Source organism: Onychostoma macrolepis, chromosome 18 (genome assembly GCF_012432095.1).
Source record: "Onychostoma macrolepis isolate SWU-2019 chromosome 18, ASM1243209v1, whole genome shotgun sequence".
NCBI lineage: Eukaryota > Metazoa > Chordata > Actinopteri > Cypriniformes > Cyprinidae > Onychostoma > Onychostoma macrolepis.
Window position 1 is genome coordinate 17278030 of NC_081172.1, and position 144179 is coordinate 17422208.

The 144179-nt window shown below is 36.3% G+C and overlaps 6 protein-coding genes and 2 long non-coding RNA genes across 18 annotated transcripts in view; 3 read left to right on the plus strand and 5 right to left on the minus strand.

Annotated features, from left to right (window-relative positions):
- Positions 1–8614: 8614 nt before the first annotated feature.
- Positions 8615–10344, minus strand: LOC131524436 (uncharacterized). The gene is made up of 3 exons (XR_009266981.1): positions 10218–10344; positions 8978–9014; positions 8615–8844 (listed from the first exon to the last, which is right to left on the minus strand). It is a non-coding gene; the product is annotated as an uncharacterized LOC131524436 (long non-coding RNA).
- itpkcb (inositol-trisphosphate 3-kinase Cb) lies at positions 9161–25408 on the plus strand. The gene is made up of 8 exons (XM_058751564.1): positions 9161–9278; positions 10199–11208; positions 20773–20872; positions 20984–21197; positions 21360–21564; positions 22028–22129; positions 22980–23051; positions 23201–25408. The coding sequence occupies exons 2-8, from the start codon at positions 10294–10296 to the stop codon at positions 23420–23422; spliced, it is 1830 nt and encodes a 609-aa protein (XP_058607547.1). The 5' UTR covers positions 9161–9278; positions 10199–10293; the 3' UTR covers positions 23423–25408.
- Positions 25409–26988: 1580 nt separating this feature from the next.
- On the minus strand, positions 26989–30902 carry actmap (actin maturation protease). Of its 5 annotated transcripts, none has more exons than XM_058751534.1 (7): positions 30639–30902; positions 30261–30458; positions 30104–30172; positions 28947–29071; positions 28650–28779; positions 27716–27786; positions 26989–27615 (listed from the first exon to the last, which is right to left on the minus strand). In XM_058751534.1, the coding sequence occupies exons 2-7, from the start codon at positions 30434–30436 to the stop codon at positions 27284–27286; spliced, it is 903 nt and encodes a 300-aa protein (XP_058607517.1). In that variant the 5' UTR covers positions 30437–30458; positions 30639–30902; the 3' UTR covers positions 26989–27283. The 5 variants fall into 5 exon arrangements, with proteins under 5 accessions (XP_058607517.1, XP_058607516.1, XP_058607515.1 ...); XM_058751533.1 differs by having other exon boundaries at positions 30602–30902; XM_058751532.1 differs by having other exon boundaries at positions 30548–30902.
- A 160-nt stretch (positions 30903–31062) lies between these two features.
- Positions 31063–33994, plus strand: snrpa (small nuclear ribonucleoprotein polypeptide A). Its single transcript, XM_058751536.1, has 7 exons — positions 31063–31165; positions 31599–31675; positions 31752–31924; positions 32021–32188; positions 32285–32461; positions 33174–33262; positions 33395–33994. Exons 2-7 carry the CDS (start codon positions 31603–31605, stop codon positions 33552–33554), a joined length of 840 nt encoding a protein of 279 aa, XP_058607519.1. The 5' UTR covers positions 31063–31165; positions 31599–31602; the 3' UTR covers positions 33555–33994.
- An 8056-nt stretch (positions 33995–42050) lies between these two features.
- Positions 42051–115980, plus strand: LOC131524835 (protein jagged-1b). The gene is made up of 14 exons (XM_058752190.1): positions 42051–42527; positions 49450–49767; positions 90321–90378; positions 96524–96778; positions 101393–101453; positions 101595–101725; positions 106287–106406; positions 108024–108137; positions 109113–109226; positions 110916–111029; positions 111289–111335; positions 111445–111612; positions 113561–113711; positions 113793–115980. The coding sequence occupies exons 1-14, from the start codon at positions 42300–42302 to the stop codon at positions 114221–114223; spliced, it is 2310 nt and encodes a 769-aa protein (XP_058608173.1). The 5' UTR covers positions 42051–42299; the 3' UTR covers positions 114224–115980.
- On the minus strand, positions 72596–73738 carry LOC131524836 (uncharacterized). Its single transcript, XR_009267085.1, has 4 exons — positions 73413–73738; positions 73186–73327; positions 72994–73091; positions 72596–72893 (listed from the first exon to the last, which is right to left on the minus strand). It is a non-coding gene; the product is annotated as an uncharacterized LOC131524836 (long non-coding RNA).
- A 3289-nt stretch (positions 115981–119269) lies between the features above and the next one.
- tbrg1 (transforming growth factor beta regulator 1) lies at positions 119270–130938 on the minus strand. 2 transcript variants are annotated; one of them, XM_058750994.1, is made up of 15 exons: positions 130787–130938; positions 130547–130686; positions 129513–129570; positions 129347–129429; positions 129204–129240; positions 128862–128924; positions 128090–128302; positions 127906–127976; positions 126622–126854; positions 126405–126544; positions 126094–126240; positions 125632–125729; positions 123994–124104; positions 121727–121890; positions 119270–119879 (listed from the first exon to the last, which is right to left on the minus strand). In XM_058750994.1, exons 2-15 carry the CDS (start codon positions 130660–130662, stop codon positions 119794–119796), a joined length of 1620 nt encoding a protein of 539 aa, XP_058606977.1. In that variant the 5' UTR covers positions 130663–130686; positions 130787–130938; the 3' UTR covers positions 119270–119793. The 2 variants fall into 2 exon arrangements, with proteins under 2 accessions (XP_058606977.1, XP_058606978.1); XM_058750995.1 differs by lacking the exon at positions 128862–128924.
- Positions 130939–131270: 332 nt separating this feature from the next.
- cfap45 (cilia and flagella associated protein 45) overlaps positions 131271–144179 on the minus strand; it is a 32809-nt gene continuing 19900 nt past the window's right edge. The window contains exons 11-14 of one of the 6 annotated variants that reach the window (XR_009266934.1): positions 141502–141726; positions 140827–140867; positions 132748–132838; positions 131271–131477 (exon numbers count right to left, since the gene is read on the minus strand). Coding sequence is in view for 4 of the 6 variants with exons in the window: in XM_058750989.1 (XP_058606972.1) it covers positions 139049–139101; positions 140827–140867; positions 141502–141726 (319 nt within the window). In the remaining 2 variants the exon portion in view is untranslated. Of the gene's footprint in view, positions 131478–132348; positions 132839–133711; positions 139102–140742; positions 140868–141501; positions 141727–144179 lie in introns of those variants that run through there. The other 5 variants (XR_009266933.1, XM_058750992.1, XM_058750991.1 and 2 more) reach the window with 5 other exon arrangements.

A 144179-nucleotide genomic window follows, 5' to 3' on the forward strand; every position in this document is an offset into this window, starting at 1 on the left:
GCACTGCTGTCTCTGTCTTTTGTGCTCGATTTGTGTCTGTAGGTTCTTATAAGCCTTAAGGTCCTTGCACACCGAGTCCAAAATTTTCAAATGCGTTTTTTTTTTTCGTATTCGTCATCCTTTCCTATCAAAATGCTTGCTACGGATGCGCAGAAAATCAAACCTGATCCGAATTTTTCCAAATGAAAATTTCAGACTCTGTGTGCAATGACCTTTACTCTATAATAGCCTACATGTCTTCAGTAATTGTATCAACTACCGTGTAATTAACACGTATTCATTGTAAATATGAAATTCTACAGGCATTTTATGGTTTTGTATAGTAGTATCATTACACCAGTTGGTAGTCTTCATGAATGAGTAATTGAATCATTAAATTAATTAATTCAAACACACTGATATTTTCAGAAACAAATCCAGCGACTGTGTTTATAAGTGAGTCCTTGAATAATTCACTCAACCGATTTGTGCTAAATGCACTGGAACAAAATAAGTCGCTGAATTCAGAACAATATACTAGCATACTATTTTTATAATGTCTTTGTATGACAGGAATAGTAATAGTAGTATACTAGCATGCGGTTATGAATTCAGCAAGTGACTGTGTTTAGGAGTGAGTCATTGAATTTACTCAACCGCCACACTGATTCATTCAAGAAATAAATAAAGTTGCTGTGTTTATAAGAGAGTCATTGAATCATTTACTCAAGCGATTCATTCAAACATACTGATTCATTCAGGAACAAATCAATCAGTCATTGAATCATACTCAACCAGTTCGTTCAAAAACACCGATTCATTCAGGAATGAATCCCCGACACACCACTGTCGCTCGGAGTTACAGTAAATAATTCTTCTGTGGCTTTCTTTGAAAAACAAAGTTATTGGCGACAGTGTACCTAAAATGTTGCTTAATCAATATTAACATCATGTTTATTGAACTGCTGAATAAAAAGAAATATCTTGTCGATATATCACAGTCATGATGATATTTGAAACAACAGCATTCTCAGTCATGTGATATTTCTTAGGTATACTATTATACCACAATACACTAAATATAAATTGAAGTCTTTTAATATCATATAAATACAATTATTCAGTGGTGCTACACTGTTATACATTTCAAAGGGTTTTTACACTGTTGCCAGTAACTTACTGTAATTAAGATCTACAGTAGCAAACTGCATTTGATTTACAGTAAATTACTGTAAAAAATCCAATTCATCAGTATACTACTGTAATTTATTCATTTTAATATAGATTTCATTAGATTTGATTATTTTTATATAAAATTCATTTTATTATTACTCTACATACTACTGGCATTCAGTTAAAACGGACACAATAATTACAAAATATCAAATTATTTATTTAAAACATTGCATGTATAACACTTAAAAATACAGACTTCCAATGCTGGAACAGTGCATCTTGACCATTTCTCCTGTCTTAGGACGTTTTGCAGTGCATTATGTTGTGTCCTCTGGATTCATCCTCTCAAAGAATCTTTAGGCAACAGAAACATAATGGGGAAAAAAAAGACAAACAGCCAAAGAGAAGCATCTGCAAAACCCAGGTTTTGATCACCATCCACTTTGTTAGTGACAGAAATGTCTTCTCTGAAAAACAAGAAATAGAAATGGCACATTTTTAAAAGGCAAACTCCATATAGAAAGCACAAACCTCTCAAAACCACAGGGATTAAAGCAAAAAAAAAATCTTTTGACTGAAAATTTTTCCTCGGCCAAACCCCGGATCCACAGCCATACCTGTCACACACCCAGTTTAAGAGCCGTGTTTTTCTTCTTGTAATTAGGAGCGCTTGTCCTCCTAATTAAAAAAATTTAGGAGCACCTTCTAATCAATAATAAAAAATTCTAATCAAAAATTAGCCTTTTTAATACAAGGTGACATTTGACAAAGTGATTTACAGGGGAATTTTCATTTTACTTTTGTAAATGCATTTTTCTAATTCTAGGATTTTTTCCAGTTGTGGTGGCAAGACTATTTCCTATGGACCACGTCCCCTCCCCACCCAAGAATCACCTGCACTCAGAACTGAATTTATATTAACTAAAAAAAAAGTAGTATGTCTTTGAATAATTTAGTAAATAATAAAATAAGAACAAATAAATTAAATGACAATCAATAGCACAAACAAAAATAATAAGATACAAATTAAATTATTAGTACTTAAATTTTTCAGTTAGGTCTAACTATAATCTATTCAACTGTAAAATAACACTGGATAGTCTTCACTGTATAATGAAGGACAGCAGCAGGTTTATTTAGGCTGCTGTCTCTTTAAGACCTCATGCATGGATCTAATATGTTACACATGGCTCTATGCTTACTATTCTTTTTAGGAGCTTTGTCCTCCTAATTTAATTAGGAGCAGCTTCTGATGAATAATCAAAAATTCTGATAAAAAATTAGCCTTGCTAACTCGAGGTGACATTTGACTCAAAACATTATGTTTATAAGCTTTTTAAAATTTATATTTAAAAAAAAAAATTATTAATAAGAAGTAGAATAAGACAAATAAGTTACCAATTATATGAAATTAGTATAAATAAGAAATTAATTTGTACTACAGAGGTGGACATTTTCAGACGTTTAATGAGGCTCAGAGGTGGCATGAGTGCAATTAAATTCATAAATGTGGAGATTAATGTTTTAAATATACAATTTTGAATACAGAACTATTAAATGATTTAAATAACTGAAATTATACAGTAACCCCTGTGTTTGCTTTTAGGGATGTGCAGTGGCTCAGCTGTTACTTTATTTAGAACTATTTTCGTTGATGATATAGAGCAAAAATGCAGTACTTGTTTATTGATCTGTTGTATTAAATCAATATCACATTTGCAAACTCCCTTAATTATTATTAAAAGCTGTCACTCTCCTTATCGCGATCTGTGCACATAGCGCGCGAGTGATTGATCAAGACTTAAAAGCAGGTGCAAATGTGATACATTCCGTCGGAACCTGCGGGAATGAGTAGAATGATTATTACCGGTAATAGCTGCAATCCCGCACCGAAATTCAAGTTCTGCTCTGTTCTCTGATAATAACCCGACTGTGAATGATGCGAGCGTTACTATGTTGTCAGTGAGAAGCTGCAGCCGTAGCGGGGATGATTTTTGGTGTGCTGGCAGAACAACAACAACGCGCTACATGCATCTTTTCCCCACATTTATCCCTAATAACTAATGGAGTGAACGCGCAGCAGTTTTTCAGTGAGCGGGAACAGAAAACCCGGAGTGGATCCACAGCGGAGTGAATACAGACCGCTTCGAGCGGAGAGAGGAACGTGCTTCCGCTCCACTCCAGGCTTCGATCACATTCCCCTCAGCAGACTGAATACACCTCGTCTTTCCCTAATTTAAAACCTATTCAAACTAAAATTAATAAATGTATTACACTATTTGAGAAATGTAAGCCTATTCACGGCCTTAAAATTATGAAAAGTGCATTTAAGACATTAAAGACAGGCGGGAACCCTGCAAATGACGGAAATCCGTCATAGACTCGCTGCAATTAACGGAAATCCGTCGTAGAGACGGAGAACTTTAATCCCTGAAACCATAGTTGGCCAACTACTAACACCTGAACAAAATTTCAAAAAAGCGTTGCTCGTTAAAAATAATTTTAATTCGGTAATTTAATTCAGTAAGCTTGCAAAAGTCGTTTGAAAAGACAGCGCAGTTTACCATAGTAAGTTTGTTGACGGGTGAATGTTACTAACATTAGGTAAACTGGTGTGCAAAAATCTGACACAAACACAGACAAACGTACATATATTTTTACCTTGCTTACTGGTCTTATTATCTCGTAAGGTGCATCGACACACAGCGCAGATGTTCTCTGGAACCCCGCTGCTTCCGCGTCTTCCGACTCGATAAAAAAACAATATATATAACCCATTATATATAGTAATATTATGTACTATCTGGATGCGGACAGTAAAGTGATGCCCCGGTGTATTTCTGACGTACAGATGCACTCCAAGCGCTCGCGCTTCTTCTGACACGAAGTACAAGGGCCATTCCACTGAATGGGCATCATTTCTGTCTCCAGGACATTATGTACAAGCATGCATAAAAATTAACTACAAAATACATTGTATTATTAAGCAAAGTGTCCTGCACATTAATTTAACTGCAAATTTAAAATATATAATTTAAAAAATAATTTAAAACTACCTAAAACACTGAAAATATATCATTTGTACATGTCCCCAGTGTCTAATGCTACATTTTAACATTAAATATAATGTATAAATCCTTCAGAAATAATTTTTGTTTTGCATTTTTGTGTACCTCCATATCCCATCTGTGCTTTAAATACATTTATTTCAAAATAAATTCATAATATTTTGGATAAAATACACATTTTAGTCGTGTCCCCTAGTTTTCACTCAGTCCTGTTACCTTAACACATTCCCCCCTCTAAAAACTGGGAAAATTCCACAAGACACATTTTCAACATAATATTGCAACATCTGGATCTTCTGAAGGCAATGAAATGACCGAAAGCATGTGGTCTTATTTTCTTTTCTGTATATTTGATGATATTGTAACGGTGGCTGGGAGCGTCATTATAAATATACTGTCCTGTTATCTAAATTATTTCTTAGATATTACTTGTTTATTTTCACTATAATTTGCTGAGTATTCTCATAATTTGACCATGTACTCCATGTGGCTAGATTTTATGTATTTGCTCATTTTATCCTAAAATCTCAATCCTGTTACTTTCAGTCCTGTTACTCATATACTCATATATCCTATACTTATATATAGTAACTGAGTAAAAGTAACAGGAGTGAGTAGTGTCATCAGATTTATTAATGTAAATATTAGGCTATACATCCATATTAATCTAGATACATTTGAAAATGCGTCTTTTTCTTAACGTTTTGGCCTTCTATCCAAACTGAGACAATACTTTTGCCCAGAGAAAACCTATTGTTGTTCCTGCATTGTTGTCTTATATTACATTCCTGCAAGTATGACAGAAAATGTATGATTTCTGTCCTGTGACAATTATATATTAGACTCATATATAGAATGGTGTTTAAGTGTGAGCTACGCTATAAGAAAACAATATCCACAGAAAAACTGAAAAGATATTAATTAAGTTTATTATTCTGAATATTAATTTTAATTTAATATTTATTATTTTTTAGTTATTTATATCTTATCTTATGTCCTCTACCCCTAAACATAACCCTAACAAAAACCTCTGCAGACCAATAGATTTAAATAGAAACATGATTTTGCCTTTTTTAGCAGTGAGGTCAGCTCACTAGTTGATGTCCAACACTCTTCACTCTATCGGTGCAGGCATTAATACCTCACATGTGTAGTCAAACCTGTATACTAATATAATGGATATTCCTTCCTGTTACCAGTTTCATTCCTGTTACTAAATAGTTTTTTCTTTAAAAAATGAAGTTAAACCACTATTTTTTAAATTAAGTTTGGTCCATAATTTATCCTGTTTAATAAATTGCATCATAGAAAATTGATAAGACTGAGGTTTGAATTGCCTTTAAAATGAAAAAACGGGTTTGTGTAGTTTAGAAAAATACACCTTGTGTAGATAAATAGTGACTTTTTATTATAAAAATAATGTTTTTTGACCATGAAACCAACAATTTCTTTAAAAAAAAACACCTGCCTGAGGGGGAAATGAAGGAATTTGTTGACATATTTTTAAAACATGCTTTTTAAAAGACATTAGAGTTTTGGTAACAGGACTGAGAAAAATGCATCCATCTTCCACTTAATAATTGTGTAAAAAATTAAATAAAGTTACCTGAGATGGACCGATACAGATTTTGAATAGTTAAATATGTTTATTACTACATTCAGTCTTTAAAAAGATAGTAAATTAAAACATTTTTTGAAGAGTTTTGGAAGCAAATGGCACCCATTCGGTGGAATGACCCACAAACGGATTTTCCAATCAATATAAGCAATGTAACACATCCAGTGCAGTCAGTCCCAAGCTGTTGCGGCGTTATAGACACGGTGTAGGGCAAATCGTGTCAATCCAAATGTAAGAAATGAGGAAAATAAAACTACCTCAGTATAGTGGCACCAAAGAGACTGTTACAGTAGTATACAGCAATATTTAAAAATACAGTAAGTCTCTGTATGTGGGGTCTGACGTCACAGAAAATGTCCAATATGCAAAGGGTATTACAGTTATTTACTGTAAAGGGAATTTGCAGTATTATACTGGGTGATATACAGTAAATAACTGCAGAAATTACAGAAATGTCTAACAGTGTAGGTGATCCTAACCACATCCTCAGCATATAAACGATTCTACATTCATACACTTTGAGGTGTGTTGTCTCAGGGCATTATAACTGCATTATAGTATCAAAACAGTTATATAACTAACTGACATAACAATAAAAGAAATAAAAATAACAGTGATTTACGGTGATAACCTTCCCAAAGGGCTCCTGAAACAACAAATCCCTCAAACACCATGACTGTACATGTTGGTGCTTGTTTGCTGACTGGATCTCAAGAAAGGGCAAGGCATTGCTGATACTAGATGAGTTCTGAACCATTCATAGTCCAGTGATTCAGCAGGTGTTTTTTATTATTATTACTCATGTATTTAGTGATTCATTTGTGTACTCAGAATATCTTTTTTTTGGTTTTGTTCCCGGTTCTGCTATTCAGGTTTCATGTAATTCTGCGTGGTCAAGTGTTGATAGTGCCCTCCACCTCCACCTCAGTCTTCAGTTTGGTTTTCAGATCTGCTTTCAATGTGGAAGGTTTAAAGGGCCCTTTTCTCAGTTTGACATCCTGGAGATTGAGGAAGATGTTTAGCTCTTCTACATTCACTTCTGAACATGAAGGCTCTACTATAGGCACCAAAGACATAACATACTGTTCCTTAATTATCCTAAAATCATATTATACTGTAAATTAATACCAGTATATTCTCAGTTTGTAAATCGTTATTGTTATTAATATCTGAAATCATTTAGACAAACATAAGAGTGAATGAAGGCATTAAAGCACACAATATTAATTTAAATATATGGCATGCACACTTCAACATTTAGATTAAGGTGACACTTTTATTATTTATATTTATGAATTATATAATTCATATTCATTAATGACAATACATTATAATATAATATTAATATTAATGACATACCAAGAAGACACCTAAACTTAATGAAAATAAGTGTAAAAATAATGATATATTAATTGAATGATATATTAATACACATAATAATATTACAAAATACTAATAATGTTCTATAAATTTGAGATTGTCATAAAACAGTCACTGTGATTGATCACTTTCAACACCCATTTAGCAGGTTCATGTGACACTGAGTAAAACTCCTCCATCAGTGATTTGTATTGTGATGACTGTGTTTATTGAGTAACTTGGGATAATTCTAATTAAGTATATTTACCTGTTCAGTCCCTAAAATACTGCTGAATCATCTAGGTGTCATCCAGTCTCTTTTTAAATGTGAGAATTTCCGCATTAATTTTGTTTCTGTGGTCATTAAACAAACTTCAGTCCAATGTTTAGCACATAGTTTCTCATTTTGTCCATGAGCTCCTCCTGACACAATGAAGGGACAAGTGAGGACTGGCAACTTGTATTTTACTAAGCTCATAATTGTTCATAAACCTCATACTAATCAGCTGCCCAGAGCTGACTTCTTTCCTACTGGAGTCAAAGGTTGTCTCAGTTGAGAAGGGTGTGTTTCAGTTGAGCTTACTGACTCATGACTCATAATGAGTAAGAAAAAGTGGGTTAATAATGTTCACTTCAGCCATCATCCTGTGCAGTCAATCAGTTTAACAAGTAGGAAAACATCCTGAGGAGTGTGATGTTGGTTGGAATCGGTAAGCTCAAGTTCAGTGTTTATTAATGAATGATTTTTTTAAATGTAGATATCAAATTTAGTGTGATTTATTTTATTATTCAAACAGAAATACAGTAAAAACAGGAATAGTGTCAAATATTATTACAGTTTTCTATTTAAATATATATTAAAATCTCATTTATTCCTGCAATGGCAAAGCTGAATTTTCAGCTGTCATTACTTCAGTCGGTGTTCTTCAGAAATCATTCTAATGTGCTGATTTGGTGCTCAAGAAATATTTCTTATTATTTTTCATTTCTAATTATTATATCTACTTAATATTATTTGTGTGTTTTACAGGATTCTTTGATGAATAGAAAGTAAAAAAACAAACAAACAAAAAAACATTTATTTGAATTAGAATTCTTTTGAAACAGTGATCAATTAAATGCATCCTTGCTGAATAAGTATTCTTTCTTTCTTTCTTTATTTTTTTTAAAGATTTGACTCAAAACTTTTGAGTGGAGATTATGAGTGGACAAAAACTTTCTTTCACAATGCTAATCAGACCAGAAATACTTGACTGATGTAGCCTTATTTAGTTTTCTAAGCATCGGTGTTAATATAGGTCAGGCAAAAAGGAATGCAGAATGGCTTGCCATCATTGTGGTCTGTCATGCAGCCTCACAAGAGCTCTACTCACTTAAGTTCACACTTCCTGTACCTCAGGAAGAGTGTTGTACCACAATAATACAGCGAAGTCTACATACATATCAGTAGCCTACTTACAGAACTGTTCACATTGGTACAATTTTCATTCCATTTTTATTTGACTGTTTCATTTCGATAATATTAAATATCAGGTAAACAATGCATTTTTAATGCAACAATTATTCTTGCTCTTTTGTGGTTTGTACTGCGTATCTTGTAACTGTGGTGAATGTGGTCTTGTCTTGAGAGGTTTCCTGTGGCCACTGTGTCAGTAATACAGTTAGTTATAACTGTACAAAGCTGAGCAAACAAGAATCTATGCAGGGTGGCGTAAATGTTGTTTAGTTAATGGAATAGTTCATGCCAAAACTAAAAATTCTGCCATTATTTACTCACCTTCATATCGTTCCAAATCTGTGTTACTTTTACTCTTCTTTGGAACAACAATAACAAAATAATATGTTACATTATTTATAGAAGGTTTAGACGTTGTATTTTCCCTCTTTAAACATTAGAGGGAGACATATTCAAATGCGTTGGAAGAATAATACAGCTGCTATCCTTAATTCAGCCACAAAAAAATATGGAACTGTTTATACCGGACACATAGTCATTATCTCATTGAATTGAACGACTAAGCTAGTTAAACATTTCCCCTATGATTTATATGGCATTTTATTGAAGAAGAGCACTTCTGGTAAGTGTTGAAATCACTTATAAGTCACTTATTAAACTTTATTACCTTGTTTGTTTAATAACAACATATGTTTGTGGTGATCGAGTGAGTGACATTTATTGATGTGTGTATAGGGGTTGTGATTTATAACTGTACAATATTCATTTGGCTATGGTTAAGCTATATTTTTATCAATAGTAATTACTCCTAAAAACAACAAAAAAGCAGTAGATTTAATGGCATGTCTATGTGTATGTGTTTTTAAGGGAATGAAAATTAGCATAGCCTATCTATATTTGGAGAAATTAGATATTGTCTCCTTGTAATTATTGCCTTGTTCCTGTTATAATATGCTGTGGCACAGTTTTTCGTCTTTACGAATATTGCATATTGCTTCAACAGAAGCCCAGTTAACCCTGTAAATCCTACTGTATCATATTTAAAACATTTTCTGGACTGAAGCAATATAGGTTTAATTGTTTATTCATACGTCATAGTATTTGAGGAACATTTATTTGTACATCTCTCAGTGGTTGCATTTGGGTTTTGGTTCTTTTGCAAGGACCTTTAAAATAACTGCAATCTTTTGAAATCAAGTGATAAATGCGGTCAAGACCTGACTGGAACTACTTTTTGAGTTTCCTGGAAAATAATTTCGTTCGTCAGCCAATCAGATTCAAGCATTCAACAGCATTTTATATGCATTCTATGTAAGTTGTGTGTTGTTCTGTTCATCATCGCAATTAAAAGGTGTTGTTATTTTTTTTCCTGGAGTGTGCGGAATATGCATATGACAGCCTGATGTATTAGATATGATACTAAACATAAAACATATGCAATTTTTTAAAGGTGTTATTTAACATTTTGCATAAAGGTACAATAAACTGTAGATAAATAAATAAAATAAAATGTATTTTTCTGATTATTATTTCCTATGTCAGGTTTTGCAGGGTTAAAGACCTTGTCAAGAGCAGCGGCGTTGTGCAGTGGGCGTGGCATTTAAAGAGCTGCGCGAGTGATCTGTACGGTGCGCAGGATGGGCCAATCATCATCCAGCAGCGGCAGCAGCTCTTCACGCGGCTGTTACAGCGCAGCACTCGCGAGCTCCACACGAGCGCGAGTTTTTTCTTCTTCACATACCGGTGACCGGTTAGACGAGAATTCGATGAAAACCAAGGAGCTGCAATCTGTTCAGAAGTGCTGGCGAGACGATTTTAAAGAGGGGAAGACTTCTGTGGATGTGAGAGTACATGAACCGAAAAAACTTCTTTTAAACGCGAGTTCTTCCGGTAATCAACATGCGACCGAAGACTTGATTCTTCTGAGTCGGGACACCCACTTTGAAAGTTCTGATTCCCAAAGCGGACAGAAAGGAGTAGCGTTACGCGAGGAGAACCATGAGTGTTGCGTCTCGCCGTGGGACATGGAAAGAGTGTCAGAAGGAGGTGCCGTGACTCCAAGCAGAGTTTCGGAGGAAAATGTGACCCAGTGCCTGAACGTACCAGACTTTTTAGTAGACTTCAGTTGCTCGTCTCCGTTATCCAAACTTAAAATGACCAGAAGTACATCGCAACCCCCCGTGTCAGGTGGGCTGGGTGGAGAAGCGGAGCAACACGCCTCAAATCCATTCCCAAGGATTATTCCCAAACTAATAGTCACCCATGATGATTTAGGTCCTGGTCAGGACAGTCCGCACATTAGTGATTTGACTTTAAGCATGAGCGGCTTTTCGCTGGACCTGCATCCCGATGAGGACTCGCCCTGCTCGGACAGCGGCTGTGGAGGCTCCCCTGCGCCCTCTCTGTTCCACAGGAAACTGTCCAGCTCCTCCTCTGCTGGATTATCTTCTGCCTCGTCGTTTGAGGAGTCTGAGGATGATTTCACAGGCAGCGACATTGAGCCCACCAGTCTGTCCCCCAGTATGATCGGCAGTCCTGATGAACTCACAGGGGTAGGTGTCCGGTTTTCCCAAATGCTTATAGTCCTTTAGTACTTTCAAGGTCCCATTTTATATATATATATATATATACACTGACCTGTTATGTGTGTGATTTTTTTTTTTTTTTTTTTAAAGTACTGGGTAGTGTTACCCCTGTGAAAAAGAAACTACAGTTTACTTTAAAAAGTGTACAGCACTTGTAGACAATATAAATGAAAGAGAAAGCCACCTGAGTGTACTTGCAGTCCACTTTCACGAGTCTTAAGTACACTTCTAAAAAGTGCACTTTGTAATGAAGTCAAATTGATAGAAAGTTTTACTCTAAAAGTACATTTCTATTTTATTTTAATATTTTTACAAACCTTTTGTCCTGCTTTAAAGAAGTATGCTTATATCGATGTGTTGACTAAAACACTAAAGCACACGTAAAGTACTTTTTTTTTATTTTAATTGCAGAAATATATGCAATACAATAGTCTTGGCAAAAATCAAAAGATCCTCCGTATTTTCCTTATTCATACAAAGTTAAACAAAAAGGTTATCTTCCTTCTGCAGTTATTAAGTACAAATACATATGAAAACACACGAATACAGTGTTCTTAGTCTTACTATACAAGCACATACTGCATAAATATACATACAAACATGTAAACATGTGCCTAATACAAAACCAGTACACTTTTATGTTCAGCTAACGCATTTAAACTGAATTAGGCCTACATTTTCTTGTAAATTACATGGTGTTCAAAAACATTAGGCCTAAATTTAGATTGCACTTGAGAATTTTCTTTTAAAGTATACTGTATCTCTAAAAAAAGAGTACTTAAGTGTATGTCTCAATGGTTAGGGGCAGGGCTTTTGAAGTGTTTGTGCACCAACCCTTTATTATCAACTTTATTATCCTGTTGCAGACATGAGGTCTTGTGCTGCCTCTTATCTGTTGATATTCCTCCAATAAAATACATTGATGAGGACTTTCTGATTACCAGCAAGGAACTTCTCGATATTAAATTTACAACTGTGTTGTTCTTGAGTTGCTTTTGATCTGTTCAGCTCCAGTTGGCATACGATTATGAGAATGTTTGAGTCACAGTGAAACTATTTATTAGAAATTACAGCTATTTTTAGCTGCTTATCTGTACGCCACCAGCTTTTGTATTCTGAAAGAGGTGAATCTAAGATGCATTGACATGCATATATAAAATCAGTACCTGTTATTTTATATATAACTCATCAGGCTTAGGAATCATCCAAAAGGTTACTGAAATATTGTAGTTTCATTCTTTCTGAGAGTCTAGCAGTTTTTCAGTTTCAGATGTGTATTAGTGTTTGTTGGCTCTTGGAACAGTTGATGGGTGAGACTCATTAGAGAGATGATTTTTGTTTTCTGTGGAAAGTTAGTAACTACGCAAGTTATTTGGCTTTTAAATGCTAGAGACAAAAAGTGAGTAAGATTACCCTGATGTTGTTCATGGGGATGTTTTTAAAATATGAGCGAAACTCCAAAAAATAGAACTGTGACATTATTTCCAAAGGTCACTGATTGATTTAATAATACGTTCACTATCATTCATAGACTGACTAATAGAGAAGTCAGACTTCATGTAGTGATACCAGAGATTTCATCTGGAAAAATCCCGATTCTTTGTGTCCGCCGCCTGAATCTCGGTTAAACACGTGCTCAGCAAGTTTTTATGCCAGGATAGATAATCCATCTGAAACTGGGCGGCATTCTGTTACAGACTGAAACTTTGAGTTACTTCACATCTCTGATGAAACATTTGTTTACCTTGACTTGAATAGAAACTCTGATCTAGCGACCTGTGCACTGAGTAGGCTGCATACAAAATACAAAAATAAACTGTTAATGAACCTCAATTGGTAAAACCTGACGCTAGCAACACTACTATTTGAAAAATAAGTGCTATTTGTTTTATTTGAAAATGGTCTTACTGTGAATTACCATGATACGTGTTTACGAGGAGTTATGTGACTCATTTCATTTGAAAGCTATAGCTTTTTATGTCTCTGCTGAACAAGACCATGAACAAGGTCAGCAGAAACAGGCCTGACATCATACAATATGCATTTCATCAGCAGTTCTGTGCTAATCTCTAATTTCCCATTCAGTCTCTCATTATTCAAATGATTAATGTTAATTTTGTGTATGTCAGGCTGGTCTGTGAATCAGGATGAATCAGCCTGAAGAGAATGACTTTCAGGAAGTTCCCTGACTCCTCGTAATCTTTCCATCTTTCCTGCACTTTTTTTTTCCTGATCTTTTTTTGCCATTTTTGGAAGTACTTATTTCTTTATTAAATGGTTCTCTGGAATACTGGAATACTCTGAAGTCCGATTGGTCAAAGGCAGCAGTACCAGTTTTTTTTTTTTGAAAGATACCTTTTATGCTCACCGAGGCTGCATTTCGTATTTGGCGAAATACAGTAATATTATCAAATATTATTACAATTCAAATGAGCCGTTTTTTCCATTTGAATATGTTTTAAAATATAATTTATTCCTGTGGTGGCAAAGCTGACTTTTCAGCAGACACTGACTGTGTCACATGATCCATGAATCATTCTAATATGCTAATTTGGTGCTCAAGAAACGTTTTCATTGTTATCAGTGTTGAAAACAGTTGTGTCTCTTAATATTTTTGTGGAAACTGATGCTTTTTTTGCAGTGTTCTGAATAAAAATATATGACATTATTATTTTTAATAATAATAATTAAGTGCCACTATTATGGATTTTTGAAAATGACCTTTCATGCAGTTTGCAACACAGCTCTAAGTGAATGAAAACATCCTGCAAAGTTTTAAATCTGAAAGTGCACCATGTATAAAGATATCGTCTCTCAAAAGAAAGAGTCGACTCTAAATCGTTTAAACGAGTCATTTTTAAAACGAATCCCAAGCTGTTTCATGTTGACGTCAAACATGAAACATTAACATATTGCCCGCCCACTTGTTGCGTGCGCAGACCTGGGAAAACTTGATTTTCGCCTTGGTCTGAATGAAAATGCAAATTCATTCTTTGCCACTAGGTGCCGCTTTTGGAGCGGTAAAAATAGCGGTTTATCAGGCATTGCAGGCATGATGAAATGGAAATTCAAATCGACCAATCAGACCAATTACCGCAGATTAGCGTCACGCAAAGGAGGGGTTTGGAAAAATGAATCGTTGAGTAAATAAGGTAAAAATAAATGCATATTATAAGACAATGAAAGTGTTTTTTGGCCTTGCATGCATGTCAACCTGTTGTTGGGGACTTCCAAAACCAAAATATGAACCTTTCATAACCCATAATAGAGGCACTTTAACAAAAAAATCTTAATCTTTTAAATATGAGAGACTAGCACTGTAATGTACACTACTATCACTTCACAGTCTCTCTCAAATAATAAAATAATTATTTTTATTTGCTTATCATTCGCCATGTAATAAGCCATCAAAGACACCCAGTCAGGGTTTATTTTGTATGTTATCATTTATGAATCTTTTTCATTTGCATTTGCAGTACATTAAACTCATCCAAGCTGCGTTTTCAAATTTTTTAGTAATTTTTTTGGAATGATTTGACCCTGTTCTATCAGCTGCAGACATCCACAGGGCTTGCTCACAAAGACGCACGTTATGATGCCACCATTGAGCCATAATCACTCACACTGTCATGGAAAACTGAGTTGTGGGTGGTTCCTTTGTCGCTAAGTAACCATGAATCCATATATGGTGTTGCTTCTCATTTCTGTTTCTTCATCTGTTTCTTAATGTGTGTCATGTCTTACTTCAGTGCTCATGACACGGATTATTGTGATTTGTTTACAGTTGTGTTCGTGAATTACTATTGTTTGACTCTTTTCCTGCTGAGCGTGCTGAGGAAATCTCACATCGCTGCACTTTGCGATGATGAAACAATTCATTTCACACCATAAGCTTGCTCCACCACTTCTAAGACAAAGCTAAACACTCACTCCATACAAGATACTAGCTTGAAAACACTTTACAGGAAGAATGAAAGACATCTAGCTGTCTCTGTTTCAGTGTTCCTGGCGCTCTAAAGGGTGTGAAGCTGTTGGACAGGTTTATCTTTATTATGAAAATGCTTTAGGAACTTCTTAGAAAGGAGGAAGAGAGATCAAAAGAGCAAGAGGGAGGGGAGAAGTGGAAAATGGATAGCTGCAGTGAGGGAGGAGGTGGGTGATGAGGTGGGTGATGGGGTGGGTGGGGTTTTTACAGCGTGTTCAGACACAAACAGCCCAGAAAAGCACATTTATTACATTAGTGGTGTTTGCCAAGGCAGACGACGCTATAACTTGATTTAATATGTACTAATACTTATTCAAATGGTTTATTCAATGTATAGTAGTCAACATTTGAAGTGGATCAAAACCTTTCATCAAAGTTTTCCTAAAACCAAAATGCGTTCTTGTCTTAGGACAATTTTGATTAACTTTTTTTGATCCACTTCAAATGTTGACTACTATACTTAACATAATTTGAATTGTTGCATGTTGCAAAACCTTTGTTTTAAAAAGTATTTAAAAAAAAAAAAAAAAAAAAAACACTTCAGTGTTTCTGCTTCAAAATTTCTTTTTTAATTTAATTTGTTACTTGCTCACATTATTGATACAAGTGAGTAAATACTAGACCAATTTTATTCAACTCTTTTTTAATTTTTTTTATTTTCTTCAGTGTACTAGAAGATCTGATCACAGAACAACCTTTTTTGTACCTGGTTTCCTGAGTAGTGTTGTTATTGTTAACTAACTGAAACTAGAACTAAAACCAAAACCATTAAAAATCATTTGAAATCTGAAATAAAATCAAATGTACATACTAGGATGAAAATCTTTTAAAAACAAAAAAGTATAAATGTTGTCTTGGCAACTATCTGAAATAAGTTTAAGTGCTAAAATTAAAACAAACTAAAAAATTAAAGCTAATTAGAACTATTAAAAAAATGAGAAAAGCACATATAAAATTGAATAAAATATAACATCGCATGAGTAATAAAACATAACTAATAAATTACTAAAAACCAAACCTAATATAAAAATACAATGAGGTCTCTTTGGGCCAATAAGTAAAAGCAACGATGTAACAACACCCTCATATCATTATATGTTCTTTTACACATTTCTTTCTAAGCTTGTCAGTATGCAGGAGTGAGTAAGAGTGCATATGCTTCATAAGAGCAAGCAAAGAAAAGGTGGATTAGGGTCAGAGAGGGAGGGAGAGTAAGATAAGACTGTGCAGGGGGGACATCTGAGAAAGCAGGAGGAAAGGCAGTGACCGACGAGTGAGTGACTGATAAATTTACTGAGACGGTGAAAGAGACAGCTGAGCTGCAGACGTGCATGTGAGCGAGAGACCTGCTCAACAGAGAGAGAGAGTTATCAGACTTGTGAGGTAATCAGTGCTCCGTGCACATGATGTGAGTGTATGATGGCTCAGTCTGCTTCCCGGATGCATGTGTGGTTACAGGGCAGTGCGGGAGTCGTGGGTCTCTGCACGCTTGTTTGAAGTGTGTGCTTTAAGTGTGCGGTTGTGCATGCTTTTGTTTGCCCATACATTTGTGACTGACTGCTGTCTTGCTTGTCAGGTAAGAGACATTCACACACACTGCTGGGGAAATTTCAAAAGGATCAATGACAAAATGGAGAGTTAAAAAAAAAAACTAGTTTAAAACACGCGTGCCATTCTTGAATTCATGTTTATAAAGTTTCAGAAAGTTATATACTTTACAAAAAATCTGTTTAATTTGGTTTAACAATCAAGTACAAATATCAGTCATAAATATCCTGTTTTTGAGGAGGTGCAGCACATGAGATTTTACCTTCTGAATAAGTCACATTTTACGAGGGGTCTTCCTTATAATATCATTTACTGTTTTTGTTTTGCTTTGCATTTCTGTTTTCATGTTGCACTGCGAGTTTTATGAGTTGGCTGAAATAAGTTTTTCAAATATTATTAGAAGTCAGAAAGCTTTATTACCAAGTATGTTTACACACACAAGGAATTTGACTTGGCAACAAGAGCTTCTGCTTTATTGGGCAGTAAAGCAATTTTTTTTAAAGACACAAGTCTGTTTAAAAGTTTGGGGTCAGTAAGATTTTGTTTTTTTTAATAAATGCATACTCCGCAAGGATGCATTAAAGTTATCTAAAGTGACAAGGTAGACATTTATAATGTTAAAAAAGTTTAATTTTTTTACATAAATGCTGATCTTTTAAACTTTGTTTATCAAGAAAAAAAACTGTTTCATGAGCGCCACATTTGTGAAGGATCACGTGACACTGAAGAAGACTCGAGTAAGAACTGCTGAAAATTCAGCTTTGAATCACAGGAATAAAGTATATTTTAAAATATATTCAAGTAGAAAACAGTTCTTGTAAATTGTAATAATATTTCACAAAATTAGCCTACTGTTTTTACTGTCTTTTTGATCAAATAAATACAGCGTTAATGAGCATAAGAGACTTATTTCAAAAACAAACTTTTTAATGGTAGTGTAGTACTCAATGTATGCTGTATTAAAAGATAAATACTGTCAGAAAAGGTTCTGGATGTTCTGTGAGTTGTATATGCAGTAGATCGGTCTAATAGCAACAGTAACCTAACAAATAAGCCTCTGTGCGTGCACGTGTGTGTGTGTGTGTGTGTGTGTAAGTCCTTGAGATAAGTCAGACATTAAGATAGTGCAGCTCTGTTTGTCCAGGGTGGGTTTGACCTTTGACCCAGGGGTGGATCTCACTGTGACGCTCCACAAGGCCTGGCTGTTATCACCATAACAACAGCTCATATTCTGGAATTATCAGAATGGGAGTGTTTTGCAATCACAATTGAGATACAAGATATTGTAAGCATTAAACATAATGTTTTAGGTGTTAAACAATGGTAGGTATGATTTTGGTGCCTGTTTTGGAAGTGAAATGTAATTAATACTTCTCCTGAAGTTTCAAGAAGTGTGTATAACCAGGCAGAAGGACAGGAAGAAAGACAGAGGTATTTTATGAGGTGTCGTCTGTCCCCTGTTGGCTATAGTGTCGTCAAAGGGGGTCAGTCAGGAACCGAGAGGACAGACTGAATTACATCTAAGTGTGGAGAGCGAGCTGTCGACTTTAAAGAGCACACGGTGAAGGGGGGATGGTTTGGGAGGAGGGGATGAATGTATGAATTGTAAAGAGGAATAAAGAGACCTGAAAGGGGACAGATCAAGAGAGAGATGCTTCTCTCTTGCATTTTTCTAATTTAATCATTTAATATTTCATTATAAATTGTTGCTGTAATTACACTACCAGTCAAACATTTTTGAAAGAATTCTCTTCTGCTCACCAAGCCTGCATTTATTTGATCCAAAATACAGCAAAAGCAGTAATATTGTGAAATATTTTTACTATATAAAATAACAGCTTTCTATTTGAATATATTTTAAAATGTAATTTATTCCTGTGATCAAAGCTAAATTTTCAGCATCATTACTCCAGTCTTCAGTGTCACATGATCCTTCAGAAATCATTCTAATCAAGTTGATTTGCTGTTCAAGAAACATTTTATTATTATCAAAACGGTTGAGTGCATTTTTTTTTCAGTATTCTTTGATGAATAGAAAGATCCAAAGATCAGCATTTATCTGAAATAAAAGGCTTTTGTAACATTATACACTATACCATTCAAAAGCTTGGAGTCAGTATAATTTGATACAAAATACTATTTTTATTTAGCACGGATGCTTTAAATTGATTAAAAGTGACGATAAAGACATTAATAATGTTACAAAAGATTTCTATTTCAGATAAATGCTGTTCTTCTGAACTTTCTATTCATCAAAGAAACCTGCAAAAATTCTACTCAGCTGAACATTAGAATATTACAGTGATTTCTGAAGGATGATGTGACTGGAGTAATGATGCTAAAAATTCAGCTTTGAATTACATTTTTTAAATATATTCAAATAGAAATGTTACAGTAAAAATATTTCATAGCAAAATAGTTTTTGCTGTATTTTGGATCAAATAAATTCAGGCTTGGTGAGCAGAAGAGAATTCTTTCAAAAAACATGAAAAATCTTACTGTTCAAAACATTTGACTGGTAGTGTATAATAATAACATTTTATATAATTTATTTTTTATTTCACATTTTTCAATAAAAAAAAAAATCGCTAAAATCAAAAACATTTATTTTCAGGTTGGAAAAAAAGTTGTATTCTCAGACTTTCGTATATGAGTTGTTTACGGGCAGTTACCAAGCATATTCTGGAAACTGCTCATTCCAAGAAGAGTTATGTTGTTTCCGCATTCCTGTTAAAGCAAGTGAACAACAGATAAAAAGAAAAAAGATTTAAGGAATTATGGAAGGAATTTGTCAGTGATGTGAATGTGAAACGTCATGAGGAGGTTTTTCTGGTTCCCCTGCAAACAGCTGGGTTATGTCATTTCCCACACTCACACATTCCTCATTGATTAGAGCTTTATAATCAATAACCTTAAATCTGTGAGTCCATGTGCGTCACGCCTTCTGTGTTGACCTTGTGTCGCAGATAAAGTTCTCCCTCCGGAACTTCAACCTGAAAAACAAACAAAAAAAAACAGTGTCAGTGTTTTTACAGAAACTCAGTCTAGACAAGTGTTTGGGGTAACGAATTATAAGAAATGCGTAATTACAAGAGATACGTAATCAGATTACTTTTTTAAAAGTAACTAGTAAAGTAACTACTCTTTAATTTAGTTTACTTTTTCAAATAAGTAACGCCAGTTTCTTTGTTTCCCATGTCTTGACTGACAGCTCTTGTGTTGCCATGTTGAAAGAAATCGGGAGTAAGTGCAGAGGCGTTGCGTGCGCTGTGAACATGATGTTACTGTAGCTCTTGACTAAATATGAACATGTATTTACTCATCTTGCTTGTACAAAAACAGATTCAGTATTCCTCAAAATGAATAAAATCAGTCAAATGCAAACTCCAAATATTATACAAACCTGCAATTAAATATCATTTATGTATTTAATTCCATTTTATTAACCAATGTCTTTGCTTCCGACCTTCAAGGGTCCAATTCAGCCATACTATGCAAAAAGTATACATTTGTGTTTCATTTTTGTTATTGCTGAATGAATAGTGTTGAACTTTCTTCTCCTGTGTCATATTCTTAATGCGATTTGTTTGAGCTGCGCCCTCTACTGTACAGACATGAATTTACTTTTCCTTCAGCCTGAGGCCTATTCATTTCACTTTTGGTGTAAAAGCGCTTTTACATTTGTAAAAGAAGCAAGCCCTACCCAGATTTAAAAAGTAACTCAAAAGGCACGTAACGCATTACTTTCCATAAAAAGTAACTAAGTAACGTAATTAGTTACTTTTTTAGGCAGTAACGCAATATTGTAATGCATTACTTTTAAAAGTAACTTTCCCCAACACTGGTCTAGACACTAAATGTTTGTTTAAAGAAAACAGATGTGGCTTGTTTTACAATTCACTATCAGTTTTACGTATTTAGCCTGTTTCGATAATTTATGAATGAAAGAAAATGCAGCATGTTGGTCTGATCTGTGCATATGCGTTTTTTGATTTCAGGCTAAATCGTGGAGGAAGTTAAAGACTATGGTGCACTGCTCTCCATTTGTGGTTTCATTTAAGAAACGATATCCTTGGGTTCAGCTCGCAGGCCATGCAGGTAAAAACAAATTCTCATCCTGTATTGATGAAAAAGCTTGTTTCTGAACCGATCGCTGCCCATCATTTTGGACTGATGAAATGAACACTGTTTTTGCCTCTCTGTGTGCAGGTAATTTCCAGGCAGGCGAGTATGGGAAACTATTGAAGAAGTATTGTGAATGTGAGCAGCAGTGTCTTGAGAAGCTGATGAATGACAACCTCCGGCCGTTTGTTCCTGGTTACTATGGTATTGTGCAGCAGAACAACCAGGATTACAACCTAATGGATGATCTGCTGACCGACTTCGACTCCCCTTCAATCATGGATTGCAAGATGGGAAGCAGGTAAGAACATAGATATGTTCGGATTTATTTTTCAAACCCCAAAACCGCCCTAACCAAACAAACTAAATTTATAGTAAAGCGGCAGGATATGGTTAACGTCATAAACTGATGTGTGAGGGGCTGTGGTGTGATCAATTGGGTCAATTTTTTTTTTTACCACAGAACATACCTGGAAGAAGAGCTGGTAAAGGCCCGTGAGCGTCCTCGTCTTAGGAAGGATATGTATGAGAAAATGGTGGCTGTGGACCCAGGAGCGCCTAGTCCAGAGGAAAGAGCCCAGCAGGCAGTTCTCAAACCTCGATACATGCAGTGGAGGGAAACGCTGAGCTCAACCGCCACTCTTGGCTTCCGCATAGAGGGCATCAAGGTGAGAGATCACATGGGATTTATTCAGAAAGGACATTGATCAAAAAAGACTGAATTTTTTTTACTGTTTAAATAAATGTGTAATGGTTTCCATAAAAATATTAAGAAGCACAACTGTTTTCCATATTGATAATAATAAGAAAGGTTTCTTGTGCACCAAATCAGCATATTAGAATGATTTCTGAAGAATCACATTATGCATTACGGGAATAAATAATATTTAAAAAATATATTAAAATACAGATCAGTTTTAAAAATAGTATTAAAGATACAGAACAACAAAATCTTTTTATAGATGTGATTAGTAAAACCACTAAGTTGTTATCTGTGTACTGCAAAACATGCAAATATATGTCATAGCTACTTTCCCGATTCAGGTTTGTTATTTATAGAGCTGACATTTGCACTTTTTGTTATTATTAAAAACAAGTAGCATTAACATGAACCGTTCACGCTGTGTTTAGAAAGCAGATGGCACATGCAACACCAGCTTTAAAAAAACCAAACATAAGGAGCAGGTGATGAAGGCCTTGAGTGACTTTGTGGATGGAAACACACCATTACTGGTATGTGGCTTCAAAGGAAACGGACTGTTTTAACTCTGCACTCGAGCTTTTATTTCATTCACTTTAGCCAATTTCCTGTTTTATTTGATAATCATACTTATGATTATGTATGATCAAACTTATGATCATATCATTATGATAATCATACTTTGATAATGTTGATTTCTCTGAAGTGATGTTCTGACCTCCAATGACTTTGTAAAATTAAGAAATAAATGAAAGAGGACCTGTTACATTATTACTGTAGTTATTATAGCTAACAGGTGTTACTGTATTTAAAAAAAGCACAAAAAAAGAACACAAAAATTGTCATTTAAATTATATAATTATAAGTTATTATTCTGAATTCATTAAATTACCACCTTTTCACTGGACAAATATAGTAAATATTATTTTATTTTATAGCTTTTGGGGGAAGCATATTCATAATATGAGGCCCTGTTACATTATTACTGTAGTTAAGTGAGTTCATTAAATTGCCAACTTTTCACTGGACAGATATTTTTATTTAATTTTATTTATTCATTTGCCATCATTTCTAGTCCATTATTGTACCTTACATACTTTTTTTTTTTTTTTTGTAAACATAAAACAAATACATGAAACAAAAATGACTATATGATGTCTATTATAGATCAGTGCTCATAACAGTAATTAATTCTTCCGTTGTAGGTGTTTCAGGCTCTAATTTACAGTATACCCAGGATTTTATTGCAATAGTTTTTTATTTTGTATTTTAGCAGAACTGGAAAGCTGTATTAACCAATCAGAATCCAGAAACTGGCAATGGGTTATTACAGTGGTCTTGAACTGTTTTCAACAGTTTTTTTTTGTTGTTTTTTTTCTTCAGAGGAGTTATCTGCAGAGGCTGGAGGAGCTACGCAGCGCTCTAGAGACGTCAGAGTTCTTCAGGACACACGAGGTGAGGAATGTTCTTTCCATGTTGTGAAATCTTTTTCCTGCCTGGGCCAAAATATTTCCATCTCTGGAACACAAGAAGTCATGTTTCATAAGCTTAGAACATTGCTCTGTAAATTTACATATTTAAGAATCCGTTCCGTTTCTCATCAGGTGGTTGGGAGTTCTTTGCTGTTCGTTCACGATGCTTCAGGCCTGGCCCGAGTATGGATGATTGACTTTGGTAAAACCGTCCCACTGCCAGCACCCCAAACCCTGGACCACCGCACGCCCTGGGCTGAGGGAAACCGGGAGGACGGGTACCTGTGGGGTCTGGACAACCTCACTGAGATCTTTGGAGACATGCTGCAGGACGCCACCCCTCCCTCAACCTGATGGGATACACAGAACATGCCTGAGCCCGGAGGATCACATGTAGGGACACGTTGATGGAGGGAGGCACACACCAGCATATTAGTTCTGAGACGAGTGTGCTCCTGTGCTGTCGGAGAGATAAAGAGCCAAGTGGAAAAACTCCAGCTTATTTTGTCGACAAGCTCTTTTTTTTCTTTCTTTTTTTGCACATGTGGTCCTGCAGATCCACAGAAGCTCCAGTGTCAAGGGTCAAAACACTGATACTGAACCCAAACAGACTCGAGGAGCAACAATGAGAAGAAACTATCATTTTAAGGGCGCACAGCCATGATTATTCTTTTAAGAATATATGCTAAATTCACTTCTTTTTTTTTTTTTTTTTACCTACAAATAAGATAACACTATCAAACTGGAATGTGCTTTTTGTTTTGTTTTTCCTTGTATATTTTTCTTTGGGTTTCCATGGTTATGTAAATAGTGCTTTATTTAATTTTTTTTTTTATTTCTGTAGTCTAACCCATACCTCATTAATTTCTGAAAGGTGGACTAACTGCCATACTACAGGCAGACTGCTTTCTTTCAGTTTCCTGTGGTCTTCTAATCTTGATGATACTTGTGGTATATGATATTTCCATGACTCATATGTCCTTTTGAATTTAGCAGAATGGTATCACCTCTTTAAACAGTTCAGTCAGCAGAAGTTTTACTACCAAACAGTTAACATATTGGCTTTGTCAGAAATAAGGTAGTAGTTTGTGACAAAAAAAAAAAAAAATTTTTTTTTTGCACTTCACTAACTGCCCGAGACATTGAAGACAGTTAAAACCCACCAAGATTGCATTTTATTAATGAGAAATAGATGCAGTGTTTCTTAAAACTAGCCACGGTTACAAAGACACAACAAGCTAACAGGTATAATAAGTTATATACACATGTTGATGGAACAGTTTGTTCACACTTGGTAACCCATCAGTAACTGACCTGTTTGCATTGTTAGTCATATGGTTCGGTTTCTAGGTTAGCCAGTTGCATGCAAGTTTAGAATGGGTTTGAGAGGTTAACCATCTTTATCTGGATCAACGACTATTAACCTGATTATTTTTTTCTTCTTTTTTTTTTCTTTAAATAAATAGTTTTGTGAGCTTTTGTGTTGGTACACAGCAGAATGACCTCCGACCTCAGCTCTTTCCACACCATAGCATGCACTGTGGAGTTCAGCTTCATAGTGATCACATCAGCTTATTTGCATGAAGAACAAATCTGATGGTTGATCTCTCAAACTGTAGTGGAAATTTTTTTTGGTGTGTTAGCAGATTGTAAGTGTCAGGGACACTGATGTCATGTTGTTGAGACGCATTAGTTCTCAAATTAGGTGCTGTGGTCAGCTCAAAAAAGACAAAGCAAAACATATTCCCATCATAACTTCCATGTTTGCTTAATTTCAGATAGTCATAAAAAGATAACACCCTCTTGCACAATATCACAACTGTGATGTTAAAGTCATTACCTCACCTGGACACTTTTTGTTGACGTTAGTTTACGGAACATGATGTTCTACCACTCTGTGTGTGTGTGTGTGTGTGTGTGTTTCATCTTAGAGCTTCAGAGATTGTATTTTCCTGCACACTGTCTGTTGGTGTGTCTGTCAGCATTCCAACACAACATTCCCATCTGTCAGTATTTCCTTACTGTCTTTCAGTATTTCCTAAACTTAATGTCTCACACATTCTTTTGGAGATCCACTGCGTTGTTTACAGATTATACAAAGTATTGTGTGTCATTCAAATTGTTGAAATTGGTTTCTCGCTACCACACTGGATGTTTTAGATGACATGGAAAGAGAACTGGAACCTTTTTTTATTTTTAGTTGTCTCAGCCCATTTAATACAGTTTGAGACAACTGTTTAATTGCAATAGGGACAAAGCTGAGCATCTGTACTCACATCACCTTGAATCTTTGTCTTGAAAGCCAATAATACAATAAACTGGAACTGTTATTGTTTAATATACTGCGTTTCTTCTGTTCACTTTATGATTCACCATTACTAAAAGAAACGATTGTCGAAACACTACCATACTGATTGGGGTCATTTAGGTTTTTTTTTGTTTTTTTTTGGACTGGAGTATGGAATATTGCTGGAAATTCAGCTTTGACATCACAAAAATAAATTGCATTTTAAAAGATATAACAAGCAGTTGTTTTAAATTGTAATATTTCACAATATTACTAACTGTATTTTTATAAAATAAATGGAGCCTTGGTGAGCATAAGATACCTCTTTCAAAAACATTAAAAAAAAATCAGTCACTTTAATTTAAGGTCCAATTCTCGCTATTAACAAACCATTAACTCCTAATTTGCTGCTTATTAATAGTACGATAGTTGTTAAGTATTGGGTAGGGTTAGGGATGCAGAATATGGTCATGCAGAATATATGCATTTTAAAGTACTAGTAAACCGTCAATATGTGACCCTGGACCACAAAACCAGTCATAAGTAGCACAGGTATATTTGTAGCAATAGACAACAATTTGTGTTTCTTTTATGCCAAAAATCATCAGGATATTAAGTAAAGATCATGTTCCATGAAGATATTTTGTAAATTTCCTATACCGTACATATGATTTCTGATTAGAAATACAAGTGCACTTCCATAATGTACTTAAAGTGCTCTATTTTCGCACACTACTTTTGTACTTAATATACTAAAAATGATTCTTTAGTACTTCTTAAGATAAACTTAAGATCATCTAAGTGTACTCAACTGTGCTATTTTGAGTCACCATGAATATGAACTAAAATGCACTTTTAACATACTATCTCTGTATTAAAAAAATGTATTTAGTTACCACTTGTACCCATCTTTCATACACTAGTAGGACACTCAAGTGTACTACAAGTGGTAACTAAATACGTTTTTTTAATACAGAGATAGTATGTTAAAAGTGCATTTTAGTTCATATTCATGGCGTCTCAAAATAGCACAGAGTACACTTAGATGATCTTAAGAAGTACTAAAGAATCATTTTTAGTATATTAAGTACAAAAAAGTGCTCTATTTTCGTCCTCAATAGTATATTCCTATACTAAAGTGTTACCGACAAATCTTACTGACCCTAAAATAATAGCACTATATTGAATTGAACATTGTCGTGAGTGAGGAGGACATTCTGGACATGATTTGGATTACAAGGATACTGCTCACTTTATTACGGTAAATGTTCTATTCCTGCTAAGTGATGTTTTCCTCTGTCATAATTTCCTGTGTGGAGAGCAGCTCTTCCTCAAGTTGCACAACAGAAGGGTTCTGAAACCGCTGGATGACATCAGAACAGCCAAACACTTTGTTCTATAACCGAGGGTCATCAGTAAATGACATCTGACTTACATCCTCCGTTCAGTTTGTTTGTCCTGAACCGAACTGAATGTTCTGATTAGTCTAGAGGATTACCTCATACTGGTCAACAAAACAGTTAACCGTCTAAATGCTGTTAAATAGTCAAAACGGTCAAAAGCATTATTGTTTCACAAACTTGAGAGCTAGCAGACACCACCATGAGAAAAGAGAAGGATTCGAACCACAAAATGTCAAAAATCTACCAGTTTATTCTTTAAAACCACTTGCTTGTGAAATGTACTTCAAACCAAACTACAAATACGAATCTGTCTCTGTAACCATTCTTCATTCTAAAATCCTAATATCCTATTAATTAATATAATTACCCTATTCTGCATACAGAAAGTAATTTATGTTTTGCATTGCACCTTTAAAAACACTCAAACTATAAGGACACCTAGTGGACAAGAACTGAAAATACAGGTGTGCAACCAGCTCCTGAAAGAGCTCATACGGCCTGAATAGGAGTCTTTGGTGTTCTTGATCAGCTCTTCTGTGTGTTAGTGTGGAGCAGAAGCACTTGTCCCGCTAGACCGTCCTGTACGCCGCCAGGAGGAAGCACGTACCTCATCCCATCGCTGGCTCTCTGAGGGTCCATCTCCTTGAGTTGACTGTTGCTCTGTGTTATCAGCTCAAACTTCCACAGCTGGTAGCGTAGACTCTTCCCCTGCTTAGCCAGAACAAACACCTCTTTAATGTCATCGGTCGGCCATGAGACAGAAGCCTCGTTCTGAGAGAGATGCAGCCAGGGAAGTGTGAGGTCAGGGGGGAAGTGTCTGCTGTCCACACACCCCTGTCTTAAGCCTAATAACACACCTGGATAAAGACAGAAATTATTAGACTGAAGTACTGTTTCGTCATATACCTTTGTGACATACGTTTCAACTTACTGAGTTTGTTAATTGTTGAGTCTCACCTGAGACGACTGCCCAGTGGGCTTTGTGACCATTGCGTAAACAGGGCTCATGATTAAAATCCTCATCATATCTGTGCCAGCGCTGTCAGGAACTACAAACTGTCTGAACAGATGTCATTCGTTAATAGTGTAATATGCACATGACTATGAATATGTGTATTTGTATCATGTTGTATTTGATTATGTTAGCACATGCAAACAAAGTCGTCAATTTAGAAATGTGGCCTTGTGTCAAAAAACTAAACTAAACTAAATAAAATACACTCGGAAAACAAAAAAAGGAATAGAGGTAAAATAACAAAATTCAATAAAATGTACAAATAATTTGAGAAAACAGTGATTCAAATAATAAATAAATAAAATAAATAAAAATAACTCAGTGGTAAAATAAAAAAATAAATAAAACGTATATATTTTATAAACTTATTATTTATTTTTATTTTACCACTGAGTTTGTTATTTTTTTGGATCACTGTTTTCTCAAATTATTTGTATGCTTGTATACACACACACACACACACACACACACACACATATTTGAAAACTTTGATAAAAAAAAACGTGGTCCAGTGGTAATAAAATAAAATAAATTTAAATAATAAAAAATAAAATACAATAATTTCAGAACAGTGATCAAAACAAAAAGAGGCCTAGAGGTTAAATAAAATTTACAAAAAGAAATTCAGAAACACACACACACACATTAGAAAACTTTGATCAAAACAAAAACGTGGCCTAGCGCTAATAAAATAATAAAAAAATAAAATAAAATACAAACTTTCATTTCAAAAAACAGTAAGCAAAACAAAAAAAGTGACCATGTGGTAACATAAATAAATACATAAAATAAAATGATTTTAGAAAACAGTGAGCAAAACAATAAAAACAATCGTGGACCAACATGAATAATCCAATATGTGAGTAGTAAAGATACGGTATAAGAACAGGTTGCCCGGCAGCGAGGTGTTTAAGAATGACAGCAGTATTTTCTCCCATCATGCCTCCTGATAACCTCTGAACTCTGCACCCACACACTTCCTCTGCCAGCTTGGCCATGTCACTAGCTATTTCAAAACAGAAAAAACACAAACATTGTAGCATTTAGTAGTCTTCTGTTTATAGTGTGGAAAGCCACAAATACCCTTAAGACAATTACCCAACACTAGTTCCTTTTTCATCAACATGGTAATACTTAATTCCACTTAATATGACAGTTACATTTACTAAGTACCAGAAAACATTTCTCCTTGTTCAGTGTAGCCGTTGTCTTTTGCCATCTGGACCAGAGTCTCCAGCACCACTGTCTTAGGAGGCTGCAGAAGATGAGTCGCCATCCATAAGGCCACAAGACCACATCTGAAGTTACATACAAGAGCAGAGAAATATCAACTAGCAGTAAAAACAACAGCAATGGACCGATGTATTGTCAAGACAGATATCAGCTGATAAGCTTTTCTATTTGGCCGATAAGTGTCAGAATACAGGGAAACGTAACATTACGTTTATTAAATAATCTTTTAAGTTCTTCACTTTATCAGTGTTATTTTAGTATCATTGAGATACTATTATAGTTTTTTATTAATATTTTGAATTAGTTTTTATTTTTAGATTTTCTGTTTTTTTGTTCTGTTTCTGAAATTTTGTTGTGTTTTTGTCATTTGTATTAATTATAATATTTTTTATTCATTTTTAGAATTTATTTCAGTACATCAAGATAAACTAAATGAAAATGAAAACTGTTTCCTTGATAACAAGTTGAATTTTTTTTTCAGTTAAAGTTTTAAAGTTATTTTTTGTTTTTGTCTTGAACTATAATAACCCATGTCTTTTTGTTTACTTCTTTTTTCTTTTTTATGCATATTTTTAACATTCTTTATTTGTGCAAAATACTATAATAGGATTACATAACAAGTTTCAAATTATTATTCTCTTTATTTTACAGGTTAATTATTTTTATTAAATTTAAATGATTTTCCACATTCTGACTCATTTTAAAATTATTTATTTCTAATTTAGTAAACATTATGTAATATTATAATACAGAAAGAATAATACATTTTATTGCAGCACGTGTTTTGCTATCTTTAAATTAAATAGTGTGATATCATGTATACACACATGCATTATACAGTTGTGGTCAAACCTTTGCAATTAACAAAATGTTAATTATTTTACCACAAGAGGGATCAAAATTCATTTTATCCCTCTTATTTTGATTTTAAAAAACTATAAAAATTAATAAATGTTACGTCCCTCTTATTTCAGAAAAACAATTAAGATTTGCAGATTAAGGTGTAATTTTTTGACCACAACTGTATACAACAACAATCACATATCAAAGCTCTAAAATATCAACAACAAAAATTACATATTTTTATGGAAACTTACTGTGGACCATCTTGAATAAGTGAAGGCACATACTTATTGAACAGCAACCACTGCAGATCCTTCCTAAAACTTCATGGAGAAATGTTGAGAAAAGATAAAAAGTGATCAAGGCTGTACAAAAAAGTTTTTGGAGTACAAAAGTGCGGTTTGTACTCGCCTGTTTTCTCTCTGTCCTAGAATAATTCTGGCCTCTTCATAGTCCCCTTCTACAGGGGCCCTTCCCTCTGATAAAGCCTGGTAAAGTTTCTTTTTGCTGGACACTGAGCGAGCCAGTGATGGAGGTGGAGGTGGAGGTGGAGGTGGAGGAGGTGCTGCAACATCCTCCACAGACATGCTGCTCCAACACACTTTCACACTGTGGAGTGAATGAGAGAAGTAAATGAAAAACAATAGACAACATGTAAGAGTATACTGATTTACATGACATGGTGTCACAGACGTTACAATGTAGTGTCCAATAAAACGACACCAAAACAATGCTGCAATGAATGCACGTACTAATTATATAAGAATTCGCAAAATTACACGAACCTACATCAGGAAGTTAATTCACTATGTCTACTAGTAACTGGCTGTGAAGTGCAGCTGAAGTCTGGGTAGTGTTCTCTATTTAGGGAACACCAAATAAGGTCATATACTCCCATGGTCGTGAGAGGAAAAATACAAAAACACCAAAGATAATAATATTTTTTTAATGTGGCGATGGCGATATATTTGTATTAAACCAATTAAAAGGGCATGCTATCGTTTGTTCAATATTAGAACCTGCAATTTATATATTTCCTATTCAACGACGTGACAGCCGGACAGAAAACAGCGTAACACGACCAACGCACCAATCAGTTCATAGAACAGCCCGCTCTTCTCTAAAATAGCCAATGAGAAAGAGCTTTGGTAGGCGGGTGTGCTGGACAGACAACCAATCGGCAGATTCGCCGGGAGACCAGCTGTCCAATCGAATTCTTATATAGGCGGGTTTTCAGGCGGAAGTCGCACGTTTTTTATGTTGTGTGGTTTGCTTCTTATTCAAGTGTGTGGTTGGCAGAAGCTCGTTTAATAATTGTAAGTGTGTCGAATTGTCTTCTCTGTTTTTTTTTAATACTGTTTATCAGCTTATTATTTTTTTGCTTATTTTATCAAAATATGGGTTTTCTTTGAATTGTGAAATTGTAATAATTCGCAATTGAATTAATTGACAAGCTAACAAGCTAACTCGCTAGCTTTCGCTTAAAACAACGAGGTAACGTTATGTCAGTCATTCACAGTTTTTATAGCGCAATTTTGAATGTAAACATAAACGTACTTCTTGATGATTATTTTTTTTTTTTTTTTACCAAAATAGATTATTTCTAACATGTAATCAATAAGAGTTGGGGAAGTTTAGAAAATGATTAAGCTTTTTCTTTTCTTTTTTCTTCCTCATTCACGTTCCAGTGAGTTGGAGTTGGCCTTTCATTCCCTGCAGAGGGTTTAATATCTGTGTTTTTAATTCCAGAATCATGACGAACCAGGAGATGCGGTTAAATCACACTATTTACATCAACAACCTAAATGAAAAGATCAAAAAAGATGGTATGGTGTTTATTAATTTTAATAAAACGATTTTGTTCATTTTTCTTGTTATGACCTTTTCCTCTTCTTTTAATAGAACTGAAGAAGTCGTTGTATGCTATATTCTCCCAGTTTGGACAAATTCTGGACATCCTAGTCTCTCCTACACTGAAAATGAGAGGTCAGGCCTTTGTGATCTTCAAGGAGATCAACAGCGCTTCCAATGCACTCCGGTCTATGCAAGGCTTCCCATTTTATGATAAACCTATGGTATATATAATAAAAATATACGTGCACTTTTAAGTTGATGTTTTAAAGCCAAAATGTTGTGATCTGAGCTAACATGCTCTTAAAATCTGTTCACAGCGTATTCAGTATGCAAAGCAGGACTCTGATATCATTGCAAAAATGAAGGGCACATATGTGGAGCGAGACCGTAAGAAAGAGAAGAAAAAGCCTAAAGTCCCTGAAGCAGGTGCTGGGAAAAAGGCTTCTGCCACAGCTGCTATGGCCGGCGTACCTGCATCCATGCCTGTTCGTATATTTGGAAATTTGTGTGCCATTGTGATCTGTTTTCAGGCGGTTATCGATTTATTTTGATTCTTTTGTTTTTGTTTTGGTCACTTACAGGGAATGCCACCCATGAGCCAAGCCCCTCGCATGATGCCAATGCCCGGTCAGCCTCCCTACATGCCTCCGCCTGGTATGATGCCGCCTCCTGGCATGGCACCTGGGCAGATGCCTCCAGGTGCTATGCCTCCAGGTCAGATGATGCCAGGTCAAATGCCTGGCCAGATGCCACAGCAGGTTTGTAATAAAACTGGAATGTACCTTTTACTATTAATGATGTATAGAAATTCAAGTTTAATTGGTTATCAATTAATCAAATTTAATAATGATAGTTAAATTGCACACAAGGCAGTTTTTATATCAACTTGATGTGTGAATCGATTGAAACATTTAAACTTACAGTAATTTTGCTGTCATAACTTGTTTTCATGTTTGTCTCACTTTAACTAGTAGTAAATTGGAGAAACTGAATGATTCAATCGCGCTCCATGGTGCCACTTGAACTGATGCAGATACAGCTATAGATTTTATTTTATAATCTTATCTCTTTTTTTTATTTTTTTTAATTATATATATATATAAATATAAAAAACGGTAGTCAAAACGATATAGAGTGTCAAATCGCTTATTGCAATTATTGGATGGTAGGTGTGCTATAAGTATGTTTAGTGATGTTTTGTTCACAGTATTTTGTCATTTGTTTTAAAAATGACAATCCTGTCAATCCAGCCCTCGCATATACACAGCTGGCATGTTTATCTGTTGTAGTTTATCCACTTTTTGTGTTTGAAATGGATACTGACGCAATCAAAATGTCATTGGAGAAGCACCAATTAAACATCACCATTAAGTCAATGATTTCAGCCCTCCAAAACTGTTTTGACTGTATATTTTCACTTGCTGAAATTTCAGTGCATCACTCTTTGATTTAATAACACTTTGTCTGTAGGTGTCAGAAAACCCTCCCAACCATATCCTGTTTCTCACCAATCTCCCAGAGGAGACGAACGAGCTCATGCTGTCTATGCTGTTCAACCAGTGAGTGTTTGTTTGCTTTCTTCAGAAACTGTCGCTTTTAAACCTTGTTTAGTGGGGTGCTGGTAAAATTCCAGATCATTTTAAAATCTTTGATCATCTTTTGCTAATAACAAGGCCACTTTCTTCCCATAGGTTTCCTGGATTCAAAGAAGTCCGTCTTGTCCCGGGTCGTCACGACATCGCCTTTGTGGAGTTTGATAATGAGGTGCAGGCGGGTGCAGCCAGAGAAGCTTTGCAAGGCTTTAAGATCACACAGAGCAATGCAATGAAAATCTCATTTGCAAAGAAATAACATTCACCTATATGCAGCTTCTATGAAAAATGGCAGTTATACTCAGGCCTGCGTTTAGGAACCACTGACCCCTTGGGACAGTTCAGGCTGTTTAATGGCTGAGTAGATTACCCGCACACCATTCAAAAGAAAAAGTCCAGAGATGAAATGTGAATTTTTAGTTGATGGGACTTGCCTAGCTGTGCCCGTTAGATTTGTTCTGCACAATGCAAGGTAAGGAGTGAATGGAAATGTCCCCCACACTTCATCTTTTAACTTTTATTCCCTCTTCTGCGATGGTCGGCTTTGGTGAGTTTGTAAGTATGCAGGGGTTTTTTATTTTTATTTTATTTTTTATTTTTTAATTACAATTATGTATTCAAAAGCATTGCACCCAGAGTCTGGTCCCCAGACATTGTACCTGGAGCTTTGATGTTTTTATTAAATCACAATGTTTTGCATCTTGCTTTCTGCTTGTTTTTTTCTCTTGACATGGGGTTTGAGATTTTCAATTCAATTTATTTCTAGGGCACGTTTGTTGGCCAAAGTGCTGTACAAAGTAAAGTAAAATAAAGTAAGGATAAAAACAGATACACATTGCAAAGATTTAAAAGCACAAGAAAAAAAGATGCGTTTTTAACCTAGATTTGAATTCGGCTAACGTGGAGACCGTTCTGACAGATAATGGCAGGCTCTTCCATAGCTTAGGACCAGCTACTGCGAAGGCTCTGTCGCCCCTGCGTTGCAGGCGAGACCGTGGTATTCGCAGAAGATGGCCATCTTGGGATCTGTGACCTAGCCGGGTTGTAGATGGTGAGTAAGTCGGAGAGATACCTTGGAGCTAAGTTGTTAAGAGCTTTATAGACAAATAATAGAATTTTGTAGTCGATTCGATATTGGACTGGTAGCCAATGCAGTGTGCATAAAATTGGTGTGATATGGTCTCGTTTGCGACTTCCTGTGAGTAGACGGGCAGACGCATTTTGGACCATTTGAAGGCGAGAAATGGAAGAGAGGGGTAACCCAACATACAAAGAATTACAGTAGTCGAGACGTGTGGAAATAGACGCGTGGATAGCAGTTTCAAAACCTTTCCTATTTAGGAAAGGTTTGACTTTAGCTAACCGACTAATATGATAAAAACTGGTACTAACTATTGCATTAATTTGTTTGTCTAATTTGAGACTGTTATCAAGGCGGAAACCAAGATCCTTGACATCTGAGGTACGATATGGAGTAAGTCAATAGGTTTTCCACCTGAGTGCTCTTTTGGCCCAAATAGAATGATTTGAGTTTTTTTCCATCGTTGAGTAACAAAGTTATTTGTGAGCCACACTTTGATTTCTTGCAAACAGGCTTCCAGTCTTTTAAATGCTAAGGTATCATTACGTTTTATGGGTATATAGAGTTGTGTATCATCTGCATAGCAGTGGTACAATACCCCATATTTACTCATAATAGAACCCAGAGGTAGCATATACAGTGACAATAACAATGGTGCTAAAATCGATCCCTGGGGTACACCGCAAGTAAGTCGAGCCATCGAGGATGAAAGAGCACCTAAACTAACGGAGAAACTTCTATTTGACGGGAAAGATTGAAACCATTTCAAAACTGTACCTGAAATGCCGATTGAACGTTCGCAGATGTAATGTAAATGCAGATTTTGTTCTTATTATTCAGTTTGAGTAGTGGGCTGATCCTGTGCAGCTAGAGTAGAGCCACACAATTATTTTATTTTATGGAGCACATTAATTATATCATTATATACACTACCAGTCAAAAGATTTTGAACCGTAAGATTCTTTGATACTGGAGAAATGGCTGCTAAAAATTCAGCGTTGCCATCACGTGAATAGTTACAGTTTAAAATGTAATAAAATAGAAAAAGTTTTAAAGTAAAGCTTTAAAAATTTTATTTATTTTTTTCACTTTTTACGAATAAATGCAGCCTAGGTCCGCATCATTCAATAATAATAATAATAAAAAACCTCACCCCTAACTTTTTAACAGTAGTGTTTGTGTGTGTTTATGAAACCGAACTGAGCCACACCAGTTTTCATTTCCTGACAACAATTTACTGTTTAAGTCGGCTTTTTCATGACACGCGTCCTTGTTCGCAAGCATTTAGAAGTAGTTCAGTTCGCCCTACCATATCAGTAATGATCGCCTCTGAAACTTTACCATATAGTTGTGTCTTTCTTTAGTGTGTGTCCACGGCATCTAGCGCCAGTCCTTGTTACTTGTGGTTGTCCTTGTCTGTCACTCATCCTTTTGAAGTAGAAGCCAACAAACTCAGGGGATCTTCTCTTCTCATCTCAGTGACAGTCTGCATCCAAATTGGCTTTTGGGCAGGGAGAAGTGGGGACAATTATTCCTTTGACATCAAACATTCAAAAATCCTTAAAAGCATAAGCAGCCTTGATCATGCATAAGTGCATGTGACACTCTTTGATTCAGTGGTTTATTGATCTTCAGGCTTTAAGCCTTAAGTCTGATTTCTAAGGAATTTACTTTATTCCCCATTTGTGTGGTACTCAAATGTATAACCCCAAGATTATGAGTGAATGAAAATTTTTTGTTCTATGAAATCAATTGTGTCAAGATGGAATCAGATATGTTTTATGCCAATGCATTCACAAACTCATCATAAACTGATCGTCCTGCCGTCTGAGTTCATACATTCGCTCTCTTTAATCTCTAGCAGTGAGTGATTTCTATTGAAGTTAAATCACCCTCTCATGAGCTGGGAGTCTTTGTGAGTATTGTATAAGAGGTAATTTACTCTTCAATTAAGTTCGAGGGACTCTGGACTGTCAGCTGTATAATAGGGGCCGCCTTGAGTTACATTGTGTTGTGACCTAAATAACTAGGTCAACTTTTTTCTGTGTAAACCGTGCATTCTTCTGCAGTTTTCCCAAGCCTCTGCACACTCTGCTGTTCTGCCTTGAGAAAAACCTGACCTTAACTTTCAGCTGGTGCTGTGTATGTCTTTGCAATTGGCATCCTGCCTAGCAGTTTGTTGTCCACCAACACTGCCCCCTTTGACTCGCAGAACAGACACTTCTTATGCCAGCAATGTGTGGGACACAGCTGTCCCCACGCTGATCATATGACCAAACAACAGGTTGGTCGGTTTGAAAAAAACTACACATGTCCAATACACCCACAAACTGACCCCCACAATGGGCTCAAGCCTACAAATTGGTGACTATAAACTGAGTAGGTTTAGTTTATTCTCTGTTTACTACGTAGGCTATTCCTTTATTTCCATGCCAAATTGTGGACAAATATGAGGATGTTCTTGTGCATCCAGAGGGACTGGCTCTCCATTTCCTTATTAATCACCAACTTTGAGTTCACAATGAGTCCAGCAGATGGAGACATCTACTGTTGTAAGGTTTGTACCTGAAGAGATCGATCAATAGCTTCCCATTTATCACAGTGGAGAATTGATTTTCTGCTTTAGGAAATATGTAACACAGGCTGTCATCTTTGCTTTTTCTGGAAACGTTTGTTACGTGAATGCCACTCATCACGTACAACCCCTGCCAACAACTTAGATGATCACCCAATTTTTTTACTTCATAACAAATAAATGAATCGCATGTACGACACAAAACAAGTTTTGTTTAATAATTGAATATCTCTGGTTATGTGAAACATATCTCAAACAAATTAGATTAAATTCTTTTAATTAATGGAAAACTGTTTTCCATATTGAGTAGGGGAAAAATTATGGAATCATTCAATGTTGAGGAAAAAAACAACAATATTCTTGCTCCTCCTCTGGCTTTTATGACAGCCTGAATTCTTTAGGGCATGAACTTCACTAATGAAAAAAAAAAAACAATATTCTTCATCAAGTTGGTTCCAACTTTCTTGAATAGCAGTTGACAGATAAGCTTTGCAAGATGAAGCCTTGCCATGGACCAGGTTTTTTTTAAACGGATTGAAATCTGGACTGTTTGCTGGTCATGTCATTGAGTTGATATGCCTTTCCTGTTGAAAAGCTAAAACTCTTTGCTCTGCAAGATGTATTATCATCCTGAAAAATGGCATCATTATCAACAAACTTCTTTCAGTTGATGGAATGAGAAAATTTCAATGTGTTGACTGTTGAGGTATGATTGCCATTTCTCCTGGTCCTATACCTGCAACCCCATATCATAAGTGAATATGGAAATTTGATTGTTTTCTTCAGGCAGTCATCTTTATATATTTCATTAGAACGGCACCAGACAAAAGTTCCAGCATCATCTCCTTGTCCAGTGCAGATTTGTGATTCATCGCTGAATATCGCTTTCATCCAATCATCCACGCTCCATGACTTCTTCTCTTTAGCCCACTGTAACCTTGTTTTCTCCTGTTTAGGTGTTAATGCTGGTTTTCGTTTGCCTTATATGTAAATCTCATTTCATTCAGCCGGTTTCTTACAGTTCACATACATTGACTTTTGTTGTGCGTTTTCTATATTCAAGTTTTCTATCCTGACCTTTTGATGTCTTTCTTGGTCTGCCTGTGTGTTCTCATTTTATTACCTTTCCATTTTGTTTATACTTGCGCCTAATTTTAGAAACAGCTGACTGGGAACATCCAACTTCTTTTGCCACATTCCATGTTGGATTTCCTTCCTGAAGGAGTTTTATAATCTTTTCAGTCATTTCAGCTGACAGCTCTCTTGTTAGGGCCATGTTTCCTTTAAATTAGGCAAATCCCAACAGCTTAATGGACTGTAAGCAGTCTCTTTTAACTGCTGACTAATTAGCATCTTAGATATGTGCTGGCATTTGTTTCAGAAATACAAATTACAAGCTGATTCCATGATTTTTTCCCTCAACATCAAAGGATTCCATATTTTTTTCCTCTACTTGATATGCAAAATCATTTTCCATTAATTAAAAGTTGAATTTCATTTGTTTGAAGTTTCACGGAACCAGAGTGTTGAATTATTAAACAAAAATTGGTTTGTGTATTTCTTATAAAGTGAAATATTTGGGTGAACATCATCTAAGTGTGTGGTGATCACTGCTGGTAGTTTATCTGTGCAGTAATTTAATGATTTAATGACAATTTAATGATGTACTGTCAAAAAAATTATAAAAAATCATCAGAACACAGGCGTACAAGTAATAACTCCCGCCAACAGCTGAAAATTCTAACGGATCCATAAATTATACCTATCATTAACTCTGAACACCAGCTTTAGAGTCAGTAGGAAAGAGCGATTAAAATTCAGTTGAGTCGAGGTCAGCGGCACTCTATGCTAATCACAGCCGGACTTGAAGAGCCCTCTGTTCTGACCACGGGTCACCCTACTTTTGGGAAATAACCGGTTTCCAGGGATGTGCGCGTCAGCAACAAGTCCATCCCGTCGCAAATGGGGGGAGGAAACAGGATCAAGTCAATAAAATCGACTCATTATATTTTCAGCATAAAGCGGATGCTTTGTGTTGTAGTAACTGCCTCCATGCCTGCACAGTGGAAAATGAACTCATTCCTGATATGGAGATCTGGGAAGCAGCAATATGACGCCGATATACAGGCTATGTTTTTAATTTCCACAATATTAAGTCAAAGGTGGTTTAGGCTGAGCTGGTCTTCCAGCCAAGCTGGTTTTAAAAAGATCTCTCTGCCTGACCAGCTGAAAAATGGTCAAAACCCATCTAAAACCAGGAAACAACCCAGAATAGACACTAGGTGTTACTTTTTTTTTTTTCATTTTTCATTTATTTCTTCAGCAATGTAGAATTGCAGACAGTGGTATATATAGGCTAGGCAATGTGTGTGGTCCTCAATAACAAATCTTTACTGTAAACACACAAATATTCAGTCTTTGTCAAAACATCCGTAGTCATTTTGTGTGCAACAGGGCCCCACAAACACTATTTGGCATCCAAACCTTGTGGGTTTATTGCTTTGTCCTCACCCAACGACCTAATGATTAAGTCAGAGAAAGCATGCTGCTTCCACTTTTAGCCTATGATGTGCTAACAAGCCGGAGGTAATGTAAATGTGCATGAGTATTGAATGTAACAGCCTCTGTCTGTCTATTGTCTGCCCTCTGACGGGGTCTTTTAATTGGTGCCGCAGTACTTTGATCATGCTCAGAGATTAAGTGAAGCTTGAGACCTATTATTCCAGAACTGCCATGGGAATACACATGAAAAGAAACCCTACTGAGAATTTCCAGACCAGTGCATTATGGGATAGCATAGTTTCACAATTTATTTGTTACAACTGATATTGGGACTTGGAATCTGAGTGATCTTGTTTGTGGTATGGCCTTTTTCTGTCATTTATAAACTGTAGTTGTTACAAAATAGAAGGGATGTTAGGCTGTTGACTTTAACCTAATATTTAAATTTTTTTTTTTTTTGGTCCGGCATCATATATGCATAAAGACCATACAGTGTTGTATAATCAGCATTATACATGACCAGCACCGTCCTGAGGTGACAGTAGAAGGTGTAGGCATAAGTGAAAAATATAAAGTTGTGAAATATAAAGGTTTTATCACAAAGGACACACCAAATTTTTAAACTGTAAGTAAATTGTTTTATAATGATTCTCTGTTTCCCGGTAACCGACAGAACTGTTTAATTTGATGTATCCGCAAACAAAAATATGCTCTAAGAACATTTTTCTAGTGTTCCCATTAAAGTATTTGAAAACTGGAAACATCCCATTTAAAAAAAAAACAAGTATAAATAATATTTATATGCTAATGATTTGACAATAACTTTGAACGAACATTCCATTAAAGTTACTCGAAGAATGCTTGTTACACATTGAAGAGAACCTTGAACTTTGAATCGGAATCTTGCCAGAATGTTACCAAAGTTCTGTTTCCTGTTAGCTGAGATCTTAAAATTAGAAAGATGTCTGATCAAACTAAAGACTATAGAATAGAATAGGAACTTTGTCCAGACGAGGAATGCAACACTTTCACAATTTTGTAACAATGCGTTTCTGCTGGACTCACAAAGCACAGAATTTGACTGTAACACTTTTTTTGTTTTTTTTGTTTTTAGTTAGCATGTAACATCAAATAGTCTACAGAACAAATAGATAAACATGCTGCATGTTTATCTATTTGTTCTATCGCGTAGCTAAGGGTGGGCCCGGGCCCACCCACTTTCATCTGTGGCCCACCCAATGAGAAGTTTGTAATTTTCCAAATGGATGTAATTTATTAAACGCTTGTTTTCATTGTCAATTACAGGTCGTTTCTTAGTTTTCCCTCTTCTTATAGGTGCATATCATCATACGCTTGTCAAAATGATGATTCGTCAGTTTCTGTTAGTCCCACCCACAATGTTATGTTTACTACCTATGTTTACGACGTAAGGATATAATAGTAAAATGAGCGTGTTTGTGAAATTAAATTTGAAAATAGCCTAGTGAAGCAAACATAAATCAGATCAATTCTTTTAAAAAGTAAAAGTCTTAGCAATAAATCCGGACCGTCTACAAATGAAACCCGACAGACCACCTGAGGGTGCTGGATTTATCGATCGGAAACTTCTGAACCAAGCGTGTTTGAAACATCATATTAGCATAGGTACAGTTTGATCTGCTAAACAAATGTGTCCTTTGTGGAAAGAAACACATAAACATTGTGCTAGATCCTGGTCGCCACAACAAACTGCATAATTTGCAGCTGCGTACATTTCTGCGGTCCTCGATGTGCGTGAACTGACAGAAACATTTGATTTATGAAATCATCAGCGAAGCCCCTTTGTTTCAGACTGAGGTAATGCTTTTTAATAAACTTCCTTTAGTTAACCTTAGTTAATGCATTAACTAACATTAGCAATACATTTGTTACCGTGTTTATTCATCTTTGTTAACATTAGCTCAGGCAAATGTTAACAATGTTTACTTTTTAAATGTTAACTTTTAATTTTAATAATGTCCTATTAGTGAATTTTGAAATGAACATTAACATAACAAATTACTAATGTTAATGCATGCTTTAGAAGTACTGTGTAATGAACCTGGTGCTGTATTTTTTGTTGGCAATTTGACATGCAGTTTTCATATGCTACACACCTGGCCCACCCAGTTTTATGTAGGCCCACCCACTTAAACATTTCTGGCTACGCTAGTGCTATAGACTATTTGATTCCAGTTTTATTTCATTTATTTAACTCATTTTTAAATCAAATGGTTGAAATGAATGGTGAAGAGATGATTATATATAGTCAAATGTATCTCCACGATAAATTCAGGCACTGAATTTTAAATTTCCATATTTTGTATTACTGTTGCAGTAGTGGAAGTGGGGTTGTAACAGCAGCATTCTTGACATTATACATGAACATAATTTATATTTCTAGCCTACATCAGTTTGTAACAAATATGTCGATATTGTATTCAAGTTAGAGACAGGTGACGGATATTCCCATGCGGAGGACACACCCTCTAATGGCAACTTTACCGCTAGTGCTTCCCACGGTGATGCGCAGTCTCGCTCTCTGCTTTGGGAGGGCATCGGGAAAGCCTATCCGGTTGACGCGAGGGAAAAGAGCTGCTTTAAGTGAGTGGGAAAGTAAATGGGATGAAAGCTCAAGCCACTAGGTCAGCAGGTTGAACATTCAAAGCTTCTTAACTGTAGCAGGTGGAAGGAGGAAGAGCTAGAGGAGGAGGAGGAAGCACCCTGGACTGCGCGCGGAGTGTGGAAAGACCTCAGTGGTCTTATCATCATTTACCTGTGCCACATTTTCTTTGCTCGTTTTCACGCGGTGTCTTCACGATGGACACATGGACAGTGTAAAGAAAGCGTCACCAAACATGGGAAGGATGTTCCGTACGCACAGACCAAGTGCGCAAATGTCTGCTATGAGAATGGATAGAGACCGAAAGAGTTGGCACTCCTGGGAGAGCACGAGTGCGGACAGAAGGAGTGCTGCTAGGGCGATGATAAGGGATGTAGAGCGCGGACAGCACTGGACCGTAATTGTCCTGCTCTCGCTCGCGCTGCAGCCGCAGGTAAGCCGCCGATTACGCGCTATTTTCAGCCTGTCACTTTTTTCAGGGGTGTTTTCTCTCCAGGAGCTTTACACGGACAATCCTTGGTCCTTATTTAATACAGGGTTGTTCTTACTTTAGCGCTGTTTAGAAGTGATTTTCCCCAGCGTGCGAATTATTTAGCGACTTTCAGGCAGCTTGAACTTTTTAACGCAATCTGTCTGTCGTTTTCTGGGCGCAGTCGGTTGAGGTTCAATTTGCGCAAACAAAGCGTAAACTTAAATGCTTTTTAAACTAAACCTTAACGATTTTTTTTGTGATACATTTGTGTTGTGCACATTCACAATTACGTGATAAATACTTACAGTAATTATGTTTTTTGCCGACTCTGTCCGAAACCAACGGCGACCACTTAGCTGTTGCTATGGCTACCTCCTCAAGCAAAGACGACTAATTTGTAAACTTTTGTGATTTTTGAAATGATATAAAAACCAATGCATACTTTAAACACACCCATCCTGCTTCTTCACCGTAATTAACCCTGAATTAGGGGTGCGGAACCACCATAATTCTGTTTTACACCTTTGTGGACGAGAGACTTGTGTTGTGCTGTTACCGTCTGCAGCCACCTGTTGTTGCATCTTTCTTTGTTGCGCGCCGCACTTGTCGCTCTCTTTGGGCGTGTTGCCTTGATTTTCATGCAGATATGAAAGTCTCATGTCGGCTGTGGTTCATATACAACAATATATCTGACGCACACGACAATCTGTTATTGTAAAGCTTGTCTGTAAGACTATTTACTCTGTAACTGGAGAAACTAAAAACAAGGCTCAGCATATTTGTGTGTGAAATGTACCCTGGTGCACTGGCTTATTTGTACAACAAAAGCATCATTTTGCTCCAGCATAAATGGGGACATTGCAGTGTTTTTCTATTTAGAGCAAGGCTTATTTTTAATTTCATTATGTTTACATCAGGCAGTAAAGTAGCAGCCATGGAGATTTTATAAAGAAAAATGAGTCTCTTTGTGGGCATGTGATTTTGCTTTTGTTTGCATTCCCAGAAAACATTCATTCACTCTAATTATGCTGATCCATTTGTACCGCCCAAATGGCTTGGCTTCATTTAGAGAACACATATCATCATTTTATTTTCAAAATATGAATTAAACCAAGGCACATCATTTCTGAATCTACTCCCAATGCTATCCCACCCCAGCCACCTATTATTCCAGGTTTTGAGGTCTCCGCTGGGGTTGTTGGTCTGCGGTGGAGATGAATGCTTACCTGCTGTGGAGGGCAGATCCAGGGTATGAGAACCCTTTGAGTGCAGAAAGTGCGTGTGTGTTCTGGCGGGTTACTGCTGGATGCACATACCTGTCCTGACACTGAGGGCGTGTAAAAAAACGCTAATATTTTGGTTCTGTCGTTTTTGCAGTATGAACTTTGGTTGTTGAATGCTTTGATGGTTCTTGGAAGATCTAAAGCCTGTATGTTACAGAATTTTAATGGTTTTATGTTATTGTCAAAAGAGATGAGGAGGGAAGTGATCAACAGCTTTGTATTGTTAGTTAGGCTATAAATAACAGGGCTCAACAATAAGGATGGCCTAGTGGCCTGAGGCCAGTTGAGGGAAATGTCACTTGACCTATCCAGGCCAGTACTGCGCTTTTTATGAATCTTGTTCATCAATCATGAATATGTTTATTTCTTTCAAACATTTAGATTTTATTTGAATATTGTTGCTGATATCTTCAAAATAATACATTTAAATTTTTATTTATTTAATTATGTCACGTATATGTATGAGGTTAGTTACAGCTGGATGAGGTTGAAACTGAGAATAACTTATATATGAATGTATATATGAAATACACTATGCTACTAGTCGGTACAACTTAAATATTTTTGAGAGAAATCTCAGAAGTTATTTAATCAAAAATGCATACAGTAAAGCAGTAATATTTTGAAAGATTATTACAATATACAAATTTAATATATAAAATTGATTCACGTGATGGCAAAGCTGAATTTTCTGCAGCCATTACTCCAGTCTTTATTGTCACATGATCCTTCAAAATAGAAAGTAGGAATCTTTTGTAAAATTATAAATGTCTCTAATTTCACTTTTGAAAAATGTAATGTGTCCTTGCTGAATAAAATTAATAATTTCTTATTATTAATTAAATCTATATAAATTTATTGAATAAGTATGAAAATAGTAGATTATATAATAAATATTATAAGTAATCTCTCAAATGCCACAGTTTCCAGAATTTTTTTTTTTAACCCAACATGTGGGTTAGTCCATATTTGACCCAGCATTTGGTTAAAACAACCCAGCATTTTTTAGAGTGTTAATGAATGTCATGGAGTTAGCCTATATTATAGCTTTTTTTGATGATTCATGCAAAAATATCACTAACTTGCAAATGTGATTATATTTTTATTATGGCTATTATTATTATTGATTATATTTGTGGCAAAAATGCTGGGTTGTTTCAACCTAAAATTGGGTCAAATATGGGCAAACCTTACCGTTGGGTTAAAATTTCAATTTAAAAATTTAACCCAACAGTTGGGTTTGTCCATTTTTGACCCAATTTTAGGTTGAAACAACCCAGCATTTTTAGTGTTAAAGCCTAATATAAGGAACTACTGGCCCAAGTGGGCCAGTTAAAAATAATCTGTTGAGCCTGTATATTGCATGCGCACAAATCATGACCTAAAGAAGCAGGACAGTAATGTGTCAGATAGACCAGCTGTGTTTTCAGTGCTGTGTTGGATACTGTCTTGTACTCAGATTGTGGACTGCGTTGTCCATTAATAGTTGGAGGATAGCCATTTGAACAGTACAGCCTTTCATGAATTGTGGGGGGAGTATTAAAAAGTGAAATTAAGGATGATTACTGGTTAAACGCCTAAATCAGGAATGGAGAATAAAACGGATAAGGGTTACCTTTTGTGTTAGACAGCAATAATACTTTAACAGTTAGTCAATACATTTCTTGAAAATGTGTGGCTGCCCCCTCAGAAAGGTGTTATGCACATATCCTTTTTGTTTTAAATAGCAGCATGTCTTTGTTTCTGATGTTGGATGGCAGGAGTTCAGCACGAGTCTTTGAGGGGTTTTAATGTCTCGGTAATGAGCCCTGTGATGCAGCTCCACAAGAGAGACCGCTGAAATACAGGTATGTTGGGAATGACCCTGGCAGAGGATAGAGGGAGAGGAAGAAAGAGAGATGGAGAGTGATGGCCGGTGGTCTATCTGCCGAGTGTTTGATGTGTCCATGTTTTAGGAGCAGGAATGGGACAACATGCCATGATGGAACAATGAGAGGACAGTGCAGCCATTCAGCGGTCCTGCTTAAACGTGGGGTCACGGGGAGAGGACAGGCACCACCGAGTCTTACTGTCTGACCCGGCTTGGAATGTCGTATACACAGGAGAATCAGTGTGTGTGTGTGTGTGTGTGTGTGTTTATTTGTGTGGGAGAGAGTGTCTGATGCACATCAGGATTTTTCAAGTATGTGCATCTTCAGGATCTTAATTTAATAAATAAATAGTCTACAATAGTTTTGATAAAACATGTCTCCCCCAGGTTTTTCTTTGGGAAATCTTTTTAATTATTTTTTTTTTTTGTCCTACTGAGTGTACCTAAAATGCCCAGCCGCCCCTTTGCAGAGTGTGTGTGTGTGTGTGTGTGTGTCTTTTCCTCCTTTGTGACAAAAAGAGAGGTGAATAAAAGAATGGCAACAATGAAGACAGGAAAGTCTGAACATAATGATGAGAGAAGAAGAGATCTTTTCCCAAGTGAAAAAAAAGAGTATGACGCAGTCGGAGAAGGCAAGATAGGAGCTGTGTTGTAAAAGTGTTCCTCTCTGGGGAGAGAGGGAGAGAAAAGAATGGAGAGGTATTGATATAGAGAAAGAATGGAAGACAGAGTGCAAGGGGTTGAAGGGTAGGAAGTAACTAACACAAAGGAGTAAGGAGAGAAAGTGTGAGAGAGAGGTAAGACATGAGGAGGTAAATAACCTGGGGGGAGAAGATGGAGGTAATAAAGTTAAGTGAGCATGCAGATGAAGAGGGTGATTGATTACACAGCACAGAAGAGGACTGTAGCTGTCCATTTAGACAAAGGGATTTTGCTTTGAATCAATGTTATCGTCTGTTCTTTCTGTCTTTATCTGTCTTCAGATACAAAGACTACTAGAGTCATTATCTGTCTGGATGAATGGGGTCTCGTGAGGATTGTGTTTGTGTTGTTTGAAGGTTGTCGGATGTGAAGGAAACTCCCTCATATACTGTATGAATACAACTGTAAAAATCTTACAAACTTTAATGTTTGAATACACATATTTTGCTTAGTCTGAAACAGTAGAGCCTTAGAGCATTACTCAGAACAAGTTCATCTGTATTCATACACATGAAACGCCGCCACTGCCACAGTATCTTTTTTCTGTTTTTGTGGTAATGCAGTTGAGTGCTTTTCAATTTTGGGTCTATAAGAAATAGTTCACCCAAAAATAAATATTCTGTCTTCATTTACTTACCCTCATGTTGTTCTGTAAATCAACATAACTTTATTTTATTATAATGTTCTGGATGTCCTTTTATACAGTGCTGCTTGAAAGTTTGTGAACCCTTTAGAATTTTCTAAATTTCTGCATAAATATGACCCAAAACATCATTAGATTTTCCTGAAAGTACACAAAGAGAACCAAATCAAACAAGTGAGACAAAAATATTTTCTTTCTCATTTATTTATTGAGAAAAATGATCCAGTGTTACATATCTGTGCGTTGCAAAAGTATGTGAATCTCTTGGATTAGCAGGCAATTTAAAGATTAAATTACAGTCCATCTGTGCAGAGGTATTTTCAGTCAGTGCAATGACTATCAAATGTCAGTATGTGACCTGTTTTATTTAAAGAACAGGGATCTATCAAAGTCTGATCATGTTTGTGGAAGTGAATCATGTCACAAACAAAGGAGATTACACAGGACTTCGGAAAAAGAGGTAAAACCATCTCTAAAGAGCTTGGACTCCATAAATCCACAGTCAGACAGATTGCACAAATTAAGGAAATTCAAGACCACTATTATCTTCCCGAGAACTGGTCGACCAACAAAGATCCCTCCAAAGCAGAACGTGTAATAGTCTTTGAGGTTGCAAAAGTTCCCAGGGTAACTTCTAAGCAACTAAAGGCCTTTCTTACATTGGCTAATGGTAATGTTCATGAGCCCACCGTCAGGAGAACACTGAGCAACCATGGTGTGCATGGCAGAGTTGCAAGAAGAAAGCCACTGTTCTCCAAAAAGAAAATTGCTTGCTAAAGATCATGTGGACAAGCCAGAGGACTATTGGAGAAAGGTTTGATGGATGGATGAAACCAAAATGGAACTTATTGGTTTAAATGAAAAGCTATTATGTTTGGAGAAAACAACACACTGCATTCCAGCTTAAGAATCTTCTCCCATCTGTGAAACATGGTGGTGGTGGTGGTAGTATCATGGCTTGGGCCTGTTTTGCTGCATCTTGGCCAGGACAGCCTGCCATGTTTGATGGAACAATGAATTCTGAATTATACCAGCAAATTCTAAAAGAAAACATCACAACATCTGTTTAAGAATAGAGTCTCAAGAGAACGTGGGTCATGCAGCAACACAACAACCCCAAGCACACAAGTCATTTTACCAAAGAATGGTTAAAGAAGAACAACGTTAGTGTTTTGGAACGGCTGAGTCAAAGTCCAGACCTTAATCCAAATTAAAATGTAGTGGAAGGACCTAAGCAAGCAGTTCATAGGAGGAAACCCACCAACATCACAGAGTTTAGTTGGTTCTGCACTAAGGAATGGGCTAAAACTCCTACATGTTATTGCGCAGGACTGATCAGCATTTACAAGAAACTTTACCTTCAGTTACTGCAGCAAAAGGGGGTCACACCAGATACTGAAAGCAAAGATTCACATACTTTTGCAACGCACAGATATGTGCACTGGATCATTTTTCTCAATAAATAAATGACAAAGAAAATATTTTTCTCTCACTTGTTTGATTGGGTTCTCTACTTTCAGGACTTCTGAAATCTGATGATGTTTTGGGTCATATTTATGCAGAAATACAGAAAATTCTAAAGGGTTCACAAACTTTCAAGCAGCATTGTATAAGGGAACAGGCCTGAGTGCTGTCAAGCTCCAGAAATGACAATAAAAGCTCCATAAACATTTAATAAATTGAGCAAGACAAGTCGAGAAGTGTCTCTTCAGATTTTTGATATTTCTACATTTTATTGATTTTGTAGTTTGAGTATGGAATTTTAGTAAGAAGGTTATTGATGAATCATGATTTGTTTATCATTTATGCACCAATTTCATGCACATTTGTGTGTATGTACATTAATTAGCCTAAATTGGACTCATTATCTACAAATAGTCTGAATTTTGTGTTCCATGGAACAAATAAAACCATCAACCACAATTACATTAAACTGTTTTATATCATATTTTTGAGTTTTATTTTTATTACAACCAAAGTACCAGAGGTGCATATCAACTTAGACAAGAAGGCCTTCAAATTTTGTCTTGTCCTGAATTTTTTGCCAGAACCACTGCTTTAAGCATTTCTTTTTAATAATAACAATCGCTATACTTGTCATTTACATTACAAAAGAACATAATACAATTTTATAATCATATTTTGGCCTCGACAACAGCATCGATATTCTAACCTGCACCAGCCAACATCCAGATGTGATAAAACTGTTTTCAGAAAGCCGGTAACTGTGGAGAATATGAACAAGCATCATGAGAGAATTTAAATTCTAAACACCTTTGGAGGCTGAAAGTGCTGCTTCTCATCTTAATGACTTCCTGCACACTGTCACTTCAGTTTTCCTGTTTGTTTTCCATTTTTTAACCTCGCTGTTTTGAATTTCCATAGGTTGTCTGTGCGGTGGGCACATTTGAGGTCCAGATTCGACAGTGGCTAAACCCTCAGGGCTTTCTACAGAATGGTCAGTGCTGTGACCCCCAGGCCAGTGGGGGACAGCGCTGCTCATCAGGTGATCAGTGTGACACCTTCTTCAAGGCCTGTCTGAAGGAGTACCAGGCTCGGGTTGCACCAACCGGCACCTGTACATATGGCACTGGCAGCACATCTATCCTGGGTGGCAACTCCCACACCTTACATCACCATGGAAATGAGGGAAGCGATACCAGAAATGGACGAATTGTTATCCCATTTAAATACGCATGGCCAGTGAGTACATCTCTCATTTATTTATCTGCTTAGTGAACAGTGATGAGGTAAAACATCATTTGTTGTAGAAACATTTGACTAAAACTGCTTGGAAGACACTTGGATAAAGAGTAGGTTTTTCTGATCTGTTGTGCGTGGTTAAATATATAAGGATGATATTTTCTAAAGGGCAGCTGTCATGTCACCATTAAACTGTCTGGGTTGCCAAGACCTCACCTCTGCTGCCCTTATCATGTCAGTTCTTGAAGGTAAACTGTGTAATTTACAAATATAACAGGTGGAAAATGACAAAAAAGACCACACACAAGTGTCCTGAACACATTCCCTCATCTGCCATTGGTTGAAAAATACATTAAATACATGAAAAATACATCAAGGCTGAGTTAATGTTTATGACATTTCTGACAATGATTTGTTAACACTACAGAGCCACAGTTTCTACACTTTTCTTTGAAATAAACTGATCTTACTTAAAGTTGTCTCTTCATGTTAAAAATGAAAGTTTTGTCATCATTTACTCATCCTTATGTCATTTCAGAAGACTTTTGTTCATCTTCATATATTTTTCATGAAATCAGGAAGGTTTCTCTCCCTCCTCTGAAAGTCTATTACACCAAAACTTTGATGCTTCAAAAGTCATGGTTAAAGAAATCACTATGAATCAAGCAGCTTAACCAGTCAAAATATTCATGCAAAACATAGACCTCTATATAAACTGAAACAATAATAATTTGAAGGCCTAAAAGTGTTCAGCATTCTCCAGCAACTATTTGTCTGATTTTATAGACCGTTTCGAGTTGTAAAGTTGGCAGGATGTAATAAAATTCATTGTATGGCTTCAGCAGATGATACGAAGGCCCCGTTTACACTAGTGCGTTTTCGTTTTAAAAAGCATAACTTTTGCTACGGTTACACCTGTCGTTTACGACTTTTGAAAACGCTGCAGACCCCGTTTTAGTTTGAAAACTACGGGATTGCATTTCAGTGTAAATGGACCAAAACGGAGGGTTTTGAAAACGTTGGCGTGGCTGCCCACATTCGCTCTGCGTATATCCTTGACGACTGTGTAAACAATAGCAGCATGCTCATTGTTGTACCCATAGACATGTATGGGTAGATCCCCCATTCGACCGCTCCAAGCACGCAGACTCGTCCGCCATCTAAATAAAAGGGAATCTAGCTATACATATCTATGGTTGTACCTGCATGAATGGTCATGTGACATGTGTTTTAGTTTGTGCAGTGTAGACGGAGATCGTTTCTGAAACGCAGTGAAAACGCCAGTGTAGACGAGGATCATTTTCATTTTAAAACGAAAACGCACTAGTGTAAACAGGGCCTAAGTGGGGCAAACAGTTCCTGAGCCCCGCCCAGCTCTACAGCGCCCCACAATCTTCCAATGTAACATTGTGGTGAGAAAAGGAATTGCAGCGCACTGTAATTGAGAGCCATTGCAGCAGATTTGAGACAGCCCTGCTTATTTTCATGTTACCTTATATAAACCTCAATCTAGATCAAGAAAGATATCAGTCTGCTTCAGCTAATTCTACATCAGGTCAGTAACTAGTTAGCATGTTTGTTCTTCCTGTGTGGAGAAGCGTATCAAATTAATGAAAGTGTAAATCATTTTTAATGTTAAAATGTGCTCGTGTGAATAGTCTTTATATAGTTTTATGTTTGAGAATAGACATGACTTTGTTTTCCTCACAGGAATTCCTCCACAACTTGTAACAATATTCATAAGCAATAAATATTACGGGTTACTTCACCCAAAAATGAAAATTCTGTCATCCTTCTGTCACCCTTATGTCGTTCCAAACCTGTCAGACCTTTGTTCATGTTCAGAACACAAATTAAGATATTTTTGATGAAATCCGAGAGCTTTCTGACCCTCCATAGACAACAAGAGAACTACCTCGGTCAAGGCACAGACACGTAGTAAAGACATTGTTAAAATAGTCCATGTGACATCAGTGGTTCAACCTTAATTTTATGAATACTTTATCACGATACATGCGCTCTCCAAAATGGTACTAGGGTGACACAGAGGAGAAGAATTGTGGCATAAAGTCATTATATTCTTTGCACACAAAAGTATCATCGTAGCTTCATAAAAATGTGGTTGAACCACTGATATCACATGGACTATTTTGTCAATGTCCTTGGTACCTTTGGTAGTACCCTTGCTGTCTATAGAGGGTCAGAAAGCTCTCGGATTTCATCGAAAATATGTGTTCCGAAGATGAACGAAGGTCTTACGGGTTTGGAACGACATGAGGGTGAGTAATTAAAGGGGTCATCGGATGCACAATTCTCTTTACAAGTTGTTTGAACATAAATGTGTGTTGGAAGTGTGTGTACACATCCATTCTACAATGATAAAAATCCACCCAATGTTTTTTTTTTAAATCCCTATTTTAAAATCCCCTTTCTCAAATCAGGCTGTTCTGAGGTTCCTGTCAGAATGACGTAGTTATGTACAGGCCCCTCCCACAATAGTTGATTGACATGGCCATCTTACCTTAGACCCGCCCTGAGAGAGCTGTCATCAGTCCGCCATTGAGTCGACTCCGTTGCAGGGGAGGACAAGATGTCTCCGATTAAGCGATTGAGGCGTTTTGTTGTCTGATGTAATAATGAATATAGCAGTTGTCAGTTACTCCCGACATCTGAGCCGCTGAAGACACAGAGGATTAAGGTTACTTTCGTTTTGAAGGGAATGTGCTGATCTCCAATCTGCCTAAATGCATCTATGTTCGCATGAATCATTCGTGATCCAGCTTCATCTACAGAAGAAGTGAGTATAACTTTTTTTTTTATGAATCTTTGTATATCGCCTTTCTTAATAATGTGCTAGTTAGCCAGTTTCGCGGCTGAACTTTAAAGTCTGCTCGTCACTCCATGGAAGAGAGGGACGGGGTCAGTAGAGTCATTAGCATTTAAAGCAACATGGACTAAAAAACGGCTTGCTGAAAACTTTTTGAAGTGACAAAGTTTTGGTGTAGAGGGATAGAAATCTCTCAAGTTTCATTAAAAGTGTCTTCATTTGTGCTTTCAAAGATGAACAAATCACTTATGGGTTTGGAATGATGGTAAGTAAATGATGACAGAATTTTTGTTTTTGGCTTAATTAAAAACAACACTAGAAGAGTATTGAAGCATTTGTTTTCCACTATCCACAAATTTGGATCACACCCAAATCTCATGCAGTGGTTTCCTTAAAGCTATATAAGCTGGCCTGCTATTTTATTAACTTGCTGATAGGGAAGTTTTCACTTAACCTTGATCTGACCTCAGTGGCATTATGCCGAGCATATGGAGGTAGTAATGCTGGCTGACTGTTGGCCAGACCGTAGACGTTCTGTGCCAGTGATCTTTACTGAACCTCGCTGTGAGTGCTGCGGTCGGTGTTTGGTTATTTCCAGCATGGGTCTTTAAACTGATTACACACTTATTGATTAGAGTGGATAGACAGAGTGTGTGTGTGAGAGAAAGAAAGAAAAAGATGAGGGTTTAAGATTGTAGCACAACTTTTAATTTTATCTATTGGTGTTGTGGTGGCTGAAGATTAAGACCATCTTTTGTAACATAATGAGCATAGTTCTGGTCCTCTGATTTGATAAGCTGCATTCAGAGATACATGCTGATATTTTATATAATGTCACTGGGACATTTCATTGTCTCTCTGCTTGTCTGTTTTCGCCATACTAAAATTTGCACCAAACCATTTTCACTAATGGAGCAAAAATAAACAAATTATTTGGTCATATTTTGTTTGAATCATTTACTCAATATTTGTCTTGTTTATTGAAGTGTCTCAAAGTCAACATCACATTCACAGTCCTGCTGTTGTTCTGAATATCAGCACGACCATTGAAAATAGTTTGGTTACAATGTCACAAATACACAATTGGTTTTTGATCGTTAAATCAAACCTGAACATAATAATTTACAGCTTGTTTATCTTCTATTTGCATTTATCTCCTCTGTGGTAATTGCCTTGACTAGAAAATGTGTCTTTCTTTCTCTCCCACTGTGTTTCATTTTCTGGCTCTTTCTTTTGTGAAAAATGTTTATTCTCTCTTATTTTCCAGAAAAATTGACATCACTAGTTTTTATTGTCTGCAGTAATAGAGCAGACGCTATCACTACAAATAGACCATTAATCGTTGACTTAAAAGCAAATCTTTAATTAGACCACTGTGATTTAATACTGGTGTGGTTTTTTATTATACAATTTTTCAACTTCATACAAGCTCAGTAAAAACAGAAACATAAAAGAGAGGTGCCCAAGGCCCAAGAAGGAAACCAACTCCTTTGTTTGTCTTGTGGTTGAGATCATGAATGTCTTGTCGCTATGCTAAGTCATCGCACATAATATCAATCTTATCATCAGAATCTAAAGGGAGCGGTTGGGGATATCAAACTCTTCGATGAGTCACAGAAAGCCCCAATAAAAGAAAGATGAGTCTCATGACCCACATATCTCTCATGTAAAATATTACAGTATACTCTTGCTGTAATTACTGTCTACCATGGTGCTGCATTACAACCAGCTTCAGGCCTCAGAATTCCTTGTTGGCTGTAGGAGACTGATAGGCCAGTGCAAGTAGGGTTTTTTTTTGTTGAATGAATGATGAAGTTCTCTGAATCTGCATATTTGCTTTACTTTTACATTTATTGATTTGGCATTATTATCCAAAGTGGCTTATACCACAAGTATACACACAGGTATACAGCATGTTACCAAGCTAATGCACACATCAAAACTTTTAGAAATGCACAAATTCATGCAAATGACAAGCCAAAAAAAGTAGACTGGCAGCCAATGGCAGTGACGTCTGTTTCTTCGGTACAAATATGCATATATGAGCGTAAGCATGCAAATACACAGTACACCCAAATATTGAGTACAATTTTTTTAAATTGTTGAAGTATTTTTCATTAATTATTTGTTATTAAAAGAACTGTAAATGTATTCATAATCAATGTTTCTCATGCTTCATCCATCATCTTGTCATTGAGCAATTTAAATGGGATTTCTTTCTCTGCAAAGGATGTATGTGATGTTTCCTTAGAATTAGTTTTAGGAAAAGAAGTTTTAGGATCTAATTGGCTGCTCATACAGTATAGATGGAGGATATACAGTAGTAATGAGGGTGAGAAAGGTGATATTATTTTTGTAACTACATTAATTATAAGTGGTAATAATGTTTTCAATAAAGCCCAAAGCTAGCTGGAGCTTTTCTGGTGCAGGGGGAAATCATCTGATGCAGGCCAGCTGTCCTGGCTCGGAATAACAGGTCTGAGAGCCTCCGGCAAATGGACCTCTGTGTAGTGGATTGGCACTAGGGATGTGCATTTTTCAGATGAAAAATGTTTTGAAATTTAGAAAAGTCACAATTTTCCCAACATTTAACAAACATTTACATAAACCAAGATGATATTTCAGTATTTTAATGACACATTCACATGTTCATAGTTCTTTCATGTTAGTTAATGATCACATGACCTGTACACAGATGAAATATTGGTCACACTTTATATTAGGTGGCCTTAACTAATATGTACTTACACTTAAGAATAAGTACAATGTACTTTTTGTGTTCATACTGTATTGCAAAACACTTTTGCTGCTATTGAGGTGGGATATGGGTAAGGTTAGGGACAGGTTTGGTGGTGTGGGTAGGTTTAAGGGTGGGTTAAGGTGTGAGGGATGGTTCAACAGTGTAATTATAATTGTAAGTACAAAAATGTATTACAGATGTAATTACATATAGGTATTTTTAAAAATATAAGTACAATGTAAAAACATGTATGTACACAATAAGTGCATTGTACCAAATGATTAATTTAAATGTAAGTACATAGTAGTTAAGGCCACCTAATATAAAGTGGGACCTTATTATTATTATTAAGACAGAAATTGATTTCTGTTGTAAATTTAGTACTGTAAAAATGAAAAATAAAAAATCTTTGATAATTAAAATAATTGTATTTACACTACAATAAGTTGCAATACTAATATTTATGTCTTAGTTCTTTACTTTCAAACATTTATACCCTTGAGCTTTCAACACAAGACAGCAGAATACTGCTGAAATGCTGTAAACTTCTGTCTACAAAAATGTTGGAAATTATATTAATGTGTAAATAAAATAAACCTAGCACATGGTGCATTCCTAAATGCACATAAAAGCCCAAGCAGAGATCCTGCATTAACTGTGAACTGAGCCACTCTGATATTATGAATAAAACACATCTTACTGCGATTATCATACAGCCCCATTTATTTATTTATAATTTTTGAGCAGATGCAATGTAGAAATGCATGTATTAAAGTGTGTGAGTGTATATGAGTATGCCGGGCTGTTTAAACTGTGAGTGTGAGAAAATTCTGGAGGAAAACGGCTGTCTGGATCAGTTTCAGGGCAGGGCTGAAGGGTGAGGGAGAGGGAGTGAATGGATTTCTGTGGGCATCAAGGGAGTGAAAGAACCGTATTATCTGTCCATCTTTGTGTGGTGGTTCAGGTGGAAGGAGGGAGGGAGGGGGGTATCAGGATCCCAGCCTCAGGTGAGGAGACAAACAGGTGAGCGCAGGTATTATGAGGAAAGGTGAGCTGTTCTCTCTCTGGCTTTCTTCCCTTCTCTTCTCCTCCGCTGGCTTTCTGATCCTCCCAGCCTCTCGGTTCACGCTGTAAGTGTCGGTTCCTGAGTGATGACCCACACAGTGTGTTTCACTGTTTAACTGTGTTGTCATACTGTAACGCATTGTGGCTCCTCTATTGTTTAGTGTTTCCTGATTAATGGTGTCATGATTGAAGCTGTTGGCCTTCATGTGGTCGCACAGTAAATGAGATCATCACTCTCCCTTTCTTCCGTTGTGACAAGAAAAGAAGAGATGAGAGCGTCTATGATCAGGATGAATGGATATAGAGAGGAAGTGGATGTGTGGGAACTCTAGGTTGTGGGGTTTGGGAATCATCGTTTTTTTGTTGTTGATGGCTTTAGTGGCGAGTTTATTACCTCCATCTAACGCCACAAACACTGGTGCGTTTACAAGGCAGAGGGTCAGATGATCTGAAACTAGAAGTGAATTGGAGTTCTGTAGGTGACTGCAGCTCAGGGATTTGAATAATCACCATCTGAATACAAAGCAAGCCAATCGAATAACATGCAGGGTGGGAAATATGACCAAAATTGTAATTATAAGTAATATGACATATAACCACAAGACCACAAAACCAGTCTTAAGTGTCAATTTTTCTAAATTGAGATTTATACATCATCTGAAAGCTGAATAAATAAGCTTGATGTATGGTTTGTTAGGATCGGACAACATTTTAAACATCTGGAATCTGAGGGTGCAGAAAATCTAAATATTGAGAAAATCGCCTTTAAAGTTGTCCAAATTAAGTTCTTAGCAATGCATATTACTAATCAAAAATGAAGTTTTGATGCATTTATGGTAAGAAATTTACAAAATATCTTCATGGAACATGATCTTTACTTAATATCCTAATGATTTTTGGCATAAAAGAAAAATCGATAATTTTGACCCATACAATGTATTTTTGGCTATTGCTACAAATATACCCCACCGACTTAAGACTGGTTTTGTGGTTCAGGGTCACATATAAACACGTATTTGTACAATATCTTGTCCAAATCTGTTCTCAATTGACATCAGGAAGGGATATAATCATAGAGAACTGTTTTGTGTATCCTTAACTCAAACAGCATTGTATGTAATCTCTAAAATAAGCAAAGTTTGGGGTTTTCAGTTCTGGTTTTGATTTTGAGCTCACACTAGGAAAAGTCTAATAATACAGCCCAATATACTGTGTTAATATGAAGGAATTTTCCATATTCGTTTTTTAATAACTGTATTTTGAATTATATATTGTATTGTAATGTGTTTTAGGCTTGAAGGAAATGTCCGTAAACTGAACAGAACAGAAAAGGACATTATCCATTTTTCTACTATTTTTTTCCCTTACAGGGCAGTTGTTGTGTGTTTAATTTCCTGCATGCTGCTGAATTTAAGCGAGTGTGATAACCAAGTCCTGAAGGTTATCTGATGAAGATTGGATTCATACCCTCTGAGATATTTCAAGCAATTTATCACTGTCCCAGCAATACTCTGGGTGTCTGTGTTCACTCGCAGCAGTTTTTGGAGCTCCTGCTTTTTAAACACTGGGTTGTAGTTAATCTACATCATTACTTGATTGAACGTTTTTTATTATTATTATTATTATAACAGTTTCCCAGTAGCAGCCTGAGGTCAAACACATTGCTCCTTACTGACCCTGCACCTCATTAATCACCCACACCTGAGATCAAACCTCAGAGCAGATTTGATTAGAGGCCCACAGCCTTTATTAACTAGGATACTAATTATAGTAATGTGGCATTTAGCTGACACAAACTTTTCTTTTGCTTATTACAGGGAAAGTTCCTCTGGGTCACCTAGGGTTAAGTGAACGGCTGAATGAATGAGTCTCACAGAAACATGTGTGGGTCATAATTTCACCCTAAAATCAAAATGAAAGAATAATAAATTATATTATGCATGAAGACAATAAAGCCTCCTTTCATGAGAATTCTCACTATCACGATACGATGATAGTAGTCAATGGATTTTTATCCTGTTTGGACATAATGATTTTATCATTGTATCTGTATAAATTAATGTCAAAATAACAAATACCGATGTTTAAATATGTATGTATTTATATATATGATATACACTACCGTTTTTAAAGACATTAATACTTTAATTCAGCAATTAAATCTATCAAAAGTGACATTTATAATGTTACAAAAGATTTCTATTTCAAATTGATGCTGTTGTTCCAAATGTTATATTAAAGAAACCTGAAAAAAACTTATCATGGTTTCCACAAAAATATTAAGCAGTGCAACTGTTTTCAACACTAATAAAATGTTTTTATTTATTTATTTTTAATATACCAAATTAGCATATTAGAATCCTTGTTGAAGATTCATGTCTCACTTAAGACTAGAGTAATGGCTGCTGAAAATATATGATAAAATATGTTAAAATTGTTAAATTTAATTAATTAAATTGTTAATAATATTTCACAAAATTACCATTTTTACAGTATTTTTGATCACATAAATGCAGCCTTGGTGAACATAAGACACTTCTTTCAGTAATGAATCTTGCTGTAGTGTATAATCAATTGAAATAATATATGAGATATTATGCTAATGCTGAGTGATTAGGCTTCAGTTAAGCTTCTTTGTGCAAAATACACTTCTTTATTTCAACCACCCAAAAATATTTTTACAGTCTTTGTAAGATTCACACAGTGGTGTTAGCTCATGCAGTCCTTGCAGGGTTTTAACCTTTAATCTTTCACTTTCCAGTCCAGATCTTCAACCACAAAGCTACACCGCCACAAAATCACCACCACCATTTTAAATTCTTCCCTCAATTCCTCTTCCATTAAACCTGTAATCCTGAGCTTTAACATGGGCAATCGAATGTACCTGAAGGGGATATGGCTGGCTAAATGGAGTGGGCATGTCCAGACATGATCCCTGCCTGGGCTTATGAGTCCCATCCATCAATTAAAATGTAAAAAGCAATTTATCCATGACTCTATGTCAATTCCAAAGAGCAAATTCAGAAGATTGAATCTGAATGAAAGAAAATCCATCCATAGGTTTCTGTGGAAATGTTTCAGTCACAGTTCATCAGAAGAAAATATATTAAAATGTGTCCTGAAATAATGGCTCTGTGAGCTGTGAGAGCGTTTTAGAGGCTGTGTTGATGTGGTTTCATAGTCAAAACAGTTATTAATATAGCTGTTGTGTGTTTACTTAAGGTAACGTTGACAAATGTTGACTTCATACTAGTTAAATTGATGCCAGCATTCTCTTTGAGTCGGTCATGGTTTACAGACATGCAGTCGTTAGCTGGAAAAACACACTCATGAGCCGACACAATTGCACATGGGAAAAAAATATCGACTGGCTCTTGTAAATTTCCATCTGAACAGTGCTTATATATCTGTATCATGTGTAATATGATGTGTGCTCTGTTTTGTGTTTATTTATGTGTATGTGTGTGTGAGAGAGTATGAGCGAGTGTGTCTCCAGGGCAAGCTGTAAACTGATCCCCTTCTATTATGTCATGTTGTATTTTGGAGAGTTTCAGCACTCAGTTACCTGGACATTCCTGCTGCCTGGGAACCAGAGAAACTCATTTACTACAGGGACACAGAGAGAGAGACTTCTGTCTTTCTTTCTCTCTGTTTACTCCTACGACCGCATTCCTGTGCAATCACGCAGATAGACTAATGTATAGCGTGCAATTGTTTCAAGACCATTTTGTTTCTCTGTGATGCGCTGGCTTTTTTATTTTATCGTACATCTGTATGCAGACTCACATCGTCTGAAAACACTTGTAAAGACAGCAGTCACGTACAAACACAAGCTTTGACTCATCGACACGCCATGTTAATTCCATTAACATTCATTCGCATACGTGCAGAAGATAAGATCCTAGCCTTGGGACAGTATAGTTGGGGGACACTGGGACATAGTGCTCTCATTTGTGTGCAAATTGGATTGAAGTGGGAGTTTGCATAAAGGAAAAGGTGCTTGTCTCGTTCTCTTCTCACCTTCATTCAAAATGGAACACAATTTAACTGTATATGTGTAAAGTTCTGGGAGTGATGACTCTTTTAAATTAACCATTTTTTCAATCCTCTAAATTTTGTGTGAGTACACAAGTCATAACCGCATCAACATTTCTCCACCTTGTAGCTGTAAACTATAAACATAAGCCTTATTACTAGTGGGACTAGTTTTTTAAGGGGTTGTTAGAGAAATTTGTGTTTCGCAGACGTATTTGACGATTTTAATCCTATCCAAATCTGCCACGTCTGTTCTTCTCACACAACCTCTGTAATAATTCCAGAGCAAATTACTGGTTTTCGGCAAACTCTCAGAAAACTAATCTCGTATGAATGTGAATGTTCCTTGTGTGTTTTGGCCAACGTGAACAACCGTAGACGCTCTTACTACCGCGCATTTTTGATACGTTTGCCTCCAAGCAAAGAAATAAAAAACAACAACAACAACAAAAAAAACAAAAAAAACCCCCAATAAAATCAAGAGTCAGATCACGTAAACTGTTAAGACTGGCTACTGTAATATCAGCATCAGGTAAGATTACTCGCCTTCATTTCTGCAGTCAATTACATAATGTTTTAATTACATATGTACCTTTACGAAAATGAAACATGGTTTTACTACAAATAAATAATAATAATAATACAAAAAATAGTTAAACTAAAGTAACCACAAATTAACCATGGTTTTGGTGTACTAGCCATAGCTTTACAATGGTAATTGTAGTAAAACTGTGGTTATACTAATGGTAATTATAATTAATTCAAATGACTATACGCAATGCACGCATACAGAGCGCGTGATCTCTGCAATGCCCAGATGTACAAAACAGACCCTCCCACCTCTGTAATAAACATGATAGTCAGGTGTCAGATGTCAGGTGATAAGAATCAAAACTCAAACGTAGTTTAGAAAATTAGTCACGTCCGAATAGGGCTAACGATGAAAATTATGAAAACGAATGAAAGGAAGTGCTCGTAAAAGGACTGACATCAAAATTTCGCTGTTTGAGAAACCCTCCAAAGATGTTATTTTTCTACTATCCAGTAACAAATTTTGATGCAAATTTTAAAATTAAGTAATTAATAAACCAAATGCAAACTAATATTATGATGTTTTCAATAGCTCATATTTAAAAAAGATTACTGGTAGCAAATGAGTGATGCTCACAAAGGTAGATGAATAACAAAAATGAATAAAAACTGTTGATAACCACGAATAAAAATATAATACTGAGCCAAAGTAATATTGCTTAAAAAAAAAAAATATATATATATATATATATATATATATATATATATAAGATCTTTTTTAAGAAAAAAAAGTGTCTCACATTTTGCATTTACAAACAAATATGGGGTTGATCAAAAAAGAGTGAAAGACTGAAGATCTTAAAAATGCAGGATAGAAGAACAGGGAACAGGTTACAGGGGCACTGGTGAGATTAAGGAAACATGCAGATAAAACATTTAGACTGTCACTTCACTGGCTCACTGATTTGATAAATGCTATGATAATTTAATGCTCTGCTCTATTGTTCTTGTTATTCTTCTGTATCTTTTATTCACCCTTTCGCTCTATTCCCAGGCCTCATGATTTTGTCCTTTTCCAAAAGTCACTCATCCATAACGTTCCTCCCACGTTCATTCTCTCTCTCTCTCTTTTCATCTACTCACTCTTGGGTGCTGCCTTGTTAGCTGGACTGTGTTCTCTTGTCTTATCTACTCCAGACCCACAATTCCTTGTCCTTTATCAGACTGTCTTCTGTCTAACGCTGAGACAATTACATATTAAATAGCTGGGAGTCAGACACAGGTTTGAGGTGGAATTACTCTCAGTTTATTCTGACTGGCAGGTTACTTTAATTGGCTACTCATTTAAACAAGCCTTGTCATTTCTTCCTGTCATTTCATCGCTCGTCTCTGTTGATCCTTTTCGAACCCCTCCCTCTATCGTTAATTGGAACTCAGTTTCTTTTTTCAATTCAAATGTTTTCCATTTCTCTCTCAGCTCCTGAAATACAGGTTTTGGTGTCCTGCATAATGAACTCATGCACTGAGGGCTGTTATTTCCACACTTAATGGAGCAGGTCATTGTGATGTCCTGTGGTTCTGATTGGTAGGAGCGTGACTGTTCTTTTTCTTCAGTGGCTGTTTCATTTGTTCACTGGTTCTTAAGGCTGCTTCAGAGAAATGAAAGAGACGCTGAGTGCAGATGACAAGCATGAGCACAATCAGTCTCACAGGACACAGCATGGCAGGCATGGGTACTCTGCTTTTGTGTTCTGATGATTGAGATATTTTTATGTAAACATATTTTGTAAACACATCTCCTCTCATTTAAGTTATGGGGATGAATTTACACTCATACACTAGCTCTGTTCCAAAACCTTCTGAAAGCCAGTTTACACTGCATCAACACACACCGACTGGCTGGTAAGGTTTTGTCGGATCAGTGTGTTACCCTAGCCTGGTAATACCAAACTCTGCTACTTCGCTTTGCTTCGTAGACAGAGTCTGGAAGGGCATAATTGACAAGCGTTTACTTTCTCGTGGGCGGGTGCTTGTCTGAAGTTTAAAATCATTGGTGTATCCGTAAGCCAATCACATAATGGTTGGTTATGATGTATGTTATTCGCTGGCCCAGCCGCCTCGAACTTCCGCTGTAAACACAGGTATGCGGTGAAAACAAAACCATCCAGCGAAATACCGGAGTGAAGATGGCTGTGAACGACTTTCGCAGATTATGTGAAGTAAATCTATACATCCACAATTATCGCCTTGCCGAACTTTGGCCTCCCCAGTTTCTCGCTGACGATTGGTAACAGTTGATAAATAAAACTTTTCCCAAAACCTGTCGGGAGTAGGGCCACAACATCACCTCCATTCAAAATGTGAACCAAACACTCTTCTTGTTCGGGCTTCAGTTGGCAAATGCCGGGAATATTCTCCACAACAGAGCGAATAGCATCCCATGTCTCCATGTCCGCTGTCGTTTTAGATTTCCCAAACCTAAACTACAATCTTAAATTCGGCGCTTAGCGTCTACGTCACGGCTCTCAGCCCGCCCTCTGTTCGTTGATTGGCCCGGCTGCAGCGGAGCCGGAGATAAACTGGGAGATGGTTTGCTATATCAGACTGAGTACAGAAGCGAACTGAAATTGAGCGGAAGTACGAAGTCTGACGCAGTCAGGCTAGTGTTACCCCATCGGCATCTGACATTTTTATGTTCGATTGCCATTTGTTGGGTCGTGGAATGTCTAATAAGCAATACTATAGATACTATCTGGTGATTGTCACATTGGTCTGAATTAGAATTAATCTCTACAATCATAAAAACTCATAAGTGAATAATTTTGAATGCTCTACGCTACAGCAACTCAGTGTATACACAAATATTTAGCACTCTGCACAGGACTTACAATTAATTCCGGTAGAGTTTAACATTAGCCTGTTGCTAAGCTAACAGCTCAATAGTATAAAAATAAAAGATGCAGGCAAATATCGGGTAAAATAATCCATTTTATATTACATTACAACTATTTTTTAATAGTGCCTTAAAATGTTGTCTTCATATGTAGTTCAGTAGATTTTTGAACAGAGCAGCACATGCTAACCATGTTTTTTATGTGAACATGCCAGACAAGGTAATTTCCTGTGAAAGACAAAAGGGACCGCCCGCCCTGCGTTGTGCCCTGACGGGGAATGACTGGAGGAGGCCTGTTGTTTTAGTGCTCAGAAATCACATACCTTTGTCAAGCCAATTAACCCGAAAAGTATTTGACTTTCAGAGACAGGGGAAATTATGTGAGGGTGGGACAAAAGGGATGGAGAAAGTGGGAGGGGGAGGCTGCTGATAATCATGCCTGGGATGAAAGAAAAACATGGGCGATATGAGGGGCAGGAGGGTAGGGGTCAGGGCTTCAGTATAGACGTCATCATGTGTTTTGCATTCTAATGTGTAATATGTGTTTCCATGCTTTTATAAACCCATGTACCCCTTCAGTGTCTGGCTGAGTGGCTGAGAAATCGACCAAAACATTTAACGTGAGAAACTATAGTGCTCAATATGCTGTTATAGGTCCTGCCTTTCAGTCAAAAGAGCCAATTATTTGACAATGTTTGTTTACTTCAGAACATACAAGTATATTAAGTGGACTTGATTCATTTTTAGTGTGAAATATGTTGTTGAAATGTTTCCAGTGCTATTAAACTATTAAAAATAATTTGTCTGAAATAAAAAAAATTTAATATTAGATGAAAAAGTTAAATAATTAGTTAAATAAACCTTTGATTAACTTGTTTTGGAGACTTTGATGTTTCTCCATTTGTTTTTTCTAATTATCTTACCTATTTATTTTCTAAAATGATCATACTCATTATGATTTTTTAAATATCATGTTAATTAAGAGACCTTTAATTTTATTTGTACTTTTAAAAATGAATTAGCAAGACTACAGTAATAAATAAGTGTACTGAAAAAATAAATAAATAAATAAAAGACAATTTTTTTGGTGGATATAACTATATGTATTAGGAATAGTGTAAATTTTATATGTATTTTGGAGCATGTACGTATTATGTATAGATTATTTCTTTTATATTTTTAGGGTGACAATTTTATAATCGGTAGATGCAAAATTCTAATTCTGGCACATTGTAAATTTATGTATTATTTATTTGCATCGTCCCTGTCAAATAAACCTGAAAATAAATAAATCAATTAAAATGTTGATTGGTAATAAAAATGCTGTTTTATAAAACACAAACAATTTTTTTATTTTGAATACAAAATAAAGTTGCATATGCATATCATTTGTAAGCTTCCCATGTGTAGTTGTACATGTAAGTAATTTTTGTTTCTTTGTCACTGCTGCTCTATGTGTATGAATATTCAAGTAAATGCCTGTGGGCCGCACTGCGGCCAAATGCCAAACTGCCTAAAGGCTTTCAGAAACCATACATCCTTCACAAAGAGAAAAACAAAAAGACAGAAGAAGTTGGATGAGGGACAGCAGAGAATGCTAAACAATTTTAAAACAAGTAAATAGTTTTGAGGTGAAGCAATAAAAAAAAAATACCCAGCACTAGATTTGGAGATAGGCATCCATGTTTTGTAGACAGAATTCATACAGGAGATTACATAGAGCACACAAACAACAGAGTGGACCCTTGTCTCTCTCTCTCTCTCTGAGGTCACTGGGGGTAAAGTAAAGAGATAATTAATGTAGCTGTTCTAATTTAGTCTCTTCCTCTCTAAAAACCCTCTGCGGCTCTGCTGGTAACACCTTAGGTGGATGCTACAGCTTCCATGGCAACACCTGCTCTCTGCAGGTGTGTGAGAGCGGGAGAGGATTGGATGAGTGTAGTTATTATGGGCTTGGATAAATGTGTGTGTGTCTGTGTGTGAACGTGCATAATTACTATATTGATGTTTTAAGAGACTGTTTTTCGTCATTGGACAAAGTGTAGGCCTGCATCCATGATTCATTTGTCCTTGTTACAACAGGGACGTGATGTGATTTTGTATCTCACAGTAGTAGCAAATAATGAATACAGTATATAATTTTAAATATAATTTAATGTTTAATGTTTAAAGTGTCTTTTGCCCACCCAAGCTGCATTTATTTCCTCAAAAATATAGTAAAAACAGTAATGTTGTGAAGTTTTACAGTTTTCTATTTCAATATGTTTTAAAATGTAGGTTATTCCTGTGATGGCAAAGCTAGTGTCACATAATCCTTCAGAAAGTATTCTGTATGCTGATTTGGTGCTGAAGAAATTTTTTATGATGTTTCTAATAAAAAAAAAAAATAATAAAATAAAAAATCATGTTGAAATCCATTGTGCTACGTACTATTTGTAATATAAGTGTGCTTGTTCTGTTTTTCATTAAAATGCCACTTGGTTGATATTTGTTATATAAGACAATATGGGTTCTGAGTCCAGATACTTTTTGTGGCCATTGTAAGTCTCTAATGTCACTGAACTCAGTTATGCATGTATAATCAAACATTTTACAGTTTGTACAAGGGACAAAGTTTAGCAACTATAGTATGTTTCCTGGGGTTTTATTGGGGGAAAATGGGTGCTAGAGAAGCATGATGTAGGGTTATGTCAAAACAGCATGTAAGAATAGTGAGTCGGTGACAGAGAGAGACAGAGAGAGGGAAATTGCTCTCAGAGGGCTGGGAGTTCTTCCTGTTGGAATGAGCTCTGTTTGTACAGGCTGTCTCAGTCGGGATATCCTCCTGTACCCCCATCTGTGGGACACCATTTGAGTTTTGCAAATCATTAGTCCTTTTCTTTTCATAACTTTTTTTTTTTTTTTTTTTTTCATGTGGTCTGTGTGTATTTCATAACTTTTAAAGTGCTGCATTAGCATTGCGATTTACAGTGGGGTCCAAAACACTGAAACCACATTGAAAAATCTGTTCAGAGCTGCTGTCATTAAAGTAAAATATACAAACTTTATACTAAGACATTCTGACGTTGATATTCATTTTTCAATTAAACTTTTATTTCAAACTGTTATGCTGATACTTATAAGAGAAAAATGCTAAAGGTCTAGAGGTCCCAGGCTTTTAGACCTCACTGTATTATTCTGACTGTCACTGAATATGAGCGAGACAGACAAAGAGAGTGAAAGAGAGAGAGAGTAAGTGTGTAAGGGCAATGAGTTTAAAGTTGAATGCAAGTTGGCATATAGATGTTTATGGATGAATGGACAGATATTTAGAGAGGAGAGAGAGAGAGAGGGTGAGTGAGAGAGAGAGAGAAAACATAAAGGGCTTTTTAACAAAAGCCGTCATCAGGGCTTAAATGGAAAAAGAAGACTGGTGCAGAATAGCATACTAACATACTGTTCTTACTGTTGCTGCAGTATGTGTATGTGTGTATAAAATATTTTGAATAAGTAATATAATTAGTAATAGAGTAATAGTAATGGATAAAGCCTGTTCATGGTCAGTTCACAGCAAGGACAATAACTATAAAGATAACGATAAAGATGTAGTTCTAAAAATCGTTCTCAATATTAAAGAATAGCAGAGTTCACACCACATCTATAATGATAAAGGCACAGAGAAACGATATTGTTAGTTTTTTTTTGTCAGCTGATGAACGATAAAAATTTTGACAGCCAATCAGAATCAATCCTGCTGTCACGAGCTCGAGAATTTAAAGAGGTAGACGAGCATGCGCTGAGAATAAACGGATGATATTGTCCGCTGGATGCTGATAGTTATCTTTATAGTTATTGTTCTCGGCGTGAACGGGTCTTAAGAGAGTATAGTAACAAATAAGTAGGGGTGTGCGATGCTACAGCACACATTCTGTCAGTTGCAGTTCTTCTGGCACTTCCGTCCCAATATACTGTACAATACGACATACATTCACATAAAAAAATTCACATTAATTCAGTGGTGGAGTTACACTCATGGGACACTGCACTTTGTAATCACAAAAGTACATTATTTGCATGTGCTTTAAAGCCTTGCAGAGTAAACAATTCATTCGTGTGCTGTTCTGATATGCGCTGTTTTTGAGCGCATACACCTGAAGCACACGCACACTAAAAAGCCTGTCAAACAGTGCCTGATAACTGAACTAAGTTATCTTTCCCGTCTGATTGCACTAATACTGTCAAAAACACACAAGTTTTACATATAAACACAGTTGGCTATGTCTAAAGTGAAAGTAAACAGTTGAGAGAGAAATGGATGTGTGCTTGTATTAGATGCGTGCAGTTCTTAAAGTGACAGCAGACTAATAGTACTAAACATGCTGCCGCTTGTCATTAAAGGGATAGTTCACCCAAAAATGTAAATTCTGTCATTATTTATATTCTCTCATATTGTCCAAAACTCTTGACTGAAGAACTTTACAGTTGCTTTAATAAGAATCAACGACTAATTTATACAGTGACGTGTACATAGTGTTTTTATTTGTTCATTCAATTTCTTAAATGCTACAAATACACCTGAACCTGAGAAATAAAGCACTGTTTGTTTTATTTGTATATTATGTGTATTTGTAATGTGTATCTTTGTTCTTATTTTTTTATAACAAAGATAAAATAAAGACAGATTTTTATCTTCACCCACTTTGGCCTAAATATCTGCCATTCGTTTTTATTTCATATTTTGTTACCTCGTAAGGCTTTGTTTTTAAAAGAGGGACATTAGTTTGGCTGTACTGCTCAGACAACTTACAAAATAGTAAAACCAACATGACAAAGAATTGTGATAAAGACACAAATCATAATTTTCCTGAAAAAAAATCATATGATATTTTCGCCATATCGCTCACCCCTAGCAATAAGTATTAGACAGTATATTTACCAAAATGTGCAGTATACAACTGAAATGCATAATTCAGTCATAAAGTTCTTCAGAATAGCTCATTGATTCTTTCAAACTGGCAGTGCAGCCAACTGATCTCTCTTTCCTATCTACACAGCCTTATTTATTTCCATCCTAACATGTCCACATGCTATGACAATTTTCTTTAGCACTCCTCCTCCCCAGCACCACCTGTCTAGATCTGCTACGGGGGTTCTCCCTACTTTACTGTGCAGAATGTATCCTAATCCCTGTTATTGCAAACATGATTCAGCAGTAAGATAATGTCAGCAGCATAGCAGATCTAGTCCACAAAGATTAAGCCTACCTACACTGCATTCTAATATATATATATTTTTTTATTAAAATTATGTTAAATCTATTAGAAGAGTTATCATTGAACTTACTGCATGAAATACTATATCCCACAATGCAATGCGTTTAGCTTAACCTTACAGTTCTGGAATTATGAATTAAATTTTTATCATGGAATAATGTTTACTGTTTTACTTACTATTGAGAATGAATAATACTATAGGTAATATTCATTATACTGTGCAGTGTTCAGTAAATTCACTATTACATTCTGAACAAGTTTTTTTTTTTGCTTTTTTTTTTTCAGATGAAGTGGGTAAGGGGAGAGAAGGAGAGGAAAGACATTTAGATATTTCATAACTGTTTAATCTTGTCAGCCTAAGGGAGTTTTTCCAGACAAACGTTTTCTCATAGTAGAGGGTTAGGGATATATATCGATTTGTTGCTTTAAAATAAGCACCATTTACTGCTCAGTCTGTTAGAATGAGGATATTAGACATTAATTCACAATGAACATAAAAATATTTTAAACCTGTAACCGTCCTGCATTATTTGTGCTACAGACATTAATACCACAAATCACGTGTCTTGTTGATGAGTGCTTTTCTAAGTGACCAGATATGATTTCAGACTGATGACTAATTATCACAGAGACTTTGAAGGTGAACTCTTTTAGCTCTTTAGGTTTAATGAGCAACTATACTGCAACATGATAAAAATCATTCAAAACACCTCAGCAACTGAATAGCATCCTGAATACCTCCCAAAACTCTTGAGCATCATGGGAGTCTCTGTAAAAATGTTCAAACATCATTTGTTGTGTTGTTTATCATAGTAATTCTTTCTATACAGTTGCATTATTTAAAACTGCATTTTGAAATTATGTTGTGTCAAAGATCATTCAACTGTTTCTCGGCTAATTATACCTTACATAACTTGTTTAAGAAACAGACACAGACAGCTTATGTCTAAAGACTGATCTCTACATAGTTCCAGACTAAAACGAGTCTTAATCCTTGTCTTAACCCCCCACTGTTCACTGATTCTAATCTTAGCCAAACTTTTTTATTAAATGTTACTAAATGGATGATAGATTGCAGATGTGCTGCTGCTTTATGAATTCAGAGAACAGAGACTGTTGCTACATTGAGAAGGTCCAGCAAGTTTCAAGTAACCCTCATGAAGTGTTGCTATTCTGAGGAGCCGGATGCTGTGAAATACAGTGCTAGCTCATTATGAATTCACTGCAGTGCAATTGTGCCTCTTTTTCCCTTAAGTGTGAATAGAGCTCTTTCATATGCAGGCATCCAAGCATATTAGACTGTCAAATAGCTCTGTTGCTAGAGGGTTTTGGAAATAACAAACACAACATCCTGTTTAGTAATAAAATTAAAGCATATGCATATACTGATCATGTCCTTCCAGAGGGAGAGTTAGACTCTGGATATAAAGGCCTTACTTATAGAATACTGTATGTATGTCTGTTGATTGGCAGCTAGTCATTATCATAGACTGTGATTTTTCATAATGGTTTTTGATGCCTTTCAGTGAAACAATTTTCCTGTAGCTTATCTTTTTTGATGCACAGCTACTGTGGAAGCTGGGACACAGCGCTTTTAAAATGTCAGAGGAGACACAATGGGGGCTGAAGTGAATCATTTAATGCTCACCTGTGCACAGAGACACACACTCCTGCTACTGTTGTCCTGAGTGCTAAAAACTGGAGAGTTTTGTCTCTGAGCCTTATCTTATCTGCTTGATGCTGTTTACAGTTGGATTTTCCGGCCTCTGTTTGTCTTTTCGTTAATTTGCTAGTTTATTTAATGTATTTTGGGTGTATGTGATTAGGCATGATTGTGTGAGAAACAGGCACAGATCATAAACAGGATATGATGTATTTGTGTGTGTTTTGTAATGGGACAGTCTTTGGTCTTGTTTCAATGATTCCCAGGTCTCTAGATCACTGCATTAGCACAAAGGGATAATTATAGCTATCTGTCAAAGTTAAAGCCTTAAAGCTTAAAATTTTAAGACACCATTAATGTATTAAATATGGCTCATATATATTGTGGCGGCACGTAAAAGGCGGAACTGGGAAAGTGAAACCAAAACAATTGTCGTGACCACCAGCGAATAGGAACGAGAGTCTAATTTGGGAAGGAAGTGAGGTATCTATATATAGTGGAACAGAATCAAAGATGGGGGTGGTTTTCTGAACAAAGAAGTTGCGAGGAATTAGGGTGGAAGTCGCACTGGTTTCGGCTGAGCGCACTCACACGCACTGTGTATGCTGGAGTTTGGCCGGAGGGTTTCAAGGAAATCGTTGTCCGAGCTGCGGGACCAGCGCAGAGGCGTGTGTGGTTCAGGAGCGAAGGGAAGTGTTCCTGCCTGGATACCGTTTTTTCTCTTGGAGAAAATCCACCTTCTTTCACTGTTTGTAAAACTGTTTCCCCACGAAAACGAGCGGCCGGTCATATGGCTCAAGGCTTGCGTACCGCACACACACACCCAAAGTTCACTCACACCACATTCGCTCAAGCATACTGTAATGTACAACTCCCTTAATGTGAGTATTTTTTTTTGTCGTCTTTTATGAAGTGGTATAATGAAGTGAGTGACTAAAATTAATCTTGTTTGTATTTTTTCTTTTTTTTTTTTTTTCTTTTTTTCCTTATCGGTTTGGAATTGTAAATTGAGAACTGGACTATCGCAACTGCCGCTGCGAATACGGACTTAGACTGGAGGCTCTCGGTCGCTGCAGTACAAGCGATTATTTATAGTTTTTTTTTTGGATGTGCAATGTGTAAACACATTCATGTGACAAATCGTTTGTTTTTTTATTAGTGTTTTTTTTCCCCTTCTCTTGCGAAAAATACAAGTGACACTGAACTGAAAATCGTTTCTCCTTGTGCATTTATTGCTAGTGCATCTGCATTATTTCTTGCTGTTGTATCTATTGTATGTAACCGTGGCTTTTCAAGGCTATCTGGGTTAAATTCCTTTTTGACAGGCTTATTCCTGTCTGGCGCCCGAACTTTTAGAGACACTTATTTTTTTTTTGTCTCTGCAACTATTTACTTGGGGCCGCCACCGTTACAGAAGTGGCGCCCGAACAGGGACTTGAACTGAAAAAAAAAAAAAAAACAACAACCTGAATTTGTCTTTATTTGAATTCTGAACTGTTTTCTTCCTGAAGAGCTTGTGAAATTGTTGTAAATTCTGTTTGTTGTGTAATTGATCAGGAAAAAGATGTAATTTAAGTGTCTGTTGGGTTAAACTTTGTGGTGATTGAAATTTTTGTACTAAGAAAAATGTAACCCTCTTGTAACTTTTGGACACATTGTAGTTTTTTTTGTTTGTTATTTTCCTAGTACCCCCAAAAACATACACATACATTCCAGAATTTTCTTTTTTAATTTTATTTGCCCAAACAGTTTACATTGCCCACAGAGATTTACATACACTGCAAGCATGGCCACTGCTCCTCCTTCACCTTCAACGTCTGTGGAAATTGAACCCCTAGACGTAGCAACTCCCTCTTGGCCACCTGCACCCCCAGACATAGCAACTCCGGTCTGGCCACTTGTGCATCCAGGACCAGTTCCTCCCCCTCATGTTCCCACGTTCCACTTCACGCCCACTCAGTTCAGTAGTCCCCATCCCAGGACTCAGGTGCACTTTGCCTCCGCACCTCCAGGGGGCGTTGTCTCATTCCAACCGGACCCTATGCAACTTTGCACCTCCACTGAAACTTCATCACCTTCCTCAGTGTCACAGCATCGCCTGCCAGGCCACCTTCCCACACCTGGTAAGGAAATTCATCAGCTTACTACGCATGTACAAGGAAACTGGGACCAGTTATTTGACCGTCTGAAACAGCAAGAGAAAGCTGTGAGAGAACTCACCCAAGAATCTGCAAAATCCATTTCCCTGCATGATGCAAAGCTTGCAGCAATGGCCGCAAAAATTGAAATTAACCATCAGCAAATCTTGGACACGATAGCTGCTCATAAACGAGATGAGGAGGGAAGCACAGATCAACTGATTAAAGCAATGAAGGTGATGGTGACGGGAGAACTCCAGAAAAGTGAGAGTACCTTAATCTCAGAGGTTCGCTTTATGGTGGAGCAAGTCCAGCGGGAATTGCAGAGAGACATGCAGGCCACACAGGAAAACTCACAAAAGGACGGTGAACAGCTTTCCAAAGAGATCAGTCATTGTACCACTCAACTGTATGCCCTAGGAAACGACTTTAAAGATTTACAATTGGAAATTAGTAATTATTGCAAATCACTTGAAAGAGCAGGGGTAGACCAATCATTACCAGCTCCATTACCAGTTCACCACACAGACCCATCTTCATCTCCACCATCAGAGGCTGCATCCATCCAGCAACCTAGACCAGCTGTTAAAAGTGATCATTTGAAGTTAACTTTCTCAACATTTGGAAGACCATCAGACGACACTGATCCACTGTTATATTTAACTCGCTGTCAAGACTTTTTGGTCTTACATCCCCTGGCTGACACTGACATCTTGGCTACCTTCCGCACTGTTCTATACGGCACGGCACGCGATTGGTGGGAAGTTGCTCGATCTTCTGTTACCACTTGGAACAACTTTGAAACTGTTTTCCTCTCAGCTTTCCTCTCTGAGGACTATGAAGATGAGCTGGCTGAGCGAGTCCGAACTAGAACCCAGGGAGAAAAAGAATCAATTAGAGACTTTGCCTTCACATACAGAGCTTTATGCAAACGTTGGAAGCCCACTCTAACTGAGAGCGAGTTAGTAAAAATGATTCTCAAGAACATCAAACCTTACCTCGCCAGCCAACTTTGCAGCCGTGAACACTGTGGATGAGTTAGTGAAACTAGGTTTTCAGTTGGAAAAAGACCATGTACAACAATTACACTATGAAAGACGTATAACTCCACCCCAACCACCACAAAGACTCACCTCTAATCGCCCTGCTGAAAAACCTCCAGTCCAGTGTTGGAGATGCAAAGGTCAGCACCCCCCAGGCAACTGTCCACGCTATTCTTCCCTGCAGTTGACCCAGTCCTCTGGTCAGCATCCTCCTGTGGGAAATAAACGTTCCTTCCAACCTCAGAAGCAAGGAGTACCCCTGTCCAACAATACTCTGTCTATTACCCACCCGTCAAAATCATCTAACAAGTCAGCATCTAAGCTTGTTTCCATACCTCAACAATTAATTGTGCCCATTAATATTGGAGCTTGAGAGGAAAAGCCATCTTGGATACTGGGGCAAGTTATACCCTTCTCCATGAGAGTTTGTGGAAGGAAATTGATCCCTTGCCAACCTCCAAGCCTTGGACCCTTGGTCCACTCTATCTGGCCAATGGAGAAGCCAAGTGCCTTTAGGATGGACAGATGTTCAGATCACCCTTCACAACAAAGTCTTTCCCACTCAGGCTGCCATTCTCACCTCCAAAGCCCTGGCTTACTCTGTAGTTTTGGGCCTAGACTTCATCTTTTCCAGTGGTCTGCAGATAAATGTGTCTGACCAAAATATGCATTCAAGTCAAACCTCAGTGACGAGTATCCTTTTCAACCCGGACATGCCAGCGTACCCATTGGAAGACCCCAATATTTGAAAAGGAAACCACAAACTCAATGCTCACAACAAACACTTTCACTACTTAGCTCTATTCCGCCATTACAATGTTCGCCATCAGTCTCGCAACCATTAACCTGTGGATGACCAAACTTTGATAGAGAAGGCTGTCACAGAAGCTCACTTACCACTGGAAGGAAGCAACAATTACTGCACCTGTTACAATCCAACCCAAACGTCTGCACACTTCAGCTCGGAAGGACAACTGTTCTCCAACATTGTATTTACACCACTCACCCAGTACCCATAAAGCAACGTCCATATCGATTGACTCCTGAGAAACAAGATGCTGTAAGAGAACAATTAAAGGAAATGATGGAAAATGGTATAGTAGAACCATCTTACTCTGCTTGGGCCTCACCTGTGGTTTTAGTCCCAAAAAGGATGGGAGCTTAAGATTCTGTGTTGATTACCGTAAGGTAAATGCCATCACTGAGAGAGATGCATATCCCTTGCCCAACATCACAGAGATTTTAGAGTCTCTCTCAGGAGCAGTCATCTTTTCCACTATTGATTTGAACAGTGGTTACTGGCAAGTGACAATGGACCCTGAGAGTAAGTCTAAGACCGCCTTCATCACTTCCTCTGGGTTGTACCAGTTTAACGTAATGCCTTTTGGACTGAAAAATGCTCTGCAACATTTCAAAGGCTGATGGAAACTGTCCTTGGAGAATTGAGAGGAAAGATATGCTTTGTATATATTGATGATATTATTATATACTCACCATCTCTGAACCACCATTTCAGGATCTCCAAACTGTCCTCTCCAGACTACAAACCACCGGATTAACCATCATTCTGAAAAAGCAAATTCTGTCTTGAGGAACTGACATTTCTTGGTCATGTGGTGAACATTAAAGGCATTTCAGCAGACCCAAGTAAAGTGGAAGCCATACGATCGTACCCGTGCCCTGCAACCTGAAAGAAGTTCAGCGTTTCCTGGGACTTGCAGGATGGTACCACAGATTTTGCCCAACTTCTCTCAAATAGCTGAGCCAATCAATGCCCTGAAGAAAAGGGACGCTCCTTTCAGTGGTCACCACAATGTCAGAAAGCATTTGACCAGCTGAAAGCCTGTCTAATCTCTCCTCCCATCTTGGGCCATCCTGACATGCGACGATCGTTTGTGGTCTATACTGATGCCTGTGACACCGGTCTGGGTGCAATCTTGGCCCAAAGGAAAGACAGCGGCCTAGAGGAGGTAATTGCATATGGGAAACAAAGCAGAAATCAATTATTCTGTGACCGAAAAGGAATGTCTAGCAGTAGTTTGGGCATTGAAAAATGGCAACATTATCTTGAACCCAGATTGTTTATCGTTGTTACTGACCATTCAGCTTTACAGTGGGTGATGAGTTCCACCAAGACTACCAGCCGACTGGTTCGATGGGCTCTTCACCTGCAGAAATTTGATTTTGTGGTTGAATACCGCAAGGAAAACTCAACATGGCACCTGATGCTCTTTCACGGATGCACTCCAGACCTGAATGCAGTCTTTACTCCACCCAGAAGGAAGATCCAGAGCTTCCAGTTAATGCAGCTGTTATCTGGGAGGAACAACACAAGATACTGAGATTGCACAAATATTCCAAGAATTGGCCAGAGATGGTAACCTGCAAGCCCAATTTGTGGTAATTGAAGATAAATTATATCACCAGACTCACCTGCCAAGCGGCCAAGTACATTTCCGAGTGTACCTCCCCAGAAGCTTGATCCCCACCATCCTACAGCATTATAATTCACATCCCTTGAGTGGTCACGTAGGAATCTACAAAACCTACAAGAGACTGCACGATGTCGTTTTCTGGCCAGGAATGTGGACAGATGTGACGCAACATGTCAAAAGATGTGTGAAATGCCAGACAGTGAAAGGTGAAAATCAAAAGCCTGTGGGAAAACTTCAACAAGTCACCACCTCACGACCAAATGAAATGCTAGGAGTAGACATCATGGGACCTCTGCCCCGCAGCACTCACCAACAGGAATATCTTCTCGTTTTCATCGATTACTTTTCACGATGGGTTGAATTGTTTCCCATACGGAAAGCCACTGCACTGACGGTCGCATCTCTTCTCATCAAGGGAATTCTCACCCGGTGGGGGGTTCCTGATTTCATTCTGTCTGACCAAGGTACGCAGTTTGTTTCAGCTGTGATCAAGGAGATATGTACAGAATGGAAGTTAACTCAGAAAACTACAACAGCATATCATCCCCAAACCAACATGACAGAATGAGTAAACCATACCTTAAAACAAATGATTGCAGCATATGTTGAGGATGACCACAAAAAATGGGACCAGTATCTTCCAGAGCTAAGGTTTGCCATCAATTCAGCTGTACAGGAAACCATTGGAATGTACCCAGCAGAACTCCACCTGGGAAGGAAATTACAAGGACCAATGGACAAAATACTGCACGGCCAGAATCTCTCACCTGATGCACCCTCTTATGACACTGTTGCACATTTAGCTCAGTTGCAATCAAGAGCAAAAGAGTACTGCAGAAAATGTCAAGTAAGACAACTTAGAAGCTACAACAAAAAGAGAAGAGAGAGTTCATTTAAAGAGAGAGACCGTGTATGGGTAAGAAATTTTCCCCAGTCAAGTGCACTCCACCACTTTAGTGCCAAACTAGCCCCAAAATGGAAAGGTCCTTACCGGGTGATCAATTGGGCCCATTGAACTACTGGGTAGCGGTGGAGGCCACTGGGGAAGATGTCCACACTGTCCACGTGTGCAATTTAAAACCCTGTTTTCCCACTGCAGAAGAAATAGACACCCAAGAAAAACAGAAACTACTTGAAATCTTCCAGGAATCCCTCAGTGAAGATGAAGAGTTTCTAGGATTTTAAGCTCACTTCTCTTAACAACCACGGGTTGTTCTCTCCAGGGGGGGAGAGTGTGGCGGCACGTAAAAGGCGGAACTGGGAAAGTGAAACCAAAACAATTGTCGTGACCACCAGCGAATAGGAACGAGAGTCTAATTTGGGAAGGAAGTGAGGTATCTATATATAGTGGAACAGAATCAAAGATGGGGGTGGTTTTCTGAACAAAGAAGTTGCGAGGAATTAGGGTGGAAGTCGCACTGGTTTCGGCTGAGCGCACTCACACGCACTGTGTATGCTGGAGTTTGGCCGGAGGGTTTCAAGGAAATCGTTGTCCGAGCTGCGGGACCAGCGCAGAGGCGTGTGTGGTTCAGGAGCGAAGGGAAGTGTTCCTGCCTGGATACCGTTTTTTCTCTTGGAGAAAATCCACCTTCTTTCACTGTTTGTAAAACTGTTTCCCCACGAAAACGAGCGGCCGGTCATATGGCTCAAGGCTTGCGTACCGCACACACACACACCCAAAGTTCACTCACACCACATTCGCTCAAGCATACTGTAATGTGCAACTCCCCTTAATGTGAGTATTTTTTTTTTGTCTTTTTTATGAAGTGGTATAATGAAGTGAGTGACTAAAATTAATCTTGTTTGTATTTTTCTTTTTTTTTTTTTCTTTTTTTCCTTATCGGTTTGGAATTGTAAATTGAGAACTGGACTATCGCAACTGCCGCTGCGAATACGGACTTAGACTGGAGGCTCTCGGTCGCTGCAGTACAAGCGATTATTTATAGTTTTTTTTTTGGATGTGCAATGTGTAAACACATTCATGTGACAAATCGTTTGTTTTTTTATTAGTGTTTTTTTTCCCCTTCTCTTGCGAAAAATACAAGTGACACTGAACTGAAAATCGTTTCTCCTTGTGCATTTATTGCTAGTGCATCTGCATTATTTCTTGCTGTTGTATCTATTGTATGTAACCGGTGGCTTTTTCAAGGCTATCTGGGTTAAATTCCTTTTTGACAGGCTTATTCCTGTCTGGCGCCCGAACTTTTAGAGACACTTATTTTTTTTTTTGTCTCTGCAACTATTTACTTGGGGCCGCCACCGTTACAATATGATGCTGGCAATATTTTTTATATGACCACACGCTGTATGCTCAAGCAGATTAAAGCTTAATTTGATCTCTAATCTTGCTAAATGAAAAAAAAAAAAGTTAATTAATAATCTATTTTGTTGAGTACATTAGTTTTTTCAAAAAAAAAGAAAATAAAAGTTAAATTTTAATGAAAGGAAAGGTTTGAATTAATATAAAGAACATATTTGATGAGAACTACACAATATCTGTATGTGTGTGTGTGTGTGTGTTTTTAATGTGCCATGGTAGTAAAATGGTACTTTTAGCTATGTATTTTTAACAGTTTGTACAGAGAGAGAGAGAGAAAAAAAAAACGTATTCTGTTAACTTGATACAATTAAATGTTTCCCAATATTTGTAAAATAATTTACTTTAGTATAATGGCAAAATATTTGGTAACACTTTACAGTAAGGTCCTATTTGTTAACATTGGTTAATGCATTAACTAACATTAACAATGAACAAAACATTTGTTACAGTATATTTATTAATCTTTGTAAATATTAGGTAATACAAAAACAACTGTTCATTGTTAGTTTATTATAGCTCAGGTCCATTAAACAATATTAACAGATAGAATTTATTAATAAATGTTTGAAATTAACATTAAATAAGATTAATAAAAGCTTTAGACATATTTTTTTTATTGTTAGTTCAGGTTAGTTAATGTAGTTAACTAATGTTAATAAATGTTAACAAACAGAACCAATAAAGAGTTGTCAATATGTTTCTCACACAATATAAATGTCATTTATACATGGAAATATACAGGTGCTCTCTTATTTTAGTAAGGGTGTTCTTTACAATGGAATCATCATATTTGGGTGTCCAAGGCATCATAAAAGTTTGAAAACCCCTGGTTTTAACATGCGGTTAATACAAAAGTCCATTCTGCCCACTGACTACCACTTTAGTACTCTTTTGAAAAAGTATCATCCATTATTTGCTTTCAGAATTTCTCTTCATAATTTCTTTCATATGTTCTCAACATTAAGTTCTTGTCAAAACACTTATGCCTGTTTTGATGATTAGTGACTCATGACTCATTAATTACAACATACGTAAAACTTGCATCACAGATAAATGAGCTAGAACGGAAATGACAGTTGATCTAAAGCCAGAGGTGTGGTAGAGCAGGGGAACAGTGATTTAGCAGATTTCTGAACTTGACCTGTGACAAGAGATACTCGTACACCCTTCCTGCACGTGTGTGGTTCACTCACCTGTGTGTTTGTGTGTACGCTTGTCTCTGACCTTGGCACTGCCACTGCCGTTGGCTTACCCTGTGCTGATGCAGCCTGATAGAGAGAGAGAATAGAGGAACAGAGAAAGAGTAGACAAAGGTCTGGGGACTGACCAACGCTGATGTAATGGGTGTGTGTTAGTGTGGTTTTGTTTTAGAGAGCGTCACTTCCTAACTTCTCTGTTCTTTTGCCTCATCTCTTCTGCCAGGATGTCCTAGAGCCAAAACACAGACACAGTGAGCTGAGAATATCAGTGGCTCACTAAACCCAAGCACACAGACAACAGACATTACACATAGTGCTGTACAAACACACTCGGATACACAAACATGATGGGCTTAACACGAATTAGCCTCGCTTAAGTAAATAATTATTACAGCCAAATTATATTTATCAACATTTTTCCCATCAGGTGTGCAGTTATAAGGACCCTGTCAACATGTGACTGAGATTTCAATTGACCGTGATTTATTACTTATACAATCTAAAATCAGAGCCTACATGTGGTATGCTAATAATGTTTAAAGTCCGAACCTGTATGACTTTTTCACAAAAGATATTTTTTGAAAAAAATAAATAAATAAATAAAAATATTGCATAATTAAAAATATTAAATATTTTTAATACAATAAGCGGAGTCCATTTGGGCCCAATTTGCTTGGACAAAAATATTCCCAAAGTCATAAAGGTTTGGAACAACACAATGACATAATTTTCTATAATAATTTTTTAACAAACTGGCGCTAAAATCACAAGAAAGATGCAGATGGACAAGACAGGCGTTAATGGTGCAGACCCAGCTGAAAACCAAACCCCGTCGTATTCTGCTGAAGTTGAACTTGAAGGAAATGAAGTGAACCCCTGGCCATATTTATGCTCTATAATGCTGTGTAAGCTGTGTTTGCCTTGGGAGACCAAACTAGCAGTTTATAAAATCTCGACATCCACCCTTCGCAAGCATGAGATAAGGTAAATACTTGCATCGTTGCATTGGTGGTGGTTAAAATGAAACAGTTTAGCAAAACGTTTTGCACAAAAAGACACTGGTGCAGGGTGTGCAATATATATAGTCTGCGATAATATCATAATTGTTGTTTTAACAATGTGCGATTTGACATTATCAGTATTTTGCAAAAACCAAACAAAACACTACAGAGTGCTGTGAAGTCTAGTAGATTAGACTAGTGCACGCGCATTTAGACTGCATTCTTTCACTGCGTGATTCAGTCTGTTAAAATGCATTTAGAATGATCACAAAATTGAAGAGATAGGGGCAGAAAATGTATATATTTATGTCATTTCATATAGTAAATCAGTATCGCATGAAGAGTGCCGTTTTTTTCTCCAAAAATCAGCATGATTACATATAGATTTTTTTTCCCAACAGTTCAATAAACAAGAAGTTAATTAAGAGACTTGCGTTTTAGACACCATATTTCCTGTTTTTGCTCTATTTCGACAACAGAAATAATTCCAAACACAGCCACAGCACAATTTTGCGTCTCTGAGCAACATGAAGGTGTTTAGTTCCTGAATGAATCATCCGTTTAAATGATTCGGTTCAGTCGCAGTGACTCACTTATTAACAGTGACTTGCTGCCACCTACTGGCGGTTTTAATTTAACATCTAAAGTATCTTTTAATTTTTGATTTTTTTTATAAATAATTTCAAAAATGAGTATTCAACATTTTATGTCTTCTATATAAAAACATTATTTCTGCATTTGTAACTGCAGGTTAAATGCATTCATGTCCTGCATTAAACAGTGTGTAAATACGCAATGTCACTTCAGATGAAGCTTCTGTGTTTCCTCTGCATTGCAAAGATGAATTTTGTTGATACTGATTTAATTTGCCTGGTAACAGCCCAAATGTCTTATTATTCTAAATAACTGATTTGAGATTAGTTTGAGATTTATAGGCCTATTCCAGGGGTGTCAAACTCAGTTCCTGGAGGGAAGCCTTGTAGAGTTTAGTTCCAACCCCGCTCCAACACACGTGTAGTTTTCAAATAAGCCTAAATGATTAGATTAGCTGGATCAGATGTGTTTAATTAGGGTTATATCTAAACTGTGCAGGGCTGTGGCCCTCCAGGAACTGAGTTTGACACCCTTGGCCTGTCCCATTTTTGCCTCCATCCCACTGATAAAATGTAACTAAGTAATTTTTACTCTGAGTAAATTTTAAATGAGCTACTTTTTACTTTTACTTTAGTAGATTTTTAGACTGGTACTTTTACTTGTACTTAAGTAAAATTTCATTAATGTAATGGTACTTTTACTTGAGTAGAATGCAACTTATCCAAAGCAACTTACAATTGGCGAATACATAAAGCGATTCTTCTTAAAGAGGCAAACAGACACAGGACGTGCTCGTTTCAGGCATTGTTCAAATAAGTACAAGCTAGAAAGAGAAGGAATAGGAAATATTTTTTATTTTTTTCCCCCTTTAATTTAGGATGAAGTCAAGTAGCGTCGAAAGAGATGAGTTTTCAGCTGTCGCTTGAAAATTGGCAGGGATTCAGCATTTCGGATAGGGGTGGGAAGATCATTTCACTATACATTATAGTATATTATGTAATTATGAACCAATATGTATTTTATTTGGTCACACTTTATATTAGGTGGCCTTAACTACTATGTACTTACATCAAAAAATAAGTACAATGTACTTATTGTATTGCAAAACACTTTTACTGCTATTGAGGTGGGATACGGGTAAGGTTAGGGACAGGTTTGGTGGTATGGATAGGTTTAAGGGTGGGTTAAGGTGCAAGTGATGGGTCAACAGAGTAATTATAAATGTAATTACAGAAATTAATTGCAGATGTAACTACATGTAGATATTTTTAAAATTATAAGTACAATGTAAAAACATGTATGTACACAATAAGTGCATTGTATCAAATGATTCATTTAAATGTAAGTATGTAGTAGTTAAGGCCACCTAATATAAAGTGGGACCTTTTATTTTATCAGTTTTTTATCACAATCAACTTAATAGATGATATTTTAATTATTCACTTTACTATAATGACAGTGTAATCTGCAGTTATTTAAAGGGCAGCTATTATGCAAAATCCACTTTTACATGGTGTTTGGACATAAATGTATGTTGGCAGTAGGGGTGTGCGATATTGGAAAAAAATGATATCTCGATATTTTCTGGGATTTTTTTCGATAACGATAATTAGACGATATTTTGCCAAGTGTGTTATTGTGCTGATATCTGACTACCGTGAACAGCTGCAGTTTTTGATATTCTTCATATTCTGTGTGGTCAGTTCACATCAGTGATAGAAATTAATCTTTTCATATGAGTTTAAATTCATTTATACCTTTTATTGGCAATTTTTTTTTCTAAAAGTATGCATCTTTTGAGTCAATTTGTTACATTTCATCAGTCAATTAGAATAATAAGACATTTAGGCTGTTACCAAACAAATGAAACCAGTGTCAACAAAATTAATCTTTGCAGAAGTTGCATCTGAAGTGGCATTTAGATGCATTTACACACTGTTTAGGACATGGAGTGCTTTAACCTGCAGTTACAAATGCATAATGTTTTGATATTTTTAACATAAAACATTAAATACTGATCTTTGAAATGATTTGAAAATGAACAGATACTTTGAATGTGAAATTGAAATCCCCAGTAGGTGGCAGCAAGTCACTGTTAACAAGTGAGTCATTGCGACTGAACCGAATAAAAATAAATAAGATAAAATCAATATCACAATCTTGCTTATTTTTGAACAAAAAACGGCACTCTTCGTGTGATTGTAACTATATGAAACGATATATATATATATATATATATATATATATATATATATATATATACACATACACATTTTCTGCCCTGATATCTTGAATTTTGTCATCATTCTTAATGCATTTTAATAGACTGAATCATGCAGTGAAAGAACACACTCTAAATGCGCACGCGCTCTAGTCTAGACTTCACGTAATGAATGCGTGCTCTCTGTAGGGGTGTTTTGTTTGGTTTTTGCGAAATGCTCGATAATGTCAAATTGCACATCGTTAAAACAACAATTACGATATTATCGCAGACCCCTAGTTGGCAGTGTGTGAACACAACCACCCTACAATGATAAAAATCCACCCACTCCTAATTTTTTAATCCCCTTTAAACCAAGTTCGTCTCACTAGGCAAGCCGTTTTGATTCTCATGCAGTGTGACGTCACATTTCGGAGGGCCGGGCCACGGGGGTTGATTGACAGCCCTGCATTATATATAGTTTCCACCCTCAGCGGTTGTACGCTGTCCTCCATTTCTCCGCTTTCGAGCAGCTGTAACATCAACAATCTCTCGCAAGCAAACCCGGTGCTCTGTGTTTGGATGTAAGACTGAACATAAGAGTCCTCATTTTCTCCCAACATCTGAGCTGCTGAGGACGCTGTGGATTACTTTTATTTTTCAAGGTAATGCGCCTCAAAATCTACCTAAATACATGTATCACTCCAGACTCCTTTGTGAATGTCATGTCGTTATAGGCCTAGTGCTTAGCATTTTCACCGTATTTGTGTGCATACATTAAGTATTTTTTAACTGAACAGTGCCGTGCTTGTGAGATTAGTTTGCGCCGTTTGTAGCATGAGATTCGTTCGGTAGCGCGGTTGCGCGGTTGCGCGGTTGTGCGGTCGCGCGGCTTGGTCAATTGATCCACGCTGATGACAGGTCAGTGTGGCACGAGCTCTGTAACATCGCGCTGTTTCGTCCCACTTTCAGTGCATTTGGCTTCCCATATGTACAGCTGAACATATGTTCCCAAATGTTCTCTCGCTCTCAGTTATGTTGCTTCTACCGGCTGTTTATTGCAGTAGGTATGTAATGCAGAGAGACGTATACGCGACGCACTCTTCTGTAGACGGGGCTGGAATATGCAGCTCATTTGCATTTAAAGTGATACACTCCAAAACAGCTCCTTTTTAGACACACCCCAAAAATGACATTTTCCAGCTGTTATAATAAATGATCTGTTGGGTATTTTGGACTGAAACGTCACAGATACATCATGGGGACACCCAAGACCAATATTACATCTTGTAAAAAGGGGCATAACAGGTGCCCAGGTGCTTAATTTGGTAAGTAGTTTTTATACTATCCATGTGGGGTCTCCGTTTGTTCCTCATAATGTAGGGAATACTAGGACCACACACACACACACACACACACACAAACATATATTAGGGCTGTCAAGCGATTAACATTTTTAATCTAATTACATTATGTGCAAAGATATGATAATAAATGGGAATTAATGTTTTTTAATGATGAATATGAAATATGAAAATATATTTAAAAAAAAAATGAAATGATACTCTCAATATGAAACCAAAACTGCCAGTAAGTGGCATCACTCTTTTAATGATTGAGTCATTCAGTCATTCATTCAAATGATTCATTCAAATGGCTGATTCATTCAGATATGAAGCAAGTGACCTGCATGCAATTCTCATCATTGGCTCGCCAAATTCATTAAAATCTGTGGATTAATTCAGTTTTATGTGTAGCTGTTTGTTGTGTGCTCTGGTACACACCACTGTGTGTTGTATATAATTATTATACACATTTGTTTTAAATACTTTTTGATTTGTGCTAATACATTTTTAGCCCACTAGCACCATTGTTAACTCTCAAAAAATGGAGAGAGTTATGTTTTTGAGTTATGTTTTTTATAATGGAGATAGACAGCCTTGGCTTAGTAGCTGTTTATGCTGAATTGGAGCTGGATATCCGTCTAAGGCTTGTTTGTGTGTGTGTGTGTGTGAGAGGGTGTCAAACACTGAGCTTGAGTGGTTTGGGTTATCTCATTGCAGGGGGTTGAGAGAGGGCTCCGGGGCCTGAGAGGAGACCACTGTAGGTGGACATTTTTGTTTGTGTGTCTGAGAAATTTGCCTTTGTTCTGGTTGTTTATTTAAGGGTGTGGGTGCTGTGAATGTTTTGAGCTTGTTAGGGCACTGAGGGCATGCTGTGTGTGTGTGTGTGTGTGTGTGTGTGTGTGTGTGTGTGTGTGTGTGTGTGTGTGTGTGTGAATGAATGTGTTAAGAGGAAAAAGAAAGGGTATGTAGTGCTGGTTGTTATTTTTGAGAGTGCTGTTGTGGAGAGCAATTGTGGAAAGCTATTACTCACTTGAGTGAGCAAATATGTGTGTGAGAGAGTGTGTATGTGCTGTTACAACGCAAATCACATCTCTGGAATAATAAAGTGCAAATGTGGTTTTATCTCAGTGCTGTCTTTGTCTCTGAAGTGGCCGTTAAGGATTTGAAACATGTTGTTTACATTGTGTAATGACTGTTAGCTTATTATATGAAACATTTATAAGATACTTAGCATTAGCTAACACATACCTGTCATACTGTTGTTTTATACTGATTTATACTTAGTTTGTAGATTGTCTTCTTACCAGGAAATACATGAGAGGTTTTAGCAACAAGCAATTTGATTGTCCACACAGAAAGCAAAAAGTGCAATACAACATAATGTATAATAGTTGTGCGGAGAAGGATTTTGGACCAATGAGATTTCACTGTGGGCGGAGCAGTAATACTGCATTATATAGTATACACTGTGTACTGCCTACTATTTTTTGAGGGTATTTTCAGTAGTTCTTCATCTATTAGCAGCCAATGAGCATGAGGACTGACAAAATCCATTGAACAGATAATGTATCTATAGTTGTATGTAGTTAACCTAAATAAAAATCTTAATTTGCTCAACCTCAAGTTGTTCCAAAACTGTATACACTTCTTTCTTCTTGAACACACACAAAAAATAATATTTTGAAGAAATTGTGTAACCAAACAGTTGATGGTTCCCATTGACTTCCATTGTATTATTATTATTTATTTTTTTTTATATAATATGGAAGTTAGTGGGGTCCATCAACTGTTTGGTTCCCCATGTTCTTCAAAATATCTTCTTTTATGTTCAACAGAAGAAAAAAACTCATACAGGCTTGGAACAACATGAAGGTATGGAAGCCAGTTTCCGCCATTAAAAAAAAAGTTAATTTGCGACTTTTTATCTCACAATGTTAACTTTTTTTCTCACAATTGCAAGTTTAATCTTGTAATTCTGACTTTTTCTCAAAATTGCATGATACAAACTCACAATTCTGACTTTTTTTTTTCAGAGATATGACATATAAACTCGCAACTGGGAGTTATAAAGTCAGAATTACGAGATAAACTTGCAGTACTGACTTTTTCTCTCAGAATTGCATGATATAATTTTGCAGTTGCGAGTTATAAAGTCAGTATTGCATGATAAAAACTCACAATTGTGAGAAAAAATTTGTGAGATTTAAACTCACGGTTGCAAGTTATGAAATCATTATTGCGTGATATGAACTCGCCATTGCAAGCTTTAAACTCACAATTCTGGGAAATAAAGTCGCAATTCTGAGAAAGTCTCACACTTCTGACTTTTTTTCTCAGAATTGCGAGTTTATATCTCACAATTCTGACTTTTATGCAATTAACAATTACAAGTTATTAAGTCAGAATTGTGATATATAGCCTAAACTCGCAATTCTGAGATTAGGCTATGTCAATCTTTTTTCCCCCCTCAGAATTAGACTTCATAACTCGCGATTGCAAGTATACATCTCACAATTCTGAGAAAAAAAAGTCAGAATTGCGAGATATATTCTCGCATTTGCAAAAAAGAATCAGAATTGTGAGTTTGTATTATGCAATTCTGAGAAAAAAAGTCAAAAAATTATCTTTTTTTTTAAAATTCAGTGGCGAAAGCGGGCTTCCATATGAAGGTGAGTAAATGATGACAGAATGTCATCCCTTTAAGGAGAGTGAATCACATTTACATAACCAAAACACTTTTTATAGAAAACTATTATGAGTATGTATGTATGTATGAGTGTATACCATTCAGATGACTACATTTTTAATTACCGAACTGCTGAATGAACATTTAAAATAGTAAGTAAACAGTAGTTGTTAACTACTAACTACTAAATAAACCTTTAAAATAGTGAGTAGTAAACATTTCAAACGCTACATTGTCACTTGACCTCATTATGTTGAATGTGAGTAACTATCACTACACCATTCGGGGTTGAAACACATCTTTCAGCATTGACGATCAACCTAAATTACATATTTATATTTTCATATAATAATATTTGAATAAAGTCATCTTAATGGCACCTGCCATTGAAATAAGTGGAAATGCTAATGGATATGGGAATGCTAATTGCCACAATCATGGCTAGTGACAAAAACTCACATTTACATGGAAGAGCTTTTATCGTTTGAGCAATTGAAGTAGTTTTTAGGAATATAATTATAAAGCTTAAGCTCTATTGTGTGCATTTAATGCAAGATGCTTTTCAGTCACATGAAGCGATTCGTCTTCATCTCGTGTCCGTTTCCCAGTCAGTCATTCAATCACTGAATCATGTTCTCTCAACCCTTATAACAGCACTTTTATCAAGCTCCCTCACTCCTGCCAATCGTTCCTATGCCTCACATGTCTTCTCTCTCCGTCCCTCACTCAGCTCCAGCACTCCTCTCCTCTGTGGTGGCCACTTACGAGACAGGCGTGACCGTACATCCATGCTGCCTTTTAGAGTTTCGCTACCCAGAATGCTGCAGCTGTGTCATTTGCATGGCAGGGTTTGGACCTCTCACTGGAGAACGAGAGTGTGGCTTTGAATTATTCATTTAGGGGACACAGAGAGGAAGAAGAAAATTGTCATCCTCTCTTTTTTTCTTCGTCCCTGTCTGTCTTTTTCTACTCGTTGATGCTCTCATGAATTTGTCAGCTCCCCCACTAAATCACATGTTGCAGCCGCTTGTTCAATAGCGTTTGAAGTACTCTATTTGTTTAAGTACTCATGACTGTCAGTTGTCTGGGGATGATTGGTACTGTATTTAGTCTGCAGAGCGGCTTGGCCTCAGTGCTGCTGGGAATCAATGGTGACATTCTTCTGTTTTCTGTTGCTTTCAGTGTCACCATCTGTTCCCCCACTGGACTTTAGAGATGTAGCTATCAGAGGAAAAGCTCAAACCATGAGATCCAGTAGCAAATTTCAGCATGAAAAGCACATCACAAACACATCTGTACTTTATTAGTGGTGTTTACTACAGAACAAACCCTTAAACCTCGTGAAAAAGTACACATTAGCATGCTTTTATTATTACTGAAAAACTGTAACACATTAGTATAAGGACCAATTCTCACTAATAACTAGTTGCTTATTAGCATGCCTATATTATTAACGTATTGGCTGTTTATTAGGACTTATAAAGCATGTATTCTACATGACCATATTCTACATCCCTAATCCTATACCCAATACCTACTTAACAACTTAACAACTACCTTACTAACTAATAATAAACAGCAAATTAGGAGTTTATTGAAGCAAAAGTCATAATTGATGGTTTGTTAATAGTGAGAATTGGACCTTAAAATAAATTGTGACCAAAAAAAAAAAAAACATATTTTAAAAGACTATACTTAAGTGTGAAATAAATATAATGTTTTTGGACACCAAATTGCATGTTAATTGCAATTAAATGAAACATTTATTTTAATTAATATTTACATTAAATGCGATTAAATGCTCTTTTGACCCATTTAAGTAGTACAACTTTATATGTAATTTCATAATTACTTCTTGTCTTTGAAATATAGTTATTGTGTACTTACGCACATTTCTGGCAAACTAAAATGTACTTTAATGCCATTTTTTATTGAAGCTTTTACATAATGTATTCAAATATATTTGTAATTACACATTTGTAATGGAGAATTTAGTACATTTAAAATACCTTAACTTTAAATGTAATATTGGATAACACACTACAGGTAAAATTATAATCAGGTACTTTATATGTGCTTTAGTATGTTAGTCAGCACATCAAAATAAGTGTAATTCTTTAAAGCACAACAAAATATTAATTCAACATAATGATTTAATAAATACTTTAAAACTTTCAGCTTAAGAAACTTGTGTTTAAGAAACAGTCCTGAAAGTCTACTCTCTTAAGTGGCATTTTATTCCACTAATATTATATCATATGCAAGATTATCTGTACAGTTTTTTTAAAATATACTTTTAAGATTTGAAATACACTGCAAGAGCATATTCAGTACAATTATGCACCCTTTTTTTTCACAAGCGAAGTATTAAGCTTTGACATATAATTAGTTCCTTATTAGTTACTTTTTTAAGCAATCCAAATTAGGATTTTTATATGCTTGATGATAAAATGGTGGGAATTATGTATTATTTCTACTGCATTTGTGCAGGTTTTTTTTTTTTTTAGCATTTTGGGTGTATCGTGTACATGCTGCAATGTAAAAAGCACTGACATGCATTTCCTTGTTTATTTTCCTTTGTCTAGAAATCGTTTTCTCTGGTGATCGAGGCTCTGGACCATGACAATGAAACATCAGAGGCAGGTATGATGATATGTGTGTGTCTGTGTGTGTGTGTGTGTGTGTGTGTGTGTGTGTGTGTGAGTGACTAAATAAAATCCATGGATCATATGTGTCCTCACAGACACGATTTGTAGCAATATAATAGCAGAGAGAAAGAAAGAATGAAAAGAAGGACATCGCCAATCCGTATTTACCCCTCATGCTGTCTTCTGGGGATTACAAGAGAACTGAGTAAAACACGGGGTCAGTCTCCATGACTCTTTCATTTCCTGTGTTGCTTTCTGATTGTTTCTCCTTATAATTGAAGAAAAGCTCCATGACTGAAAATATGTTGCTGGATTTTGCACACATACAATCACACGCACTGATTATGTTCTCATGCACAATAATGGTGGACTATTTAATGAATAAATTACACACATGTGCATGCTTCAGACAACACTGAGATACATTTTAATCACTTGGATATTGCCACTTCATATTCATAAATAACCAAACTTAATTTGTTTGACAAACATGCAGGCGCATCTACTTCTCTCATCTCCTCTTTTGGTCTTTTTTCTTGAATTCTTGTTCTCTTTTATTGTAATTTTCTCTTCGTTTCACTTTTAAATCTCTGTTTCTCTCCTCTCTCTAAATCTCACATTCTCCTGTCATGTCTTTTCATTTACTTTACCCGTGCCTTCTCTCGTTCATTGGATTTACAGCTTGTCTCTGGTGAGGTGAGGCTTAGGTGGGCTGATCCAGGAGTTGAAATGACGTGAGTTTGGAATTGTAGAGCCTTTTTTTCCTGCCAACTCTGGATTATAATACAGCCATGTATCTGAGTGCCAGATAGCTTTAACAAGCTTTAACAAAGTCCGTCCTGACCCATTATGTCCTTGAAAAAGACTTGCGAGAGAAAGGGCCAAGGACACAACTTGTTCAGTTTTCCATTTATTTCATCATCTTCGAGACATATTCGGTCCAGGGCTGTGCACCATTAAGAATTACATGACGAATGACTTTAAATTGCAATTAAATTACAGAATTACAAAAATTATGAAAATAAAATACAGAATAACTGAGTAAACTTGCCAGAGAATAGCAATTTGTGTTTTTTATTCATGGTAATAAAAATAAAATGGGGTAGACCTCAAATAAAGTCATATGACTGCTGATGTATAATTTCATATATTTCTAGTATGAATTACCCATGAACATATTTTCATACAGCATGAGGCATATTTAATATATTTCAATTGAATATAATGAAAAACACATAATCTTACAGATCCAAATTTTCACTACACTGCAAAAAAAAAAAAGTTCAGCCAACTTAAAATGTTTTTGTGAGTTTTCTCAACTTGTCGTTTTAAGTTTATACAACAAAAATTTGAGAATCTCCCACAAAAATAAGTTGAGCAAACTCAAAAATCTGCTGAAGCTGGTTGCCTTAAAATTTTATGTTGGCTCAACTTTTTTTTTTACAGTGTATTTATTTAGTCTTAAAATAATGTGGACATTTCGTGCTTCTCTGTGGCTGGTGTTTTAGTGGCTGTATTAATTGTAAAATGCACACATCCAAAAATACTTTCAAATAGGTGCGTGACCAAAAACGGCACAAAAAAGCAAAAGAATAAGTAAATAAACCAAGTTACTTCATTGAACAATCACCACATTACATTGTAATGGAGCACATGTAGCAGTGTGCCAGTCTTTTTTCTTTGCTTTGGTTTGATTTGGTAGTTGCTCTGACAGTAATAAAACTTAGTTTAAAAATGTTTAAGAAATGAATGTTAAAAAAATCAGACGATAAATAGGAATAAATAACTACATTTACATTTAGTCATTTAGCAGATGCTTTTATCCAAAGCGACTTACAAATGAGGACAATAGAAGCAATCAAAACCAAAAATATATATATATATCAGTAAGTATCAACTTAAAATTAACTTAATCTAATTATATATATTTTGGATACTGTTAAATGTCTTTGAATTGCAATTCAGTAAATTCTTTTTGGTCAGTCAAATGCAAATTCCAGTTCAACATCCCATGGGACGGGACCAATTAACTGTTGCTTTACCCTGGCTCTGCACTGAATCCCTAAGCGTTTGTAGTTCAGTTTTCATCTCTCTTGATCAATCATTTCTGGAACCATGCGATTGCGATGACCAAATGCTTTGATAAAGAACCATAAAGACAGTCTAACCCTCTATTATCATTGAACCACCCTCTAAACCCAAAATCACTGATCACAGGATTGAGAATGAGTGTTTAATTCCTCTTTTGTGGGTTTGATGGATCTTGTGTGATAGTTATCGTATATCCCCGAGTAAGAGATCAGACTTATGTTCATGTAAATTCATGTGCCTTAACATGTCAGTGATAAACTGAGCTCAAGGTTTTCTGCATGAGTGCAGCTCTGCTGTTGTCTTTTATGTCTCTAATGGACTGTAGTAGAATGAGGTTTAAATGGACCACAGCACTAATTACTGACTGTGCTTACACTGCAGTCCGTTAACAGAAGACGACGAGATCATCATGTCCAGATGTGTATGTGTGAACCAGCCTTAAGGGCCCAAATACTTTTTTGGGTCACTGTATGCGGTTGATGTGTTTATTTTTATTGCGTGTGTGGGGCTGCTAGGAAAACTTAGCTGTGTTTGAACACCTTCAATCTTTCCTGTTTTCATTCCTTTGTTTTTAAGCCCAAATGATCTCATCTATTAGGCAAGTTTTCTTTCTTTCTGCAGTGCTTTGTGAGAGATAATGCACTATGTAACAGTATTCAAGATGAGGCAGGCTAACCGTCTCTTTGGGAAAGCTCTTGTACACAAGGGACAAAAGGGAGAGATAGATGAACAAATCTAATTTCTCATCAACCCTCGACGCACAACTCAAGCTCTATCAACAGCATTTGTTGATTACCACAGAGAATAATTTCGACTAATTAAAAAAGACAACAAAATCTTACATACAGAAATAAATTTAAATGTAAGTAAATAAAACCAGTTGCAGGGTGCACATACTTGAATTATTCAACATAAGCTTGTGTATTATTAGCTGTAAAGTTTAGACACCAGTGTAACATCAGTGTAACAGAGTTTGTGAAGTTAAAATTAGATACAACACAATTAGGATCAATATATGATTCATACGAATCTCAAGATAACATGTAAACTACCAGTCAATTGTTTGGGGTCAGTAAGATTAAAAATAATAATAATAAATAATACTTTTATTCAGCAAAGATACATTAAATTTATCAAAAGTGACTAATGTTAGAAAACTTTACTGTTGCTAATAAATGCTGTTTTTGAACTTTCTATTAATCTTTCACCATATATCATGGTAATTCTGACAAACATATATTGTGGTTTCCACAAAATATTAAGCTGCACAACTATTTTCAACATTGATAATAATAAGAAATATTTCTTTAGCAACAAATCAGCATATTAGAATGATTTCTGAAGGATGTGTGAAACTAAAGACTGGAGTAATGGCTGCTGAAAATTCAGCTTTGCATCACAGGAATAAATTAGTTTTTAAAATATAATAAAATTAGTGCTGTCAAATGATTAATTGTGATTAATCATATACAACATAAACGTTTTTGTTTACAGAATATGTGTGTGTACTGTGTATGTTTATTATGTATATATACAGACACACACATACAGTATATATTTTGAAAATATTTACATGTATTTACATGTATATATTTATATTATATATAAATATATTTAATATATAAACATATTTTTCTTAAATATATATATGCATGTGTTTATATATATATATATATTAGTGCTGTCAATCGATTAAAAATGTAATCGCGTTAATCACAGTCATGGACTGTGTTTAATCATGATTAATCACAAATTTAAAATACTAGGATTTACCTGTAAATATGTTGAAAAAGAAATGCATGACAAACTATTTTAAGGAAACAGAACCTTTCACACTTCTGCCAGGTATGAGACATAATCCTTATTATTCTTTTATCACTATTCTTTTGTTTTTATTCAGCCATTATACTGGCAATAAAATGTTTACCAAGCCACATCGCTTCAATCCCAGTATACATTTACCCAACTATTATCAAAAGTATTTCTAAATAAATACAACAAAACACTTCTTGCGACCTTACATGAAGTATTATGACAAAATGCATTATGAAGCTAACATGCTTCATAAGACAATTTATGAGATTAATAGTACACTTTTACTCAGAACTCACTTCAAACCACCATCGAGAGTTTGTAATAAGTTCCTTTTGCGATCACATGTGGAATTTGGTCGTTTACTGTTGTTAAAATGGCTATTTATAGCCTTTTATATCGCTGCACAAATTATCATTTCAGATGTACACATTCTCTCAAGAAAATCACAAACAGACCATATCCTGTCGTAAATGTGTGTTTATTATCTTCTATTATTATTATTATAATCTATAGTGTCTGTTGTCATGTTTATTTCTGCTGTGTAAAAGCCTTAACATGTATGCTCTGCTGAAACTCACGTTGTTTGATGTTACAACCGCCTCTCCGGTCTTAAGTGGCCAGGGATACATTCCAAGTATAATATACATTAGTAAAAGGATCTATTTTCATTTTTATTTGTCTATATACACTTTGGGTGGCCGCGGTACATTATAAAAGTAACCCCAAAAACCGCAACCCACGGCTCTGTAATTTTTCCCGCGACTGTATTTTCAAAATAGCCCACTTGTGCCGTTACCCTGGCAACACTGGCGCTGTACCCTCATCACACATTAATGATAGATAACCTTGACGATGACGGGAAGAAGTTGGGGTCAAACCTTATCAAACGATTAATCTGCGTTAAAAAAATATTAACGCATAGTAATATTAATAATATTATAATATTATTGTTTTTACTGTATTTTTGATCAAATAAAAGCCTTGGTGAGCATAAGAGAATACTTTCAAAAGCATTAATAAATCTTTCTGACTGCAAACTTTAAAGTGGTAGTGTATAATGTTTAATATTTCTAAGATGTTTTATTTATTTATTTTTCTTTTTAAAACACCTGTGTTCCACATGTATGTCCACTCAGGCGCGCAGATGGCACTAGGGACGGGGGGGACATGACCCCCCCAAAATCATAGTGACCCGATCCGTCCCCCGCCCTCACTATCCCTACGAAAGGCGACAAAAATCGGTAAAACAGAGGATTAACCAGTGTTTGCACGCTCTCTGAGTGACGCCGGGGCGCAAATCTTTTTTTCCCAGGATGGTAGGGGAAGGTCCCGCCTTTTTTCGCCTCTGATTGGCTAGAAGGGTCTCCTCCTATTGGGTAGGTTTAGGGGTCGCGTTAGTGTAGCCAATCGGAGAGAGCCCTTCTAGCGAATCAGAGGCGACAAAGGCGGGACCTCGTGCCTGTATGAGCAGTAACCATAGTGATCATATACAATTTATGACTGAGCTGAGTTGGTGATTTTCTGAACTGAAAAAAAATTGACTGCAAATGCCACATAAAGGCAATGAAGAGACAAAAAACAATCACCTCGTTTTTTCAAAAAACAAACAAACAATGTAAGTATCCTATAATGATAGACTTTGTATGCTGAGATAAGCAAATGTTTAAATAAAACATACTTTGCTGAAGACATGAAGTTTTGGTGGGTGATTGGCATACTAGTCAAATAACAGTCTGATCATGAATTGCTAGTGGTGATCAGGTAGGCCTTTGTTTACCTTTGTTCATTGTTGTTTATCCATGATTTCAAATAAGAATCCCCCAATGGCTTTTTAGTGCAAATCATTAGCCCAAATTACGCAAAGTAACTACTTGAGCACTAATTAAAGCCCAAATTACGCAAAATAACGAATTGAGTTTAAATAATTTGCTGACAGCTTGGTCCCCCCCAGTTAAAAAATCCTATCTGCGCCCCTGCGTCCACTGTAAGTGCTTTACTGTAACAGAAGTTTTAGCTTACTTTAAAAAAAAAACAAGGGCATGTCAAATTAAGCTGTTGAAAAAAAACAACAACAACAAAAAAAACAATAAATTTAAACTTAAATCTTAAATTGTATCAAACCCTGAACATTCCTTTAAGGTCCTTTTGCGGACACATATCATCTGATAGCTTTTCAATGTCCTTTTGGGGAGGAAAAATACAAATATACATTACTCTGTCTGTTGCCCCCTCAGGTAGGGAGGAATTAATAGAGCGAGTGCTGCTGTCCTCCATGCTGAACCCAGGTGAGCAGTGGCAGTCCTTCCGGCATCACGGCCGCACATTCACTCTGGAATACCGCCTGCGATTCCGCTGCGACACCAATTACTACGGCCCACTCTGCAACAAACTCTGCCGAGCACGAGATGACTTTTTTGGCCATTTCGACTGTGATCCTTCTGGTACTAAGGTGTGTAAGGAGGGCTGGACTGGAGCAGAGTGCAGACAGGGTGAGTGGCTTCAGCACATTGTTTTTATGTACTGTGGTCTTCAGGCTATTCACACACAAACATAACAACCGATTATTGTTTAAAGGGTTAGTTCACCCAAAAATGAAAATTACCCCATGATTTACTCACCCTCAAGGCATCCTAGGTGTATATGACTTTATTCTTTCAGACGAATCAAATTCAGAGTTATATTAAAACATGTCCTGGTTCTTACAAGCTTTATAATGGCAGTGAATGGATGATATTCAATAGTCCAATAGAATTAGAATAAACTGCGTCCATTCATCATAAAAAGTGCTCCACATGGCTCCTGGGGGGTGAATAAAGGCCTCCAGTAGCGAATCGATGCATTTTTGTAAGAAAAATATCCATATTTAAAATATTGTACAGTTGTCTGTACAGCTTCTGCTAACTGTCGTACACGTGTTCATGAAAAAGTGCCTTTCCGGCGGATGACGACGTGGGACATATGCGTCGATGAGAAGTGAAAAACGCAGAATCACAAAGGAGAGAGCAAAACAAAACATTGGTCATGAATTAGAAGTACAAAACGAGGATTTGTAAAGAAGAATGTTGGAGGATTTCGATACAAGCCAAGAGGAGATGCTAAAGTAAGGAAACTTTGCTTCCTTTGCTCCTGTAAACAAACATTGGTTCTCACGAGACTAGCATATTCTCACAACGTTCTACCTCATCCACTCGCAACGGCTTCTGTGTATGACTGTTAACGCAAGCTAGAGATTGCTTTTTATATCATTTTAAGTATGGATATTTGTCTTACAAAAACGCATCGATTCGCTACTAGAGGCCTTTATTCACCCCCCAGAGCCGTGTGAGGCACTTTTTTATGATGGATGGACACAGTCTATTCTAATCCTACTTGACTATTAAATATCACCCATTCACTGTCATTATGAAGCTTGGAAGAGCCAGGACATTTTTTAATATAACTCCGTTTGGATTCGTCTGAAAGAATAAAGTCATATACACCTAGGATACCTTGAGAGTGAATATATCATGGGGTGATTTTCATTTTTGGGTGAACTATCCCTTTAAGCCCCGCCCACCTTGGTTGCTCACTCACTCAGTTGTTTAATGTTGTTTAAACAGTGTAATTTTCAGTAAAACAATGTCAAGAAGTGAAACAGATTCATTATTCCAGTCCATTTTCCTTTATATCATATTACAGTATATTACACTATAATGCAAATGTACAGTAGGTGTTCTTACTATGGGATCAGAATCCCGCCAAATGTATTGCAGTTACAGATAAAAACATAACAAGTGAAAACAGAATTTAAAAACGCAAGTAAAATTATATTGCACAACATTTAAAAATGAAAGCAACGTTTTCAGAATAGCAAACAATGGTCACGGATAAAAAAATAATATGTGTAAATCAAAAATTTAATAACGCATTAAAAAAAAAAAAAGCATAAATCAAAACTTTAAACACATTTAAAATTATATTGCACAAAACAAATAATATTTCAAAATTACTCAACTTGCACACAAAATCATGTTTTCCTTGGTTTTTTGTGCTCTCAGACATTTTCTGCTCATATTTTTATTTTTTGTATGCTTATGCTGTTTTTCCCTTCGCTCTTGTTTCCACATTCTGCGCTTGCTTGTCCAAATGTTGCGGTTAGAGTTTCATGTAAATCAGGGCGGGTTTAAGCGTCATCATTGGTCCACTAGTTCTTGATTGACAGCTCCTCCTCTAGCCAATCAGTCGAAGAGGGGCGTGGACGGCACTCCAACACGCCTCATTAGCTGCCGATGCTCAGCGTTCACTTGTACAGGTGAAAATGGATTACTGTCAGCTGGAGTAACATCTTTCCATACAGGACACCGTTATATGTGTCTGTCTGTCACAGCTGTACGCCTACCTGGCGATCCGTTAACGTTAAATGAGCCGTCCTAGCGACCCGTCACTATTATATTCACCATATCTTTATTTACCTCCGTAGGTGAAAGGTGAAAGTCACATCGTGAAAGGGAGCAGTCACTATATTCACAGGTCTCTCAAAGTCAGTTATATGTGCCTGGCTCGCCTATACCTGATTGATGATAAGTTGATGATCTTGTTTTGGTTGGGTGACCAGACGTCCCTTTTTTCCCGGGAGAGTCCCGTACGTATTTCAGCTATCAAAATGTCCATTGTGTGGAGTATATCACATAAATACAGTGTCTGTTATGACTTAAGTGAACATAAAAAGGTGGGTGAAAACCGGGAATGTGTCAGTACACTGTAAAAAGTGATAAGTTGACTTAACTTTAAAAAAATTGAGGAAACCCATTGTAAATGATAATTTAAAAAAAAATAAGTTAATTGAATTGTCAAGTTCACTTATTTATTTTTATTTTTTTTAATTATTATGTACTTAATAATTTTAAGGCAACGGGTTTCCTCAATTTTTTTAAGTTAAGTCAACTTTCACTTTTTACAGTGTAGCCTATATTACATCCATACATTCGGTTATAAAGGGACAAATGTGTGCGTCATTAATGTTAATCAAACAAAAGATGCTACATAAATGTATACATGTTAAATAAACCTACTGTATTTGAAAAATGAGTTTATTTAATTTATATCTCTATCGTATTTGTCTTATGGTTTGTAATTTGCTTCTTTGTTGTTAAAAAAAACAACTATATAATGAAATAAAATGTCTCATATCGTGGTCATATTGCCCACTCCATTCCACCATGAGAAATATGGTCACTCACAGTTATGGTTATTACTGTTAGAAAAAAGATACTATGAGTAAGAGTAATGTGACAGTCACAATTGTTTAGTTCACTGTATATTGCTCGTGATTTCAATATTTTTCTTATGTGTATTTTTTTTCCCTCAGATTTGCAGCTTTGTCTTTCATGTACAGTAGGCTATGTCATTGATTGGTGGTTTTGTAAGATTTATCACATTTTATGTTACTCTGAGATTATAAAATGGCATACAGTTTAGCAATATCACACGAGGAAGAGTATTGTTTTCAGCACCATTGCAAATGTTTATTGAACTGTAGTATAAAATCAACATAGGAAGTAAAATTTGAGTAAGTTAAATAATGTAGCCTATTTTCTCATTTTGCTGTATTTCGACGAAGAGTCCAAACAAAGCCACAGTAGAACAGTGTCCTCTACAAGCAGCACACAGCAGCCTTTTGTATTGATAAAATGATATAATAAAATGATTCACTATTCCTCACTGAACGAATCAGCCGTTTGAATGAATGATTTAATGACTCACTCTAGATAGTAACTTGCTGCCACCTACGGGCTATTTTACTTTCATATTGTTGCTATATTCAAACTATATATATTTAAGACATTAATTTGACCGTGTTATGCAATTATATATGTAAATAAACACAATATCCAAATGAAAGATTGTGTATATAAAATCCACCTGGCCTCTAGCAGTCTCCTCTGTAACACTATCATTTTCATTGATCAGTAGTCAAATCTAGCCAAGTCAATATAAAAACACTACATTAATTCATAATTAATTTACTTATTTAACGTTAACGGATTGCCAGGCAGGCGTACAGCTGTGACAGACAGACACATATAACGGTGTCCTGTATGGAAAGATGTTACCCAGCTGACAGTTAAACATTTTCACCTGTACAAGTGAACGCTGAGCATCGGCAGCTAATGAGGCGAGTTGGAGTGACGTCCACACCCCTCTTCGACTGATTGTCTAGAGGAGGAGCTGTCAATCAAGAACTAGTGGACCAATGATGATGCTTAAACCCATTTTGATTTACACGAAGAGCGAAGGAAAAAACCGCATAAGCATACAAAAAATAAAAATATGTGCAGAAAATGTCTGAGAGCACAAAAAACAGAAATATAACCAAGGAAAACATGATTTTCTGTGCAATTTGGATAATTTTGCATTAATATTTCAGTTTTGTGCAATATGATTTTAAATGTGTTTAAAGTTTTGATGTATGCTTATTATTATTTTTAAATGCGTTATTAAAGTTTTGATTTATGCTTATTATTTTTCGATCCGTGACCATTGTTTGCTATTCTGAAAACTTTTGCTTTCATTTTTAAATTTTATGCAATATATTTTTACTTGCGTTTTAACATTTTGTGTTCACGCTTATGTTTTTATCCGTGACTTCAATACATTTGGCGGAATTCTGATCCCATATCTTACGTCTCACCATTTTCACAACAAAAATGTGTTCTCTGTCTGAACCGGCACTTACTCTGCCCTTATATGACAATTAGACTACAGGATTATTTACTGACATGCTTTTCCAACATTCCATTGAGGCCAAATCCGTTTTCCAGCAGAGAATGATTTAAGGAAGAAATTTCTCCCCTGAGATGATCAAGGAAGAGCCCATATTACTACCATATCCCAAGTCACAGCATTTAGCAAGCACTATGTTAACAATAGTTGAGTAAGAGGAGCGTCACATCATGACCTGTTGCATTTGGCAATGGATTATGTGTCCATTTATTGTCTAATTAAGTTATGTGTGTTATGAAAATGATCCTCTGCACTTGTAAGATGTCTTTAGTGAATAATTTTGATCATCATATCGCTAATCTGAATCAATCATCTGTATGCATGCATGGTTATTTTTGTAGCGGTGTGTAAGCAGGGATGTCACTTGGAACACGGCTCCTGCGATCTGCCCGGAGAGTGCAAGTGAGTCTGTCCAGGTTTCAGAAATATCTCACCCTCTCTACAAGCTCCACCGAGCACTGATGCATGCCATATTCAGCATCTACTGGCTTTTATTTGTGTCTTTTTCTCACTTCCTGTCTGCTGTAACCTCTCTCTCTGTAGATGTCATTACGGCTGGAAGGGTGATCTGTGCGATGAGTGCGAGACGTTTCCTGGGTGTGATCACGGCACTTGCACTGAACCCTGGAAGTGTGTGTGTGACACAAATTGGGGCGGCCTGCTCTGTGACAAAGGTAAGATGGCACCTGCAACACAAGGAAATGTGCTGGTGGGTGTGTGTGTGTGTGCAAAAATTACTGTTCTTATTACTAGGGCCATCAATCAGTTTTTAAAAAAATATTTTCTTGTGATTAATCTCATAATTTTCTATCTTACGTGTAACACAATGAGATGCTTTTTAAAGAAAAAAGTATGTGGACGACACTTAGTTGTCCTTAGTTGTAGCTGTAATATATGCACATATTTAAAGACAGCAGACAGAGGCAGATTTCTGCACTTGTCTCACACTCTGTTCACACTGGAAGAGATGATGCTTTATACAGCGTTCATGTAACACAGACCAACAGTAAGCTTGTAAGCTTGATGACAGCAGTGAAATTTATTTTTAAAAGAAACACGGTAAAAAAAATTTGACTTGTGTAATCATTATTAAAATGTTTGTACAGCTGTGACTGATTAACAACAAAATATTATTTAAATTAGTTGACCAAAGACCCAAAATATCACAAGCTGGTTCAATTTGACAATCAGAAATAATTTAATTAAACGGTACAAAGGTTTTCAAAGGTTTTGGGATTTAATGAAATCTTTTATGCTCACAAAGGCTGCATTTATTTGATCAAAAATACAATAAAACAGTAATATTGTGAAATATTACTATTCAAAATAACTGTTTTCTATTTTAGCACATTTTAGAAATCTGAATTTTCAGCAGCCATTACTCCAGTAATGTTCATACATTACTCCATACATTTCTTATTATGATCAATGTTGAACGCAGTTATGTTGTTTAATATTTTTGTGGGGTACCATTAATTTTAGGATTCTTTGATGAATAGAAAAGAACAGTATGTGAAACTAACATTCCAAATGTCTTTACTGTCACTTTTGACCAATTTAATGCATCCTTTCTGAATAAAAGTATTTCTTTCTTTCTTTCTTTCTTTAAAAAAACAAAAACTTACTGTTCCCAAACTTTTACAATGAATAAAACTATTAGGGAAAATTACCTATGATACAGTCATGGCCAAAAATATCGCCACCCTTGGTAAATATGATCAAAAAAGACTGTGAAAATGAATCTGTATTGTTAATCCTTTTGATCTTTAATTTAAAAAAATCACAAAAATCTAACCTTTCATTGGATAATAAGAATTTAATGTGGGGTGAAATATCATTATGAAATAAATGTTTTTCTCTAATACACATTGGCCACAATTAAAGGCACCCTTTTATTCAATACTCTTTGAAACCTCCATTTGCCAGTTTAACAGCCCTAAATTTTCTCCTATAATGCCTGATGAGGTTAGAGAACATGTGATAAGAGATCAGAGACCATTCCTTCATCCAGAATCACTCCAGACCCTTTAGATTCTCAGCTCCATGTTGGTGCTTTTCTCTTCAGTTCACCACTCATTTTCTATAGGGTTCAGGTCAGAGGACTGGAATGGCCAGCAGAAGCTTGATTTTGTGCTCAGTGACCCATTTTTGTGTTGTTTTTGAGGTTTGTGTTTGGATTATTGTACGGTTGGAAGATCCAAACATGGCCCATTATAAGATTTCTAACAGAGTCAGTCACTTATTGATTTTTTATATTTTGGTATTTGATAGAATCCATGATGCCATGTGTCTAAACCAGATGTCCAGGACCTCCAGCAGAAATATAGGCTCACAACATCAAAAATACAGCAGTATATTTCATTGTACACATGGGGTACTTTTTATCCCTGAGTTCACCAAACCCATCTTGAGTGTTTGCTGCTAAAAAGCTCATTTTTTAGTTTCATCTGACCATAGAAGCCAGTCCCATTTGAAGTTCCAGTCGTGTCTGACAACTGAATATGCTGGAGTTTGTTTTTGGATGAGTGAGGAGAATTTTCCTTGAAACCCTCCCAAACAACATGTGGTGATGTAGGTGCTGTTTGACAATTTTGAAAGGTTTTCTGATCCTGAGACTCAACTATTTTCTGCAATTCTCCAGCTGTGGTCCAAGGAGTCTTTAGCCACTCAAACTCTCCTTCTCACCGTGCATTAGGACGATATAGACGCATGTCCTCTTCCAGGCAGTTTCGTAACATTTTCTGTTGATGGGAAATTCTTAATTATTGCCCTGATGGTGGAAATGGGAATTTTCACTGCTCTAGCTCTTTTCTTAAAGCCACTTCACTAATTTGTGAAGCTCAATTATCTTTTGCTGCACATCAGAAATATATTCTTTGGTTTTTCTCATTGTGATGGATGATTAAGGGAATTTGGCCTTTGTTTTCCCTCCTATTTATATTTCTGTGAAACAGGAAGCCATGGCTGGATAATTTCATGTTCATAATCACCCTGGTGTGCTCCAAATTGTGAATATGAATGGGAATATACTTCAGAGATATTTTACTCATAAGAATTTCTAGGGGTGCCAATAATTGTGTCCAACGTGTATTTTGAGGAAAAACATTTATTTCATAATATTTCCCCCCATTTTAAATTCTTATTATCCAATGAAAGGTTAGATTTTTGTGAATTTTAGAAATAAAAGATCAAAAGGATTAACAATGCAGATTCATTTTCACAGCCGCCTTTGATCATATTTACCAAGGGTGCCGATATTTTTGGCCATGATTGTATTTATACGTTTATTTGAGACAGGTGGCTGGATTAAAAAAAAAAGTGGCTGGAGTAGCTCTGCAACTCATCAGAAATACTACCAGACAGATGTCAATAAAATAGGAAAACACTTTATTTTATTAGAAATGTTGTCTGCCTGTCAATCATTTTGTGCAGGATTTCTGACATCTGTCATGTCTTTGCAGGGCAGGGTTTTGGAGAGAGGTTGAAAATGAAATGATTATGTCATTTTAAATAAATATGTCAATGGTGTTAATAAAATGAAAAGCGGTCAACATATTTGATCACACATGGCCAAAAAATTCTGAGTCATTAGGTTCATTGAATCCAAGACTGCTTACTGAGTAGGCAACGTTTGTGTAAATAGATCCAGATTAGCTGATATGGACCCACGTGGGGTTTCGTCAGGGCTTTGTAGAGGTGTAAGCTGATAGTCTTGGGTAAACAGAACGTGAGCCATGAGGTGGAGGCTAAAACAGGCTCTTGCCATTCAGCGGTTGTGTGAATGGTACTGTCACACCCTCACACACACACACACACATAAATAAATATATATATACACATACACACACACACATTTATGAATCGAGGTCATAAAACTATAGATACTAGCTTGATCTCAATGGCTTTCACAAACACACACGCGCACAAACTCTAAACTCAGATCTTAGGAGCCAGTCTGCAGGCTGCATCATTTTCCATCATAGCACTGGTTTTAATTTGTGTGTCTATTTGTATGTTGTGGTTATAATTCTTCCAGTTAAGCATGCTTGTGTGTTGAGGGTAAATCTTCAGGAAACAATCCATTTGAGTTTAACTCATCCCTTCAAGCATAACCTTGTAGGAATTCTTGGTTAGATTTTGTATGATTTATGAAGTAAACTACATTTAAACAAAGTCTGAGACGTCAAACTCAATTTGTGTCTAGACCAAACTGGCATTTTGTGTAACCCCATGAGTCTGAGCTTGAAATTATTGTTTAGAAAATCCTTTTCCCACAAGCAACAGTTCCCAGTGGTACATGTGCTGGAAAGAGGGGTGAAAGTGCAGGTCGTGTTTTTATTACAGATGTTGGTATATTGTATTGCTGGAAGTGTTGGCATGTGGATCAGAATTGGATCCCATCTGTTTTCACATAGCTTAGTATTTTTTGAGTCAGTTTTAAATTTAATAATGATTTTTCTTACAAATCATTTAATAATGATTTGTACGTGTTTGTGTGTGTTGGTGTTTTTATATAATTTGAGCAAGAAAACAGTCCTTTGAATCACGTGGCTTTAATTTGGCCAAAGTTTGTTGGAGGGCTGTTTATTTTTCTTTTTTGCTGCAAGGAAAAATTCAATTGGTTTTGTCCTTACCACAATTTTGTCTTTTATTTCTTAAGTCAACATGAATCCAACCCAGTGTATTACCATAATGTGACATTTGGTGAAACAGAATATTTAACAAGAATAAATGTGTGACGAAACTTGATTTTATTTGTCAGGAATTGATTGGATCATGGAAAATGGACGTTTAATACTACATTTTGCAGTCACCACTGTACTGGTTGAGAGTAAAGTGGCTCTGCTGGTAAAGCACAATAATAAGTGTGTTCCTTCTGTCTAATTTTTGCTCTTTATATCACAAAACAACACTACAATACTAGGATTCTCATGATATTTAGTGAAGCATTGCCAGTTACATCATTTCAGCATGGCAAAATACTATTACTAGTACTATTGAAAACTATTCAGTACAGTGTTCAACTCATGTGAGTGTACACCATTCAGATGAGTCTTTACAACAGCACTATTTATTTCTTAATGCATAAAATGTTTTATATTAGCACTAATACAATTGAATGCACTTTTCAGAAAGGTTCATTTTGATTTAGTGTTGACTTGATTTTGCCTTTTTAAAACACATCAATTTCAAGATAATAAATTGTCAAATTTTCTCTTTCTCTTTTGCATACAGATCTGAATTATTGTGGTAACCATCAGCCATGCAAGAACGGTGGTACATGTACCAACACCGAACCCAACGAGTATCTGTGTGTGTGTCAGGAGGGTTTCCGTGGCCGCAATTGTGACATCGGTGAGATGACTCTATAAAACACAACCATAAAGTCTGTCAACCCTGACAGCCTATTACAAGCACACCTCAAAGATGTGCTGTGTGAGAGTAAAATCTGCAGAATGTTGTAGTCAAAGCTCACTCGTAGATGAAGCACGGCATGTTATCAACTCTTATTTTTCGCTTCGCCACCCTGCATGAGTCTGACCAATTATCTCCTCGGTAGCGATAATTTTAGTCTGTGTTAACATGTGATCTCTAATGTAGCTCTGTGAGGTGTTGATAAGAGATAAATTTACAGCAAGACTGCTCTGGAGTTTGAAGCATCAAACCAAGAATCACTGTAAGATGACAAATAACAACAGCTTAAAATACACACACTTATGTTCAGTGTTGAAGTGAGCTGGGTGAAGGACCATCACCTTCAACTCAACCTTGCCAAGACTGTGGTTCCAGCAAACCCATCTTTTCATCACAATTTCTCCATCCAGTTAGGCACATCAACAATAACTCCTTAAAGAACAGCCAGACACCTTGGAGTTATGATTGATGATCAGCTGACTTTCTCAGACCACATCGCTAAAACTGTCGGTCCTGCAGATTTGCTTTATTCAACATCAAGAAGATCAGGCCCTTTCTTTCAGAACATGCTTCACAACTCCTTGTTCAAGCTCTTGTTCTGTCCAGGCTGGACTATTGCAATGCTCTCTTGGCAGGTCCTACAGCCAGTTCTGTCAAACCTTTACAATTAATCCAGAACGCAGCAGTAAGATACATTTTTAATGAGCCAAAAAGAATGCACATCACACCTCTGTTTATCAATTTGCACTGGCTACCAATAGCTGCTCGCATAAAATTCAAGGCATTAATGTTTGCCTACAAAACCACCACTTGGCTCTGCACCACTTTACCTAAATTCATTACTTCAGACTTATGTGTCCTCTAGAAGCTTGTTTTCTGCAAGTGAACTTCGCTTTAGTGTGCCATCCCAAAGAGGCACAAAATCACTTTCACAGAATTTTAAATGAAATGTTTCCTCCTGGTGGAATGACCTGCCTAACCCAATCCGAGCAGCTGAGTCCTTAGCCATCTTCAAGAATCGGCTAAAACACATCTCTTCCATCTTTATTTGACCCTCTAACTCTAGCTTTCTCTATTCTAATTCTATTCTTAAAAAAAAAAAAAAAAACTAACACTAGCTTTTCTAATCTTTTTGTGTTCTATCTATTTGTTTGGTTTTTATTTATTATACAGTTAACAAAGGCAAAAAAGGCCTCTAACACTAGCTTGCTTTATTCTTTTTCTATTCTATCGGTTTTCTTTTTATTTATTATATAATAAAAAAAACAACCTTGCTACACGTACTACGTTAAGCTAACGGCCTTGTTATAGCACTTGCATATCATTGCTCTTTTGTTGATTTTGATTGCTTCCATTGTCCTCATTCGCAAGATGCTTTGGATAAAATCGTCTGCTAAATGACTAAATGTATATGTAAATGTAAGTGAGTCATTTTTGCTCCAAACAAATTAGAGGTATACAGTAAGCATTTTTATACAGGGTGGTGATAGTGCAGGATATAAGACAGATGTGATGCAAATTGTAAGCATGATTCATTTCCTCTGATTCCCTTAACAGTGGAGCACGCCTGTCTCTCCTCTCCATGTGAGAATGGTGGAACATGTGTTGAAAACCCAACAGGCTTCAGCTGCATGTGTGCGCTGGGCTGGACGGGACCCTCCTGTTCCTCCGGTAGTTAAGCATATAAACGCACACACACCTGCACAGACTGCAATCAGCACCAATCAACGGCAGCTGCTATTTCCTGTACTGCTGCAGCCAATTTTAGTCAGATCTACACCAAAATAATGCTATTTAACTGGAGCACAAACAATCAGCAATCACGCATGCTAGAATGTACAGGTGATAATGTGTCTCAGAGATCAGATTGTAGGAGCTCCTCAGGTTTGAGGACATTGGTTGACTGTTTTAAGAACAGTGCAGTGTTTTTACATGTTCTTGTCAGTTTAGGCATGGCCTAATTCATTAAGTGAATTAGGGCTGACACTAATGCCCCCCAAAATGGCCTGTTTTTTAAACTGATGGAACCATATATTTTTTAGACTCACTAATATAGTGGTACAGATTTGGTTTAGCATGCAAGGAGACCTGTGTTTAAATTGCAATCTAATAAATGCATTTAAAAAAGTAAAACTGTTTATTGAAAAGATTTTGACATTTTCAAAAATGTTTGTTACACAGGGATAAAGTCATGCAAGTTTTGGTTGACATGAGAGCAGATACATGATAGACATTTCAGTTTAAAGCAAAATAGTTTTAGAATGTGGGATTCGAAGGAACTGACTCAGAAGTGATTTAGATGTAAACTTGTTTCTTCTGTCACAACATTTTAAACTTTTTTAAAACAATAACCAAGCAACTTAATTATCCAAGACATATTAGGAGCAAGAAAGATGGATGGATGGATGGATGGATGGATGGATGGATAGATAGATAGATAGATAGATAGATAGATAGATAGATAGATAGATAGATAGATAGATAGATAGATAGATAGATAGATAGATAGATAGATAGATAGATAGATAGATAGATAGACAGACAGACAGACAGACAGACAGACGGACAGATGGACGGACAGATCCGTAGATTTAAAGGCAGTGAAATCACATGATGAGAGAGAGAACATGTTCTTTTCGTCTGCAGCAGTGTTGCAGTGTGACTCCAGTCCTTGTGGGCGTGGGGCCACGTGTCAAGAGACGCCGCAGGGCTTCCAGTGTGTGTGTCCTCCGTTCTGGACCGGCAGAACCTGCCAGCTCGGTAAGCATTAGAAGCAACACTCTTCACCTGTCCTGAGCCGTTCATACATGTCCACACATGCCTAACCTGGCCTTGCGCTCGTACCCATCCACGGCCTCACCTGACGAAACCTGCCTCTACCTGCCTAAACTTGTCATAGTCTGTTTTTACCTGTCTGTAATGTGAACACCTGTTCTTTCTTGTTTATGCTCGGGTTCCTCACCTCATTCTCAGGGTACATGGACTAGAAAGTCACCAAGGAATTAAATCTAAGAAACCACGTAAAAATATTACAGAAACCATGAGACCCACCACCATGTTTGCCATTTGAAACCACCAAATCATAACAGTCGTATCCAGAGATGGGGAAAGTAAACACATCTTGTGTTTATAAATTCCATATCAGCACAAGCCACATTGAAATGATTCAGCAGCATCAGTGCTCCACCGACCATTATCCGTTAAACCACATCAGACAATTTCATGCTACAGTGTGCAGTGGATTTAATTGCTGAATGAAGAGGACCTGTGGTCAGATCTGCTGCTGATGTTGTTGACTGCTGGGAGAGTCTCGCTCACACTCCATTGCCCCGAGGCCCAAATCAGCAGTGGCTCTCTGGAGTGTATCAGTCTCTCTGAACTGTTGACGCTGTGTGAAATGCAGTCATGTGTCACAGTGACACCTCAGAAAACAGCCGTTAGCATCAGCACAAAGAGATCTGTCTTTGAGGGAGAGATGTGTGTTTTAACAGAGAAGTAATATTTTCTGGAGTATTTTATTAGGAACAATTTACGTGAAAACCTAAGAGTCAGATTGTCCTAATTAGTAAAAATATACACCCACACTGAAAAGTTTAGGGTCAGTAATATATATATATATATATATATAAGAATGATTTCTAAAGGATCATGTGGAATAATAACTGCTGAAAATTCAGATTTGCCATCACAGGAATAAATTACATTTTAAAATATATTAAAACTGAAAACAGTTATTTTAAAAATTAATATTATTTCAAAATATTACAGTTTACTGTATTTTTGATCAAATAAATGCTTTTAAAAACATTTGAAATCTTAACAAACCCAAACGTTTCAACAGTAGTATATATTATTATTATTATATTATTACTAAAATTTGATTGGATGAGCCATGTTGATAGCTGACTGCATATTAATTGAAATTTTTGCTAATTTGTCATGCGAATGATTTTTGATTTGATTTTAGCCACACGTTTGGCTAATTAACTATTATTTGTGTTTATTAATTATAATTATCATGCAATTATTTATTGAACTCTACTTCATTTTGTACCAAACATCATCTTTTAACCAGGGTAAAGTCACTCTCAGCTACCTATTATTTTTCTTTCTTTCTTTTTAAATACTATGTGAAACCTGAGGAAATAAAAATTGTTAATTTGCATCCAATCTTACATAAAATGTCTAGAATAGCTATTGTCAGTCCAGAAAAGATGTTAAAATTTGGAGGTCATGATGAGTGCATGGCAGTGTGGGATACATGTGCCCTGCTCATTATGTTCTGTTGTATACTGCACATTTTGCCAAATAGAAGGTCATCTGGGTATTGCATTTCATGAAATTTGCATACTATGCCAATTATACTTATTATGTACCGCAGATATAGAAGTATGTTGGTGTGCTAAATATAGCCTCACTTCATCACTGTGGTTCTTTCCTCTTCCTTAGACACTAATGAATGTGAGACTGGTGTGTGTGTCAATGCCCGTTCCTGCCGTAACCTGATTGGAGGATATTTGTGTGACTGCCTTCCCGGTTGGTCAGGACCAAACTGTGACATTCGTGAGTATTAGATGTGTTTTTTTTTTTTTACAGAGAAAAAAAACGGCATGATTTAGCTTTAAATCAAACATGACAGTTCCAGTGCTGGTGGGAAATGACTTCAGGGTGAACTCGTTGTGAGTTTGTTCCTACCGCAGTCTGCTCACACAGTCATACTTTATTGATGAATGTGGTTAGCTAGTCTCTTTCTTCAGTGAAACTTGTGGGTTTCCACTTGGTTGGCTATTGATTTTTTTTTAAAATATCATCTATTCTACAGGGAACAGTAGCTGCCAGGGCTTGTGTCTGAATGGAGGACACTGTAAGGTAAAAAGATTCACCTCGATAAGCTTACTTGCACCTCCAGGATGTGAAGTTTCTTTGACATTTAAGCAGTTCTCCTTCAGTACAGCTAACCTGTGTGTGCCATGTGCAGGACTCTCTGTGTGTGTGTTTGCCGGGTTTCTCTGGTAAACTGTGCCAGACAGCAGTAAACGCCTGTGACAGCAACCCTTGTGTAAATAGAGGACAGTGTGTGGAGCGTCAGGGTGGCAGAGGCATGTTCTGCAGCTGCCCACGGGGATACACTGGCACCTACTGTGAGGTGAGATCTTGCTGCTTTTTCTTCACCACAGTTTAAGCAGTTGAAGCTGAAAATGCTTAACATTGGCATGAACTGGAAGCTGCGACTGACATCAGTAATTTGGCGAATTCCAGAGTGAAATGAAATATGGAATGAGAAGCTTGATTTTAGCACACATCCTCGCAGCTCTAGCTTGCAGACTGGAGGGTGGATGGGAGTGGTTTAGAATTGATTAACTGTACAGTGTTGTGATACATCATATTCGCGAAGCAGCAATGATGAGAAAACACGCTTGAGAAAGAGTTTAGAGAGGAGAGATCAATCTAAATATAAAATATTGGTCACAAATTATTGTTCACTTTCTAAATAATAAAAGTATAATGCATCTACTAATAATTATAATTAATATATTTTTATATTTATAAATAAATATATTAAATTTTTTACCGATGCAAATGTTAGAAACAATGCCAACTTGTATCCGATGCACACTTATTTAAATCGATGCATCGCATCGTTAACTTTTAGGCCGATGCTATGGAAGCCCGTTTCCGCTACTGAATAAAAAAAATTTAAAAAGGTAATCGCGACTTTTTATTTCACAATTTTGACTTTTTTTCTCAGAATTGCATGATATAAACTCACAATTGCGAGTTATAAAGTCGTAATTGTGAGATATAAAGTTGCAATTCTGAGAAATAAAGTCAGAATTGCGTGATATAAACTTGCAATTGCGAGACCAAGTCGCAATTCTGAGAAATAAAGTCAGAACTGCGAGATATACACTCACAATTCTGACTTTTTTTCTCAATTCTCAATTTCTGACTTTAAAACATGCAATTGCGAGTTAAGTCAGAATTGTGAGATATAAACTTGCAATTCTGAGAATATATCAGTCTTTTTCCCCCCTCAAAATTGGACTTTATAACTCACAATTGCGAGTTTATAGCTCACAATTCTGAGAAAAAAATTGACAAAGTCAGAATTGTGAGATAAAGTGATGCAATAACCTTTTTTTTATTTTTTATTCAGTGGCGGAAACGGGCTTCCATACGATGCACCAATGCGAATCTGTGAATTTTACTATTCCTGATAGGGATAGTTCAACTAAAAATAGACAGTTCTGCCATTGTTTACTCATCCTGTAGTTTTAAAGCTTGAGATTTATTGTAATTGCTTGGAAAAGAGTAAAAACTAAATTTTGTATGTAAAAAATTGTCTCCAACAAACTACTCACTTAAACCACAGTCTTATGTGACTTTTTTGGTACTGTTGACTGGAATGTACTACACAACTAAAAATAAAAGCCTGAATAGATTTTCAAACACTACTTGGTGACACTGAAATTGGTTACAGAGTAAAACTGGGCATCATACACAAATTACACTACCAGACTTTCAAGTTGTTACAACAAATCCATGCAGAAACATGCCTTATTTTTATGAGATGTGACAACTGAAAACAAAATTGGCTCAAAATATCAAACATATTTAATATATTCTGACGGGATGGAATCTAAAAAAAATCTGCCTGTGCCCATCATACAAAACACAATTTTTTGAGAAGTCTGTCAACTCCAACTACCTAAAATCTGCAGACTGCCTCTGACTTTCCGCAACTGGCATCAGCCAATCTAGACTGCAAATCAGAGTGAGAATCTAGGCAAAAGTCATGAAGTATATTCCAACCTTTACATTGTTTAAATGTACAGCACTGTATATTTGCATGCTCAATTGTGATTTTTCTTTTCTTGCATATATTTGCATACTGAATATTAATGGGCATTATAATTCTTGCATCTATTAGTCATCTATAACTACACCTAAAACTTTCCATTATCATTTTGCTAACATAGCATGAAAATGCAAATCTGATTAGTAAATTTGTGACTTGTGTATAGTTTCTGAATTAATCAGTATTAAGACTCAGTATTTAAGACTTTAAATTAAATACAGTTCTTATATTTTAGGCAGAACTTGATCTTTGTAATCCCAACCCCTGCCCCAAGGGGGTGCCATGCCATAGTACAGAAGGAGGCTACAAGTGCACTTGTCCTGAGGGTTACTTTGGAAATGAGTGCCTGAGTCTGAAGGATCCATGCCATGAACCCCACTGCCAAGGTTAGGAGCATAAATATTGAGCATAAAAAGGTGAATAGCACTTCTTTAGCATGATCTTTCTCTTCTTATATTTCTATTCAGGTGCCGTGTCAGACCCAGGTGGATTTGGGTTCAGTGTGTATATGGTGTTGGTGGGTGTATTTGCCCTGCTTGTGGCAGGCAGCTGCTCTGTGTGCGCAGTACTGCTGTCCCGCCTGCACCGCCGCCACCGGACCAAAGCGCAGCTACGCACTTCAGCGCCTGAAGACAATGCCATTAACAACCAGCGGCAGTTCTGCACTCTCATCCGTAACCTCGACCACAGCGTGGCCCTGCTGCCTCCTGCTCAATCAGTGCCCACTGGGTCCATGCCAGTGCTCTGCAGTGAAGAGATTGAACTTACACTTCCTCCCTCACCTGCGCCCTCTCCAGCTCTAAAACCAGCCCACGGGCCCAAGCTGGACATTTGCAACCGCGAACGGGAAAAACTAAACCGTTTCCACTATGCAGAGAACCAGGAACTGGAGGTGTGACCGCACTTTGACCGCTGGGAAGGAACCAGACTTCTTGGTTCGGATGGTCTGTTGTGGTTGATGTATCTTAATCAACCTCTGCTGGTGAACCTTGACCTCTGAGCTCTGCGTTATAGAGATCTGAGAGGGTTGAAACTGGGAAGGGAATTTTGGCACAGTCACAGGCTGAAGAAACTGTACTGACAGACAGGGTCTAAAATTTTTACACACTTGCCAATGGTGGGTAAACTGAGAATATTTAACCATAATTTAGCCATAAATATTACGTAACGGTCATGAAATTGTATTTATTTTCATAAATTTCCCATTTGAATTATTTAACATTTTTCATGAGATGAAACTGCACTGATATAAAAATGTAATATAACAAAATATGTGACTCTGGACCACAAAACCAGTCTTAAGTCACTGGGGAATATTTGTAGCAATAGCCAACAATACAATGTATGGTTCAGAATTATTGATTTTTCTTTTACGCCAAAAATCATTAGGATATTAAGTAAAGATCATGTTCCATGAAGATATTTTGTTAATGTCCTACTGTAAATATATAAAAACTTAATTTTTGATTAGTAATATGCATTGCTAAGAACTTCATCTGGACAACTTTAAAGCCGATTTTCTCAATATTTAGATTTTTATAGACCCTCAGATTCCAGATATTCAAATAGTTGTATCTCGGCCAAATACGGTCCTATCCGAATACAAAACCATACATCAATGGAAACCTTATATGTATATATCTCAGTTTCAGAGAAGTGACCTTTATGACTTGTTTTGTGGTCCTGAGCATCACAAAATTCTGATCATTCTCATACACTGCGTGTTCGAGGACACGCAACTCGCGATTTATTTAGTAGACAGATTTTAATCGCTCACATAATTTATATCAGTAAGGATGAGATTATCAAATGTAAAATTCAATTTAAAACATTTACTTTATTTACCCCCAAGCCATTTTACGCACATTTTGCACTTGGCGAGTGTTAATTTTGGATCCTGTCTGGTCTTTTGGAAAATGTGTTTGAAAGAACAGCAAGTGTTTCAAGGCCAGCAATTCAACTTCTTTGAATCCTGGATATTTAAGCGTATTTTATTGTGTTTACACTTGTGCCCTATATATTTGTACACATTTGTTTGATTGTAAGTGTGCGTGTGTTTGTGAGCGTGTAAGTCTATATGTATGACTGTGTTTGTGGACGATTTGCCATAAATTTCCACAAAGCCATGCACATTATTGGAACTCCCTGACTTTTATTTACTTCTGTAAAAACAGTATATTAGTGTCTGTGATTGACATTTGAAGGAATTATGGAGAAAGATAGCAGCGCGGACTGAAAAAGTGCCAGGTGACATCTTTAAAAATCTCATTAATTATTGCCTGTCATGTTGGAGATGTACAATTTTTTATAATACTTGGATGTATATAGCGCCATTGTACATATTTTGTACATAATTTTTGCCATTTTTGTATGCTGACTTCTTGCAAAATATCGCCATTTTAATTTCCTGGTTTCACTATTTCCACTCAAGACGGTATTTGCCGCAAGATCGAATTGTAATTAAAGTGCATTTATCAACCAAAGCATGTGTTTCTGTGCGTGTATGCATTAACGGTATTGTACAGCATTTGGTATATCAGGGTGTGTGTGTTTGGTAATCTTGTTCTGTATTACTGACGCTTCCATATTGTTTAATTGCCATTTGGTAAGCTGTGTGAAGTCAATAAAAGGAAATCTGGTCACAGAGCGTCCTGCTCCTAACAGCAGTTTACTGTATGTGTCAGTGAGTCAGTGTTCACTTTCATGTTCACTACCTCCAATCGATTTTTTTCATGAAACCACGTTAACAGTAAAATGGTCTAACACTATGTGAAATGGTTAAAAAAATAATAATCACTATGTATTTTTGCGAATTGGTCCAAAATCGCAACTCACTAACCTCACTACTTGCCTAGGTGAGAAGGATACAGACATAAAGTGTGTACTAATGTGCATTATTGCATATAGGGAAAGTGAGTCAGAGGTCAGCAGAGAGTGCCAGACTCGTGGGTATGACAAATGCGAACTTTGACCTCTTACAGACAGGGAATGGGCGGATATAACTATTGCCTTCCCGTTCCCACCCGTCGGTGAGGAAATGTAGGAAGTTCAGTCCTCTTAAAACACATAAATGAGCACACTGTCATCCACACACTGACAGTGATGAAGCAGGGACCCCCTCCCTCCACACCTGCTGTGTCTCAGGATACCCAGCCCTCCCCTCATTGACTGCATTGTACTCAAGACCAGCAGGTCGGCATCTGAATTAGTCTTTTTCCTGTCCTAGCTGTCAATTGTCTTTAAAAGGGTGAGGTCGCAGTGACACGGGGTGTTCGGTTAGGAGCCCTTAAAGAGTGCAACCACAGTGACAAAAGCAGAAGAATCTGACAGAATAGTATCCATAATTTAAAAGGAACAAATGCAGGTGAAAATCAACCATGTCTGGTAACACTCTAGCCAGTTTAGTGGGTTATGATTCATAAATTACATCTTCCAACATCAGCATAACAAAGCATAAATGTGACCCTGGACCACAAAACCAGTCATAAGTCGCATGGTTATATTTGTAGCACCAAGTATGGGTCAAAATTATCGATTTTTCTTTTATGCCAAAAATCATTAGGATATTAAGTAAAGATCATGTTCCATGAAGATATTTGGTAAATTTCCTACCGTAAATATATAAAAACGTCATTTTTGATAAGTAATATGCATAGCTAAGAACTTCATTTGGACAACTTTAAATGTGATTATTTTGCACCCTCAGATTCCAGATTTTCAAAGAGTTGTATCTCAGCCACATTTACACCATACATCGATGGAAAGCTTATTTATTCAGATTTCAGATGATGTACACATCTCAATTTCAATCTTTAAAATGTTTTTCTATATAACAATGGACCATCAGCATCAGCATCAACCCAAATACAACTTCGAAAGCTGTTCAAAATCCTCGATACCAATGTTCGATATCTGCGGTGTGAGACTGAAGCACTACGAGACAAGGCCGTAATACATTCATTTTTTAAAATTACAATAAAATAAATGCCGTTTTATAAAAGTCACAGAGAATTTTGTTTTTATATCCATTTTATTTTCATCATATCCACAAACAATGATTTACTGTAAAACTGAAAGCTTGATTCAGAATCAAGATATTTAAATCTAAGCTGTGACTTTGAAAATCTGGTTGAGCAAAAGTTCTGAAAGAGTTATCTTGATAAAGTTCATTTCAGACCCTGAACACGTTAGGTCAACAACAGAAAAGCAATGAGGAAGATTTTAGTACCATAGAAACATAGGCCTATAAACAAGCATAAACACTGTTTTTTTCTAACCTCTAACAGTTTATATATATATCCATCCCCTGTCTAAGGGGCATGGCATAAAATCACTAAGGGGTTGTTCACACAGGATGTGTTCTTGCATTCAATTCAAAACAGGTAGATGGAGCACAACAATCAAATGGGGGTTGAGACATTTTTTTAAACAACTTTTAATGCAACAGTTAAAGTGATTTAATGAAGCTTTGATACCTCTGCTAATTTTTTGGTTTCAAATAACTGTCGCGTATCAAACTGGCCAAGTCACACGATTTCAGCAAACAAGGTTTCATTATATCATATAGAACACTCCATTGATAGCGTAACAAAAAACCCAGTAGTTTTTTTTTCCCCCCAGTGGCATTTAGCTCACTGCAGAAATGAAGTTTTGTGACCAATACAATTTCATGATTATTAGATGTTTTGTTCATGATAATCTTTACAAATTATTATTATTATCAGTTATGAAGCCTAAATACAATACAAACACAATCAAAAACAAGTCATAACTGCAGCAGTCTATTGTTTTTGAAGCTTTGTTTCGAAACCTTTTTAAATTTGATGGTTCTTAACTAGAGGGTGTTGATCTGGAATGAATCAGTCTAATTAATATACAATTTTAACTGATTTCTGATCAGTTTTATAATATAGGCTCAGTTTTCATTCATTTTAATAAACAAGCATGTAGAATGACAAAGGAGAGTGATAATCGTTTCTAATTGGCCTGAAAAGTCAAACCCTGCATAACACAAGCACTACATATTTAATGGTATTTATTAAGATTACATTTAGTAGATTATACTTTCATAAAAACATTTATAATTGGTTTGTAAAAGCCAAAAGGTGTCTTATGCACGTTTGGGCTGTGTTCACACTGCATTTACACCATTTGGTCCAGCCAGCATGGAGTGTTTTGAGTGCTTTACAACAGTGAATCATTTTACAAACCAATCTGTTCAATTAATTCAGATTTCCAAAGAGCTTTGTTTCTTCCTTTGTTAATGACACTGCAGCATATGCAACTAATTGTCCCACAATGTGACACTTTCAGAGTAAAATAGTATACTCAATTAAAAATAAAATAGAGTGCAGCTTTATCTCGTGCATTGGTGGCTGCATGGATCATGAAATATTATTTGAGACAAATAAGAGAGCTGGGTGATGTCAGCCAAAAAGAAATTGTCCTCAGAGGCAGAGCATGCTTTTTATTTTTGGGATCATGTGTACTGATGAATAATTGACAATAAGACCAGGAAAAAGCATTAAAAACATGAAGACCGAGTAAAAAAAATGTAGCATTCAAAGCGGTGAAAACAACAGCAAGATGTGAAATTGATGCATATATGCACATAAACTAACAATTCATGAACACTTTGTGAAAAAGGATTTATAAGGCACATTTATCTTCTATTTTATAAGCATTTGATGTGTGAGCGTTTGTGCTGTAGTTACCATCAGTGAGGCTTACGATGTGAAAGCATCTGAATTTCACGGCTCCACAGTGACATTTAGTGGTTGTCTGAGGTATTTTATCCTCAAAAGATTATAATACATTTCCTTCTCATTCCCACGAGGTAAAAGCATGTCTGTCAGGGTGTGAAACTTTAATAGTTTAATATACTCTGAAATATTACTCACATTTACCAAAGAATGACATTGCATTACAAATACCAAGATAGATATAATGTCAAGATTTTTTATTTGAGAAGAACTGTTCTCAAGGTACAAAGCCTTCTCATCACATACATGGAATGATCTACATAATTAAAGATGAGAGCTGTAAGGGTTTGCTTATTGTATTTGGTAGCTTCAGAAGGAGCCTTTGAGCCCGTCAGAACTGGCAAAACTAGTTGAAATCTTAAACTATAATACTAAAAGCTTAAGGGTTGATTTAGTCCACCATTTTTATGTCTGTTTTATCTTAAGTATTTCAAAGTAAACACTATGATCACGCTTTAATAACACACACTAACAGTACAAAGAATAACAACAGACATAAGAAGGATTTAGCTTTTTTATCACGTAAAAAATTGTCTAAAATGACTCCATTCTGTGGCATGCAGGAATGCATCCTGTTTAACCAGCATAACTTACTTCATAATGCAGATCTGAGATCTTTAGTCGCACTTTTATAAACAGGACCCATCTGTGTATGAATCGGTTTAAAACCTAACCTCACTGTCAGACACACTGTGTTTGAATAAGCTCAAGTGTTGGAGAGAGAAGTTACGGTGGTCTGCAGCACTGCGGAGCTCAGAAGGTGAGACGAGATGTTAGGCTGTTGTGGTCGCACTGTAAAAGAAACAAATTTCATTTATTTATTTCCTTCTTAAAATCCAATCCATTTAATTATTATGGTTACAACTTGCATTTTAACCTGGGGTTTAAAAGACAATTGGGTCATTCCGTGTCAAACCAACCAAATTTCAAAAATTTCCCCAGCTCCAATTTTGGATTTTGCTAATATTTTTTTTCTCTGAAGAACGATAGACATGTATAGTGACGAAAGCCAAAATATTACATGTCATGGATGAATATTTATTGAGTAATCCACTATTTTGTAGAAGGGGGTCAAAATGGTAATTTTCACCCGAGATTCAGAGCCCAATTACAGGGGGGTATAAATGACTTTAGAGAGATGGCAGCATTATAATGTTATTTTCACACAGAGATTAGTAGGTCTGTTAGTAAAATCTGTTGACTTTAGGAGTCTTTGTTGTGTTATGTGCCAATGGTGTCTGTAAATCAAGCAGTATTAATGATATCTTAATGCGCTTTTAGATATTGGGTCTTAAGAAACTTTCCTTTGTGCATCTTCATTGTTAAGGGGGTAGTTGTGGCCTAATGGTTAGGGAGTCGGTCTTGTAACCTGAAGGTTGCTGGTTCGATTCTCGCACCGGCAGGAATTGAAGGTGGGGATTGTGAATGAACAGCACTTTCTCCACCTTCGATACCATGACTAAGGTGCCCTTGAGCAAGGCACCGAACCCCTAATTGCTCCCCGGGCGCTGGAGCAATAGCTGCCCACTGCTCCGGGTGTGTGTTCACTGTGTGTGTGTGTGTGTGCATTTGTTCACTACTCACTGAGTAAATTGTTAAAAATGTACACATTTTCAGTGGTCAAAAACCAAATGTGGGTCACTTTGCAAAAAATATGATACTTCTTTTCTTTTAAGGAATGTCTGAAGATCAAATAATGTTGAAAGTAGAGATGTATCTCGTTTCCTTTTCTCAAAACAATTGAACATACCTGTCTGCCATTAATATATATATATATATATATATATATAATATAAATTTTTCAAAGTTTATGTGCCTATAACTCAAGAAGTATTAAAGATTTTAGATTTTATTTCTTAATAAACTTTTCTTTGGGAATCTTCATTTTCAAGGACTTGCATTGTTCAGTCCCAGATATGGGGATAACATTCCCCATGTTTGAATGGTCACCATTGGCATATAATACAACAAAGATTGTTGAAGCCACCAGATTTTAATAACAGACATACCAATCTCTGTGTAAAAATAACATTCTGATTCTGCCATCTTTCTGAAGTCATTTTTAACCCCCTGTAATTTGGCTCTGAATCTCAGGTGAAAATTGCCATTCTGAACCCCTCTACAAAATAATGGATTACTCAAATATTCATCCATGATATTTAACATTTTGGCTTTTATCACTACATGTTTATCTTTCTTCAGAAAAAACAAAATCAAAAATTGAAGCCAGGGTCCTCTGGTTGACACGGAATGACCCAATTAATATTCAGTGATATTTTTGATTTAACAGCATTCTTGGATAAGCACATTTTAACTGAATTGAGCTGGATGACGACACCACTATCTTCTGTAGAGCTGTTTATAGCTGAATTGAATAGCTTGTTTCATAATTGATGAGCTTTGCAACAATGACACAGTTACTGAACTTAACTGAAACAACGCTGAACTAATTTGATCTGTTTCATACCTGATGAATTTTACAACATTAACAACACTGTAATTTTTCTGTTTATTAATGTGAAGCTGCTTTGAAACAATCTGTATTGTATAAAGCACTATATATATAAATGTGACTTGAGAAACAGCAATAATATAATTCTGCAAAAATGTTTGGTTGTGGTTTGTGGTAATTGTCTAACCTGTGCTGCTGTGTTCTGTTGTAAGGTTCTGACTGGCCAGGCTCTCCTCACAGCTTTGCACTCGTTGGAAGGACTCAAAATTCACAGATGCATCATCTTCTGAAAGTCCATGTGCCACTTGTCCATCACCAGGCCGACAAACCTCAAAACGCACCCACTGATAACTAAAGTAGGGAGGCAAAAAGATACTTAATTGATATTTTGCACAATGGCCCCTCTTATGTCATTAATAAATTATGATCTAAACTGTTATGGACATTGTTATGATCTTAAACAAAGGTTTTCAAACCCTGGGCCGCAGGAGGTGAGCAAACATAACTTTAATAACAAGTTCTTCTGGCAGCAATTTTTGAATTTGTGAACAGACTGCACACAGGATGAGATTTACGGCGGATGGAGATGTGATCACACCTGTTCATCTCAAAAATCAATCGTTTTCCTCGGGAAAACTTGGAATATTAATACTTTTTGAATAAATTGTGAGTGACAGTATGCCTTTTATATCCTATGTTTTATATTGACAAATTGTTAGGTTTGGGTTAATTGCTCAAAAATGTGTAAATGTAAATAAATTTGTTGTGACTGTTAAAATTAAAAATCACATCCCAACAAATATTTAAAAGTGGCAAAATGATTACCCAATGTATAATTTAATCATAGCCATAAAATTCTCATGCCCTTTGTGTCTGCATATTGACGCTGAGGCTTCTTATTTAAAGCAACAGAGTACCCTGCCTGTCGAAAACCGACACTAAATGGGGGACCATGTGCATCAAAAAGTGACGCCAAAGGGTCCTGACCAAGTGTCAATGTGTGACGAGTTGGGGAGTGAGAATGTGTTGAAGCGGCAGCCGCCTCACCGCAGACTGCTGCATGAACAAACAAAACCACAATGAACGCAAGTCTTTTCTCACTTTTCACTGGTTGCCAGGTCTGCAAAACAAAATCAGCCCAACTGACCTGGCTATCGGTAAACCTTAGTTACTGTCACTCACTCAGACAAACAATGGAGTCATTCAAGGGGGACTTAAATATGCCATGCAGGGATATATAAAAGATTTAAAAATAAATATGTAAAAATCACACTGCAAACAGGAGAAGCCTCACGTTAACGTTGTCACGACCGCAACGACAACATCCCGGATCAACACTGTTCATGTACCGCAGTGTAAGATTAAATTAATTTACATTTAACCAGTTTAATATTGCATTGAAATGTAGACCTTCGTTTATGTGTTTTTGACCTACACTGTACATGACGTGAGAACTGTTCGCTATTTAGGTTTGAACGTCAGCATGGACTCACTAACTTTAACGTTAGCTAGTTTTACCTGCCAGCCAATCAGAATCGAGTATTCAGACAGACCATGGTGTGTCTATCTATCTGTACTGTATATCTATATCTATTAGTGTTGTCAATCGATTAAAAAAAATTAACTAGTCGCACATTTTTTCTGAAATTAATCGCGATTAATCCCACCTAACATTAACATTTTTTAATACTTTTACATTGCAATAATTTTACATTCAATCTTAAATTAAAGTAGAAACAACATAACGGCATATATTTTTTAAAATATTTGTATAATGACATCTTTATGACTGAAGGCCAGTATCACTGATACCAGTACTACTGATGTCTCTATGAAATATTTTTTTCCCCCCTAATATTTAACCATTGACTAGCCATTCAACATTACAAGAGCTATCAATTTAATAGACTACTTAAAATAACTTCTAATTTAAGTGAACATAAAACAATCTTCACATAAACCCATTATAATAAAAGTCACATTTACCTGTGCCCTTCAGCAAGTAGGATATATACAGAAATTGAATAGAGTTATCAAACACTAAATTATATATAGATGAATCTTTAAAGCTACAAAAGCTACTGTTTTCCTATTTTTTCTTTTGATCTTTGATTAATAGACATCACTGTTATTAGGTTATTTAGCTGCTATCCCTTTAAGAGCTGCCGTTGCTGAACATAACGTGGATCTGACATGCGTCTCTTTACCTACTCTGACCCACTTCAGGTCTTAAAAGTCTCTACTAATGAGTTGAATCGGGTGTGTTAGATGAGGGAGACGGTGCTGGGCTGCTCCAGGACAGTTTGGAAAACCACTGCATTTCAGAGACAGAGAAATGTGACTCATGTAACAAATACATAAATACAAACATGCAGTTTTAAGGCAGCTTTAATTGCCTTTTTGGTAACTTCACGACTTAACTGATGACATAACTATGACATTGCTGCTACTCACTTGCTGCATTTGCGAGCCCCAGGACAGCTCTGGATCAGGTTCTGAATGGTGGGGTGAGAAAAACCAAAAAAGTCTGCTCCAGATGGGACAATGTTGGTCAAGGATTTGCCCCTAGAATAAGAGACACCATGCAAAGTCATTTTAACATTTAACATTTTTCAATTAATATTCATTTATTAAAAAGTAATAAAATGAAAAATATCTTACTGATATATACACTACCAATCAAAAGTTTTTGAACCGTAAGTCTCTTCTGCTCACCAAGCCTGCATTTATTTATTCCAATGTACAGCAAATACAGTAAAATTTTGAAATATTTTTACTATTTAAAATAACTGTTTTCTATTTGAATATATTTTAAAATGTAATTTAATCCCAGAAATCTTTTGTAACATGCAAATCAGCATATAAGAATGATTTCTGAAGGATCACGTGACACTGAAGACTGGAGTAATGATGCTGAACATTTAGCTTTGATCACAGGAATAAATTACATTTTAAAATATAATAAAACAGAAAGCAGTTATTTTAAATAGTAAAAATATTTAATAATATTACTGCCTTTGCAAATAAACACTTCATTTATATATATATATATATATATATTAGTGGTGGGCCGTTATCGGCGTTAACGTGCTGCGTTAACGTGAGACTCTTATCGGGCGATAAAAAAATATCGCCGTTAATCTATTCTCAAAGTTGGGTTGGGAGCTGGGTCTATACTACGCAAGCTAGGATGACTTTCACCTTGATATTTTAGCGCGGATGTATACCTAGCCGAATTGCACTGTAGGGGGCGAGAACGAGTCTTCGAACCTGTGTGTATGCGTGCTAACATGGATGCAGCTATGAAGCCGGCGGGTTTGCTTCAGGGAAAATTTATTTTTAAGAAGCTTCCCAATGGAAATCGGCAAGTCATTTCTGTCTCTACCTTACATGGTCGGCGATATTAATGTCTGTCGTCTCACTAAATGAGGACATAAATACATGAACAACATCTCCAGAACTGCTCTGAGAGTCACTTCATGAGCATTCGAGCGTTTCATTTGAGAAAAACTATCCTCACGGCAACCCGTCAAAATAAAAGTTCTGTTTCACTTGAAGATATTGGGCAGAACGTAATAGGCTACTACTACTAAATCTATTAAAACCTTATCTTTAAGGAATAATCATACAATGTCTTCGATGTTATTATCAATATTAAATTCTTGATGACTGCTAGTTGTTAACTACTAGTAGTAAACTTATTCTGATCTACTTGGCAGAATTCAAATGAGCCATTTTAATCTAGATTAATTCCAAGATTACAGTGAGATTAATCTAGATTAAAAAAATTAATCTATGCCCACCACTAATATATATATATATATATATATATATATATATATACACATACATGCATACATACACACACACACACACACATATATATATATATATATACACACATATATACACACATATATATAGATAGACACACACATACATATATTGCATTACAATAATGATGATTTGGGTGGGAGATTAAAATAAATAAAGATCTGATGAAAATACAGGAAATGTATACTGTGAAATTTTATATGGCTCTGGGGGAAATTGCTTTTAAACTGAGTACTGAGTAATTCTACAGGACTTTACCTCCGGGCAGAAATGGCTTTGAGCAGGTTTGCGTGACAGGTGAGGGCTGATGAGGCCACTATTGCATTCTGTGGGTCATCCTCTGGTGCAATCTCAAACTAAATAAAACAAGAACAAAACAATGCGTTTTTTTTTTGGTTTCTGTTTAGTGCATATAGTCAATTTCTGCAGTAAAGGATTACAGACAACTTCACAACCAGGGTTATTTCACAGCACATAATTACAGAAGTACAAGCACTGATGTTTTTAAATAGAATATAGAATGTCAAACCTAGGGTTGGCAAAAAGGTGGAAAATTTCCAGTAAATTTAGCAAACAAACAATCCAGAAATTTTGGAAACTTTCCTGGAATTTTTGGAAAGTTTCTGAAAATTTACCTGACATTTTCCACCCCTTTGCAACCCTAGTCAAACCACGGGATGTGTTAACAATCCACGAGTATACATATGCATAGGTGTGAACCTGTGGTCCTTGACCACCATCTTTGATTTGGCAGGTATAGAGACACTTCTGATCAGGGTTGTTCATGCTGGCGAAAACTCTCGTGCTGCAGAACCCCACAGGATAGATAGCAGTTTCGTCATGAAACAGAGCCCTGTCTGTGGTGATCTACGAAGATAACACAAATTTACGAGCTCATCTTCAGCAACAAAACAATTCACTCTTAAAAACTGCTAATATATAAATATTTACTAATGACTGCTGCCTCACTGTGAAGAAAACAACAGTTATGACCTTTACAATATCACATTAGAGCTGGGTAAGTTTCTGACCTCCCCTAGGCTGTACACAGTGAGTCCACCAAGCACAATGGGAAAGACCGGCCTCCCCGAAGAGTCCAGTGAGATGGGCTGCACAAACTTGCGCACTCCTCCTTCTGCAACCTTCCTTTTCTTACAAATCTTCTTCATGACTAAGAGTTGAGCAAATAAAATTGCATTGAATCTGCAGTTTTAAAATACAGACACATATATTATAGAAAACACTCACATTCTTCCCTGCCGTTCTCTCTTCCCCTCTCTTTTCTTTCTTTTTTGGGTTTCTTCAAAAGGCTGTCATCAGATCCTGAGAGTCCAGTGGCCTGGCTGTGACTCCCTGGTAGAGCAGCGCCCCCTGGTGTGCTGGAGCTCAACGCGACAGGTGTGTGTGTGCTGCAGCTGGGAGTCGGGACAGATTCTCCTTCAGCCAGAGACTGATACTGCAACAAAGACTTCAGCAGGAATCTGGAGAAACAGAGTGAGAGAGTAAGTGGACTGTATCTTAGGAGTCGGGAATGCAACTAAAGATGATTAGATTACTGATTATTATTAATTATAATTATTAGATTACCGAATCTTATTGTTGTGCTATTGCTTGTCATTTATGTATTTGTTCTTATTTTATTAATTACTGTTTACTTGTCTTTTTTTTTTAGCTCAAATAAATTAAATTCAGAGTTCTGAGTACTGCCACCACAACTGTAAAAAATCCTAGAAGAAACAATGGAAACACACAGCTAAAATAGTTCCAGGCAGGTCTTGTCCACATTACGTGTTGCTTTCCTTACAGCCTAAAACAGCAAACAAACCAAAACCCACAATGACACTGACCAAGGAAATAAACGGTAAACAACAGGATAAAAACGACAATTTATTTTCACGTTTTCGCCACAAAATTGAAAGAGAAAGCACATACCCTCTTGCTCCTGCTCTCTCCCTTACAAACGCGCACACATACAGTACAGACACACAGAAACGTGTTGTATGTGCTGTTCTGATTTTATCAGTAAAATAGTTTAACAACTTAAGAGCAACACAGCATTTCTCACTAGCGAGGTAATAACAGCACAGTTGTTGGAGCACCGGCTCCTGCTGAGAGACACACAGACTCTGGTAATTCACACACACTTAATCTCTCTTTCACAATGTCTAACAACTTCATTATTAACTGCATTAGCCTGCTATCAACGGCTCAAGCCTCCGTTGCTAGGTCTAAAATGACGTTTTGGAATTTGCAAGTTTGGAATTTGGGGGTTCAAAACAGCATTTATTTTAAATAGAAATAGTTTGCAACATTATAAACGTCTTCCCTGTCACTTTTATTCAATTTAATACATCCTTACAGAATAAAAGTATTAGTTTCTTTTGGGAAAAAAAACAAAAAAAAAACAAGACTGAACAGCTCCTCTGATTTTCAGCACAGCATCTTCTTTTAAAAATAACATGATTAAGTAATTTTCATTTTCATTTTCAATCAAGTGTATTTTGTAATAAAGATAACTGAGCATGGATGTACCTCCTTTCTTCTTTTGCCCGAACAAACTTCTCTTCCAGGTGAGCAATCTCATCATACAGTGCTGCATTTTCCTGTGAAATAAAGGGCACCAATTCAGGGATGCTTATCATGATAATGTCCAAAGTAGGCAATTACATATTTAAACTGTGTTTTTGGTATAAAAACTAAAAGAAATTTAACATACAAATATCATAGCACGGGCAGCCTTGCGCAGACGCATGTACTTCAGCCGGTACTTCTCATTTTGGTTCTTGCGAGGACCCTTCCTGACTTTAGGCCTGGATTCAGAGTGGCTCGTGGGGGAAGGCAGGGGTCCCATGGACGAGCCAGAGCCCGAACTTGAGAAGGTCGACTGGGCAGAGAATGCATGCAATGCATTCTGTCTCTCTTCATCAGTCTGCATATGAGTTACAAATGATCAAAGAGCTTTACACACATTGATACAACAGAGATTGTCAGATTGGAAAAACATGTTTATTACAGCTACACATGGGTGTTATGCCATTAAATTGCTGGAATTTTATATTTAAAAGTGAAGTGTGTCATTTGAGGATGATGTTCAAAGTAAGGCCATTATAAATGGATTTCAAGAGGAGTATAAACATGGCAGCTCTCTTTGTTTTTGTGGTCCAATGTGTCAACCATTGCAGTTTGGGGCCGACATTTTTTTCATGAAAAAAAAAAAAGTGTTTAACAACTGGCAAACCACACACTTCACCATGTGTTGGCCAAAGCTGACCACATAAAATATAACTTGAGATCATGATGTTTGTTGTTGTTTGATGCAGACTGCAGACAACAGACAACATATATATATAAATATAAAAAAAGAAAATAATGATTGGAACGTTTTCTAAAAAGAAGCAAAAAATGAACAACAACACAATGAGGTGCTTTTCCTAATACAAACTGTTTCTAAACACTGACAGCTAACTGACATGTGCTTATCGACTTACCAACAGGGCAAAAACTCCATTTCTGCTTTCAATCCTCTTGAAGCGTCTGCTCCCTTTCTGTGTCTGTAACACACCGTAAAACTAAAGCAAATGCTGCAGGCTACTTCTCATGTAGACTCTCTCAGCGACAGACTGCTCTGACTTTACCCCTATTTCCTATATTAGTCATTCTTAAACTTCATGAATGTAAATATGAAAGACAAATACAAATGAAATCATGCACTTAAATTAAACACATTGCTGGTACTAAATGGAAAACATATAAAGTAAATATGGTACATGACTGACAGGTAACAACATGACAGTATCATAAATAAAATGGGGCCAGACTTCGAGTCTCACCTCTCGATACATGACTGCCTCGAGGCTTGACTTTGCACTGCGAAATAATTACAGAAACATTGATTATCTTGACATTTGTGGCGTTGTAATTTTGAAGATATAAACCGAAGGAAATTTTAATTGTTTTAAAATGATTTCTTTACTTTGACTGCACCAGTCCACGATCAATGATCCGCTGCTTGATCTCCTTGATGTGCATGGGCCGCCCAGCTTCTTCAAGGACAATCTTAAACAATCAGAAAATTCATTGATTTGATCACAAGAAATGTATGTGATATAACAACAGCAATATTTAAGGGAGATGTTTACCTGAGCAGCATCGAGCCAAGTGAGATTCGGTTTATCTGCCACCTCACTGGGGGTTTCACTGAAAAAAAGAGCAGCAGACAACATATATCCCGTACTGTATCACATATAAGACAACATATATTCACATACATCCACCATAGTTCTAATATTGTATTTTAGGCCACGTAATGCTACTGCATTACTGAGTAATCTCAATTATCAGTTTAACTATTATTTATAGTACTTCAATAGTAATAAAATAAACCCAGTGAGACTCATAACACTTGCATTTAATTATACTGAATGCACACTTGTAAATTAGTGTATTTCCAATCATGTAGGTATATGAAAAAATATATATATTTAAACATGACATGCAAGTTTCAATAGAAATGACAGTGAAGTACATTCTAGGTTACTAACAGCATTTAAATTTAAACTACATTTTCATTTCATTGCAAATGACATGCAATTTGAAAAAAAAAAAAGAAATCGAAATATATATATATAAAAAAAAAAGTTTCGGTTTCTTTTAAAGTATATTATTTCTGTAAAAAGTATTATTCTTAAAAGTTTACTAAGAGTAATTCTCTCTTTTTCACAAGGGAGACAGCTTTTACCCTGTAACATGATGTATGGGGGGAAGCTAACTATTTTTGTTGAGACAGTAAATATTGATGAGTAATATTCTATCCATTCAAACGCAATTGTACGGTGATATAATCGTGGCACTGAATGATTTCTACATGCGTCACGGAATGGCAGCCTGAGGTAACACTTACAAAAAGAACAGTGTTTTGGGAATGATACCATAGTAAAAACATATACGCAGAATACAGTGGCACTACGGTAGCATACGTATTGTTTATGTCTGATTCCATCATTTCACCACAGTACTTCTTTTTATGGGACTTGTCCTAAAAAAAACAAAACGGGTCTATCCGTGGCGTGGGGTATTTCCGTGCAGTAATATAAAACAGCTTTCCTGGCGCCTGTGCCTAAATGAAGGGGGTGTTTCATAAATGGGGTTTTCATCCTCTGCCCAACAAACTCACGCGTCTAGACTCTCAGCGGCTCCAGTCAGGCTGCTCATGCTGTCCAGCGCTGGAAACAGCGAATAACTGCCCTGTCCATCCGCCTCCATCTCGGACTCAAAGTTCAGCGAATCCATCACTGTCTGATCAGTGGTCTAAAGCTATGTCGGGGAAGAAATAACACACAGATTAATTGTGCTAAACTAAAAACAGGACTACGCACAATCCAGCAGAAAGTCAGGATACATGGCGATGATTCACCTGTGATCTCACACGATATTTGTGTGTGTACTCATACTGTAAAAAGAAAAGAAAAACGCATCTTCAATACAATCTTCAATTTGCTGACATGTTTATAAAGCATTTGTTCTCAACGCTCATTGGAACCACGGATCGATTAATTGAATCGTTTATGTTTCGGGGGACACATTTAAGGAGCACACATTTCCGAGAGCTTCAGCGCCATCTGTTGGATATTGACATAAAATATCTTGTCATAACTGGCTTTGAAAGAAGTTGGCTAGTCACATCTCTTCGGAATTACACAAGCAGTCATGTGTTTAAACATAGGCTACTTCACTGAATGTGTTTTTCATGAAAGTGAAGAGCTGTAGCTAATCAAGTCCAAGCAGTACAGATTACTATATATAAATTAAATAATATTTAATATAATAATTAAAATGTGTAATATATTTATATATAAAGCATGTAGTAAAGTACATTTCTGTATAGGCCTACTATTGCTGTTTAAAACTTATATGGGCAGTTACAGAATGTGAACAGTGCAAAACATTGTACAAAGGAGCAATCTATGTACGATTTCAATTTGTTAAAGGAATAGTTGAAAATGTGATGAAAATGTCCTTATCCTCATGCCATCCAAGATGTTGATGATTTTGTTTATTCATCAGAACAGATTTGGATGTTAGCATTACTTGCTCGCCAGTCGATCCTGTGTGTGAAAACAAAAACAATTTTAATAATCTGTACAGCAAAACTGAATTTTCAGCATCATTACTCCTGTCTTCAGTGTCACATGATCCTTTAGAAATCATTCTAATATTCAGATTTTTAATCAGTGTTGGAAACAGTTGTACTGCTTAATATTTTTTGGGACCTGTGATAATTTTGATAAATAAAAAGTTAAAAAGAACAGCGTTCATTCAAAATAGTGGGTCAGTAAATTCATTCAAAAGTTTGGGGTCAGTAAATTATCTCTTTCTTGCTTTTTTAAAGAAACTTTAAAAAGGTTTAAACACAGTTAAAGAAGCTTTATTCAGCAAGGATGTTAAATGGATACAATTTATAGTAAAGACTTATATTGTTAGAAAAGATTTCTATTTTGAATAAATGCGCTTCTTTTTAACCTTTTATTAATCAAAGAATCAAGGAAAAAAGTAACACAGGTTCCAAAAAAATATTAAGCAGCACAACTTTTCACTTTAGAGGTTTTGCACTTTATACAGTTTTGCATATTAGATCAGCAACACTGATAATATATTAACATATTACATTTCTGAAGAATCATGTGACACTGAAGACTGAGTAATGATGCTGAAAATTCAGCTTTGCTTCACAGGAATGATATTTTAAAGTATAGATATTAAAATAGGAAACCAATATTAGAAATTGCAATAATGTTTCACAATATCACTGTTTTTTTCTGTATAAAAAAAAAAATGCAACCTTGATGAGCAAGAGACTATTCAAAAACAAGGTCAAATATTTATTAGGTTTATGTGGTAGGATGGTCAGTGCAGTGGATAAACAAACAGCAAAAAAAAAAAAAAAAAAAATCCACAAATGTCCATGGAAAAGCTGTTTTTAATTCCAAGTGCCACAAATTCCAAAAGGTGTAACAAGGGCCATAGCAAAATGTCCATTGTAAATAAAAAATTACTCAAGAAAAAACAAGGATAAAAGAAAAGAAAACAAACTAACAGTAAACAGTTCAAAATACAACTCAATTCATAACAAAAATAGGATACACAGTTGGCTACTGGTCCAACAAACACCTCCTCTCTCTCTTCCAAACATTCCTCTGTTCTTTTATAGGTTTAATCTCCTCATTCATTTTCAAACTGACCAATCTTAACCCCTCATCAGTTACTAACTGTACATTATCCAAGTTACAGAAGATTTATAAGCTTACAGACAGCACCTTAATAATCATCACCTCTAACAAGTTATATGATTAACTTGAAAAGCATCAAACATATTACCATTCATGTAATTTAGGCCTAAACATTCTTAATGGACAAACTCCTCCCCTTCAGGGTAACATATAGTCGGCTTCCTGTTTGCGGGCCCCTCCTATTAGGCAGATCCAGGAACCGGTAAAACAGAGAGACATGAACATTAACATACAAACATTGATTGTCCAACTTCACCCTGAATATTTCACTCTGATAACAGTCATGATGGAATGTGCACCTTTCATGTGACTGCCACTGGGGTAAACTAACAAAATAAAGACCGTCCAAAACAGTTTGGTCTGAGTTTTTCTTTAAGTTGAAACATACGTGCTACATCACAGTTTATAATATAGGCCTAACATAATATAATATAATATCAAAACAGACTAAAGCATTTAAACTGATAGAATATAATAGAATAGGCAAGGCAAGGCTAGTTATTTATATAGCACATTTCATACACAGTGGTAATTCAAAGTGCTTTACATAAAAGGAAGTGAAATAGTCATTAAAAAAATAATAATCACAACAATAAAAACAAAGAATTAAAAAATAATAATAACAATAAAAACAAGGAAATTATATAAAAATTTATTTAAAATGAATTTAAAACAGTTAAGAATAGAAAATGATTATACATAAAATACAGTGCAATCAGTTCGGACGTAGCACAGTGCTCATTCAACAAATTCACAGCTAAACAGATGAGTTTTGAGTCTGGATTTAAATGTGGCTAATGTTTTAGCACATCTGATCTCTTCTGGAAGCTGGTTCCAACTGCGGGCGGCATAATAGCTAAAAGTGGACTCCCCTTGTTTTGTGTGAACCCTTGGTATTTCTAACCAACTCGATCCTAATGATCTGAGGGGTCTGTTAGGTTTATATTCTGTGAGCATATCTGAATTTAGGTCCTAGGCCATTGAGTGATTTATAAACAAGTAAAAGTACTTTAAAATCAATCCTAAATGTAACTGGAAGCCAGTGTAAGGACCTGAGGACTGGTGTGATATGCTCAGATTTTCTGGTTCTAGTCAGAATTCTGGCAGCAGTGTTCTGGATGAGCTGCAGCTGTCTAATGGTCTTCTTTGGAAGGCCGGAGAGGAGACCATTACAATAATCCACCCTGCTGGTGATAATGAACAAGCATGAACAAGTTGTTTTTGAGATGATAGTATGCTGATTTAGTTACTGCTTTGACATGACCACAAGTGTGTGCTGAACTTTTCATTACCTTACGGGACACACTTATAGTGTTGTAAAAATGCAAGTGTTTACAGAGATTTATTTTTAGTTTCAACTTTGCATTTTAAAATAAACTTCTAAGTGTCTGTTCAGTAGTCCCTATAAGAGTAATTTAATTTGTGGTGCTTCTAATTAAGTGATAAAAAGCAGTTGCAAAATAAATATACTTATCTTTGCACCAATAAAACGTGCAACACTTTGTCTTTACTACCAAATTATTCCTAATATATAATTATTATTATTAATATTTAACTTACATTGAAAAGGTTTCTGTGACCTCTCGCGAGATCTCGGCAAAAAGTCTCCCGATTTATTCCAAAACATGATGCATGATGGGATACACCAAACCTCGAATAGCGCTTCGGTGTGGTATTCAAGATTATTTTGGCATTATTAAGACCTGGGACAGTCTTGTGCACGCACTGTCACGTACAAGCACTCTCAAGTGGCCAAGACCGCAAGTGTGGGTATTTGGACAGGGTAAAAGTCTTAAAAATGCCCCATTAGTTAGAACCCTAAACACAGTCTCGCATCAAAGTCTTCATAATTCAGTAATTCAATTTAACACCTTGTATGACATTGTACAAGTCCTGCAATGTTTACTCCACTGCTGTCGTTAGTCATTGCCTCAGCCCCTGCACAGTCTCAATTGACACTATCACAATATTAGTAAATCAGTTGCTCTTCTTGGAAAGCAGTCAGATAGTTTATATTGTCCATTGGCTTCTTAATAAATTACTTCAAATGGGTCCCATCAGTTCATGTTCCTACTATACATGATGTCTCTCTGCACCTCGTAACTGATCTGTTTCCATGAGTGGAAATGCTAGTTTGACGTGTCTCGTGATATATCAAATATTTGATTCATTTGTCAGAACCAGATCATTTACACTACTGATAACAGTCCTGATAGCATGTAATCATGTTTAAAAGAATTCATATGAATATAGCTTGCTATTAATGACCTGATTTTAATAATGGATGCATTTAACATTTAATTATACAGCATCTTTACAGAGGCTGCTTTTACTCATCAAATGCTCTGATAGCATGTAATCATGTTTGTATATAAATAATTACAGGGAATTGTATATAAATAATTACAATTAATTATGATTAATTACAATTATTTATATCGGCTGACAGTAATAACTGTAGCAGAATTAAATTGCCATCAACTGATCTGATCGTCCAGCAAACATTCAGTGTAAGTTCATATCAACTCTAAGAAAGGATATTTTTGTGGCCACAGAAAATACTTTCTTAAGTATTAATGCATTAGAGCATGTAGTAAGAATCAAAATCATAAAGGGACATTAATTTGCAAGGCAGAACCAGAAACTCATGTAATTTGTGCACACAACTTTTATTAACTAAACGCTAACACACATAACTAATCTAAACAAACAAACATACATACACTCACGCGTATATACAAAAGGGGAGCTAAAGTGGATGAATGAAGCCATTGGAGAAAACAGAATGCAGTTATGGAAAGAGTCAGTTAACCACCTGAGTAAAACCATCAGCGCCGTTTTTATGATGACAGCTTACAAAGAGGTGTTTTCACCTAAAAACATAAACAGTCCAACAAAAAATTGTGAACGGCCATCCGAAATCTTGATAATATGATAATATTGATAAAATCTAGTAATGTAAAAAAAAAAAAAAAAATTAAAAATGTTATTTACAAAACACTGTGATTCTTAGATGAGACACATCCCTGACTAAATCTGTTGGCATGCAAAAATACTCATAAATGTTTCAGCACAGCTATTTACACACATAGTATGAGAACTGTAGCCTACTTTGTATCGATTGTCATAGTAAATTCATTACCAGTTTATTAGGGTCAAAAGGAAATGATGATAATAGCTGAAACATCCTTATATTTTATATCCCTTTCATTTTGAAAATCACAGATGCTGGTGCTTTAATCTTTTAGTAAACCGTTTAAAATGACATGATACCTAGAAAATAGTCAAAATGTACAAGTTTTGTGTTCTAGGTGAGAAATTTACACCAATAAAGTTTTCATGAGCATTAGAAAACAACATGTATTCCCTGTGGCTGTTAAACATAATTTGAAATAATAAATAATTTGAAAACGTAAGTCTGTCAAATGAGAAAGGTTCAGTCATACATTTACAAAAAAAAATAAAAAATTGTGTGTTTGTCACAAACACATCCAAAGAGTTTTCCACTGGTGTGAGAAAAGCACTTGGGTGCATTATCATCAGGCTGTTTTAAAGAAATTAAAGCATACAACTAAAGTTTAATTTAAAGACAATAGACAGCATGACTTGCTTTAGTGACACACAATGTGTTTAAAACTTTTTAAATATGTTTAAAACCGTAGGTGTAATTGTTGTACTGAGAACTTTTAAGTGAAATGTATATTTGTTCTTTTACAATACACATACTATCTACAGGCTAGATTAAAATTAAAACATTTATTAAATAACAACAAAAAGTAAAAACAACATTTTTGCTCATACTTAAAATTTAGTTTAAAAAATACTTAGATTTGTTTGTGTGTGTGTGTGTGTGTGTGTGTGTGTGTAAATAATCAGCCAAAGTGTTGATTATTTGTCTAAAGCAGGGCTTATTTAAAAATGTTTATTTGTTTGTCTTTGTCATATCATGTTATGTACTTTTCATTTAAACAATATTGTTTAGCACAATGGTCAACCATTGTTGTTTTATTGTGCTTTATAAATAAAATGAACTGAACTGAACTAAAGCATGATTCTGTGCACATCTATATGAGTGAATGCTGTAAAGCCATTAACACAAGCACAACGAGGATACTGTCGTCCGCTGTCAGTTAGACCCCACCATCACCTTCACTGTCAGAAGTAAATGGATAGTTGGCGGTTTGAATAATCTTTAACTTAAGACTCCTCCTCATAAGTTTATCTATTCAACCTACAGATTAGGTTGTTCTGATCCTACAGAGGTGTTAGCATACACACATTGAGATGATAAAGAAAAACATGCCCGGACATAGCACCTTTTTCAGACGCATATAGAAATTTTCATCAATTGGTGAATTCTTTAATTCTATGTTTCAGTTTTCATACAATCAAAACAGTGATGTCTTAGCTATCAAAATGTAGCCTTTCTTTTATCCCCAACCTGGAAAGGTAGATGTCCTGACAACCTTCCTTATTCAGAAGCCGATGTAGACAAGCCGGTAGGAACAAATTGGCAATAATATATGCCATACAAATCAAACAAACATTGGTCCTCTCAAGGAGCCACTACATCACCCTTTGCTCTGCTATTTTTCCCACAGTCAGGATGACCCCCCTGACTAGGCATTAACATATAACATACAGATCAAACAAACATAAGGTGTCAATACACACACTTTGCTCAGCCATTTTTTTCCACAATCAGGAAGAGGCCCAACACCTCCAAGACTGTCCCATTAGCTACAGACCAGGAAGGAACGCCATAAAAACGCCATGGCACACGTGAGTGATAAAAACATCGTAAATCCACTCATAAATCCAACAAATGTCATCTGTTTAGATCTTTTGATTTACAAACCCCTACTGTCATGTCAGTCAGGGCTGACAGGACCTCGGTGACGTGACAGTCAGGGTGACAGAGGGGTCATATACCCATAAATCAGGTCAGAAATCCACCCATGTATACATTTGACACATGACAACCTGTCGATCAACGCTGACAGGGTGCTCATAAATCTGCTCATAAATTAGGTCATAAATCATTGTAAGGTCCACGAATTTGGTCCAAGGACGGTATCCAATCGTGGATGAAGGTTTCCTGCGTGTTCGGTCTTTTCAGCGCGCAAAGTTATTAAATTTAGGTTAACTTCAAATCTGACTCCATTTTATTATGACCTCGAATTTAGATTGAAAGGCAAATTGGTCGTTTGTCTGTCCCTAATTATTCCTATTATTCTTCTGACATTTGATTATTCTAGTTTACTCTTTACTTTATATTTACTCGTTCAGGTGCTCATGTCGCTAACAAGGATACAACGTATTCTACTAGAGTCAATAATTACAGAGTAAAACAGAATAAGATCAAATGTAACAATTTATTATCAGTCAGGTAAATATGTATTATGTCAATTACATAGCCAATTCAGAGATATCAAATCATATCAATACAAAACATTGAATTCTCAAAGATAAATCTACGAGTAAAAGATGCATACCTGACTTTATAAATATACATAGTGTGAAGTATAGAGACACACCACACTACGGGCTTCTGGCTACAGAAAATGCCCCGATCCTTTTGCAACATTTCCTTAAGTACCTCAGACCAAGACCAACATCCCCCGAGATGGAGACAGGAGCTAACGATTGGAATTTGCATTGACCGAGTTAACACCTTTTGGGACAAAAGGTAATTTTGCATAGAAACCCCTGGAAACTGACAGTGTGCAAAATATATCTAAACTCTCAGGATCTGTATTACCTTTTAGTTTACTTCTTGTAAGAATGAGCCCATTGTACCAGACGCCCTGAGACAATTCAAATGGTACCAAACAAGACTGTAAATATCACTTGCATTCATGTAGAACATTACAATCTACTATTGACCATTTTGAGCAGAGAGGAGGGAAGGATGGGTGAGGGGAAGGAAGGGGATGAAAAGGAACTGATGCATATGTGAGAGAGGCGTTTTCCCACATTTTCTCTCAGTGGGATGTGGAGACAGATGTCTGTATGTTAATACACCGTGTTGGTGTTGTCCATCTCAGAAGTTCAAAGTGTCTGAGGTTTTATAATTCTTACATCATCATTGACGTGGCGTATTGGATATAACTACTAACACTATAAGTGTGTCCCATAAGGTAATGAAAGGTTCAACACACACTTGTGGTCTTCATGCTCACTTGGGCCAAATATGCAGGAAATACGTCAAATAAGTGGTCAAGTGCAAAGACCGCAAGTGTGGGTATTTGGACAGGGCAAAAGTTTAAGAAATAACAAATTCTGTGGAAATTATAACAGCAGGAATGTTTGATACACGGGTAAAACTAACACAGACCTATGGCTGCAAATGTTTGCTTCCACAGCTTTCTGTCTTCTCTGTTTCTGAATTAATACCACTCCACAAACACGACTGGGCTGACTGCTTCCTTTGTCTTTTCAGCTTAAAAAAATAAAAATAATAATAATAATAAAAAGGGAGAGAAAATAAAATATAATTATATAGAGAATGTTAATAATGACCTGTGAGCAAAATATTTAAGATATAAACTGATATGAATGAACTGCAACTGATTAAAAAAAAAAAAAAAAAAATTACATTTAATTTTTATTTTACATTAAAAGGTATTACAAGCGTGGTACAGTAAATGTTGTGATTAGTGTGATATCTGTCATAAAAGCCCATCAAACCTACCATTACAGTGGTAAAACCATAGTAAGTTTGGTGATTACTGTGGTATTACTATACATGTCACTACAGTTACTGTGGTAAAAACATGGTAAATGTCATGTTTGAACTTCAAATTTCACAGTAAAACTACAGTTACTGTGGTAAAACGTGGTAAATGTCCTGTTTACTGTTTTAACTTCAAATTTCACAGTAAAACTACATGGTTACCATGATTTTACTACAAATACAACTTACATCTTTGAACCTGATATGAATATAAAACTGATCCAAGGTCTATGGCACGTCACGTGACAGATAGCGTTTAATCACCCTAGTTAGCAGGTGTACAATTTTTAAAAATGTAACTACAATGTAAAAACATGTGTTGTACTCAATAAGTGCATTGTATCAAATGATTAGTTTAAATGTAAGTACATAGTTAATGCCACTTAATATAAAGTGGGAATGCAAAGATATTTACAGCAATAATAAGATATGCCTGTTGTTGCCACCTTGCTTCCTAGTTTCATGGTAATATTTCAGGTATTACCGCAGCTTACACACACCTTCTGTTTCCAGTCATTTAAAGAGACTCTCTTTGTTCGTTATTTTATTTTTTCATTTACCAGTTTTATATCCTTCTATGTTCTCCTGTGTGTTCCATGTTGTTAATCTTTTATTTGATTAAAACTCCATGTTTGAGTTATCCTCCACCTCTGCCTGGATTAATCAGTGATACAGAGAGGTTGGTTTATCCAAAAATCCAGGTAAAACGTTTGCTGTTACTATTCAGATCATCAGGTTCATAGTATCATGTTGTTGCTCATTTATGTAATGCCCTTTGTATTATGCCATGCTACCTAGACCCACATCACTTAAATTAAACTTTTATCTAAATTTAACTAAATAAGGCCCCGTCAGAGGAAAGTACATTGAGAGGTAGTTACATTTGTGATCTGAAGCTTTCGTAACCCTTTTCTGTGGGAGTGCAAATAGAAAGTACTGTACTTAGTACAATAGGAAAACTTCTTAGAACTAAAATCCACTGTGAAAAATTGTTTAAAAAAATTGCTTAATTGTGTTAAATGTGCATTTGTAGTGTACTTGAAATCTTAAAAGTATGTTTTTAAAAAATTGTGCATGCATATATTTTAATGAAAAATAATTTTGCCTACTAAAGCATGTATTAATTAGCTTTAACTGTACTGTGTTCTTCGATATTAAAGATTTGTTTGTCCTACATTCTTGTCAGAAGATTCAGCAGTGCACTTTTCGCACAGACCACAAACCACACATGCCTTGTCGTGTATTTTGTTTAACCTTTTCATAAGTGATGATGTAATCTTTTCCACAAATCCACTGCCAAAACATATTTTTACACTGGGGAGTTCATATGTCAAGCCAAACAACAAATGTTTCTTCGTTTGTTTATTTGGTTGATCTCTTAAATTTCTTCCGTTCTTCAGTTTTAAAGAGCTGGAAGAACTTGAACCTTACGCTCCACTTCCTTGTAGTACTTGTCTGAGAGCCCAGCTGCCCTGCGGTCAAAAGTAAAAAAGTGATTGAGTTAATAATTATAAGACCGATGTGACCATTGCATGACCTCAACAAAAGATCTCTCCTTAACCAAGAAGGATATGAGTCTGCAGTACATGATTCAGCTATACAAGAAACTTTTGTGAGTCACTGTTCCTCTTTCACATGACCCTTGTCATACATTCCTACAGTATTAATGTGTTTGCAATTACATAAAAAAACTCAAATGGCAGAAATACAGTGCAAACACACTTCCCTTCCTGTTTTTGTATAGCAAGCGGATTTCTCTTTGTTTACCCACTTGGAAAGGGTGTAGACCACAGATTGAAATACTAAACGTAATTGCTTCATATAAAGCAGATGTGGTACATAGTGTGAAGACACATTTTGACGTTAAAAAACAAAAACAAAAAAAAGATGATGAAAAATGATGAAATTTCTTGCAAGCCCATTACCAACAGCCCTGAATGCAACAAAAACATTTTTTTAGCTAAAGCAAAGAAATTCATATATTTTAAAATATGTTGTAAGTGTCTAAACACTCCTGTATGCAATCAATAATTCTTTCTTTCATTAATTATTTAAGTTATTTTCATACTGTCTTTTTCTTCTGTCTACTTTAGTGTAAGGACATACTTGAGTTCCCTCAGCTTTTTTTCTTTAATCTCGTCCAGTCGTGCTCTGCGATTGCGCGCCTCTTCTTCCAGCCGCTCTCCCTCTCTGAACAGCTCTCTGCGCTGGGTGATGGCCTGCATCTCTCTCTCCCGTACCTGCTGCCTCACAGCCTGAGCATGCCTTTGGATTTTTCGATGCTGTTGCACCTCTTTTTCTCGTTCCTTCTCAATGAGCTCCTGCTGTGCCCTGGAAAAGCAGTATACAGCACACAATCTTCAATGGTATCTTTGTCCATTCTCCCCTCTTCCAGTTAAGACAAAATGTTCTGTCAGAAATTAAAGTAAATTTATTGATGTTTGCGGATTATAGAGGTAACACTTATTATATAGCACAATAATAAACATTTTACATTAACAAAAACACGATTGGGTGTCTTGCCAAGCATCTTGCCTTAACATTCTTAAATTGCATCATTTCAGTTTGTTATAAAGTGAGATGTAAGCAAGTTAAACATTATTTACTGAAAGATCTAACGAAAAAAAATCTGGTCTGGATCTTATGTATCTGGAGTGGAGCCATGATCTATCATTACATAATTACATTAAACCTTTAATATCTAACAACTGTGTTATATAAATGTTAAACAACCAACAATATCAAGGGATACAAACAACTCAACTGTTTTTAGCATACTAGGCAAAAGATTAAGAATGATTGTGTACATACTGTGAAATTTTATGCTAACTTTGCTAAAGTTTCCTGATAGCCTTTCAGTAATTTCACTCTTTATACTCAGACCTACACTAGAACATGATAAAACATGTAATTTTGACAGGTGTGTTTCTAGTTTGTGATTAGTATAGTAATTTAGATTATTAAATTAAAAATATTTTCTGCAAATGGATTAAATGCATTAATATACTGTATTTTTTTTAACCCTTTTTCTTTTTTAGTCGAATGCCTTTTTCCTTTATTTAACTTTTTTTGACAAGAAACCCCCAAGTACAACTCTGATATGTCCATGGCTGGTCTCTGCACAAAATTTGAAGGGATCACCTAAAAATGCTGTTTTCATTCACCTATTTTATTATTTTTTTTCATTCCAACACCAAATGCTATATGTCATTATTTTTTTAGGACCATGTTTACTGTTTTTTTTACTGACACAGACAAAAATGAAATGCACACATGTAGATCAGGTCAATCAAAAATTTCTATGCCCCTGTGTACCAACCAACCAACCCCCTTAGCAAGCTGAGTTTTTGGACCTCTGTGTTTCTGTGTTCACACTTGTCATGTTTGGTTTGATTAACAGAGCAATCGCACCAGAGTTCGTTTTAGTGTGGTTCGTTTGAGTAAGTGTGAATGTTGCCATCCAAACCCTGGTGCGCACCAAACAAGCGGTCCAAGACCAGATGGGTCTCGGTCCGCTTCCAAACGAACTCTGGTGCGGTTCGAATGAAGTATGAACGCAACACAGACCAAATACTTCTAAACGAACCAAAAACAGGATGTAATGACAAGATGCGACATGATTTAACGACACGGAATGAGCGGTGTAACAAAAACAAAATGAGCAGAGGGCAAAGGTGGAGCAACGATGAGGTAAAGTGCCTTTTATGAGCTCCTTGTGAGTTTGCAGGTGGTGAAAAGAAAATTATATGTACACGCAACAATGAGCGCGCTTAGTCCAGCAGACGGCATTAAGTGTGTTTGACTTAAAGCGGCGCTGACCACCCTGCTAAAAAAAAAACAATAGAAGCCCAATAGAAACCATCACAGAAATTCCGATGGTTTCCATTAAAATACCATTATAAACCATTAGCTTTTCCCAGTAAAACCCATTACAAAATTCCTTTTTGTAGTGTGTTTTGGGCATTTTCCCACCAATAGAATCCATCACATACCAGTAAACACCATTGTAGTTTCCATTAAAACCAATACAATTCCCATTAAAACCATTACATTTTCTATTGTGTTTTGGGCAGGGTTCTATTGGTTTTTCTTCAGCAGGGCAGACCGATCCGTTAATGGGTGCTTTGATATCATACACCCGTATCGCCGCTTTAATTCGAACACACCTTTTGGTTTGGGTGTTCAGTAAGTTCCAGTAGCCCCTCACTGCAGAACAAAACATCCAGGGGGCGGGGTTGGATCCACATCCAGGGGGTGGAGATTGGTAGGTTTAGGGGTGGGGATGGGTGGGTTTAGGGATCAGGGGGTGGAGATGGGTAGGTTTAGGTAAATGTAAGGTGGGAGGAGTTGGATCTAGATCCAACCACACCCCCTGGATCTTGTGTTCTGCAGTGAGGACCATCTGGTAAGTTCTGTCACGAAATATACGTCATTCAACCCGACCAATCAGGTTGTGAACGTATCACTACGCCTTTAGGTTCGGTATCTTTAGGTTCGCTGTTAAAAATGCCAATGTGAGACACTGGCATTTTTTTATTTTTTATTCCCAACAGTTAAACAGTTTCTGCAGCACCCCCACTTCCCACACCTATGTTGGCAGGTAATCATAATCGCAATTAAACATAAAAACAAAACAACAAAAACATACAGTACAGTAATACTTATACACATCATATCAGAGCCACACCATAACCATGTCAGTGTTTACAGAGTTGAGTTGATTTTAGGAAAGATTTTAGTTTCAATTTAAAAATGTCAATAGATGTGCACATCCTTATGTCTTC

What these genes read in the sequence shown, in the direction of transcription:
- itpkcb (XM_058751564.1), top strand. Translation starts at nt 10,294, where the DNA reads ATGGGCCAATCATCATCCAGCAGCGGCAGCAGCTCTTCACGCGGCTGT. An exon ending in TCAGCTCGCAGGCCATGCAG is followed by an intron (nt 20,873 to 20,983) that starts GTAAAAACAAAT and finishes CTCTGTGTGCAG; the next exon opens with GTAATTTCCAGGCAGGCGAG. An exon ending in TCCGCATAGAGGGCATCAAG is followed by an intron (nt 21,565 to 22,027) that starts GTGAGAGATCAC and finishes CGCTGTGTTTAG; the next exon opens with AAAGCAGATGGCACATGCAA.
- actmap (XM_058751534.1), bottom strand. Translation starts at nt 30,436, where the DNA reads ATGTCTGTGGAGGATGTTGCAGCACCTCCTCCACCTCCACCTCCACCT. An exon ending in CTAGGACAGAGAGAAAACAG is followed by an intron (nt 30,173 to 30,260) that starts GCGAGTACAAAC and finishes TTCTCCATGAAG; the next exon opens with TTTTAGGAAGGATCTGCAGT. An exon ending in CTTATTCAAGATGGTCCACA is followed by an intron (nt 29,072 to 30,103) that starts GTAAGTTTCCAT and finishes ATGTAACTTCAG; the next exon opens with ATGTGGTCTTGTGGCCTTAT.
- snrpa (XM_058751536.1), top strand. Translation starts at nt 31,603, where the DNA reads ATGACGAACCAGGAGATGCGGTTAAATCACACTATTTACATCAACAAC. An exon ending in TGAAAAGATCAAAAAAGATG is followed by an intron (nt 31,676 to 31,751) that starts GTATGGTGTTTA and finishes TTCTTTTAATAG; the next exon opens with AACTGAAGAAGTCGTTGTAT. An exon ending in CATTTTATGATAAACCTATG is followed by an intron (nt 31,925 to 32,020) that starts GTATATATAATA and finishes ATCTGTTCACAG; the next exon opens with CGTATTCAGTATGCAAAGCA.
- LOC131524835 (XM_058752190.1), top strand. Translation starts at nt 42,300, where the DNA reads ATGGACAGTGTAAAGAAAGCGTCACCAAACATGGGAAGGATGTTCCGT. An exon ending in GGGACCCTCCTGTTCCTCCG is followed by an intron (nt 108,138 to 109,112) that starts GTAGTTAAGCAT and finishes TTTCGTCTGCAG; the next exon opens with CAGTGTTGCAGTGTGACTCC. An exon ending in ACACTGGCACCTACTGTGAG is followed by an intron (nt 111,613 to 113,560) that starts GTGAGATCTTGC and finishes CTTATATTTTAG; the next exon opens with GCAGAACTTGATCTTTGTAA.
- tbrg1 (XM_058750994.1), bottom strand. Translation starts at nt 130,662, where the DNA reads ATGGATTCGCTGAACTTTGAGTCCGAGATGGAGGCGGATGGACAGGGC. An exon ending in CTTGGCTCGATGCTGCTCAG is followed by an intron (nt 129,430 to 129,512) that starts GTAAACATCTCC and finishes TGATTGTTTAAG; the next exon opens with ATTGTCCTTGAAGAAGCTGG. An exon ending in GGGGCTCGCAAATGCAGCAA is followed by an intron (nt 121,891 to 123,993) that starts GTGAGTAGCAGC and finishes TCCCTACTTTAG; the next exon opens with TTATCAGTGGGTGCGTTTTG.